The 144,179-nt window shown below is 40.9% G+C and overlaps 2 protein-coding genes and 1 pseudogene across 9 annotated transcripts in view; 1 reads left to right on the top strand and 2 right to left on the bottom strand.

Moving 5' to 3' along the window:
* LOC116905405 (WD repeat-containing protein 60-like) overlaps positions 1-8,228 on the bottom strand; it is a 29,311-nt gene extending 21,083 nt beyond the window's left edge. Inside the window, exons 1-3 of one of the 5 annotated variants that reach the window (XM_032908365.1) lie at positions 8,053-8,228; positions 2,567-2,620; positions 1,169-1,601 (exon numbers count right to left, since the gene is read on the bottom strand). In XM_032908365.1, coding sequence (XP_032764256.1) covers positions 1,169-1,601; positions 2,567-2,620; positions 8,053-8,067 — 502 coding nt within the window. In that variant the 5' untranslated portion in view covers positions 8,068-8,228. The other 4 variants (XM_032908366.1, XM_032908363.1, XM_032908367.1 and 1 more) reach the window with 4 other exon arrangements.
* Positions 8,229-47,164: 38,936 nt separating this feature from the next.
* Esyt2 (extended synaptotagmin 2) lies at positions 47,165-141,335 on the top strand. Of its 4 annotated transcripts, none has more exons than XM_032908358.1 (23): positions 47,165-47,627; positions 83,079-83,120; positions 84,003-84,137; positions 86,536-86,612; positions 90,863-90,935; positions 91,139-91,228; positions 104,562-104,617; positions 109,912-110,032; positions 112,289-112,465; positions 113,652-113,734; positions 116,509-116,557; positions 117,801-117,890; positions 118,361-118,456; positions 120,224-120,325; positions 127,148-127,222; positions 127,884-127,970; positions 131,896-132,045; positions 133,870-134,243; positions 135,174-135,272; positions 135,987-136,118; positions 136,946-137,051; positions 138,305-138,354; positions 138,461-141,335. In XM_032908358.1, the coding sequence occupies exons 1-23, from the start codon at positions 47,298-47,300 to the stop codon at positions 138,504-138,506; spliced, it is 2,640 nt and encodes an 879-aa protein (XP_032764249.1). In that variant the 5' UTR covers positions 47,165-47,297; the 3' UTR covers positions 138,507-141,335. The 4 variants fall into 4 exon arrangements, with proteins under 4 accessions (XP_032764249.1, XP_032764250.1, XP_032764251.1 ...); XM_032908359.1 differs by lacking the exon at positions 120,224-120,325 and adding an exon at positions 124,004-124,066 and having other exon boundaries at positions 47,166-47,627; XM_032908361.1 differs by lacking the exon at positions 47,165-47,627 and adding an exon at positions 49,176-49,604.
* On the bottom strand, positions 79,717-80,154 carry LOC116905403 (annotated as a pseudogene).
* Positions 141,336-144,179: the final 2,844 nt, after the last annotated feature.

Below are 144,179 nucleotides of genomic sequence, written 5' to 3'. Positions count from 1 at the left end.
TAGCGAGCGCAAGGCCCAGGGTTCGGTCCCCAGCTCCAAAAAAAAGAAAAAAAAAAAGAGTAACAAGGGCCAGAATCTAAACTTAAAGTGGGGAGGAGTATGGCAGGCTCAGACAGAAAGTTCTCCCCTCTCCCAGCTTGTTATTAAGACAAGTGGGTAAATGTCTGTGTACCCATGGGAGTAGAGAGCAGCCTCACGGATAAGGTCTGACAGGAAGTTGAAGACTATCAGGCAGTTGCTGCTGAGAGGGTGAGTCTCCGTCACCTTGGTGCTGTTGATGTCCAAAGTACTACTGAGTACAGACGCACCAGCTATAGCTGACACCTCATCAGCTTACAGTCAAGAAAACCCAAAGGGCAGGGTTTTCACTTAGGGTGACCTTGCCTACCATGTACAACAGCCCTGAGCTGGAGCCCCAATATTGCAATAAAACTAACACTTTGGTGGAATACTTTTATTAAAGTGCTTTATTTTTGTTTATTCACAGAGAGTTAAGATGTATTGCGATATTAAGTTTAAGAAAGAATTTCAAAAGTTAAAAACACTAGTAAATATAAGAAAATGTTTCCTTTGTTGATTGGATTTTTTTTTAAGCTCACATTAACGAGCATGGAGAATAGGAAATTGGCTTTGTTTCCTAAATCCAAAGGTAAAGCACCCATGAAAACCTCAGAGAAAATAAACGATGAACTCAAAGGAAAAATGTTTTAAACAGTGAGAAGTCTTAAACAAAATACAGGCCAAGAAAATGGCTCAGCACGTAAAAGTGCCAGCCAGTCAAACCTGACAAAACCAGAACCTATGTAGCTGGATACAACTGCACTCATGTATGTGCATTCCTACCACAGGATGGAAAATAAGGAAAACAGAATCAGCTAGACTCTCTCAGGCCAGCTAGCCTAAAGCATATAACATGGCAGATAGAGACCCCATCTCAATGGGGAAGGCAAGAACCAACTCCTGAATGTTATCCTCTAACCTCCACTCGGAGCATGGCTGGCACGCACGCACGCACGCACGCACGCACGCACGCACGCACGCACGCACGCACGCACGCAGACATCAGTCAATCAATTGAGCAACTCATCAACAGCCAGGAAATACAGCGGACAAACTAACAAGCAGCCTGGGTGACAGCACAGGTGTAGTCTGTGATGCAGAGACGCACCTGTATGAACTTTCTTTTCCACTTTCTCCAGCATCTGCCGGCCACGCACATCTCGACCCAGGAGGTCATGATAGGCCATGGACTGCCTGAGCTCTTCTTTCCTGACCCTTCTGTCTTTCTCTCTCTCTCTGTCCTTGCCGCGACTATGAGACTTCTCTGCTTCTTGGTCTCGATGTTTCTCTTTCGGCTTGTCTTTCTCACGGTCTTTCCCATCTTTCCTCCTTTCCTTGTGCCTCTCCCGGTCTCGTTCCCCACGGGGATGTTCTGTGGAGCTGTACAGGTCTCTCTCCACTGTCTTCTCCTTGTGCCGGGCCTCTCGGTCTGTGTCCCTGCTCTTGTGCTCTCTGTATTCAGGAGTGCCCAACTCTGAGTCCTTGTGCATCTTCTTTTCTCTGAGTTTCTTCTCTTCCTTGGGACTACCTGATTGTGCAGCCTAGAACAACACAGAAAGATCTTCCTTGACTATGAAATCACACATGCATTTACTATCACTATCTGGACAGAAAGACTCATCTACAGCACTTTACAAATCACTGGCTGTAACTTGCCTTCTCAGTCCAGCAAGATGGAAGGCAGAACTGATGAATATTCTTAGCATACTAACCGCAGTCCTACCTAACATGTCTGTGAATGTTAACTACAAACCCATGTATGTGCTGATTGGCAAATCAACCTGAAGTACAACATGGGAGGCATGATCCAGCAGCAGTCTTGCCTAGCCCACGGACATGAGTTTAAACTTAGTACTGCACAGAAGTGAAGCAATAAAATATAACCTATAACAGAAAGATACAATGAAGTTGTAGTTTAAAGTTGCTGAGCCAAGAACCACTTGGTTACTACACAGACAATAAAGCTAGTTGGGCATGGTGGCTCATGCCTTTAATCCTAGCAGAAGCAGTGGATCTCTGTGAATTCCAGACTATCTGGTTTGTATAAGTTCCAGGGTAGCTAGGGCTACACAGTCAGACCCTGTGTCGAGAAGAACAGAGCCAAGCACGAGTGCCAAGAATCATCCGAATCCTCAGGAGAACAAGACAGGAGAATCAGAGCCACTTCAATCCAAGGCCAGCTACAGAGGGAGTCCCTGTTTAAAACTAATTAATTAAGTAATGAATGAATTGAGATCTTTATTATAACATTTCTGGAGGACTAAACCTCAATCACAAAACTCAAACTTGTGGGGCTACCAGAATGGGCTACAAACAGGGCACCTCAGTCAATGCAGAACCATACCCTAAAATATTCCAGAAGCATTAACTACCTACCTTCCTCTTTGACTCAAAAATGCCTTTGAAATGAACTTCTTGTAACCAAAGGGTTCTGAGCCTGGTCACACTGTCCAAAAGCCCACAGAGGTTCATGTGACATCCACGCCAAGACTTTAAAATATATTACCTTAAGGTGTCTTCTGAGGTCATCTGCTTTCCAAGTATCATCTTTGGTTCTTCTCTAAATAGCAAAGTACAAAGCCCGAATTACCAAGTCAGGCATGGCAGCACACACCCACATCCTAGCACTTAGAAAGCTTAGACAGGAAGATTCTAAGTTCCAAGCAAGCTTAGGCAATACAAGGAGGTCCTGGGGGGGGAATTTTTAAACAACAAATTTTGTGTTTCCATTATACTATTTGTAACAAAAATAATTAACTAGAAAGTACTTTTTATTTTCTAGTTTTGCTTTCCTATTAAAATGAAAGCTAATCCAATACAGGCCAAGAATGGGGCCCACACCCGTAATCCAGGCACTTGGGTAGCCAAAGCAGGAGGATACAGAGTTTGAAGACAACCTCAGACACACAGAGATACTCTGTCTCAAAAGAAAACAGAAAAGAGACAAAGATTTGTTTAAACTATTTACTAGTCTAAAGTGATCCATAATTATTGCAGGGCCCATTCATTTGGCTATTTGAAAAACTATTACCAAGTAATAAAGAAAGCAAAGTTACAATGGCAGTTAACTAACAGATTGAGGGCAAGCATTCTGTGACCACATGTCAGATGTGACTAGAAAGATGACTCAGCTTTTAAGAGCAGCGGCTTCTTTCTAAAAGAACCTATGCTCAAGTCCCATAACCTACACAGCAGCTTACAACTGTCGATAACTCCAGTATCTGGCCTCCTCATAAAACAGGCAATGTGGAGTACACACACATACAGGCAAAACACCCATACACAGATTTTTATTTCAATGAGCAAACAAACAAACTGCCAGAAAACACTTTTCAGATAGGCCACAGAAAACTCTCTCCTCCCAAACGCTGAGCACAGGACTGTGTCTGAGAGTTCTACTTCTTTGGCTGTTGTTGGCCCACCCTAGGCTAGAAGAATGCTGTGTGACTGCCTTCCTTGGGCTACCCAGTACAGGAGCTCAGATGTAAAGAAGGAAGGTAGCAGTGCAGGAGAAAGCCCACATGCAGATGTTCCAGCTAAGCAGAGCAGAGGCCTCACAGGTCAGCTCAGTGGCCAGAATGTCACCATGTACAAGCCCCAAACCTGCATCTGCCTATTTGAAACCCCAGATGTCAGAGGAGCAGAATTAAGCAACCTGAGTTATATGTGATCCCCAATTCCCAGTCTACAGAATACATGAGCAAAATAAAAAAAATCAGTGATATTCTAACAATTAAACTTAAAGTGATTTTTTTTTCATATAAAATAGCATCTAATGTACTTCAGATGCTATATTGAGTCAAATACACTAGTTGGATCTCATAAACCTGTCAAGAAAAGTAATGGGGACAAGAGAAGTAGCTCAGCTGATAAAGGGTTTGCCTCAAAAGTGTAAGGAACTGCCTGGAATGGTGGTCCATGTCTTTCTTTAATCCCAGCACTCAGGAGACAGATCTCTGAGTTGAGGCCAATTTGGTCTACAACCAGTGAGCCAGGACAGCCAGAAATACACAAAGAAACCCTGTCTCAGAAAACCAACAAACGAACAAACTACAAAGCCAACAAAAGTGTGAGGAACTCATGTTTAGTGGCCTGATGTGGCCCTTCTCCCAGCACCTCCATCCCCTAGGGCTTCGGCCTTTTGCTGCAGACCCAGTGCCCGCCACGCCCCCCATCTTCCCCATGACCTCTTTAGCCTTTTCTTCCAGCCCACCCCTCTCCTTTGTGACCCTACCAACCAGCAGACTCACTCTCTACTGGGGACCCCACAACCACAGCACTGGGATGAGACTCAGGTCCAGGAGACCCATATGCATCACCCTTTCCCCCTTCCTGTCCTGTGCACAGGAGTTCCTCCTCCCAGGCCACCTCCATCCACTAGGTACTAGGCCTGTTGGTACAGACTCAGGGTCTCCCTCTCACTCTTTCCTTCTACCCCATTTCCATCCCTCTGTCACTCCCCACTGACTCACAGAATAGCTCTCTACCAAGGAATCCACAATCACCTTCTTTGTCCGGGAACTAGAACCACTTTCTACCAGAAAGCCCACAGCCACCAACATTGGCTAGGATGCAGGGTGTGCAACTGCAACCATAGAACAGAACACCCACAATATAAAGACAAGAGCAGATTCTATACCAAGAAACACTTCAAATATCTGAACTCCAGATACCTAGATCCCAGCACAAAAACATAAACATGAACCAGAAGGCAATGTGCCTCCTCCAGGACCAACACCCTCTGTCACAGACAAAGAGAAAAGCAGTTTAGCTGAAGCACAAGACAGGGGTTTCCAAACAGCAAATACAAATATGTCCAAGGGCCTTAAAGAGGATATGAATAAAAGCCTTAATAAAGACTGTGAACACACGCACGCACGCACGCACCCACACGCACACACACACATACAACCAGTTAAGAGAAATAATGAAAACAATTCAAGACATGAAGAAATAGAATCACTAAAGAAAATCCAAACTGAAATAAATCTGGAACTCAAAGACTCAGAATCTCAAACAAAAACCTCAAGATAAGGCCCACCAATGGATTAAGACATGAAAGAGAATTTCAGGTCTGAAGACGAAGAAGAAGAAATGGATAGCTCAATCACAGAAAGTGTTAAACCTAAAATAAGACGTCCAGGAAACTCCGAGCACTATGAAAAGATCAAACCTATGAATAATACATGTAGAGGAAGAAGAGACCCAGATTGAAGGCATAGTAAATATTTTTTAATAAAATCATAGAAGGAACATTTCCCAACCTAAAGAAAAACATGCTTATCAAGTTAAAAGAGGTATGCAGAATACCAAATAGACAGAACCAGAAAGAAACTCCCTAAACACATAATAATCAAAACACTAAATGTATGGAACAAAAGATGTGGTCAGGGAAAAGGACCAAGTCACATATAAAGACAGGCCCATTAGAGTAACATCTGACTTTTCAATAGCGATCCTATTTTTTTTTTAAAGATTTATTTATTTCATGTATGTAGGTACACTGTCGCTATCTTCAGACACACCAGAAGAGGGCATCAGATCTCATTACAGATGGTTGTGAGCCACCATGTGGTTGCTGGGAACTGAACTCAAGACCTCTGGAAGAGCAGTGAGTGCTCTTAACTGCTGAGCCATCTCTCCAGCCCTCAATAGAGATTTTAAAAGCCAGGAAGGACATAGACAGATGTTCTATAAGTTCTGAGAGACCACAGATGCCAGCCCAGACTACTCTACCCAGCAAAACTATCAATCAAATATATATATGAATGATACAAAAAAAAAAAAATTGGCTGTCCACTAACCAGTTCTTCAGAAGGTACTCAAGGAAAACTACATACTGAAGAGAAAGTTGACTGTACATACACCAGAGGACTAAGGGTTAAACAATTCCAAAACAGTAAATCAAGGGTAGGATTTATCCCACAGCAACAAAACAACAGGAATTATAAAATCTGCTCATTAAGAGCTCTCAAGATCAGTAGTCTCAATTCCCCAATAAAACGGCATAGGTTAGCAGATTAGATTAGAAAACAGGGTCCATCTTTCTGCTGCATCCAGGAAACAAACCTCACTATGAACGACAGGCGAAAGATATCCCAAGCAAATGGACCACGAAAAGAGCAGGTGTAGCCATTTTAGTATGTGACAAAGTAGACTTCAAGCCAAAACTAAACAGAAGAGATAGAGAACGACATACACGTCAAAGGGAAAAAAATCTCTCAAAAGGAAAAAAATAATATCACTGTTAGCATTTCTCCTGGGCTCCACCCCAGTTACCTGGCAATAGCAAGTGTGCCTGACTCACTGTAAAAGGGGCTGCTTGCCCTCTCCTCATTCCCTTCTCTTCTCTTGCTCTCTTACCCCCTTCCCCTCTGTCCCTTCCCTCCCCATCCCCTTCCTGCCCCCTCTCCACATGTTAATGGCTGGCCTCTCTCCCTCCCCCCCCTCTCTCTCTGTCTCTCTCTCTCTCTCCCCCTCTCTCTGTTTCTCTGTCTCTGCTACCCCCTCAACTCCCCTCCCCATGCTCTAAATAAACTCTATTCTACTCTACACCCTTAGTGTGGCTGTTACCTCAGGGGGATGGGATGTTTCAGCATGGGCCCATAGAGGCACTCCCTTTCCCTGATAACATACCATGCCCCCACTAAACATATCCCTGGCTTCTTTTTCTTTTTTATAAAACACAACAAGTGCAATTCTAAACATTTATACTCCAGACATGAGAATACCTATGTTCATAAAAGAAACACTACTACAGATAAAAATCGCATATTAACCTTCATATTCAAATACCTGACTTCCATCAACAGACAGGTCATCCAGACAAAAACTAAACAGAGAAGTTGCTGGAGTTTTAAAAAGCAAATAAAAAAACAAAACAAACAAAAAATATCGTAAGTCAAACTGACACAACACACACACACACACACACACACACAAATTCCACCCAAACTCTAAAGAATATACTTTCTTTTCTGAAGCTCATAATCACGTATTAGAACACAAGGCAAGCCTCAATACATATAAGAAAACTGAAATAATACCCTGAATTCTATCTGACCACCATGGATTAATGCTGGATATCAACAACAGAAATGATAGAAAGCACACAAACTTGTGGACACTGAACAATCTATACAACTGAATGAAAACTGAGTCAAGACAGAAATCACACAGGGAAATAAAAACTTGTTAGAACTGAATGAAATACAACATAGTCAAACCCACAAAACACATTGAACACAGTTTGTTAGATGCACTAAGTGCCTCCATCAAAAAACTAGAGAGGTTTTTATATTGGCAACTTCATGATGCACCTGACAGTCCTAGAAAAACAAGAACAAATAGTACCCCCCAAAAGACTAGATGGCAAGGAAAAAAAAATCAAACTCAGGGCTGAAAATCAAAGAAACTGTAACGACAACACAAAGCAGTATGAAGAATCAATGGAACCATGAGCTGATTCTTTGAGAAAAAAATCAACAAAACGGGCAAACTTTTACCCAGTAAACCAGAAGATGGAAGGTGAAGTTAATTAAAGCAGACAAGGGTCCGTTATAATGGACGCTAAGGTAATTCGTAGGATTTATCATGGGTAATTGATGGGATCATAAGGACAAGCTTTAAAAACATGTGTTCCACCAAACCGGAAAACCTAAGAGATGGATTTTTGATATATACTACCTACCAAAGTTAGAGCCAACAACCTTCTACCTTAAAGAGACTCATGTTTCACCTTTCGGCATTTTTTTTTCAGGTGTCCTGTGACTTCCTTAAGTTGACACTCAGCCACGCCTCTGGATGAGTCCAGAAACTCCTCCACAAACCGCACCTGGAGCTAAGAAGTGAGAGGCATCAGCAGAGCTGAGACCTCGACCCAAACTCCGCCTCCAGCTCTCTCCTAAGTTCAGGCCGAGGAGAAACCCGGTCTCCATTGCCAAGAAAGAGTAGAGGAACGCGGGCGCCGGCCGGGCCCCGCGGCACACCGACCTTCCCAGGCTCCATCGCTCCTCGAGGCCCGGGCAGCCGCGTGTCTTCAGCCCAACAGGCGCGGGCCACCGGAGGAAGACAAGCCCGCCGTCGCTCAGCTCGACTAGCCTTGCCAGGGCCTGCCGCGACGCGGGTCCCGGGAGGGCCGGCGTCCCCGCTTCCTAGCAACGGGCCGAAGTCGCTGGCCCAGCATGCCCCGCGGCTGTTCCCAGTACGCTTGCGCGTACTCCCCACCCCACCCCACCTCTTTTGTAAACAGGCGGGAGCGGTATCTTAGGTCTAGAGTTTCTTTGTCTCATCCTTGATTGAACCCCACAGTTGACCAGGAGAGATGAGAGGAAAACGGTGATTGAGCTTTATACTTGAACAAGGCTTTACCTCTTAAAAATCACTCTAGTTGTGGTCTAGAGTGGCAGCGCACACCTTTAATTCCATTACAATGGAGAAAGGACAGAAGGATCTGTGAGTTCAAGACCAGGCTGTCTACCAAGTGATACATAAGAAGTATCTGGAAAGTAGCTGCTGAAAGGTTAAGGATTCTGTTAACATTCTGAGCTTTTTCTGCAGACGAGAAATTTTCTTTTCACACACTTTTTCTACTGTATCCCAGGTTAGATTTTGGTTTTCCACTTGCTCAAGACACAAAGGTCACTAACCCAAAACCTTGCCCTACAAAATGTACTAACATACATTATGTCTTTCATCTTTGCTTAAGGTCTATTATTTTCCTTGTTTCTACTAATCAGTACATTTCTTAGAAGGAAGGTAATCTTGGTTGTGGTTGTGACTTACTTTGGTCCAGTTCTTACAAGCGTTTTACTAGTTCTTGCCTATGGTCAAAAAGAATGATCAGCTTTTATACATTGCTCACTGAGGCTGGTAGATGATCTGATGCCAAAGTCAATTCTCTTAAGCCTTAAATCACATTATGCCTACAACTAAAGGCAACAGATGCTGGAAAGCACCACACACTGCTGAACAGGAGACTACACAAGAAATAGAGACGCTATCCACAATGTTAGAAGAAGTCACACGTACTGCAAAAATGACCGCTCCTTCCGTTATCGGCAACCCAAACTCCAAACATACCCACCTTTCTCCATTTTGCTCTGGATCAGCCTGTGCTTCATCACTGACAAAAACCCTCTAAAATGTAGTCATCCAGTTGAGTCATACAGCAACTGATTGACACTGAAAAACTCACACCTCCAACCCTGACAATTCACTAGGCAGGGGAGACTGTGAAAATTACCTCAGCTGGTAAAACAAATCAGTGATGGCTTCCAGTGGAGATTAAGACGCCGTCTTCGCATAGCTAGTTGCACACATGGACTAGCTGCCATGGGGCTTCAGCCCTACCTGAGTTAGGAGAGCTGTCTCAAAGTTAGGAGTAGCAGTGAGTGGCAGAGGCAAATAGAATTTTATAAATGTCATAATGTTATGTTGTCATGGCAAACTCAGTGGTCAACAGTAGGACCACTGGGCTGGAGAAATGGCTCAGCGGTTAAGAGCACTGACTGCTCTTCCAGAGGTCCTGAGTTGAAATCCCAGCAACCACATGGTGGCTCACAACCATCTGTAATGGGATCTGATTCCATCTTCTGATGTGCACAAAGACAGAGCATTTGTATACAAGAAGTATAGGAATAAATAAAACTTTAAAAAAAAAAAAGAGTAGGACCACTAAAGGGTATCACTCGCAACTGTATCAGTGTTCAGAGTACAAAGATGCAGAACTGTCTCCCAGAATAAAGACCCAGTTCAGGGCAGGTACAATGATTTCTTTGGCTAGGATGGTCTCTACCCTCAATTGAATCAGGCTCATTGGGAGGTGAAGTTTCCTGAATCTCGTGAGATGTATCCAATTAGAACTGCTGCAAACATGACTATCCATGGAAGAAGGGTGAAGAGAAGCTGTTTGGTTTGGCAGCCGCCATGTTCTGAGGTTGGGATTGCTGCTGAATCTTGAATTGACTTGAGACCTTCAGCATTCTGGACCACATAACCAGCAATCATGCACACGTTCTACTCCTGGGAGGGCAGGAGTCTGAAACATATTCACCAAGAAGCTAACAAACCACCCTTGGCTGGTGGGAGGGAGGCTGAGGCAAGATTGTGAGTTAAAATACCAGGCTGGGCTATATAGTAAAACCCTGCCCCAAACAAAATAACACAATATAAGAGTGCCCACCACAGACTATCTGACAGAAAGGCAAATGCGATGCATCGCTGGTCACGATGCTTGCAGCCAAACCTGATATCCTAAGTTCAACTTTCAGTACCCTCATGGCAGAAAGAGAAAAACAGAAAGACCAAATCCTGCAGAATGACCTATACCATGATGCCTCAGTATACCTGCAGAATTAAGTGGACTTTGACCTAGAGGTGACATCAAAACAATTATATTCTTAATATCTGACTTGGCAATCAATCATGTATGTCTTACACTTTTGCTTATTGAATAGAAGATTATGAGAATCCATTCTGATGACCTGATAACTTACAGAGTGCTAGAAACAGAACCAAAATGCAACACATTCTGGATTGGTAGCTGCTCAAAACTATTGAGAGCATTATGTAATCAATTGTTAGGCAATGTAATAGCCAAGAACAGCTGATAGATTGCAATGAGCATATGACAGATATCTGCCTAGAAAAGAATGAATTAAGGACAGTCTTCACTTTGGTTAGAATTTTAAGCATGTCCCAGACCACCCAGGGAAGTGTGTCAGCAGAGGGACCAAGGCTTGGATTTCAGGTAGAGAACGGATTCGGCGCGACAGACAGACACAAACTCGAGGTGTGTGCTGTTGCAAAAAGTTTTACTTCTTGGCATAGATTTAAGCAGTTAGAACAGGTATATCATAATTGGCAATCATCCAGCTCTAATTCGTCATCCCACCAAATGTCCCTTGCAAGGAGGAAAGCTAAACGTACAATCTAGGAAACAATTTTCAGCTGCAAACAATAATTTAGAAAACTGCAGTCATACTGCCAGACTTGTGGGCACCTGGTATGTATTCATCATTTACCTTTTTTTTAATAAATTTTAAACTCTATATTTATGGCCCCTCAGAATAATATGGAAACTTTTGTAACCATTCTATAATTTCTTTCATTTCTTGCTCAATGTCAATTTCTCTTTTCCTTCTAGTTAACTCTTGATAAGTTTGTTCAGCTTGTTGGGACTTATCCATGATCTTTCTAAAAGAGTCACTATTATTCTGAATCATGCTAAACAAAACTTTTCCAAAAGGGGGGAAAGACTTTTCTGGAACAATCATATTCTTTTTTTTTTTTTTTTGGAGCTGGGGACCGAACCCAGGACCTTGCACTTGCTAGGCTGTAATTGCTCTCCTATTTGCTGGGAACTAATGGGTGCAGCAGTTGAATTCATCACAGCCTTTGAGTTCATCAGGATCATGATGGTGTGAGACGTTTCCGTCTCTGAACTTTCAGTTCCTGAGACATCTAAAGGTACATGACCATCTTCCCACACTGCTATATTCTCAAAATCAGATATTGTTGACAGCTTAAAGTTGCTAAGATCACCAAGGCTAGAACACAGAAGGCACCTCCACCACAAACATAGACCCCAGTCATCATCTATTTGTAGGGAGACGGCCAGGACCTCCAGGAGGCCAAGCCATTCTAGGCACAGGCCTCTGTTCTGGATAGAAATGAAACATAAGAGCCTCATGTCACACAGACTCTACTAGAGTGGGTGTGACATAAGCACAATTAACCAGTAAGAGAAGCTAGGAACCAGTAGTCTGAGGCAGAAAAATGAAAAGTGGATACAAACTTAGGGAGGAAAGGGTTGGAGGGCTCAGTAAGAACTAATTTTATTTATAACAGAGCTGTGCAGTTGAAGTCAATATGAACTGTGAACTATACATGTGGTTTTCCTAGAAGGGGTGTGTGTGTGTGTGTGTGTGTGTGTGTGTGTGTGTGTGTGTGTGTGTGTGTGTGTGTGTGTGTACCAGAGTTCAGTCTTGCATTATGTGCCTCAAGACCTGTCCACCTCGTCTTCTGAGATAAGGAAAATCCTAGAATCTTGGACCCTCTGATTAGGCGAGGCTGGCCAGAAAGACCAGGGTTCCTTTTGTCTCTGTTTTCCCAGCACTGAGATACAAGTGCTCATCATTATGTCCAGTGTTTGGTTATTGCTTGTCTCTTTGTTTCATTATGTTGGGGGGTTTTTTGTTTTTGTTTTTTGAGACACCTTTGTCAGTGGTAGCCTTAGCTGTCTTGAAATTCACTCAGTCCTTATTTTTGCATGACAATCACTTTTAACTATCTCTCCTGTTCTTAGAGCTACACTGTTTACATGTATGTATCTGTGTGGTATGTGTGTGTGTGTGTGTGTGTGTGTGTGTGTGTGTGTGTACTTACACAAGAGCTTAGGAATGTATCTGTCTTTTGTAACTTTGTGGGTTCTCCACCCTTTCAGCCCCTCTAACCCTAGATAAGAGAGAAAAGGAGTTAGAAAGAAAAGACAAAGGGTTGGAAAGGGGGTGATGTTATCATTAGATCACTTCCTGCTGGTTAGGAGTATCAAGCTCCTTGGGGAAATTTGGTTTTTGCCTTCAGGATACCTAATTTCTTCTTGCTGTGATTTCTTCTTCATGCATGGCTACTCAACCAAGACCAGCCACAACCAACAACCAGCCAACAATCGATCAACATCTAATCAACAGACCGCACCTCCTCTTGGTGTCCTAGCATTTGTACACCTGAAAAGTCCCCAGGATTCCAAATACTACACAACTGAAGAAACTGTGTGAAGAAACACAATTGAAAATTATGCCCCTGCTAGAGCATGAGGCAAATCATAGTCAGCTGCTATGAACAGTCTGAAGCATCCTCATATCCCACCCCTGGGATTAGCACATATTCTTAGAATATTTCTTTGTCTTTTAAAGAAAACAAAATGCCAAAATTGTCTCTACATGCAGGTATGTGTGCCCGTGTAACATGTACTTGTAGAAGCCAAAGATTGATGGCAGGTATCTTCCTTGATTGCTCTCCACTTTGATTTACTGAGTCAGAGCCTCTCGGGGAACCCAGAAATCACTGGTTGAGATAGTACATCTGGCCAGATGACCCCAGGGATCATCCATTTCTGCCTCATGAGGAAGAAGCAGGCTGCCCCACCTGGCTTTTAAGAGGGTGCTGGCGGTCCGGACCCTGGTCTGCATGCTTTTGTGACAAATGCTTTATGTACCGAGCCATCACCCCAACCTCAGTAGCTACATTTTCAAAAGTTGAAGAAGATTGAATTTAATGGTATATTTTACCAAAGAGACAGACATAAGTCATCACTTTATCGTGTAGTATATATTAGATGTGTTAACCTATTTTAAAAATTTGTAAAATTTTAAAATTTGTCTTCAAAACCCAATACTTACAGAACATCTCAAGATTAACTACCTCCCAAGTACCCAATACCCCACATGGAGCTTCTGTAATGAGCAGGGCACACTTACAACAAAGGGTTTATACTGCATGACTGGGGAGGTGGCTACAGATGAAGGTATGGGGAAATCTGTGAAGGATATCAAATGCTTTTTTTCCCCCATCTTTATTAAATTACCCAATTTAATCCCTTATTTACATTACAATTGTTATTCCCTTTCCCAGTTTCCAGGCCAACAGCCCTCTAAACCCTCTCCCTCCCCTTCTATATGGGTATTCCCCTCACAATCCTCCCCCCAGTACCACCTTCCCCTCAACAATCCTGTTCACTGGGGGTTCAGTCTTGGCAGGACCCAGGGCTTCCCCTTCCACTGGTGCTCTTACTAGGATATTCATTGCTACCTATGAGGTTGGAGCCCAGGGTCAGTCCATGTATAGTCTTTGGGTAGTGGCTTAGTCCCTGGAAGCCCTGGTTGATTGGCATTGCTGTTCATATGGGATCTCCAGCCCCTTCAAGCTCTTCCAGTTCTTTCTCTGATTCCTTCAACGGGGGGCCCGTTCTCAGTTCAGTGCTTTGCTGCTGGCATTCGCCTCTGTATTTGCTATATTCTGGCTGTGTCTCTCAGGAGAGATTTACATCCGGCTCCTGTCGGTCTGCACTTCTTTGCTTCATCCATCTTGTCTGGTTTGGTGGCTGTATATGTATGGGCCACATGTGGGGCAGGCTCTGAATGGGTGTTCCTTCAGTCTCTGTTCTAAATTTTGCCTCCATATCCCTTCCCAAGGGTTTTCTTGTTCCCCTTTTAAAAAAAGGAGTGAAGCATCCGCATTTTGGTCATCCTTCTTGGTTGTTCTGTGCATCTAGGGTAATTCAAGCATTTGGGCTAATATCCACTTATCAATGAGTGCATACCATGTGTGTTTTTCTGTGATTGGATTACCTCACTCAGGATGATATTTTCCAGTTCCATTCATTTGCCTATGAATTTCATAAAGTCATTGTTTTTGATAGCTGATTAGTATTCCATTGTGTAGATGTACCATATTTTCTATATCCATTCCTCTGTTGAAGGGCATCTGGGTTCTTTCCAGCTTCTGGCTATTATAAATAAGGCTACTATGAACATAGTGGAGCATGTGTCCTTGTTATATGTTGGGGCATCTTTTGGGTATATACCCAAGAGAGGTATAGCTGTGTCCTCAGGTGGTTCAATGTCCAATTTTCTGAGGAACCTCCACATTAATTTCCAGAATCATTGTACCGGTCTGCAATCCCACCAACAATGGAGGAGTGTTCCTCTTTCTCCACATCCTCGCCAACATCTGCTGTCACCTGAGTTTTTGATCTTAGCCATTCTCACTGGTGTGAGGTGAAATCTCAGGGTTGTTTTGATTTGCATTTCCCTTATGACTAAAGATGTTGAACATTTCTTTAGGTGTTTCTCAGCCATTCGGCATTCCTCAGCTGTGAATTCTTTGTTTAGCTCTGAAACCCTTTTTCTAATAGGGGTATTTGTCTCCCTGCAGTCTACCTTCATGAGTTCTTTGTATATTTTGGATATAAGCCCTCTATCTGTTGTATGATTGGTAAAGATCTTTTCCCAATCTGTTGGTTGCCGTTTTGTCCTAACAACAGTGTCCTTTGCTTTACAGAAGCTTTGCAGTTTTATGAGATCTCATTTGTCGATTCTTGATCTTAGAGCATAAGCCATTGGTGTTTTGTTCATGAAATTTTTTCCAGTGCCCATGTGTTCAAGATCCTTCCCCACTTTTTCTTCTATTAGTTTGAATGTATCTGGTTTGATGTGGAGGTCCTAGATCCACTTGGACTTGAGCTTTGTACAGGGTGATAAGAATGGATCGATCTGCATTCTTCTACATGCTGACCTCCAGTTGAACCAGCACCATTTGCTGAAAATGCTATCTTTTTTCCATTGGATGGTTTTGGCTCCTTTGTCAAAAATCAAGTGACCATAGGTGTATGGGTTCATTTCTGGGTCTTCAATTCTATTCCACTATTCTATCTGCCTTTCTCTGTACCAATACCGTGTAGTTTTTATCACTATTGCTCTGTAATACTGCTTGAGTTCAGGGATAGTGATTCCCCCAGAAGTCCTTTATTGTTGAGGATAGTTTTAGCTCTCCTAGGTTTTCTGTTATTCCAAATGAATTTGCAAATTGTTCTGGGGGTTGGGGATTTAGCTCAGTGGTAGAGCACTTGCCTACCAAGCTCGAGGCCCTGGGTTCGGTCCTCAGCTCCGAAAAAAAAAAGAAAAAAATTGTTCTGTCTGACTCTCTGAAGAACTGGATAGGAATTTTGATAGGGATTGCACTGAATCTGTAGATCGCTTTTGGTAAAATAGCCATTTCTACTATATTAATCCTGCCAATCCATGAGCATGGGAGATCATTCCATCTTCTGAGATCTTCTTCAATTTCTTTCTTCAGGGGCTTGAAGTTCTTATTGTACAGATCTTTCACTTGCTTGGTTAAAGTCACACCGAGGTAGTTTGTATTATTTGGGACTATTATGAAGGGTGTCATTTCCCTAATTTCTTTCTCGGCTTAGTTCTCTTCTGTGTAGAGGAAGGCTACTGATTTATTTGAGTTAATTTTATATCCAGCCACTTTGCTGAAGGTGTTTATCAGCTTTAGTAGTTCTCTAGTGGAACTTTTGGGATGACTTAAATATACTATCATATCATCTGCAAACAGTGATATTTTAACTTCTTCCTTTCCAATCTGTATCCCTTTGATCTCCTTTTCTTGTCTGATTGCTCTGGCTACGACTTCAAGAACAATATTGAATACTTAGGGAGAGAGTGGGCAGCCTTGTCTACTCCCTGATTTTAGTGGGATTGCTTCAAGTTTCTCTCCATTTAGTTTTAATGTTAGCTACTGGTTTGCTGTATATGGCTTTTACTATGTTTAGGTATGGGCCTTGAATTCCTGTTCTTTCCAGGAATTTTATCATGAAGGGGTGTGTTGAATTTTGTCAAATGCTTTCTCAGCATCTAATGAAATGATCATGTGGTCTTAATCATTCAGTTTGTTTATATAGTGGATTATGTTGATGGTTTTCCATATATTAAACCATCCCTGCATGCCTGGGATGAAGCCTACTTGATCATGATGGATGATTGTTTTGATGTGCTCTTTGATTCGGTTTGCAAGAATTTTATTGAATATCTTCGCGTCGAAATTCATAAGGGAAATTGGTCTGAAGTTCTCTTTCTTTGTTGGGTCTTTGTGTGGTTTAGGTATAAGAGTAATTGTGGCTTCATAGAAGGAATTTGGTAGCACTCCATCTGTTTCAATTTTGTGGAATAGTTTGGATAGTATTGGTATGAGGTTTTCTATGAAGATCTGATAGAATTCTGTACTAAACCCATCTGGACCTGGGCTCTTTTTGGTTGGGAGACCTTTAATGACTGCTTCTATTTCGTTAGGAGTTATGGGGTTGTTTAAATGGTTTATCTGTTCCTGATTTAACTTCGGTACCTGGTATCTGTCTAGGAAATTGTCCATTTCCTCCAGATTTTCAAGTTTTGTTGAATATAGGCTTTTGTTGTAGGATCTGATGATTTTTTGAATTTCCTCTGATTCTGTTTTTATGTCTCCCTTTTCATTTCTGATTTTGTTAACATGGATACACACTCTGTGTCCTCTGGTTAGTCTGGCAAAGGGTTTATCCATCTTGTTGATTTTCTCAAAGAACCAGCTTTTGGTTCTGTTGATTCTTTCTATGGTCCTTTTTGTTTCTACTTGGTTGATTTCAGCTCTGAGTTTGATTATTTCCTGTCTTCTACTCCTCCTGGGTGTATTTGCTTCTTTTTGTTCTAGAGCTTTTAGGTGTGCTGTCAAGCTGGTGACATATGCTCTCTCCTGTTTCTTTCTGCAGGCACTCAGCGCTATGAGTTTTCCTCTTAGCACAGCTTTCATTGTGTCCCATAAGTTTGGGTATGTTGTACCTTCGTTTTCATTAAATTCTAAGAAGTCTTTAATTTCTTTCTTTATTTCTTCCCTGACCAGGTTATCATTGAGTAGAGCATTGTTCAACTTCCATGTATATGTGGGCATTCTTTCCTTATTGTTATTGAAGACCAGTTTAGCCCATGGTGGTCTGATAGGACACATGAATTATTTCTATCTTTCTGTGTCTGCTGAGGCTTGTTTTATGACCAATTATATGGTCAGTTTTGGAGAAAGTACCATGAGGTGGTGAGAAGAAGGTATATCCTTTTGTTTTACGACAGAATGTTCTATAAATATCTGTTAAGTCCATTTAGTTCATGACTTCTCTTAGTCTATGTCTCCGTTTAATTTCTGTTTCCATGATCTGTCCATTGATGAAAGTGGGGTGTTGAAATCTCCTACTATTATTATGTGAGGTGCAATGTGTGTTTTGAGCTTTAGTAAGGTTTCTTTTACGTATGTAGGTGCCCTTGCATTTGAGCATAGATATTTAGGATTGAGAGTTCATCTTGGTGGATTTTTCCTTTGATGAATATGAAGTGTCCTTCCTTATCTTTTCTGTTGACTTTTGGTTGAAACTCGATTTTATTCGGTATTAGAATGGCTACTCCAGCTTGTTTCTTCAGACCATTTGCTTGGAAAGTTGTTTTCCAGCCATTTACTCTGAGGTAGTGTATGTCTTTGTCTCTGAGATGTGTTTCCTGTAGGCAGCAAAATGCTGGGTCCTCATTGCATATCCAGTTTGTTAATCTATGTCTTTTTATTGGAGAGTTGAGACCATTGATGTTGAGAGATATTAAGGAATAGTGATTATTGCTTTCTGTTATATTCATATTTGGATGTGAGATTATGTTTGTGTGCTTTTGTTCTCTTTGTTTTATTGCCAAGACGATTACTTTCTTGCTTTTTCTAGGGTGTAGCTTGCCTCCTTATGTTGGGCTTTACCATTTACTATCCTTTGTAGCACTGGATTTGTAGGAAGATATTGTGTAAATTTGGTTTTGTCATGGAATATCTTGGTTCCTTCATCTATGTTAATTGAGAGTTTTACAGGATTTAGTAATCTGGGCTGGCATTTCTGCTCTCTTAGGGTCTGTATGACATCTGTCCAGGATCTTCTGGCTTTCATAGTCTCTGGTGAGAAGTCTGGTGTGATTCTGATAGGTCTGCCTTTACTTGACCTTCTTCCCTTACTGCTTTTAATATTCTTTCTTTATTTTGTGCATTTGGTGTTTTGACTATTATGTGACAGGAGGAGTTTCTTTTCTGGTCCAATCTATTTGGAGCTCTGTAGGCTTCTTGTATGTTTTTGGGCATCTCTTTTCATATGTTAGGACAGTTTTCTTCTATGATTTTGTTGAAGATATTTACTGGCCCTTTGAGCTGGGAGTCTTCACTCTCTTCTATACCTATTATCCTTAGATTTGATCTTCTCATTGAGTCCTGGATTTCCTGTATGTTTTTGGACCAGTAGCTTTTTCTGTTTTACATTTTCTTTGACCATTGTGTCGATGATTTCTATGGAATCTTCTGCTCCTGAGATTCTCTCTTCTATCTCTTGTATTCTGTTCGTAATGTTTGTATCTACAGCTCCTTGTCTCTTCCTTTGATTTTCTATATCCAGGGTTGTTTTCCTGTGTCCTTTCTTTATTGCTTCTATTTCCATTTTTAATTCCTGCAACTGTTTGATTGTGTTTTCCTGGAATTCTTTCAGGAATTTTTGTGATTCCTCTCTATAGGCTTCTACCTGTATATTTATGTTTTCCTACGTTTCTCTAAGAGAGTTATTTATGTCTAAGAAATGAAGTCCTCCAGCATCATGATCAAATGGGATTTTAAATCTAGATCTTGCTTTTCTGGTGTGTTTGGATATTCAATGTTTGCTTTGGTGGGAGAATTGGGCTCCGATGATGCCATGTAGTCTTGGTTTCTGTTGCTTGGGTTCCTGTGCTTGCCTCTCACCATCAGATTATCTCTGGTGTTACTTTGCTCTGCTATTTCTGACAGTGGCTAGACTGTCCTATAAGCCTGTGTGTCAGGAGTGCTGTAGATCTGTTTTCCTGTTTTCTTTCAGCCAGTTATGGGAACAGAGTGTTCTGCTTTCGCTCATGTAGTCTTTCCTGTCTAGTGGTCGTCAGCTGTTCCTGTGGGCCTGTGTCCTGAGTCCACCAGGCAGATCGCTTGGAGCAGAAAAGTTGGTCTTACCTGTGGTCCCACGGCTCAAGTTGCTCGTGGGAGGCTGCTTTTGAGCTCTTGGTGAGGGCAGCAACCAGGAGGGCCTGCGCCACCTTTTCCTGGAGCCCCCATGCACCGGTGTCCCAAATGGGGTTAAGTGTTTTCCTCTGGAGCCAGAAGTGTGGGCAGAGTGTAGTCTCTTCTGGCTTCCCAGGAGTGTCTGCCCCTCTGAAAGCTTAGCTCTCCCTCCCATGGGATTTGGGTGCAGAGAACTGTTGAGTAGTTCCCTTCAGGTCCGGGCGGTGTCTGGACTGCGGGGGATCTGACAAGCTGCTTCTTAATGACAGGTATTATTAGAAGGTGATTAAGTTGGTTTTAGAAGGAGAGAGTACGGAGATTAGCTGAATCATGTGGAGATTTTCACCCATGGCTCGAAACCTAGGGAAAATTAGTCACTGACTCCAAGTAGAGAGTTGTGATAGAAGTCTGTAACACCGGGCAGAGTGAATACAGACATATATTATAGAAGTTATTAATAAATAAAAATCTGAGGCTCTGGGTAGAGAGTTTGACAGATCAATATATTTTAGTCTAAAGTCCTGGTTTGATAAGTTACTTGCTTTTTGGTATTAGAATTGATAGAAGGTATTTAATTTGTTTTATAAATTACCTGCTAAAGGCCATATGGCTCACTGATGCCAGCTAGCAAGAGTTTGTGATTATTTTTGATATTTACTACAACAGGAAGTTCAGGTTCTCTTAGTGTGGGCTCCACAGGAATTTTGGGTTAATTTCCTGAGATGACAGATTAGAAAAGCCTGACAGGCTCACACACTATTGTTTAACTTACTTCCTTCTTTAAAATTGTTAAATCTTGGTTGGGGATTTAGCTCAGTGGTAGAGCGCTTGCCTATCAAGCGCAAGGCCCTGGGTTTGGTCCCCAGCTCCGAAAAGAAAAGAAAAAAAAGAAAAAAATTATTAAATCTTCACAATGGATATGACTTTGAGTTTTATGGTTATATTATTCCTCTTGGTGACAGTGCAAGATACAAGCTTTTCTGGTTACAGAGTAAGGAACACAGTATTTTGGGAGAAAGGATTTGTCTTTGTGTTTTTAAAAAGGGTGATTAGGCTCTGGACACCTTCCAGAGTCGTATGGATCAGATTTGATAGAAGGAGACCATCTGAAGAACTAAATTCAAGAGAATCAAACAAAAACACATTTCGATTCTAAACATTTGTCTTGAGAGTTATATTTTGCAGAATGCACCTGCTTGGATTCCTGACCTCAAGGACTTTCAGTTGGGTCCAGTCAAGACAGTCACATCAGGCTACATTTGCTCAATTTTCCCTACCCCCTACCCCCTATCCTCCAAGAATATCTCAGTGCCCACGTACAGCTTGAAGAAGGTATGGAAGAGTCATCGCCCCAATTCCTGGACATATGAGTGGGCTGAAAGTGGTTATTCTAAGGTCGTTCTTATGAGGGATTTAGAAATGGTTATAATTTAACAGGGAGGAGTTAGCTAGATTGAGTTGTACAGCCATAATCTCTCATTTGGTAACTAAGCTAAAAATATATCTTTACTTTGGTATAGAATTTATTTGTTAAAAAATTTTAAAAGTTCAAGGTTTACTTTGTCCTTCCATTGATACCGTTACAGACTTCTGAGTTGATTACACGTGTGAGTTAAGGGCCAAATAGCAAATTCATGGCTCTAAGTTTGTCAGAGTGCTTTGAAGATAATATAATAAGTTAACAGACAATAGCTCTGATTACCTTATATAGATAGATGGTTTCCAAAAATGTCAGAAATCTACAAATTATGACATTTCAAGTTATGTATTTTTTGTTGAGACATATCTGCTCCTAACAGTTCCCCTTTGGCAAATGTAACGAAGAAATTGAGCATCTCTACCTCCAGGTGAGGCAATACTTTGTGGCTAGGCAGCCACTGGACAGGAACTGCCTATTTCAACTACAGACTAATACTGTCCACAAAGGGACAAATTATGCAGAATAGTTGACTGATAATCTCTGTCAAGACAGAGTAATCAGCCCTTCAAATTTCTGCATTTCAAGAGTCTGTCAGTTGATTCTAGGCCAGAAGGCTGAAGACTTGCGCTCACAAGTTGCTAACAGAGGATTGTGCTAGTGGAGATTTGTCTCTACAACCTCTCAGTTCTGGAAGCCATGTCAGGCTTCCTATGTTTGTAGATTATTGGTCATTCTCAGATTTCTGACGGGGTTGAAGACTGATTATAGTCTCATAGCTTATCATGCTGTTTAACTTAGATAATACATATTTTATTAGACAGTTATCAGATAGTATACAAACTAGCCAGGATATAACATAGATTTTAAGCCTTTCTTAAGCTGGAATGGATAAGTAAATGTTCTGTTTAACTGATAAAATGTTGGACTGGGTGTTAGATATATTTTATGCTTTTAATTACGAAATAATAATAGTTGTGCTCAGCTTATATTTGAGAGAAAAGTTTTTTTTTTTTAATTAGACAGAAAGGGTGAAATGTAGGATGATGTCATTATGCAAGTAGGCAGGTACAAGATAGAACAAGACCTGTCATTGGATGAGAAGGAAGGATGGGCGGGAGAAAAGTTTTAGAGAGGAAGAGGAAACTGGAAAAGGAGGAGCAGCCAAGAGAACATGGTGGCAGATGTTAAGATTCCTCTCTGCACATTTATAGGTTGTTATGAATATTCTTAAGAGATGGATGTGTACAGGATGTTTTGTACCTAGATGAACAAACTGAATTTTTTTTTCTTTTTTCTTTTTTTGGAGCTGGGGACTGAACCCAGGGCCTTGAGCTTGCTAGGCAAGCGCTCTACCACTGAGCTAAATTCCCAACCCCGCAAACTGAATTTTTAACTGATATAATTGCTAGGTGGGCAATTATATCTTATCAATTGGATCAGAAGTTACTGTGTTGTGTGTTCTTTCATGTACCAATTTAATTGAATTCAAGAGAGTTTGTGGTGGCTGGAGACACTGGGCTGCCATGAAATTGGGATGTGTATGTCTGGCATGGTAGCCACCTGCCTTGGGTACTAGATGGGTAGAGAGATTGTTGCCAGGCTCAGAGAGAAGCCATTGGCAGTGTGCTATGAGATAGAGCAGAGTGGGTGAGATGCTTTGCTGACTGAGAGGAAGATATCTACCAGATATCTTGGGGCACTATGGTGCCGGATCTAGTGCAGTGTAAAAGCCAGCATTTTTTAAATAATTTTACAACAAGTGGACTTATTTGCCTTTCCTCTAGGCTTAGCTACTGGAGATAGCTGCCACATGGGAGCATAGACAGTCTTTCTGATAAACCCCCCAGGTATTCCAGAGGATTGCTCAAAACCTTGGCTACGTTTGATACCTTGCGACTAGCTCAGGAGTCTTTATGATGACTACAGCAGTTTCAGATGCCCTGAATGTTACTCTTCCCTACCTCTACAGCCACTCTGATGTTCCTACTCTGATACTCACACACCACCAGCATCAAGTCCAGCATGTCTATGAAGACTGGCAACCCTATGCTGGAGTCTCCTTCAGCAGCAGGAAGGAGATTGCATGCATGCCACAGCTTCCCTGATTGTACAGGCAGCACTGGTCTCACTTACTCTCCTCAGGTCAGTCTAGACAAGCCTCTGTCCTATTTACTGCCCCAAGCAGCATAGTGTACTGCAGCATAAATCCTGATAAAGCTTCTTTCTTGTGGTTTTACTTTTCTTACTTAAATGTCTAGAGCAGGCTGAGTGAATTGTATTGAGAGCCAGTAACAAAAAGGGCTGCTATCTCTTGAGAACAGCTAGAGGAAAGAGACCTGCCAAGTTCTCCAAGAAGCTGTTGAGAGAGGCGCTAACCCTTATCTGCTATGAGAGCTTTGGAGAGAGCTAACACTAAAAGCTGAGTCTCTAACACTCAAAGCCCAGAACTGTTAACAGCAATGTTGCTACACTTCGCTTGTGCATGATTCCTATCAAAACTGAACAAGAAACTCTCAAGCAATGAGTTAGGCTGGCTGTGGAACCCAAATACCTGTTCCCTGACCCCTTTCATCAGGTTCATAGTTCCACACTGCCACCCTCAGCAGCATTAGGAGTTCCAGACTTTTAGAGATTCCCAACTCAGGCTAAACTGAAATCCATGGCTTTGATAATGAAATAATTTCAGGACTAGCCAGCACAGTAGAGATTTTTTTTTTTTTTTTTTTTTTTTTTTTGGTTTTTTTTGGGAGCTGGGGACCGGAGGGCCTTTGCTTCCTAGCCACCACTGAGCTAAATCCCCAGCCCCTGAGATTTTAATATAGGCTTAAACACAAGGGTCAAGGTAAAGAGAGGCACTCGGAAGAAAGTAAGATACACGCAACTGTAGCATGGACTCCTCAAGGGAGACTAAGCAAATAACTGTCTCAGCATTACCCACATATACCGTTTCAGTGGCTCTCAAAAGGTTGCTAGGAAATTTTCCCACTTCTCATTTGGACTGTGAGATAAATGGGGTAGTTCTGAAGATGTCTTGAACGTGAGTATAATCTGGTAAGGAAAAAGAAAGCAGGAGCCACTAGAACTGTACAGGGATTTGGTGCACGTGTTTTCCCTGTCAACAGCGTTTGCTGTGAGATTCCTTGGAAATTTCACATGGTGAGAGAGAAAGGTCTTATGCTGTTAGCTGGGCTGGAATGCTTTGTAGGTAAGAGACTTAAACCAGATTCCTGTGAAGAGCTATTTACTCTTCTCATGCCCCCCAAAATTTCTCTGCCTTTCTACCCTGCCTCAACCTCACAGAAATTCTAATACTTTAACAATCAGAGCCCGATAACTTAAAAGTCTGACCCTAGTGATTTGTGATGTCTTATAAAAAAAAACTTTAGAACCTAACTCACAATGATCCATGGCATCTCACTGGAAATGGTCGATCTCACTAAAGACAATTGGTGTGCTATAAAGTATACCACTTACCAAGATACTGAGATGGTAGCTTACCTATCCAGATATAGACCCCAAATAAACAGCACACCAACCTCCCTGTTACAACAGAAGCCCTATTCCCTCTCAGGGAGCCATTGTTCCTCTGAGAATTCAGTGACTCTGGCTCTGTGCCTACAGTGGATTTTAGTTAATAAATGTCTTTATAGCTGCTCTAGTCTTATAAATAATTTTACTCCTGTACTTTGACTTGCTACATCGTCTCCAATCCAACACGTTAGTGTCCTGGGTAGGGAGCTCTCTCCTTGCCTCCATTGATCTCACTGCATACTGGTGTTTGTGACGGTCAGCTGACCAGCCTGTGGGCTGGCTAGAGCTGCTCTCCAGTGAGATTCAAACATCCTCTAGCTGTGACTCTGGACTGTGGTTATTTGTCAAGGTACACGCTATGGAGTTGCCTCCAGGCTTTTGCAGAAAGCTTATGCTTCCATTTGCAATGGCAGGATCTTGGCTAAAATCACTCTTCATTGAAACCTGAAGACAATAGAGAATTGAGAATGACCACTGAAAGTCCCTAAGAGTAAAGACCCTACCTTGACTTTTTTCTGGGGTCTCCTTCACTGTCAATATGCATGGCTGCAAACAGTAGCTCATCCAGAATGGATCAACAAATATTTTGAGGACTCTAACCTCTCCTCTCTCACTCATTTTCCCTGTCCTAGCATTTGCCACCACTTTCTGGGGCAGTGAGGAGAAAAGCCAGTGGTTGATGTTGTTTAGGACTGTTGTTTCTCCCTCCAGCTAAACTGGTCCAAGGGGTATCCAGGATTTTGCTTTCTCCAACATGGTGTGACGACCCATTGCCAATTCCTCATGACTAACTCATAGTTTCAGTTTGTGTTCTTCCTTCAAGGTCAATCCAGCCTGATCAACCATGCATGTTTGACTCTGGACTGAAACCAGGTTTCACCTCTCAAAATGAAAGGATCTCTAATTCTCAAGAGTCATCCAGCTTAAAGCAGGTCTCACCCTTGACAACAGGGGCCTCTGTTGCCCTCAAAGAACTTCTGGGGAATGCTACATATGAAAGGTCTCATTCCTTCTATTTCCTCTGATTCACTCTTAGATATGCTCTCAAGAATCAATTGGTCTAAATGTTATCCTTAATCATTAAAAAAAAAAAAAAAAAAAGCTGTTTTTCCTTGTGACAAATTGTGGTACTTATAACTGCCCCAGATCAGAACGCCAGGAACTCCTAAGCTATAAATAATTCTAAGGTATAAATAATGCAGCCTAAAATTGTATCTCCTTTGTCATAATTTAGGAAAGAATTCTGAAATGTCTTTATCCAGGCCTTGCCTTTTGATAAGTCTCAGGCAGCAGCTTGTTTCCCCTGAACTAAACCCAGGTAACATCCTTGCAAAGCTCTCCTCCGGGCACACTCAAGACCCTGCTTGACCTTTGGCTTCTGTGTGCTGCCCCTCCTTCTGCCAACTCTTGCTGCCATTTCACCCTCTTTTCCTGCTTCTTGCCTGCACAGCTTCCATATCTGCTCTTCCTTACCCAGATACACTCTCTCTCATGCACACTAGCTCAGGGAGTTCACATAGGCAACTCAAGGAAGCATCTCCTTCCCTCAGAGAACATCCCTTCCATTTACAAGGAGCTTAGTGGGACCTCAGCACCCCACTAAGAGTACATGTACCCTTTCCAGTGTCTGGACCATCCCAAATAACACAAACTAGGATTGTTTATCCAGGACCCCTCCACCATTATTAAGGTGTTTGAAAGGATTACTGCTACTATTGATCTAACCTAGAAACACATCTGCATTATCTGAACCTCCTGCTTTACAAATGAGGTCATTTCAGTCTCCTACTCAGTCTTTAGTATATATCTGAGCTGATGAGACTCGTGCTTACAATCCCCCCGAGGTCTGTTGACATAGAGCTTCACTGCTCATATAAGCCACAACATAGGACATTATGAAGAAGGATCCTTTGGAACTGTCTAGTTATTTGCTTATTAGAGAGGCTTGAAAAGGTCAGTATTAACCTATGAACAAAGCAAGTTGTGGGAAATAACACAGGGAACTTCCACTCTGCTGTACTTGAACCCTTCCACCCAGGGCTGTTGAAAACATAAACAAGTATAATAATATAGATTCTGAGTGTCGGAAGACCCAGCCATACCATCTGTCCATTCTATAAGTCAACCCACTCCAGACATTAGACTTAAACTCAAAAACTATACCAGAGACCATAGACTCCTTTCCACGCTTATTTAACATGGCCCTGGAAGTCATTAATAACTCAGAGACCTCAAAAGCCAGAAGGGCCACATTGAACAAGTAAAAGGATAAAATTGAAACCTTAACACAAGGTTACTCTCTTCCTAACTCAGGAAATCCTAGGACTCATGTAGTAACCATCTGGTTCAGTCTAAGGGAACAAACCTAGTTTTTGGATGAGTGATTCCTGCTATTGTTGTGGTAAGCCAGGACAGGTCAGTCAGGAGTTTGAAAAACTATCAAACTATAAACACCTCTGCTAGGGCCATGCTCAATCTGTAAAGTAGGTGCCTACTAAAAACAAAAATGTGTCTCTCTACCTCATGAAGAAGGCCAGTCTTCACCCAAGGAACCCAGACTCAAATTAAACCTGAAAGTGGGCACCTGCCCCAGCTCTGTTCCTAGACCATGAGTTGCTCAACAGAAAAAGGTCACTCTGAGAACTGACAGAACCATGAGACTATTCAGGCCCTCGATGTGAAAGAGACAGAAAATATATTCCTTATCAACCCTGAATCAACTTTCCCCATCCTAAACCCATTTTCCGGTTCGGCCTCCTCACTAGAATTAATGGTAAGCTCTAACTAACCCATGTTACACCTCTCTTTTACCTGCGTGATACAAAAATATATTTTCACTCATTCTGTTCTTTCACTATGAAGAGACACCACGACTACAGAACTCTCATAAAAGAAAACATTTAATTGAGGCTGCTGGTGAGGAGGGAGCATGGTGGCATGCAGACATGGTGCTGGAGGAGCTAAATAGTACATCCTGATCTACAGGCAGAGAGAGAGAGAGAGAGAGAGAGAGAGAGAGAGAGAGAGAGAGAGCGCAGTATGGAGCCTGGTATGTGTTTTTGAAACCTCTAACCCTACCTCCATTGACACATCTCCTCTAACAAGGCCACTCCTACTCCAGTAAGGCAATACCTCCTAATCCTTCCCTTTCTTTCAAACAGTTTCACTTCCTGATAAGCAAGCATTCAAATGTAAGAGCCTGTAAGGGCCATTCTTATTTAAACTACCACACATTCCTTGCTATTCCTACCTAGCTGCTTAATTCCTCTTCTAGGTGGGGACATCTTGTCTAAATGTTTAGATTCATTTATGGATTTTTTTTTTTAATTCCAGAGGGTCTTATACCATACTGACACCAAGTTCCCTGCCCTGTAGTAACCTAAGAATGTTTGGGGCCTCAATGTCCTTCCATGGGGTTTTCTACAAGCCCAACAAGTTCTTTCCCATAGTGTGGGACATCTACATTCCTGGAAGCTCACAGCCACTCCTGTCACAATTGCCCTTAAGGGCCCTAACAACTTTCCTCAAAGGCCCCAATATCCATTTAGATCAGGAAACAGAATGTTTCACAGCCTCTCATTCATAACTTCCCGGCTACTAGTGTATCACATAAATGTAACTCTTCACACAACAGCCCTATCTTGGCAATAAAGACACCACACATTATAACAGTTATTTTTCCTGTTGCTATGAAAAACGCCTGACCAAAGCTCTTAACAAAGAGTCACACTGTTGACTCACAGTGTGATGGTGCAGCCCATGGGGCAGAAAGTTATGGTGACTCACAGTATGACTGAGGCAGCCCATGGGGTAGAAAAGTCATGGCAGCACAAGTTTAAGGCAGTTGGCCACCTTGTGTCTCACAGAGTGTGACAAGTACTTGCACTCAGTTTGCCTTCTTCCAAGTCTAGAATCCCAGCCATTCACATCTGGGGTGGGCCTTCCAAACTTGATTGATCAGTCTGGATAAATTCCTCACAGATGTGTCCAGACATTTATTTCCATGGTGATTCGAAATCAACAAGTTGACAACCAAGATTAACCATCATAGGTAGATTCTGTACCGTGGAGATGTCCTTCAAAGCCTCCTGGCCACTGGGATTAGACTTTAATTGTTTTTCTTTGATTATCATCCATCTAGACTCTTAGCCCCTGATGCCTCTGAATTATAAGACCTTGCTCCACTAAGGTTACTCAGAAGCTTAACAGGACTGTCGAGGCGTCTTCACTGATTGACATCAGTGTGTTGAGGACACCAGACTTGTACTAAACCCAAGCATAAGGACTCTTTCTAGTTACCACAGGGATATCAATTTAACTGTGGAGACCCTAGCCACAACAACAATTCAGGGACTTCTTTGATGTGATAGTACTTTTGCAGAATTAGGATTCTTCTGTTACGCTTCATAGCCCTCTATCAGTCCTGAAGAAACTTAGAGGAAGAGCTCTGGGATTAGACCCTTAAACTAATAAAGGTTCTGGACTTCTGCCCCAGCATTGGATTTCTCTGGTCTTCCTAAACACTTCTCGTTTGGTGTCTGTCAGTGACAATGATTAGCACTGAGAGTTCTACCCCAAAATGTGGGACTCTCCAGAATTAGGTTGATTTTCCATCCAAGAGCTTAGGCCTGGGGTTACAGGGTTGGACTCAAGGCACAGGGAGTTGTGGTTCTCTTTGTTAGGGAGGAATCTGAATTAGCTATGAGGAAGAAACATTAGACTAGATCCTGGCCAGACTTTAAATTCTGCTATCTGACTGCCAGATCCCAGCTCTGTGGCCTTTCCACAGCATTCCTGTGTGGAGACAGTTAGTCTGATCTGCAGCATTAGACCAGACCTACAAGATTCCTCACTTGCTTACCCAGAAGCTACCTAGTTCACAGATGGTGGTAGTTTTATGGAGGCAGGACATAGCTTTCCAGGGTATGCATTAGTAAGCTTTACAAAGGTCATGGGATCTGGGCTCTTCTGGATAATTCAGTGTCAGCCCCCAAAGCAGAACCAGTTGTACTCAATAGGGCTCTCCAGCTGGAGACTTAACATTTGCACAGAGCCAGTCTATGCTTTTTACATAACCTAAGCCTGTGCAGTCATCTGGAGATACAAGGACCTCCTTGCTTGCTGTCATAATCTATGAAACATGCTTCTGGGACTCTGTTAGAAGCTATCTGGATTCCACACAGGTAGCCATTACACATTGTACAGCCTATCACATTCTATTCTGACATCTTTCAAAGGACAGGCAGCTTGGCTTCCACTCCAGGCTTACTTCTCAATCCCCCATCGATGTTCACAATATACCCACAGGAAGTTCAACAGCATCCAGATGAGGAATAAGCACCAGAGGGACGGTTCCAAAGTCCAGAAACCTAGCTGTTTGTTGTTCCTTAGATCCTTTGAATGGGAAAATACCCATTAATTTTTGTCAAACCACACACCTGGGGACAAAAGCCCTCCAAACTGTAGCATCTCTTCCTGGGCACAGAAATCCTTTAGACTTTGTGATTCCTTTCCAAGCCAGATCCTACACATTGTCAGACCAATCCTGAGGTGTCAAACGTATTTCCCTTCCATAATCCATCCAGCATAGAACAACTATGCTGAGGGAAAAATTAACAAATAGATTTCACTCTATATCTCTACATAAAGGACTCAAATATTTGCTTTTATTAGTAGATTTTCACTGGGTGAATAAGAGAATTCCCCAGCAAAATAGAAAGAGCTTCAGAGGCAACCACTGTCTTATAGGACACATTATTCTCTGCTTTGTGCTTCTCCAGCCCCTACAGTTTAAAAATGGCCAGGCTTTCACTTTCTAATATCACCTAGAGAGTAAATAAATCTCTTAAAATTAAATATTCCTATGCTACCTGGCATTTTCAATCTTCTGAAAAAATTCAAGGGGCTAATGTAATTCATCAAGCACATACACCCATTTTCCTCCCAACTGCACTTTCAGATCCTGAATGCTCCTGAGTCTACCACTCATTTTAACTCTTCTGAAATGCTTTCTCTTGGCAATCCTCTTGCTAGATCGAGAGCATCATTGCCTGTATCAGTATGATATATCACTGGGACAGGATATCAAAGCCATTACTGACTACCAGGATAAGCACAGCCCCAAAAAGTAATCTTACATTTTTGATGTCACCTCAAAAACTTGGGACCGGATCTATTTAAAAACTCATGGAATAAAACACCATTTGAAGCTAGGGGACCACACCCTTCAAGTCCTACTCACATCTCCAACTGAAGTCAAACAAAAGGCCTATCTTTAAAGGCCCATGACCAGAGTTAAGACTGTTCCACCTCTAGAAACTCAAATAGCCTATTCCTGGAAGGCTCTTGAACATCTGTCTTTTTTTTTCTAGTGAGACCCACATGAAAGTCCCTACCCTCAGATGTCCCCATAGTCTATCACAGTCTCAACAATAATAAGAACTCCAAAGTTCCAAATCTCCGAGACTCATGGCAATCTCTCATGTTAGCCCCCTGTAAAATCAAAACCCAGAAGGCAGATCACATACTCGCAATGGCACAGAATATACACTTCCATTCTAAAGAGGGAGGAAAGGGAACCTACTGAGGAGAACCACATCTGAACCCCAAACTGCATCTCCACGTCTGATGTCAAAGAGCTCTTCAGATTTCCAGCTCCTCTCCGCTTTGTTGACTGAAATACTTCTCTGTTGGATTCCATACTTCCTTTGCAGCCTTCCCAGCATCCATGTTCATCCAACATCTTGAGGTATCGAAGTAAACTTCATTTGACAGCTTCATAAATGGCTTCCTCAGGCCTCCAGGACAGAGCCTCCCCTGGCTCATACCTACTGGTAGCTTTCCTCGGCTCCACAGGAAGATTCTTATATTGTTGATTCCAGTCAGAAGCAGGTGGTAAGCTACTTTTCTTTTTTTTTTAAAGATTTATTTATTTATTATAGGTACACTGTAGCTGTCTTGACCAGAAGAGGGCATCGGATTTGGTTTCGTGTGGTTGCTGGGATTTGAACTCAGGACCTGGCTCTTAATACTGAGCTGTCTCCAGCCTGCTTTCTCTTTTAATTAGACCCCATGGATCCTTCACTGCTTAAACTGCCTCTAATTCCCTTGCTCAGGGGTTAGCCTCTGTGTATCCCATCAATCTGTGTGTCTTAATTGAGTCACTCTCTTTTAGAGCATTATGCACTTAAACTTATTATGAACATAGTCCAGTGCACCCTTTTCTTAAATGAACATTTTTGCATTCTTGTCTGACTTTTCTTGTTTTTTTATATAGATCTGTGTAAGAGTGATTACCTAATAACCACATGATATGGGCAATATTAGGCTGTCTTGAAATTTCATCTCCAGACATCATTAATCCAAACTCTTCAGTTTAGCCTCAGGCATATTGTTAGGACAAGGGCAAAAAGGAGACACACTCTTTGCCAAAATATGACAAGAATAGTCTCTAAGCCATTTACTAATGTTTCCTCGCCTCTGAAACTTCTTGATCTGGGTCCCTATCGCTCAAATCACCCGCAGCATGGTCTTCTATCAGCTTACTAGGAAAGCCCATTAAGCTTTTATTCTAAGTGTCCAACCCCCTTCCTAGTCCAAAGTCCCAAAGTCTTCCACATTCCTCCAACGAATAACATGGTCAGCCTGTCACTGCAACGTTCCAGTCCCTGGCATCAACCTCTGTCCTAGTAAGGGTTACTATTGTTGAGATGAAAACACCATGACCAACGGCAATGTGGGGAGCAAAGGGTGTATTTGGTTTCCTCTTCCACATCACTGTTCATTCTCAAAGAAAGTCAGGACAGAAACCTGGAGGTAGAGTTGATCCAGAAGCCATGGTAGAATGCTGCTCCCTGGCTTACTCCTTATGGCTTATTCAGCCTGCGTTCTAATAGACCCCAGGATCACTGCTCAGGGGCCCTCTCTCCCATCAATCACTAATTGAGAGAATGCACTATAAGCTTGCATATAGTCCAGTCCTATGGAGGCATTCTTTCCCTCTGCTCTGATGACTCTGATGCATCGAGTTGACATAAAACTCGAGTTGAGATTGGATGACCATGGAGACTTTTGCAGTGGGCTACATACAGTTCACATTATGCTATGGCCGCAAGACTATGGGAGCCAGGAATTGAGATAGACTTGTTTGAATGAGGTTGTTCCCCACAGGCCCGGGTGTTTTAATACCTTGTTCCCACTTGATAGAATCTGCCCCCTGCCTGTGGATCAAGAGGCAAGCTCTCAGTTGTTCACAATGCCACGCCTTTCCTCTGCCATCATGGAGTCTAATTTTCTGAAACCATAAGCCTAAATAGGGTGATCTGTTTTAGAAGTTTCCTTAGCAATGATGCATCACAGCAATTGATGCGTAACTAATGTAATTAGTTAATCCTGTAAAATGAATGGTGTTTTTCACATCATAGAAACCATTAAGTTCCAAATGGTACTGTCTCTGGGACGGCAACCATTACCATCAACGTGAGCCCCCTCCTTCTACCACCAAGAACCACTTGAGCTTCAAGGGATGCCACAGTCTGGCTCTGAAGCTCTTATACTAACCACTCTCTCCACTCTCTAAAATGCCATTTTACAATCCTCTTATGTGTTATGATCATCAATTTTATGACAGACCGCCAATGTCAATAAGAGCTCTGTGGTTCCCCCACTCAGGGCTAATGCAGGCAGCTACAGAATGAAGCCAATACATCCATCCTCTGTTAATGACCGGATTCTGTTGATTTACAGGGGAAAGGAGACAAAAAGCAGACGACTACATGCTTTGAGGATCAGATGTAAACTGTTTAGAGCCTGGTCCCAGTGATTCTCGACGTCTTAAATAAACATTTGGAGCCTAGCTCCTGAGGCATGGCACCTCCTCCCAGATGACCAGTCTCAAGAATGACAACTGATATTGTAAAGTTTACTGCTTGACAAGATAATGAGATGCCTGCTTTACTCTACAGATGTGGTTGCCACACACGATGAAACCGAGTAACTTCCTTTAACCATATATACATATATATATATATATATATATATATAATCTTACCCTTTTCAAGAGTGATTCTCTGAAAATTTGCATGTTGCATCTCTAACTCTGAAGAACGTTTTGTTCAATAATTCTTTGTTTTAAAAAGATTTCATTTATTTTATGTGAGTACACTGTCCCTGTCTTCAGACACACCAGAAGAGAGCATCAGATCCCATTACAGATGGTTGTGAGCCACCATGTGGTTGCTGGGAATTGAGCTAAGAACTTCTGGGAGAGCAGCCAGTGCTCTTAACTGCTGAGCCATCTCTCCAGCCCCTCAATAATTCTTTTTACATGATTTCATTTTGTAAATACCATGGTCCCACACTTCAAGCTTGTAACCATCTTTCCCAGTACATTATGTAAAGTGTACATAAAGTATAATTCTGGCACAAACTAGACACGCAATGAATGGTATGCGTGACATCACCATTATTGCTCTTTTATGTTGTTATCAGAATTAAGACAATTAGGGAGGAAGGAAATTCGAGGTGCTAAAATTGTGATTTCTTTTTAAATTTATATCACTTTCATTTATAGTATACCATAATTAAGCACTTGCTTGGTTTCAGTGAGCCAATTGACTTCTTTTTTCTGTGCCAGTGAAGAGGCTAGTTAGTAGGTGAATATCTTGATCATCTTCTTTTGCTTGATCATCTTCTTTTTGCTTCTCTTTCCTTGAGTGCGGGCAGAGCGGGTGAGTATGATGGGCAGCACTTGGGAGGTCGCAGCAGGGGAATCACCATGGGTTGTAAGTTTGTGGGTACACACACACACACACACACATGTACACATATACATACACATATACACACATATACACACACGTACACACACATACACATACATACACATATACACACATATACACACACATACACACATACACACACGTACACACGTACACACACATATACACAGACACATACACACATGTACACACACATACACACACTTATAAGTACACATACATACACATATACATACACACATGTACACACACATACATACACATACACACACACGTACACAAACATACACACACATATACACAGACACATACACACACATATACATGTACACACATACACATACACACACATATACATATACAGACACTCATACACACACTTATAAGTACACACACACACACACACACACATACACACATACATATACACATACACATACACATACACACACATACACATGTACACATACATACACATACACACACATACATACACACACACAACACACACACACATACACACACATACACACACATACACATACACACACACACACATACACACACACACACATATACATACACACATACACACACATACACACACACACACATATACACATATACATACACATATACACACATACATAAACATACACATATACACACATACATACACATACACATATACATATACACATACACACACACACACACACACACACACACACATTGACAAATGGTCAGAGAATAAGAGAAAATCTTTATCTTTGCAGGGAAAAAGAAGTACAGGTCTGAAAGATATGAAGGGGAAAAAATGCAACACTGTGAAAGACTCGTGGCAGGGCAACATGGAAGGACATAAAGGTGATTTTCAGGTGACAACCAGCAACAAAACAGAGACCTCAGTCACACAATCACAAGCAACTAACCAGCCTTTCCAGCACCTAAATGAATGTATAGGGTCTTTTCGAGGTGACTGGATCGTTGGGGCTCTCCCATTCCCAGTGGTTTGATACATTTGAGGGTTTGTGGGTTTGTTTTTTTTTTAAATTGGGCAGTACTTCTCACAGATGATCTTGTTTTGTTTTGTTTTATTATGAAAGTACCTGCCCCCTACATACATACACAAATGGTCTTTTTTAAAAAAATTTTTTTATTAGATATATTTATTTACTCACACCTCAAATGTCATTCCCCTTCCCGGCCTCCTGTCCACAAGCTCCCATCCCCTCCCCTACCCCTCCACCATACAGGTATTCCCCCCGTACATCCCCCCCTGCACCCCCACACTCCCCTGCACTGGGGGTACAACCCTGGCAGGACCAAGGGCCTCCCCTTCAACCGGTGCCCTAACAAGGCTACTCTCAGCTACACATGCAGTTGGAGTCCTGGGTCAGTCCATGTACAGTCCTTAGGCAGTGGTCTAGTCCTTGGAAGCCCTGGTTGACTGGCATTGCTGTTCCTATGGGATTGCAAGCTCCTTCAACTCCTTCAATACTTCCTCCAATTCCCCCCCAAGGGGGTCTGGCTCTCAGATCGGTGGCCTTCAGCCAGCATTGGACATGCTCTGGATGTGTCTCCCAGGACAGATCCACATCAAGTCCCTTTCCGCATGCATTTTCTAGCCTCATCAATTCCATCTAGTTTTGGCGGCTGTATATATATGGGCCACATGTGGGGCAGGCTCTGAATGGCCATTCCTTGAGTCGCTGCTCTAAACTTTGCTTCCATATCCCCTCCTATGGATATTTTTTCCCCTTTTAAGAAGGAGTGGGAGCATCCGCATTTTGGTCATCCTTTTTCTTGAGCTTCCTGTGGTCTGTGGATTGCATCTTGGGTAATTTGAACTTTTTGGCTAATATCCACTTATCAATGAGTGCATACCAAGTGTGTTTTTCTGTGATTGAGTTACCTCACTCAGGATGATATTTTCTAGTTCATTCCATTTGCCTATGAATTTCATGAAGTCATTGTTTTTGACAGCTGAGTAGTACTCCATTGTGTAGATGTACCACATTCTTTGAATCCATTCCTCTGTGGAAGGGCATCTGGGTCCTTTCCAGCTTCTGGCTATTATAAAAAAGATTGCTATGAACATAGTGGAGCATGTGTCTTTGTTGTATGTTGGAGCCTCTTTTGGGTATATGCCCAGGAGTGGTATAGCAGGGTCCTCAGGTAGTGGAATGTCCAATTTTCTGAGGAACCTCCAGACGGATTTCCAGAATGGTTATACCAATTACAATCCCACCAACAATGGAGGAGTGTTCCTCTTTCTCCACATCTTCACCAGCTTCTGCTGTCACCTGAGATTTTATCTTGATCTTTCCAGGACTTTTATCATGAAGGAGTGTTGAATTTTGTTAAATGCTTTCGCTACATCTAATGAAATGATCATGTGGTTCTTGTCTTTGAGTTTGTTTATATAGTGGATTACATTGATGGATTTTCATATATTAAACCACCCTACATCCTTGGGATGAGACCTACTTGATCATGATGAATGATCGTTTTGATGTGTTCTTGGATTTGGTTTGTAAGAATTTTATTGAGTATTTTTCGTCAAATTCATAAGGGAAATTGGTCTGAAGTTCTCTTTCTTTGTCAGGTCTTTGTGTGGTTTTGGTATAAGAGTAATTGTGGCTTCATAGACGGAATTCGGCAGCGCTCCATCTGTTTCAATTTTGTGGAATAGTTTGGACAGTATTAGTATGAGGTCTTCTATGGAGGTCTGATAGAATTCTGTACTGAACCCATCTGGACTGAGTTCTTTTTGGTTGAGAGACTTTTAATGACAGCTTCTATTTCTTTAGGAGTTATGGGGTTATTTAGACGGTTTATTTGTTCCTGATTTAACTTTGGTACCTGGTATCTGTCTAGAAATTGTCCATTTCCTCCAGATTTTGCAAGTTTTGTTGAATATAGGCTTTTGTAGTAGGATTTAATTTTTTTTAATTTCTTCAGATTCTGTTGTTATGTCTCCCTTTTCATTTCTTATTTTGTTAATTTGGATACACTCTCTGTGACCTCTGGTTAGTCTGGCTAAGGGTTAATCTATCGTGTTGAGTTTCTCAAAGAACCAGCTCCTGGTTTTGTTGATTCTTTGTATAGGCCTTTTCATTTCTGCTTGGTTGATTTCAGTCCTGAGTTTCATTATTTACTGCCTTTTATTCCTCTTGGGTTTATTTATTTCTTTTTGTTCTAGAGCTTTTAGATGTGCTGTCAAGCTGCTGACATATACTCTCTCCTGTTTCTTTTTGTAGGCATTCAGAGCTATGAGTTTTCCTCTTAGTACTGCTTTCATTGTGTCCCATAAGTTTGGGAATGTTGTATCTTCATTTTCATTAAACTCTAAGAAGTCTTTAATTTCTTTCTTTATTTCTTCCTTGACCAGGTTATCACTGAGTAGCATTGTTCAACGTGGGCTTTCTGTCATTATTGTTGTTACTGAAGACCAGTCTTAGTGCGTGGTGATCTGATAAGATGCAAGGGATTATTTCTGTCTCCCTGTATCTGTTGAGGCCTGTTTTGTGATTGAGTATATGGTCAATTTTGGAGAAGGTTCCATGAGGTGCTGAGAAGAACGTATATCCTTTTGATTTAGGATGGAATGTTCTATAAATATCTGTTAAATTCATTTGGTTCATAACTTCTATTAGTTTCTCTACATCTCTGTTTAATTTCTGTTTCTATGACCTGTCCATTGATGAGAGTGGGGTGTTGAAATATCCTACTATTATTGTGTGAGGTGCAATGTGTGTTTGGAGCTTTGGTAAGGTTTCTTTTACGTATGTAGGTGCCCTTGTATTTGGAGCATAGATATTTAAGATTGAGAGTTCATCTTGGTGGATTTTTCCTTTGATGAATATGAAGTGTCCTTCCTTATCTTTTTTTAATGACTTTTCGTTTAAAGTCAATTTTATTTGAATTAGAAAGGCAACTCCAGCTTGTTTCTTCAGGCCATTTGCTTGGAAAGTTGTTTTCCAGCCATTTACTCTGAGGTAGTGTCTGACTTTGTCTCTGAGATGTGTTTCCTGCATGCAGCAAAATGCTGGGTCCTCTTTACATATCCAGTCTGTTAGTCTATGTCTTTTTATTGGGGAATTGAGTCCATTGATGTTGAGAGACATTAAAGAATTCTTATTGTTGCTTCCTGTTATTTTTATTATTAGAGGTGGAATTATGTTTGTTTGTCTCTCTTTTGGTTTCATTGTAAGGAAATTATATTCTTGCTTTCTGTATGGTGTAGTTTCTCTCCTTATATTGGAGTTTTCCATCTATTATCCTTTGTAGGTCTGGATTTGTAGAAAGATATTGTGTAAATTTGGTTTTGTCATGAAATATCTTTGTTTCTCCATCTATGTTAATTGCCAGTTTTGCTGGATACAGTAACTTGGGCTGGCATTTGTGTTCTCTTAGGGTCTGTATGACATCTGTCCAGGATCTTCTGGCTTTCATAGTCTCTGGTGAGAAGTCTGTTTTAATTCTTATAGGTCTGCCTTTGTATGTCACTTGACCTTTTTCCCTTACTGCTTTTAATATTCTTCCTTTGTTTTGTACATTTGGTGTTTTAACTGTTATGTGACAGGAGGAATTTCTCTTCTGGTCCAATCTATTTGGAGTTCTGTAGGCTTCTTGTATGTTTATGGGCATCTCTTTCTTTAGGTTAGGGAAGTTTTCTTCTATGATTTTGTTGAAGCTATTTACTGGCCTTTAATTTGGGAGTCTTCACTTTCTTCTATACCTATTATCCTTAGGTTTGATCATCTCATTGTGTCCTGGATTTCCTGTATGTTTTGGCTAGGAGTTTTTTTCGTTTTACATTATCTTTGACAGTTGTGTCGATGTTTTCTATGGTATTTTCTGCCCCTGAGATTCTCTCTTCTATCTCTTGTATTCTGTTGGTGATGCTTGTATCTACAGCTCTTTGTCTGTTCCTTAGGTTTTCTATATCCAGGGTTGTCTCTCTTTGTGCTTTCTTTATTGTTTCTATTTCCATTTTCAATTCATTCATCTGTTTGGTTGTGTTTTCCTTTAATTCTTTCAGAGATTTTTGTGTTTCCTCTTTAAGTGCTTCTACTTGTTTACTTGTGTTTTCCTGCTTTTCTTTAAAGGAGTTCTTTATGTCTTTCTTAAAGTCCTCCATCATTATAAAAAAATGTGAGTTTAAATCTAAATCTTGCTTTTCCAGTGTGTTTGGATATCTAGTATTTTCTTTGGTGGAAGAACTGGGCTCTGATGATGCCAAGTAGTCTTGGTTTCTGTTGCTTAGGTTCCTGTGCTTGCCTCTAGCCATTGGGTTGTCTCTGGTGTTTGCTTGTCTTGCTGTTTCTGGGAGTGACTTGACCCTGCTGTAGGCCTCTGTGTCAGCACTCCTGTAGAACTGCTTTCTTTCAGCCTTTCCTGGGAACAGGTGCTCTGCTCTCAGCTGTGGCAGCACTCCTGGACACCATCTTCCAGCTCTAGGCATGGGCAGGAATCAAAGCGTCCCACCCCTGATTGCTTGTAGGTCCTTGCACCCAGCGGGCACAGTTGGCACTATGCAATTCTCTCTTGGGTCTGTATTGTGGGCAGAGGGTAGTCTCCTCTGCCTTCTCAGGAGTATCCACACTTTTGAGGGTCCAGCTCTCTCCCCCATAGGATTTGGGTGCAGGGAGCTGTTTGGCCGGTTCAGTTCGGTCCTGGGTGCAGACTAGAACCGTGGGTACCTATATCCTGTGTCTGTTCCTATATCCAGAGGCACTGTGCAGTTTCCCCTTGGACCAGGGATGTGGGCAGATATTCCAGAATTGCTGCTGTGATGTGTTCTTCTCAGAACACCAAACTGGTACTTACCATTTCAACCTGTCTCATCTCACACTGGGGTTGTATACTTCTTTTTCCTCTGCATATTAGCATCTGTTGGCCTTTTTCACCACAAATTCTCCATTTTCTCTGTTTAGGTATCTCTGTAAGTCTTTCTGGTATCATTTCCCATCAGTCCTCCAGCTTCCGCCCTGCGTTTCCCTCAATATTTCAGCCCTGCATCGGTTCTACTAGGAAAGTTGCGAAAAGGTAATTTTCACTCTGTTGTTTCTTTATTAGTCGACGTTCTAATGCTAAAAGCTTCCTTCTTCATTATCTCTTTTCCATATTTTCATCATGAATTCATCCACCTGTTCAGGATGGCTTGAGGGTTCTTATTTTGCTTACTGGAGTATAATCTGTTCTCTTAGCCAATTATCTGCATTATCTGCTCCATTATTGGGACAAGATTCCTAAGGAAAACAACATAAAAACGAGAGAGAGAAAGAGAGAGAGAGAGAGAGAGAGAGAGAGAGAGAGAGAGAGAGAGAGAGATATTTTTGTCATGATTTGAGATTTCAATGTGTTGGCCTCATTTACTGTGGACTTGTGTTTGCAGTACAGCCAGTTTAAGTATAACCCTGACTAGCTAACAAATAAATGAGACTCAGACAGTCACTGGGGGTAACCCCTAATCTATTCTCCTAACTGCTGGCCTGGCTACCTCCCCAGCAGGTTCCCCAGATACTTGCTGTTTCTCCTGACCGTGTTCTCATGGTCCATCTCCCCTCACGGTGGCTTCCTCTCCCTCCTTTCCTTCTTCTTCCTCCTCTCTCTTTTCTCTTTCCCAACTAGGTCCCTCCAAACCCACTTACCTCTAATCCCTCCAGCAACTGGCTGTAGCCAATTCTATTTAACCAATAGTTCTAAATCGAGGAACAAGATTTGCAGAACAAAAGCTTGCAAACTGGAGAAGTCACTTGTAGGCCTAGACCTCAGCATACAGAATTTAGTGATACAATATAGCAACAGATCAAAGCTCGACTGTGTTGAGGCAGAATAGTCTGCCATTAAGTTCAGTTGAACAGAGTTGCTTACTTCGTGGTGGCCTGGAAGCGTGGAACAAATGTATGTTGTTGTCAACTGGATTGTAATGAAAGTCATCTAGGCGTTGGTCTCAGGGTGTGACTATAACCAGAAATGAACTCAAACTAGGGTATAGAAGGATTTCTGGGGGCTAGAAGGAGGCCAGCATTTATCAGCATGTGAAAAAGCATTGCCTTCTGCAGAAAGGAGTCATTTCCCCTTCCCTGGCTGAAGGACGGATGGCTACCTGTGGTGCCTAAGAGCACATCAAAGCCCATTCTGGTGTCTATCGTCTCTCAGCATCACAGGTACCTGTTAGGCATTTCAAAGTCCATACCATTTCTGGCCCTTCCCTCCCCACAGCTATTTATTCTCCCTATAATCCACATTTGTTCATCTGAGTACACTCTATATCTTGTCAATTATCCCTCTCTCCCTCCCTTTCCCTCCCCCTCTCCATCCCTCCACCCTTTCCTCCTCCCCTCCCTCCCCTCTACGTCCTCCTACCTCTCCCTCTCCCTCTCCCTCCCTCCCTCTCCTCCCTCTCTCCTTCTCTCTTGATATCTTCTTGCTCTCTCACTATGCTGTGTTCTCTGGCTACCCTAGCCCTGTTCATTTACAGTCTGCTTTCTTTCTCTGTGCCCTAGACTCTCTCAAATATCTCTGAATATTTTTCTCTCTTATTCACAATAATAGGTTTCTCCTAATAGTGGAGTGGTCCTATGAGAAGTTTCTTTACTGCAATCCCTTCCATACACTAAAATCTGTGAAGTGTGCCTATCATGTATCTGTGGCGTGTTTCTAGAGAGGCATAGCATTTAGAAGGGTATCTAGGGAGGGAAAAGAGCCTCCCTGAATGTGGACAGCACCAGATAAAGGAAAGTTGGAGGAAGGACATTCCATTACTGCTGAGTGTTTCCATCATTGCTCCTTCAACCTTTTGACATAAACCCAACACTGGTGACTCTCCAGGAGATTCCAGACATTTGCTGTCGGAAAGAGTTTACTGAAGTTTTCAGCTTCAGGGATGGAGTAGCCACCGTTAGGTTTTAAATCTGTCCCATGCCAGGATAGAAAACACTAAACCACCATAGTTCCACGTGGAGAGGTTTAATGAGAGGAGAGTAGAAGAGCGGATAGGCGGCCGGCCATGGGCTCGTGGAGGGGGTGGGGGTGGGGTGGGGAAGAGGGCATGAGCAGGGGAAGAACAAAGAGTAAGATAGAAGTAAGAGAGAGTAAGAGAGGGCAAGCAGCCCTTTTTATAGTCAGGCACAGTTGGCTGTTGCCAGGCAACTGTGTGGCTGAGCATACCCGGCTGCTGCCAGGTAGCTGTGGGGGTGGAGCTTAGACAGAATACCAACAGCTACCACATTCTCTGCCTATCCTGTGTCCAGATGCCTATTAGGGACTACCTAGCCTTCTGTTATATAAACCAATCCTCCAAAACCCCTCTTTTTGTTCTGTTCCTCTATAGATCTTACTAATGAAAAGAGAAGGCAAACCCCCAAGGACCTATTTCTTCAACTAGACCCCACTTCCCAATAGTTCATGTCAATTAATTTGTCAATAGACCCATCTCTTATAGGTTTAGAGCCCATGATTCAATCGCCTCTGAATATTGCTACACTTGGGTCAAGTCTTCAGACATGACCTTTGAGAGAGAGTTTGCCTCCAAATGGTAACATCTGCAAACAGCATTGTGTTTTGCTGCTCAGATTGCTTTAGATTTGTCTAGTACAGGTCCCTTCTGAGAAGTTTTCCAGGTCCTTCACTGTCAAATGGTTCTTTCTCCTTTTTATACTACAAAATATTCCAGTATTATTATGAGTCTGAGTAAGTGTATGTTTTGTGTATGCAGGAACACATATGTCAGAAGAGGATGTTGAATCTCAGTTGGTTATCCCATATCAGGTGGTTAGCCTTGAAATCATATAAATATACATAAACATACAAAATATAGACTGTATGTACGTACGTGTGTGTGTGTGTGTGTGTGTGTGTGTGTGTGTGTGTGTGTGTGTGTATGTATGTATGTATGTATACTGAGTTCAAATCCCAGCAACCACATGGTGGTTCACAACCATCTGTAGTAAGATCTGATGTCCTCTTCTGGTGTGTCTGAGGACAGCTATAAATCTTAAGAAAGAAAGAAAAAAAGAGTGCTTGCTGTTTTTTCAGAGGAAGAGAGTATGGTTCCCGGAACCCATTAAACAGCATACAAGAGGAATGAGAAGCATGAAACAGGCCCAAGGCTCGAGGAAGTCTAATGCAGCTCACCTCTCACACACCCTGGAGCCCAGAGGCTACAAAAACAGGCAATCTGACTTACCTCCCATCTCAGAGATTTTGAAAAACTGTCTAAATGTAGATAATACAATGTGTGCATTCCTAAATATATAGCTATAACATATATGTATTATATACATATATACAAATGTGTGTGTGTGTGTGTGTGTGTGTGTGTGTGTGTGTGTGGTTTGAATAAAAATGAGCCCACTTGGCTCATAGGGAGTGGCACTATTAGGAAGTGTAGCCTTGTTGGAGGAAGTGTGTCAAGTCACTGGGGTTGGGCTTGATGTCTCAGAAGCTTAAGTCAGACCTAGTGGCTCAATGTCTCTTTCTGCTGCCTGTAGATCTAGGATCCAGATGCAGAGCTCTCAGCTCCCTCTCCAGCACCACGTCTGCCTGCACACTGCCCTGCTTCCCGCCATGACGATAGTGGGATAAACCTCTGAACTGTAGGCCAGCCCCAATTAAACATTTGCTTTCTTGTATTAGTGTTGCCATGGTCATGGTCACAGCAATAAAACCCTAAGATTAAGACTCTCTCTCTCTCTCTCTCTCTCTCTCTCTCTCTCTCTCACACACACACACACACACACACACACACACACATTGTGTGCGTATTAACAACAATTAAAGAAAAAGAGGTCATGAATTTGAGAGAAAGCACAAAGAGGGGTATGTGGAAGGGGTTTCGGGGGGAAAGGAGGGAATAATGTAGTTATAATTTCAGAAATAAAAATTACTTCCAGGAAGAAGAAAAGAATTAAATGAGCAGAGCATAATGAAAGGATGAAATCTCATATTGCCCTCAGTGGCAAGAGTAGACTTTTATTTTTCTGGCCACAAGACCCAGTGGCCAGGCTGTAAGAGAATGCACGGTTCAGTCTGAGAGGTGTTTTGTAATTGAGAGTAGGGAGGGGTAAGAGCATAGCATCTCCAGTTAGACAGTTTTTCAAAACTTTGAGATGGGAGGTAAGTCAGACTGCCTGTTCTTGTAGCCTCTGGGCTCCAGGGTGTGTGAGAGGTGAGCTGCATTAGACTTCCTCGAGCCTTGGGCCTGTTTCATGCTTCTGATTCCTATTGTATGCCTGTCTAACGCGGGTGCTGGGAACCATACTCTTATCCTCTGAAAAAACAGCAAGCGCTCTTGTCCTTTTTTTTCCCCTTAATTTATAGCTGTCTTCAGACACACCAGAAGAGGGTATCAGATCTTATCACGGTTAACCAACTGTGAGCCACCACGTGGTTGCTGGGATTTGAACTCAGGACCTCTGAAAAAGCAGTTAGTGCTTTCAATGGCTGTGCCATTTCTCCAGCCCCAACAGCAAACATTCTTAATCATTGAGCTGTCTCTCCATCCTGGGATCTCTTATTTTGGTGTTATTCAAACGTAGCAGCATTCAGAGCATTAACTTGATGTGGGGAGGTGGGTTGCCATTTGCTATTTTGCATATTTATGGTTTACATAATGTAATTTCATTTGGAGGCACACAAAATAAAGTGAAAGAAAAAAGGAAATACCCTTCTTGTGTGGCGGTTTGAATAAGAATGGCTCCTATAGGATCAGAGATTTGAATCCTGGGTCATCAGGAAGGGGCACTGTTTGAAAGGATTGGGAGGTTGGCCTTGCTGAGGAAGTGTGTCACTGGAGGTGGACTTTGAGGTTTCAAAAAGCCCATTAGGAGCCCAGGGCTTCTCTCTTCCAGCTTTCTGAAGATCTGGATGTAAATCTCACAGCTGCTTCTACAGTGCCATATTTGCCTGCATGCCATGGTGCTCCCCGCCACGATGATGCTGTACTTAATCTCTGAAACTGTAGGCCAGCCCCAATTAAATGTTTCCTTTTATGAGTTGCCTTGGTCATGGCATTTCCCTGCAGCAATAGAACTTAGTGGAGCTTGCTTGGTTTACCACCCTTTGTCCAGCAGACTACTACTCCCTCTCAAACATGGCATACTTCTGAAATGCTATAATATATATTCACACATATGCAGGGGAAAGTCTTCCACAGGTGACTTTGCATTTGTTCGTTCATTCAGTACTTACTACAGGAACCAAGGCATTTTTCAAATACATTGGTGAATCAAAAACATCAGGTTGCAGAAACGTGGGAACTTTGTTTCCTGTAGGTTTCAGATACTGATGACACTGGTAACTTTGTGTTGGTGGAAGGCAGTGGTTTGTTAATACATTCCAAAAAGGTTTTTACTTGAATCACAAGGATTGTGGCATAAGATCAGACACAAGAGATAGGCAATGAACGGATACATACGGAACAAAATACAGCCCGGGATAACTTGGCTCTGAATCTGCAACATTCCAGTCATAGTTGTGGAATTATCCTCCTGGGAATTTTTCTTAAAAAGTATACCTATGTGTGTCTGTGCACATGTGTACAGGTGCTTGCGGAGGCCAGAGGTATTAGATCCCATGGAGCTGAAGATACAGGCGCTTGTGAACAGCCAAATGTGGATTCTGGGAATCGACTCAGGTCTTGGGTTCTTACAGCTCCTCTCCAGCAAACTTTAAAGTAGATGTCTTTTTTTTTTTTCTTTTTTTTCCTTCCTTCCTTTTCTTTCTTTCTTTCTTTTTTTTTCTTTCTTTCTTTTTTCTTTCTTCCTTCTTCCTTCCTTCCTTCCTTCCTTCCTTCCTTTTTTTTGTGCAAGCTTCACATATGTCCTCTAAAAGGAGTGGGTGGGTGGGGGTGGACCCTGGCTGCCTTTTTAAAACAACAACAACAAAAAAAAAAAACCCCTTCATGACAACTGTGCTTCCCTAAGCTCACTGGGCCCATTTTGTTTGGTAAATCAGACCTGAAGGAGTACTAGACACAGAGGCGCCAGACACCACACAGTAAGGCTGCAAATCGAATTTTATTGCAGCAGACACAAAGTTCTCATTCCACTCGGGCAGGCCCAGGAGCCATCCTCCTACCCTAGGCACCGGCAAGTTCAAGTTCTCAGTCAGGGAGCTAGGAGTGGCAAGAGGTTGGTTGGCCTAAGCCCCGAATAGAAGCCGCTACACTTTAGAAAAGGACTCATCTCGCTAGCCCTCCAACTCGTCTGGGCCATTGCTCTCTTCCAACACCCGCGAAAGCCACGCTTCCCTCTCCAGCCCTCCTACGGAGCAAAGTCCGGGTGTGTCCGTCTGGCACGCTGCCCACCCTCTTAGAGCGCAGAGGGAACCGCCCCTACAGGTTAGGGGGTGGGGCCTGCCTGGCGTGATGGCGTCGCCAGCGGCCCATTCCTGGTGTAACGACCGGGGAATAGCCGCGCAGGAACACTAGAGCCGGGGCGGGGCGGACCGCGCGATGACACCATGCACACAGTCCATTCGCCGCCCCAGGTTCTTTTCCCAGGGCGCTGGAGAGTGGGCGGGATCGGGTTAGCGATTGACATCTCGCCCCGCCCAGATTCTTTTCAGCGTAGACTGTCTCTGAACAGTTGATCCCCTTAAGGAAGAGCCGGGCGCACGGTGATTGTGTCACCAAAACACGCTCTCAGCCCAAACTAGACACTCTCCCGGAGACGCCTCGGGTGGAGGAGGGCCTCGCGCACCGTGATGACGTCGAGTCCCGCCCGTTTGAGGAGTGGAGCGGTGGCGCCCGCTGTCCCCCTCAGTGGGGCGCTGGCGCGCGGGGTAGAGCGACCTGCTGTCTGTGGGAGAGCCGCGCCCGCCTCAGCAGGGAGGAGTGCTCTGCGCGGCTGGCGATGAGCAGCGCCGGGGGCGAGGGGCCTGAGGCCGGTACTGGCCGGGCTGGGGGCCGTTCTGAGCCCGAGGCCCCGGGCAGCGCGCTGAGTGTGGACTTGCCCGGGCTGCTGGGGCAGCTGGCGCGCAGTTTTGCGCTGCTGCTGCCGGTGTACGCCCTCGGCTACCTGGGGCTGAGCTTCAGTTGGGTGCTGCTGGCGCTCGGGCTGCTCGCCTGGTGCCGCCGGAGCCGCGGCCTCAAGGCCAGCCGCCTGTGTCGCGCACTGGCACTGTTGGAGGACGAGGAGCAAGCCGTGCGCCTGGGAGTGCGAGCCTGCGACCTGCCCGCCTGGGTGAGTGTTGTCCCCCCGACCTGAGCGGAGTCAGGTCCGCACCACCCTTCTCCCCTTCTTAGGGACGAGTGGGGGGGACTCAAGCTCCAGCCCAAGTGAGGTGTCAGCTACCGCTGGCCTCAAATCTCGGTCCGATCCGGGGTCCGCACAACCTGGACCCTGGACCAAGTCAGGTGTGTGACCTTACTGCTGTCTACTTCTTTCGCTGTCTACCTACCTAAACTGGTGTTTTCTGTCAGCACTCTGCTTACCGGCTTTCCTCAGGGGCGGGGAGTGGCGGTGGTTCTGGCCACCGTGGCTCACGCCGGCTCTGAGCAAGGGCCTGCGTCTGAGTCTGATTTGTGTCAGCGCACCCACCTCCCCCACCTAAGTCAGGTGTCCTCATTGCTGTCCCCACCCTCATCCAGGGCGGAGGTGTCCTGGTCGTTATCTGCTCCGAGAGTGTCCGTTCTCAGTCCTCTTCCTGGCTTTCAGTCCTCGCCCATCGCTAGCAAAGTGCACAGGTAGTGAATACTTCCTAACTTGGCAGTATCGGTCATTGTTAGTTGCTGGATCCTTTTCCTCCTCTCTCACTACTGCCCTGAAGCACACTTGGTGGTCAATGAGCTGACTGAGATCTCTGTTGTCCCGAGTGATTCTGTAAACCTTTTGCCAGCATGGCGCAGCAGGCCTGGAAATGTCCACATTCTCCTTTCTGATTTAAAAAGTAGTGACAGCCAATGCGGAGAAGTTAATACAAAAATCAAGAAGACTCCTTCATTTCTTAGCTGTGTCTAACATGATTGAAGTGTTCCTGGAAAGCTTATGTTAGAAGAATTGAAGTGTTTGTTTCATTGTTTAAAATACCGGACTGATGACGAGACACTTTCATGTGATCGTTTAAGATCCACAGTGAACATGTAGAGGGAGGTTTTGAAAGAGTGAAAAGTAATGATTAAGTTATGATATTATTTTTCCTAAAATTGCTTTTTACTTATTGAGTATTCGAATCTATTGGAGAAGGCTTTATCATCTTTTTCTCTTCACTGTCTTTCTTAGCAAAGAGTGTTTCAGATAGAAGGAAATAGTGCATATTTTAAGAGAAATGTTGCACAATATTAGGCTTGATGTAATTGTCTGTGGAAGTAGATAGTAGTGAGTTTTAGAAGGGAGAATGAAGGAATTTAAGTGGAGAAAGAACATGGAGAATGCTCCACCTTTCCAGCTAGGAAACACCTGTGAAATATGGCATAGAATATGAGGTACAAATATCAAAAAAACAAAAATTAAAAAGTAAGAGTTCCCCAAATCAAGAGGAACATAACATAGGTAGCAGTTAGCAACTGAAACTTAAAACTATAATAGTGAGGCACTTTTGAAGCTTAAAAATCTGCAGATACATGGTGAATGTGTAGGACAGGGATGTTTTGGAAAATGAAACCAACTGGTATGATACATCATTTAGCTAGCAGAAAAGGAATGTATTGAAAAACAGGAAGTTAGAGTAGCCAAGGTGAGAAAAAACAAGAAACAGTAGAATGCTGTAGTGGTGTCTTGTGTCTCTGCTAAATTAAATGCTGTCTAGAAGCTGGTTAAAAACTGGTAGTTAAATGACCGAACAACAACATAAATAAGACTGAAGTCTTCAAGAGCAGGGTGGCACTGACGTCCAGAAATTTGATTATTAAGCAATTGATGTAGACTAGCTTTTAAAACATTGTTCAGAAATGCAAATATTTTCACAAAGGAAATAAAATACAGTTGCTGCCATAATAGGCCAAAATTTTAATGGAATAAAAGAGTAATTGACCAGTTTTGTCTTTGTTTTTGTTTCTGCTTGTTTTTCGTTTTTAGTATTAGAGTCAGACCTAAAGCTTCCAGCATGGCAGTAAAGTGGTCTACCATTGAACTACATTGACAACCCTGTGCAGAGTTTTGTTTGTTTGGTTTGGTTGTTTGGAGACAGGTCTCCTCAGCCACAGAGTGGTGGGGCTACAGGTATGTGCGAACATGCTTATCTGGGTCCTGGGGTTCTGGATAGTGGCTTGATATTTGTCTTGAACAAGACATACATGCCAAAGACTGTAATGCACATTGATGACTATGACTCATTGTGGAGAAGAGACATGAGAAGATATGAGCTAGTATAGTACCAACTTCCAATTCCCACCATTAGATAAATTCACCCACAGTTTTTCATTTTATGTAGCAAAAATAAGGATCGGGACAATGCTGCACTTATATTTTTATTTGAAAACCCAGAACTTGGTAGAATAAAGTGTGATTCTTTCCTGTTTTTACGACTGCCAGTAAATACTGATGTTAAGGCTGCAGGCATAGAAACATCACCCTCTTGAGTGCATTGTTGCTTAATGTGGTGAAAGTTGTTCTTTTTGTGATCATTGTGAGGACTGTTGAGAATCAGAACACTCCAGTTTCTTTGGATATGTTCTCCTACTGTGTATACCTTTGGGGGGAGACAGCCTTCTTCCCAGTGTTTTTCTGGAAGTTTAGGAGAATGTAGCTCCAGCCAACATACAATACCATAATCTAAGAGCAAAGTAAATAAAAGAGTGCATGGTGAACAGTTGGCTGTTTGATACTTTCACAGAGTTTTCTGGGACTGATATCAGCTTGGTATAGAGCTGAATTATTTTCACCTGAGTACTTCCTAGCACTCTAAGGATGAAGCGGAGGTGCTGCTGAGTTTCTTCTTTACATTCGTGCCTGGTTATGCCCAGATGGTACAGGCTGTGCCAATTAGATTGCATTGCCCTATGTGTTCTAAGTGTTCCAGTAACTTAGAACATAGTGTCTTAAAATAATCGGCAAATACCTGGGTTGTTTAAACTACAGTAAATTTAAATTTACCATGTATGTACCTATCAGCCTCCATGTTAAGGCTTTAGTTGTATTATTCTCATTTTAAATTTTGACTTAGATCAAATATGAGCACTTTACAAATACAAAGTAAATCTATAAATCTAGTGTGTAGATTGCTTTGTGTGCCTATAATTTTACAATGTACTATGTGTGGTTTTTTTGTATTTTGTTAACAGTTTATCATATCCTTTTTAATTTCCATGACAAAAGAGGAACTTAATCATACTGTTATGGTGAAATTTAAAAAGTCGTCTTGTCTTCACATTTATGTTCCTTCCAGGTAGAAGTAACTGACAGTCTAGTAGGTAGGCTGGTGATAGCCTCAGGCAGCATATTGTTCACTTCCAGCTGACCTGTGCAGATCTTGTCTGCTGAACTTGGGATTTGAGGGCCTGAAAGAATGGGCAGACTGCAGTTGAATGCTGTGGACCATCTTACTTCAGTTTCAGTGTACTTTTATACAAAAATATAACAAAGTAATGATCCAAGGAAGGTTGAGTTCAGAAAAAAACATGATGAGATAAGCATGTAAACAAACCCCAGTAAGCACGTACTGAATATTAACAGCCCTTTCCCATAACTTTCTCAGGACAGACCAATTTAAATACATACTATATTATGTGGCTGCTACATAATATAGGTTATAACTGGGAAAGCATGAAAACAAGGCAGAAGGCCATGTTCAGACTCAGGGCACACTGGGAATAGCACTTGGTATATTCTTTCACCACATTAGGTTCTATGGCTATGTTCTGACATCCAATAAGAAAGAATAAGAATACCTTGTAGGTTGAATGTAAACGTTTGTCACAGGAGGCATGAAATCCCATTCAAGAACAAAAGGCACTTGAGGTAAAAGGCCCTCTGCCTTTTTTCCTGGAGCCTCTCTTTCAGTTGAGTGTCAGGACCCAGTGGGGATGACATTAGCTGAAATACCCAACACCAGGAAGATAGAATCTAAAGAGACCACCTCCAGTAGATAGACATGACTTCCAGTGGAGGGATGGGGCCACCTATCCATCTAAAAAATTTTTTTTCATTTTTTTTTTCCCGGAGCTGAGGACCGAACCCAGGACCTTGTGCTTGCTAGGCAAGCGCTCTACCACTGAGCTAAATCCCCAACCCCCCATCTAAAAATTTTTAACTCAGAATTGTCCTGTCAAAAGAAAATGCAGGGACAATAATGGATCAGAGGCTGAAGGAAAGGTCAACCAGACACTGCCCCACTGTGCAATCCATTCCATCCCTGCACACACCAAACCCTGACACTGTTGCTGATGCCAAGATGTGCTTGCAGACAGTGGCCTGGTATGACTGTTCTATGAGAGGCTCTGCCAACACCTGGCTAAGACAGATGCAGATACTTACCATTGGATTGAGCCTGGGGACTCCAGTGGAAGAGTTGGGGAAGGGCTGAAGGAGTTAAAGGGGATTGCAACCCCATAAGAAGAACAGCAGAATTAACCAAACCCTTCAGAACTCCCATGGACTAAACCACCAACCAAAGAGTGCACATGGAGGAACCCATGTCTCTAGCTGCATATGAGGACTGCCTCATTTCGCATCAGTGGGAAAGAGGAACTTGATCCTGTGGAGGCTTGATGCCTTAGTGTAGGAAAATGCTAGGACAAGGCAGGATTGAGTGGGTGGATGGAAGAGCACCCTTATAGAGGCAAAGGGTAGGAGCATGGGGTTGGATTGGTGGAGGGGAGACTGGGAAGGGGGATAACATTTGAAATGTAAACAAATAAAATGGTTAATCAATTTTTTAAAAAATGAGTGTCATATTCAGTATGAACAATGACAATGATGGCACGTTCTGTGAGAGAGAAGCCCCAGAGTCCAGGAGGCAGCAATGGAGAACAGTTAGAAGTTGTTCTTCTGGACCACCTTCTCTGGAGAGAACTCTACTGAGATCTGTTATGCTTTAAATTCTTCACGTTATAGAAAAGGAACAGTAGGAGGGTGGTGGCACAGCCCCCTTAATCCCAGCGTTTGGGAGGCAGAGGCAGAGGCAGGAGGATCTTTGAGTTCAAGGGCAGCCTGGTCTGTAGGGGATGTTCCTGGACAGCCAGAGCTACACAGAGAAAGAAACCCTGTTTCAAAAAGAACATAAGTACATAACTTACATACACACGTGCACACACACACACACACACACACACACACACACACACACACACACAGGCAAAGTCTTAAAAAAAAAGTAGGCCAATACACCTTGCAAGGACAACCAGTAGTGCCCATTGACCCTACTTAGATCATAAAGATTGAGGAATACAAGTGCTCCCACTGGACTCTCCCAGGCTCTCAGGTATGAGGAGCAGAAGTGCCCACAGTGGATCTGCCCAAACTCTTAGTAATAGACACAGGAATGTTTTCTCTGAACTTTACATAGGCTCTAAAGAATGAGGAGGAAAGGTGTTCCTTCCTTGGGTTGCCCATACTCTTCTGGCAATTTGCAGGTACCTAATTAAAAATATCCCATGTTCCGTAGACATGTAGAGCTTGGGCATAACCAAAGAAACATAATGTACTCAGATGTAAGTTTGTGAAATCTGAAAGGGAAACTTACAGCATGTTTTGAACTTATTCCCTTGTCACTTTAGTTTCTAGAAAACGTTGAAGCAAAATAGTACTTATGGTGTTCTGTCCTGTACATTTTGTGTAGGTAGAAATTGTGTATTTATAGAAGATTGTTAGCCACTATGTAGGTGCTGAGAATCAAACCCTGGTTGTCTGGAAGAACAGTCAGTCTTAACTGCTGAGCCGTTTCCCAGTCTAAGCAGCATAGTTCTTAGAATGCTAATGTCTCTGTAGTTGTCTTTGCACAAGATCATTTTCCCATCATTTTATTTATAGATATCTTCTCCTGGTTTTGCTGTCGTTTGGTTTTTATTTACTTATTTTTATTTCATTTTAAAAGAGGCTTGAAAATAATTTATTTTTACGTTAGTGTTTTGCCTGCATATTTTTAAGTATGTTCATGTGTGCAGTGCCTGTGGAGTGACAAAAGAGGGTGTTAGATACACAAGAACTGTAATTATAAATGTTTGTGAGCTGCTGTTTGGGTGCTGGAACCAAACCCAGGTCCTTTGCTAGAGCATCCAGTACTCTCAACCACTGAGATTTGTCAACACTAGTATTCATTCAGCACCAAGTCCTATAATTTTTTTAAAATAGGGTCATTTATTTTTGTTATTTTCTAGAATAGATTATATTTGAAGGAACTAGCACAATTCATGGATAGGGTTTTAAAACTGTTGCTTATGGGTTTGTTTGCTATTTTATAATGGGAAAATCTTAGTACTTTTCAAAAATTCATAAAACTGTTATTAATATAGAGTTAGCATGATCTACAATAGATACCCTGAACCTATTCCTCCTAACTGAAATTCATATCCTTTGATTAATAGTTCCCTTCTACTCTTTTCTGGTTTTCTTGTCTTGTAAAAGTTAAAAAATTATTAAAATAGTTACGGTTTCATTCTTTTATTTTGTTTCCTCATTTGAGAGTGGGTCTCACATATGCCAGGCTAGCATCAAATCACTGTGTAACCGGGGATTATACTCCTCCCTCCTGCTCCTTAGTGTCAGGTGTGTGTTACAGGTGTATACCACCATGTCTGGTTTGTATGGTTCTGAAGTTCAGGACCAGGACCATAGCCTAGGTGAGCATCCTGCCAACTGAGTTATATCTCTAGCCCTAAAACTGTTTTTTCATTCAGGAAAAATATATTAAATATGTAGTCCAGAGGCTGGAGAGATGGTTCAGAGATTAAGAGCACTTCTTGCTCTTCCAAAGGATCTGGGTTTGACCACAGACACCCACATGGTAGCTCATAGTTAACTGTAACTCCAGTTCCAGAGGATATATGCCCACTTCTGACCTCTTTAGGCACCAGACATGCACGTGATTCACATACATATATTCAGACAAAACACATAAAAATGAATGGACTAAAAAAATTAATAAAAATTAGCCTGTAATGTTCAAATGTCCTTGATGTCCAGAAGATTATAAACTAAATGAGGTTGCTGTGTACTTTTCTATATTGGTAAGTATACTAAAGATCATTTGTTTGGGAAAACTCTGGTGTAAAACTTTAATTTTTCTGGGCTCTGAACTACTGATTTTTTTAAAGGTTACATAGCCCTTTTTATTAAGTCATAGTTGGTAAAGTATATGCTCTCCTTCCTTCCTTCCTTCCTTCCTTCCTTCCTTCCTTCCTTCCTTCCTTCCTTCCTTTCGTTCTTTCTGAATGCTTCTAGAGCATTTTGTGCATTGAGTAAGGCAATAGCAATAATCTTTAAATCAATCCAATGTTAAAAAAGTGTTTTCATTTCCTTTTTGAGGTGGCCTTACCTCAAAAAGCCTTGTAGCTTAGGCTTCCTGGAACTCCCCGTGTGACCTGATTTGTTTCTGAACTCAAAGCATACTTTCCCCTAAGTCTCCCAAGTGTTAGGATTACAGGTGTTAACCTCCAGGCTTACTCAGTGATAACAAAGAGTTTCTGGATAAGAATTAAAACTATAAGGTGTACTGATGGCTATCCATGTGTGCAGATAGTTCTAGTCTTGTGCTGTGTTACTGTTAATTGTTTTTTCTTAGGGATGCTTTATGGGCATTCTTTTCTGGAATGCCTCTGACCATCTAGTTCAACAGTGAAAGTGTCAGTGCAGAGGAAAGAGTCTCTTTTAGGTCACCGTGTGTGCTGTCAGGTTTTTGTGTGTGTGTGTGTGTGTGTGTGTGTGTGTGTGTGTGTGTGTGTGCCTGGTGACTGAACTCCAGGACTAGTCTATCCCACAGTGCTGGTGTGAGATCAGAGTACGACAGCATCCAGTAGCCTTCATTCATGTTTGTAAAGCTGTAATTGAAACCGAAATTGACTGTGCTTGTTGTTTAGTCAGACAGCAATTTTTCTTTTCTTTCTAACAAATGTTCAATTATATTTTTCTTTATAACATACGTTAATGGATTTATAGGTATTTGAAACATAATTTTCCTGATGTAAGAAAAAATATACCCTCATTCAAGAACATTTTAAGCTTCCAAGAAGAATAAATGTGGGGGGAAAAGTAACCTCAAATCCTAATTAGTGATAGCCATTACTGACATTTTGGTAGGAAATTTATATCTACAGATATAGCTATATAGTTTTTAGTAATTTCAGGGGTTGAATCTAGGGCCTTGCATATACGAGGCAAGTGTTCTTTCTACTATTGAGGTACATGCCAAGCTCTTTTTTAATTTTAATATTTTTCTTGAGCTAAGTTGCTGACCTTAAACTCACTGCATAGCTCAGGCTGACCTTGAACTTGCCTCAGCCTTCTGTCTATCTGGAATTATAGGTGTATGCTACTCTGACTAACATTTCTTAGTCCTGATATGTTTGGATGTGGGATATTACATATATATTACACACACACACACACACACACACACACACACACCACGCAGGCATGCATATAGTATTTTTGATACAAAACAGCTCTTGTTCTAAAGTAAGAGGAAGTTTACTTTGTAACAAATATAAGTAACCATGGCCCAGAAACAAATTCAGGTTGCCCTGAGTATATAATTGGTTATATGAACTCTCTTTTTCTTCTGTTTTGTTTTTAGTAAATGACAAGAAAAGCTGCAACATCTTCCTTAGGGTTCAGAGCTACAAAAAACAATGTTTTCATGGCTTATTTTAAAACTACATGTCTCTTAAGTGAATGTTGTGTCTTGCCTTTCCTCTGCTGTTTTCCTTCCTAGCTTTCTTTCCTACACTTTTGAAGGGTTTCACCTTGTTGTCCCTCCCAGTCTCTGGCTCCTGGATGAGAGGATCCTTTTATTACAGACCCTGGAATACCTGGAATTATAGGTGTGGTCCACCATGCCTGAGTTCTTACGAGGCACTTGTAAGTGAAAGGACAGGAGTTACCCATAGATTTCTAAAATTTCTTCTGAATTGATCCAAAACATATGCAGACAAATAATGAAGAGGAATCTGGGACATGGAGGCAAGGGTGTTTTGGGGCTTCTGGTTTGAAGAACTGGTTGATTGCTGTGTCTGTGAATTAATTCCTAACCTAAATTGTCACTCATGGAGACATCAAAAGCCTTTTATTAGTTAAAAGTTTGTTGATACCTGCTAATGGAGAACTATCAGAAATTCTGTCTTTGAGACTCACTTCACAAAGGACTAGATTCTTCCAGACTTCATCTCTACTAGAAATTGGCATGAGGATATTCATCCAACGTATTGAAAATTGATTACAATTCCCACAATGACTTAGGTCATTTTCACCCTCTCCATTACATAGTGATTGCATGAACTTTTAAACCCTCAGAGTAAATACAGTCTTAACTTGGTGTATTTACCAAATACATTGATGGGGACATCTAGTAAACAGTTTATTACCAAGTAATCACTTTTGTATATCTCAGATCTGTCTAATGACATTTTTAACTTTTGGGTTGTATTAACTTAGTAGTAGATACAGAGCTAGGCAATAAATAGCTTTTCAGGCGACTGAAGATAAATCTAGGTAATTCAGGCTCTTGTGTATGAAACTCCACATTCAGGAAGTTACAATCAGCTAATCAGTCTACAGAATCTTCAACCCAAGTGTGGTTTTCTTTTTCAGAAAACAACATTTTACTGCATTTTCCTTTCTCTATTGGACATTATTTTGTGGGTGTTATCTTTTTAATCTTCAGAAATATGACTATGATTTTTGGGATATTGTCTGTCTTATGGAAATATTATTGTTTGATAGAGACATTTGAAAAGCAAGAGTATTAGATATTATGTGGTCAGAAAAGATAAAACTAGATTTTGAGTGATTTCATCTGTTTTTTCAAGTTATAAAAGAAGACTTGAGTTACTTAAAGGCTATATGGATGATTTTTAAACACATTAGAATGATATAATAATTATATACTTAAATGTCTAAGTGTAAGGTAGTGTTTGTTTTGAATGGTAAGACATTATGAGATATGATAAAGGGGCTTGAGAGGTGAAGGGTTCTAGCTACTCTTTCAGAGGACCTGGGTTTGATTCCTAGGTTCACAACTGTCTATAACCCAGTTCCAAGGACTTTGAGCTCTCTTCTGGCCTCCACAGGAGTCAGGCATGAACATGGTGCACAGACTTGCATGCAGGGAAATTACTCATCCACATAAAAATAAAGTTGCCTTCTTACAAAAGACATGGTAGGTTTATTCCCAGCTCTTCTTATAAAAAAATGACTTTTACAAAAGACATTCCCTCCACAATGAGTCATAACTCCAGAATGTTCTTCCTGTGTGGGCGATATTAAAATTTGTTGACAAGAATGTTCTCATCTCAAATAGTGGTTTTATGTAGTACAATAAGATGATAGTTGCTTTGGGATTTCTGAGACTTGTTGGATTGTCTTATTCTGTAAGTTTGCTCACATGGCTAGTTCATGCCTTGGATGCATTCATTTCTAATTGCTAATTGTGAGAAGTAGCCAGCAGAGACCAAGAGTTAAGACTCTGGATCTGGTCCTTGTGAATCACACCTCAATGAGAGCCACCCTTCCTAATTTTGTGCTTTTGGATAAACTGATGGCCTCATCAGAAAGAATTGAAATGACCCTCACTATATCCTGTGAGGCTGGAGTAAGGCAAGGTTCAGTGAAATGCTAGACACAGACAAGCAAACATGTTCTTGGGTCACCACCTGAGTTAACAGACATGTGCAGCTTTGACTGATGTGCTCTAGCCTTCTGGCCTTAGACACTTCTCTCACTACTGTAGATACCCTTTGCTGCCTCTGTTCCCACTTCAATTGGAATAGACCTAGAAGCCCTGAAGTTTTTGTTTCACTATAGTGTATCTATTTTATGTTGTCGCTAAGAAGTTATCTACCAGATTTTTGTTTGTACGCTATTGGGAGTTGAATCTAGGATCCTTGTACGTGGTAGCAAACACTCTCTCAATGGGTTATTTCCATTTTCTATTGTAGCCCTAGTACCTAAGAATTGAGTGTTTTGATATAGAATATATCCAACCAAATGTAATAAAAAAAGACCACATAATTAGCAGAAAGGCAACTCTGAGAACTGAGAGATCTCAACAGCAAAGCATGGCTCCAAAATACATAGTAGAGGAGTTTAGCTTTAGCTGCCAGACCCTAGGTAAACATCAAATATGGACTAGTGCGGTAAGTGTTTTTTAAAAGACAAGCAGGACAGTAACAGCCAGGGGGTCTGAAGATGAAGAGGAGGCCAAGTTTCATGGAAATGGTGCTAGGAGGGGAAAAGAAAAGTAGAAAAGTCGAAAGGGGGTGAGAGAGAATGTGAATGACAGCTCCAGGTGCAGATGGTGGCTCTGCCAAGAAAGATGATTTGAAATTAGGTCACTGGAGGTCAGGACGGGAGGTTATTAAGTCAGTATTAAATGCCTACCCTGAATCTGCTTGCTGTTTCAGTAGGTTTACCTAGTCCGGATAGTTCATACAAAAATAAAATTGCACAGCATGTGCCTAGTTTAATTTACTTGGTATATTAAGATATTTGTGTGTGTGCGTGTATGTGTGTCTGTGTGTCTGTGTGTCTGTGTCTGTGTGTGTGCGCGCGTGTGCGCGTGTGTGCGTGTGTCTGTGAAGGCACACTCGTGCCATGGCATATGTAGAAATTAAAGAGCAGCATGCAGGAGTCGGTTCTACCATGTAGTCCTGGGAACTGAGTTCAGATTGCCAGTTCTGGTAGCAAGTGCCATCCAAGTTAGCTATCTTACCAGCCTTTAGCTGTTTGTTTGTTTTTTGAGACAGAGTTTCTTTATGTAGTCCTAGCTGCCCTGGAACTCACTGTATAGCTCAGGCTAGCTTCAGACTCAGAGATCTTCCTGTCTCTGCTGCCCAAGTGTTAGAAGCAAAGGCAGGTACTACCACTTCCAGCTTATGGTTTTTTTAAGATTACATTTTTAAAGCTGGAGAGATGAGCTAGTAGATAAGAGTACTTGCAGAAGCCAAGGTTTGATTCCTGGAACCCACATGGTGGTTCACAGCCATCCTGACCTCCAGTTCCAGGGGATCCAGTGGGCTCTTTGTCTTCTTTGGGCACCAGGTATGCAGGTGGTGTACATACATACACATACAAGTGAAACATTCTTACACAGAAAATAAAAATAAATAAATCTCAAAACTTTAAAAATAATATTTTTATTAATTCTTTTAGAATTTTTATGTGATTTACTTTGGCTCTCCTCCTTCTAAATCTGCTCAGACAGCTCTATGTCTTGTTTTTTTGTTTTTTTTTTTTTTAAACTCATTGAATTAATTTGTGCTCAAGTACTCTTCAGGGAGGGGGCTACTCTGAACACAGTTAACCTAACAGGGATCACACCCTTAAAGAAAATCGATTTCTCCTGTCCCAACAATTAGAAATTGCTAATAACTCCTTAGCTAGGGGTAGGATTTCATGCTTACCTCCCATAGCATGCTGGGATTTTTGAGTTTCCTGTTTGCTTCCACAACTGTTACGAACTCATATGTGCATCTGTCCTATTATCTGGAAAACACTTTCCTTTTGGTCCTCCACCTCTGACAAATCTTTCCACTCCCTCTTCAGAAACGATCTCTCAGTGAGCCAGTCAGTCAGTCATATATTCTCATTCTCTCTCTCTCTCTCTCTCTCTCTCTCTCTCTCTCTCTCTCTCTCTCTCTCACACACACACACACACACACACACACACACACACACACACACCACCATTAATTGATGTCTGCAAAAGACACTTCTCTGATGTGGGCTGAGAGGTTTATAATTCTGTGGATGAACACGTCTTTAGGGTCCATTTTAATACTCTGTCCACTTAGAAGAGTAACAGTAGTAGTGCCTATGACCTGTCTAGCCACAGGTTCTTAGCCCTGCTAATGTATGGGCTGTGTGTGCCATCTTATGGATTAGGCCTGTAGATCAGTCTGAAAGTGCTTGGTTACCATTTTGGTTACTTTTCTATTGCGATGACAAAACATTCAAACACCACGGTCCACTCCCTGGCGCCCATAGGCTGGTAGCCATATAATAATACAAAATGTATTTAGTTCAAATTCAGAACTCCCCATGGTCTTTCAGTCCCAAGACTGTTTAAGAGTCTATCATCTCTTTGGAGACTCAAAGCAATCTCTTAATTATAATACCCTATAAAATCAAAAAGCAAATTACATACTTCCAATGTACAAATTATATACAATGGCACAAAATTTATATTGCTCTTCCAAAAATGGTGATGTGGGCATGGTGAGGAAATACTGGGCATGGTGAGGCAAGACATATTCCAACAGGGATAATTCCAAATCCTATAACTCCATGTCTGATGTCCAAGGGTTAGATAGTTTCATTCTTCCAGCTTTGCTGACTAGAACATACTTCTCTCTTTTGGGCTGGTTCTACTCCTTGTATGCAGCTCTCCCAGGTAGATATCCCTTAGCTCTGGCACCAGTATTTTGGAGTCTCCAGTGCAATCCAGACTTATAGCTTTTATAGCTTCGTACAATGTCCTCTCTGGGCCTCTATTCTCCTGGTCCACAGCTGGCCTCAGTGGCTTTCTTGAATCATGGAGTAAAACTAGAACCACATGGATGATGCTGTCAAGTTCTGAGACCTGCTTGGGATGGAACCTGTCCTCCACTTTGGATTGTGTTTGCATAAGCTATGGTTTTTTGTTGCTCTTTAGGAACATGTAATTCCTTAGCCTTTTTTTCTGCCCCCAGATTGCAGACTTACCCAAGGGCACACTCCTTTTATTACATTTCTCCCTATTTCTGTCAACACAAGATTTGGCTCCAATATGAAATTTCCTGGTGCTCTTTTTCTCTTCAAATTGTACATTTTTATTTCTTTTGCTCTGCTTGCTCTTTTTCATTGTACATCTGCATAAGAGTGATCATTAGTAACTGTGTATATAGTCAATACTGGTCTGTCTTGAAGTTGTCTCTGTCAAAGAAACTAGTCTAAAATGTTTCAATTTAGCTTTAGACAGATTCTTAGGACAAGAGTAAAAACCAGCCACTGTCCTTGATAAAATACCACTAGAATGGTCTTTAGCCCATTTGCTAACATTCCTCTGAAACATCTTGAGCTGAGGCCTTCATAGCTCTCAATACTTACATTTTCTACGCTCCTACTGTGATGGTCCATCAAACCCTACTTAGAACATTCAATCAATTTCCTAGTTCAAAGTTCCAAAGTCTTTACACTTCTGAAAAAAAAAAAAAGAAAAAGAAAAAAAAAGAGAGAAAAATGAAAAGAGTATAGTCAGGTCTGTCAGAGCAATACCCCACTCTCAGTACAAAATTCTATTTCTGTTACTTTGCTATTGTCATGACAAAACACCATGACTAAGATAACTTATAATCATTTAATATGAAGCTTATGATTTCTGGGGTAGTAGAGTCAATACATTTGGCAAAGAGCATGACAGCAGGCTGGCAGGCATGGCACTGGAGAGATAGCTGAGAGCTTATGTCTTGAGACACAGCCACCAGCCAGAGAAAGAAAACTAAATACAAATAGCATGGGTTTTTTGAAACCTCAAAGCCCACATCCAGTGACACACCTCCTCCTATAAGGCCATACCTCCCAGTCCTTCCCAATTAGTTCCACCAACTAGGAGCCAAGCATTCAAGTATATGGACCAATGGAGACCATTCTCATTCAGACCACAACATTATTCCCACAACATTCTTGCCACTATTGAACCTGTGGATATGCCTTGCCAAGCTAGTTGTTATAGCTCACAGAGTTCAAAGCTAGGTAAGATTGATGCTTACTTTTCTTCTCCAGTAGCAGCATAAGACCTTTCAGCACTATGAAAGCTAACTAGAAAGGATAAAGCTCCAGGATGAGTACCAGCTTATTTTCTCCATGTTTCGTGATTGAAATTATATGGTATTATTTTCCTAACAGTTGAATAATGCACTGTCTAGTAAATGTACCACATTTTCACTATCTCATCATTGTCTGTTTCTTGGTTGTTGTTACAGAGTAGCCATGAAGCTGGATGAGCAAGTAGCATTGTAGTAAGATGGAGTCCTTTGAGTGTTTGCTCACGAATAGTTGTGTTGGTTTGATGAGAAATGTCCCTCATCATTGTAGGCATTGAACTTATGGTCCCTACTTGGTGTTGCTCTATGGCAAAACTTAGGAGATGTAGCCTTGCTGGATGAAGTATGTTGGGCTTTGAGAATATATAGCTTCACTGCCGTATTAGAGTTTTATTGCTGTGAGACACTATGATCACAGCAAGTCTTATAAAGGAAAATGTTTAATTGGGGCTGGCTTACAGTTCAGAAGTTCAGTCTCTTATCATCACGATGAGAATCATGGCATTGTGCAGCCAGACATGGTGCTGGAAAAGGAACTGAGAGTTCTATGTCTTGATCCAAAGGTAGCAGGGACAAAACTGGATTGAGTTTCCAAGTCTCAAAGCCTACCCCTTATTGTCATACCTCTTCCGATAAAGTCACACCTACTACTCCAACAAGTCCATACCTGCTAATAGTGCCATTCCCTATAGGCCAAGTATTCAAACACATGATTCTGTGGGGCCATTCCTGTTCAAACCACCACAGTCACCGATGTCCACTCTCTTTTTTGTGTCTGCATTTGAAGATGTAAGCTCGCTCTCAGATTCCTGTTCTTCCTTGATTCCTGCCACTTGCTACTATGCCTCTTTTCAGTGATGAACTCTTACCCTCTGGAACTATAATCTCAAGCAAACTTCCTCCTTTTATAAACTGCTTCTGGTCATGGTGTTTTATCATAGCGACAAAAAAGTAACTACTACAGTAGTTTAGTAGGATCATGTGACAGAGCTCTTTCTAGCTTTTCAAGAAACCTTTCACACCGATCTGCAGATTGTTTGAACTAGTTTGCACTGATACTAACAAGGAATGAGTGTTTCCTTTTCCAACTATCTATCTATCTATCTATCTATTTATTTATTTATTTATTTAATCTTAGCCATTCAGATCCGGATAAGATGAAATCTTAAAGTAGTTTTAATTTGCATTTCCCCAATGGCTGATGTCCTAGCTAGTTTCATGTCAACTTGACACAAGCTAGTCATCAGACAAGAGGGAACCCAATTGAAAAATTGCCTCTATGAGATAGGGTTGTAGGTGGGCCTGTAGGACATTTTCTTAATTAGTGATTAACTGGGGAGAGTTCAGTCCACTGTAGGTGATGCCATCCTGAGCTGGTTGTCCTGAGAGCTATAAGAAAGTAGTCTGAGCAAGCCATAAGGAGCAAGCCAGTAAGCAGCACTCCACCATGGCCTCCACATCAGCTCCTGCTTTCAGATTCCTGTCCTAATGAGTTCCTGTGTTAACCTTCTTGGATGATGACAGTGATGTAGAAGTTATATAAGCTAATAAGCCCTTTCCTCCCCAAGTTGCTTTTTGTCATGGTGTTCCATCACAATAGAAACCCTGACCAAGACAGAAGTTGAATGTTTGAGAAAATGTTTTTCATATTTTTCAAACTCTGTTTAGTTCCTTTCTCCAACATTTAGACATTTTTTCATGTTTAGTTTTTTTAGTTCTTCATGTAGAAACTAACCTCTGTCTAATATAAAGTTGTCCTCCCCCACCCCCACCCCCCCAACACACACACTCGGTGAACTGCCTCTTCCCTGGAGTGAGACTGTTCTTTGTTATAGAGAAGCTTTTTCTTTCATGTGGTCCTATTTATCAGTTGTTAATGCGCAGAGGTCCTGTTCAGAAAGCTTTTTCTTGTGTCTATAATTTCAAGTGTATTCCCTCTTTTCTTCTCTACCCAGTTCAGTGTTTCAGGTTTTATATTGATTCCTGAGGTTTATGCAGGGTCAGGGTTGAGGATCTGGTTTTATTCTCCAGCATGTAGCTATCAGTTTAACCAGCACCATGTGTTGAAGATAACTTCTTAACCTCTTTTATCCAATGTGGATTTGTTTGTTTGTTTTGTTTTATCTTTGCCTCTTTGTAAAATAATTAGGGGACTTATATCCAGATTCTTAATTCTGTTCTATTGATTAATGCGTCTATGTTTATGCCAGTAACATGCTATTTTTATTGCTATACATCTGAAGGATTAACTTAAAAGTCAAGGATGGTAACACCTCCAGCAGTTCTTTTATTACTCATGGTTGTTTTGTCTATCCTGGGTTATTTTTGCTTCCAAATGAAATTTAAGATTATTTTCAATATCTGTGAAAATCGTCCTAGGATTTTGATGAGGACCAGAACTAAATGTGTAGATTGATTGCTTTTGGTGTTGATTTCCATGCTATCTGTTGTTATTTCCCCCTTTTCATCTCTAATTTTGTTAATTTGGATCTTCTTTCTCCACCTTTTAATTTGGATAAGATTTGTCAATTTTATTGATTTTTTTTCTCAAATCAACTCTGTTTCATTAATGTTTATATTTTTGTTTTTGTTTTCTTGTTTTATTTTACTCTTGAGTTGGGTTATTTCCCACTATCTACTCCTTTTGGGTGTGATTTCTTCTGTTTTTCTAGAGCAGGTGTGCAGCAAGTTGCAAGTATGAGCTCTCCTCAGGGTAGGTTTTGTTGTTGTTTTTTTTTTTTAATGTTGGCAGTTAGTTCTATGAACTTGCCTCTTAGAACTACTTTCATTGTGTCCCATAAGTTTGGGTTTGTTGTGTATTAATTTTCACTCAATTCTAAAAACTCTTAATTTCTCTCTTTATCATCCATTTTTCATTTAGTAGAAAGTTGTTCAGTTTCCATATTTTTATAAGGTTTCTCTTGTTTCCGTTGTTGATGCCTGGCTTTAATCTGCGGTGGTCAGATAGGATGCAGGGTGTTATTTTGATTTTCTTGTGTCTATTGAGACTCACCTTGTGTCTTAGTATGCAGTCAGTTTTGGAGAATGTTCCATGAGGTTCAGTGAAGAAGTGTTCTGTAAATATCTGTTAGATTCGTTTAGTTTATGACATCTGTCCCTTTATTTATCTCTCTCTCTCTCTCTCTCTCTCTCTCTCTCTCTCTCTCTCTCTCTCTCTGTGTGTGTGTGTGTGTGTGTGTGTGTGTGTGTGTGTGTGTGTGTGTAGGCTTGTTGCCCAGGGAGAAATTAAGACTGAGATCCAGTGGCTCAGGACCAGCATTAAGCTGGGGTGGGAGGTTCAGGGGAGGTGTTAAAGCTTCTTCCCCCTGGCCTGTCTTTGAGTTCTACTGAGGCTTAGCAGACTTCATTAAGGCCCCTCTCTTCAGAGCATAGCAAGCAGACTATGAATCCCTGCCCTTGTTTCTTTTGGCTGGAGAAAGGATGCAGGGGTTGCGTTCTGGAGTTCAGACCTCCAGTTCCAGAAATAGGGTTAGGCTGGAGCCTCCATGCACAGGGAAAAAAACTTGACTTCATCGGTTCCTCAGAGCCAATGGATTGGATTTTTTGTTCCATTATTTCTTTGTTTTGTTTTTGTCTTCATGATCTGTCCTATTCGTGAGAATGTAGTATAGTAGAGTATTAAAGTCTCCCATTATCAGTGTGTGAGGGTCAATATATGATTTAAGCTATAGTATTTTTGTTGTTGTTTTGTTTTGTTTTTTAATAAACTTGTATGCCTTTGTGTTTGGGACATAGATATTACAAAATGCAATGTCCTTTTGGTGGATTTTTCTTTTGATGAGTATGTGGTGTTCTTGCCTATCCTGACTAGTTTTGGTTTGAAGTCTATTTTGTCAGAAATTAGAATAGGTGTACCTGCCTGTTTCTTTATTCCATTTGCTTGGAATATGTCTTCCCACTTTTTAGCCAAAGGGTGGTAACTTTCTTTGAAGGGCACTTCTTGGAAGCAACAAAGGGATGGGTTCTGTTCTTTTTTTTTCTAGTCAGTTATTCTATATTCCTTCATTGGGAAATTGAGACCGTTAATATTAATAGTTTTTATTGAACAGTGTATATTAATTCCTGTCATTTTGCTATAATGATGATGTTTTCTTCTTGTTTTTCTTAACTGATCTATAATTGTTTATTCTCAATCTTTCTTGGGTGTGTTTTTTCTTCAAACTGGAGTTTTTCTTCTGTTTTTATTATGGAGAGTGTTTCTTTGTTCTTCAATCCCAACTGACAGTTTTGCTGAATTTAATACTCTGAGTTGCTTCTGTAATCTTTCAGAATTTGAAGAATACTGTTCTAGACCCTTCTGGCTTTTCTAGTCTCTATCGAAAAGTTGGGTGCCATTAAGGGTGCTATTCAATGGGCCTGCCAATGGATGTTCTCTCTTGCAGCTTTCAATGTCCTTTCTTTGTTCTATGATTATTATATAATGTAGGGAGGTTCTTTTCTGCTCCTGTCTATTTGATGTTCTATATGCAACTTAATAATATAGGCATCTCTGTCCTTATATATTTTGGAAATCTATGATTTTGTTAAACTTTAAACCTTTAAACTAGGTTTATTCTTCTAATCCTATGGTGTAGGTTTGATCTTTAAAGAGTAAGCGAAAAGACTGTAAAAGCCAGAGGTGATGAAGACTCCAAGAAAACAGTGTCTGCCAGACCCCGCCGGACTGATGTGCATATGAACTCACAGACCTGACTGGGAGGCTCCATGCCGGACTGATGTGCATATGAACTCACAGACCTGACTGGGAGGCTCCATGCTGCTGCAGGGGAAGCTCTGCTTTCTCTGTGTCTCAATTCACAGTTTGCAGCTGCCAGAGGTCACTGAGTCAGCAGCAAATTCTTAGTCCCCATTCCATCACAGAATCTGTTTTGAGCTTTCTCAGAACAAAACCTTGCAAAAGCTCTAATTTGCTCTTTGGGGAACTAGAAGAATCTTATCTTTGGAGCTTAAGAATTTATTGAGTTCCTCATTAGTAAAGTAGCTAGCTTTCTTTCTTGTGCCCAGCTGTCCCAGACTTAAGTTCCTGTCTCCTTGTCTTTGAGATACCTCTTTCCCCACCCCCTTTTATCCTGTCATTTTCAGCCTCATTTAGCTGGATTTCTCAGCCTTTTAACCATACTTCTAGGAGAATAGCCACAGAATACTGACTCTTCATTGCTAACAGATCCTTCTCTGGAGTTAGCACTCAGGTCCTTCCTGTTTAGAAAACTCCTAACAGTGTTTTTAGGTAGAGGGGTCTGTGTATGTGAGTGAGTGAGAGTGTGTGGTGTGTGTGTGTGTGTGTGTGTGTGTGTGAGAGAGAGAGAGAGAGAGAGAGAGAGAGAGAGTGCTGAGCTGTCCACATGCATGTTTCATCTTTATTGTCTCACTCACACTCTGTTGTGACATAACCAACATGGAAGATAATTTGGGGTTCCTAGTGGTGAGGTTCTCTTCCTCAATCATCAGTAAGACTCACTTAGGTACCAATTGGATAATTAAATGTCTGATTAGTGCTGAATTAGACTAATAATTTATTTCTTGTTCTCTAGTAATACTTGATTCTATCAAATTTTAGGAAGTACCTGATTAAAATTAATAAACAGCGGTAAGATGAAAAGACTTAAGAGATGGATTATGGTAGGAACCACACAATAGTAGTGAATGAATAAAGTTTGTTTTGATCCTAGGTTTTAGCACCAGATGAATGAAAAAGACAAAAGGAGATAAAAAGAAATAAAAAAGGAAAGGATGTGACTAGTCCGAGGTATGGTAGAGGAGAACATTTATTGTAGGTAAAAAGGAGAATATAGCTAGAGGCAGGGGCCTCTGGAAGAATCCCAAATGAACATGAGCAGACTGAACCAGGCCGTGTGAAGAAAGGGGAGAGATGAAGGGGGAGAGCCAGACTAAGAGGCCAGGAACGTAAAGGGTGGATGCAAAGACAGGTAATGAGATGGTTAGATTATATAGGGGAGGGCAGCCCAGTTACTGGGCTGGAGAAGTTTAGGGTAAGGGGCTGGGCATGCCAGCCATACCTCTAATAGGTAGGGTCTTAGGGATGCAGGGAGAACCTGGCTACCACGTCCACTTTGATATGTTAAATAGGCCATTTGTCTCAGGGACTATACATGGACTGACTCAGGGCTCCAACTGCATATGTAGCAGAGAATAGCCTTGTTGGGGCACCAGGGGAAGGGGAAGCCCTTGGTCCTGCCAAGGTTGGACCGCGTGCAGGGAATATGGGGGTGCAATAAGGGGAATGTATAGGGAGAATAATTTTATGGGGGGGGGGGAGGAGAGGAATAGGGCTTATGGACAGGAAACCGGAAGGGAATAACCTTGAAATGTAAGTAAAGAAATATATTTAATAAAAAACTTTAAAAAGTTAATAAATAAGATGTGTTTGATGTCAGTTATTCAGTTAAAATGACTAAAATGATCATTTATGATATACATGTTTTGCCACAGTTTTTTTTAAAAGATTATTCTGAAACCAAAGAATGATGTTGTGGTGGTTTGAATGAGAAGGGTCCTCATATATTTGAGTGTTTAATCACTAGTTAGTGGAACTGATGGGAAGGATTAGTTGGTGTATTAGGATTCTCTTTTTTTTATTTTATTTTATTTTTTTTAAGATTTATTCATTTACTATATATAAGTACACTGTAGCTGTCTTCAGATACACCAGAAGAAGGCATCAGGTCTCTTTACAGATGGTTGTGAGCCACCATGTGGTTGCTGGGATTTGAACTCAGGACCTCTGGAAGAGCAGTCAGGTGCTCTTAACCGCTGAGCCATCTCTCCAGCCCGTATTAGGATTCTCTAGAAGAATAAAACTTACAGAATGAATATATATAGATGTAGGAAGGAGATTTATTAGAGTGACTTACAGGATGTGGTTCAGATAGCACAAGAATGTCTGTTACTAATGGAAAGTCCAAGAATCCAGAAGTTGTTCAATCTGTGAGGCTGAGTGTTTCAGTTGGTTTTCAGCATACACAGGAATCTCAAAGAAGTAAACTCCAATGCCTGTGAAGGAATGGACATGCCAGGGAGAGAGCAGACAACAAAGAACCACACAAAATGAACATAATACAGAAAGTACCCACGAATGTAACAGGCAGAGACCAAAACCCAAAAGTTAGAGAATTACGGATACCGACTATAGTAATCCTCTCAGCTGTGGTAGAAGTGTGTCAACAGCTGTGCTGGTTTCATGACTTTTCCCCATTTCCACTGGATATGGCTGTGCCAGAGAAGACTACTGACTAACAGGGCATTGTGCTTCATAGGTCAGTCTCAGAAGGACCAAGTGTGCGGTTCTAAATACATGTAGTTCTTATTGTATTGGTGAGATTGTAGAAATAAAGAACAGGTTAATGTTTACCAGCAATGGCAGGGGACAGTGAAAGGGGTGCCTGTGTAAAGGAGCATCCAGGGGACCATTTATGGAATTTTGAAAGTTCTGTGCCTTGATTTTGGTGGTAATTACACTTGATGAAATAGGTAAGAGGGCTAATATTGCATCATCTGCCTTTCTTGTAGTAACAGTCATTGGGGAAATGCTTTTGTAACCTCTATAATTATTTAAAAAACAAAAACCTTTAGGGGTGATTTTGAGCTCATAAAGCACAGCGTTTCTGATGTGTAGATTTTTTTTTTTCACCCAACAACTAATTCTCTGTAGGTAGTAGCTGGGTTTCCTATAATTCAGTTCTACAGTGGTCTTACTCAGAATTAGTGGCAGACCTCACAGGTTCAAGGCCCTATTCCATGGGATTAACCAGCTTCAGATTCCAGCCTACTCACGTTACTTCCCAGCTGGCTCTTATGTTCAGGGTTCTTAAAAACCAAACCAAACAAACAAACAAAACCAAACAAATCTCTCTCCCTGTCTGATAATTTTCTAAAATGACTCATAGAACTTAGAAAAGTATATTTTATTTACTTTTATTGGTTTCTCACAGAGGATATGTTACAGAACAACCAGGCAGAAGAGAAACATTTGAGACAGATACTGAGATGTGACGTGGAGTCTCTTTGTTCTCTTCAGTCACACCACTCTTCCAGCATCCCTGTGTGTTTACCAACCAGAAGCTTTCTGGACCCAGAAATGTCTTTTCCCATCTGGCACTAGTATATAGGCAGGACTGACTTCATCACTGGCCTTTGGGTATTATTTTGACCCCAAGTCTCTAGTTCCAGAGGTTGGGAGTGGAGCTGGAAGCCCCAGCTTTCAGGGTCTGTTTGGTCAGTCTAGCGCCCAACATTCCTACAGCTATTTGAAAACCTACCAAAAGTCACCTGTCCTAGTTACTTTTCTATTGCCACTTCAAAACACTTTGATCAAGACAGCTTATAAAAGGAAGCATTTAACTGGGGGCTTGCTTACACTTTCAGAGGATTAGTCCATGAAAGAGCTGGCAAGGGAGCATGGCAGCCAGCAGGCATGGAGCTGGAACAGAGGCTGAGAACTCACATCTGATCCACAGCCACGAAAGAGGACAGTTAACTGAAAACGGGTGGGCTTTTGAAATCTCACAGCTGACACCTCTTCCAGGAAAGCCATACCTCTTAATCCTTCCCAAACAGTTCCACCACCTGGTTCCATCATTTCTGGTGACCAAGTATTTAAATATATGAGCCTATGGGGGAGATTCTCATTTAAATTACCATACCATTAAATTAATTCTCAATTAAATTAAATCACCTAATTAGAACAGAAGATGCTTCTGTTTATGAAATATCACCCAGAACATTCCATGGGATTTAGGAGCTGTCAGGGACTAGCAACAAAAGCTGAATGTCTATTTTTCAATTCTATTGCAATGCTCTTATGATCTAATTCTGGTTTTTATATGCAATTATGCATGCATAATGAATAGATTACCAAATTTTCAGTAAAAATTGAAGCAAACTAAGAAATGGATCAAGAGATATACAAACTTTTATCATTTTTTTTCTGAAACTGAAGTTTGGTCATCACTTAGTATTCCTTTTGTTTTCATTGTTAGTCTTTGGTTTTGAGATAGGATCTTTCTATATATCCTGACTGTTGTGGAACTCACTATGTTGACCAGGCTGGCCTTGAACTCTTAGAGATCCTCTTGCCTCTGCATCCTGAGTGCTGGGATTAAAAGTGTATGTTTCCACACCCACCCATTTTGTAAGATCTATTTTTATTCATGCACATATGTGTATATCTGTGAATCTGTACATCACAATTTGTGCGGTGTCTGTGGAGTCAGAGGGGTCCTCAGTTCCCAGGAACTGGAGTTACAGTACTGAGGCACTCTGTGTGAGTGCTGGCCGTCAAACCCAAGTTCTTTAGAAGATGAGCCAGTGCTGTTAACCACTCAGTTATAAGACTAGCTCTGGTTGAACTTAACCTTGATGTGACTTCTGATTGGGACACTTATGCTTTTTTTTGTTTCTTATCTTAATTCTAAAGGATCTGAATCCCATTTTCATAATCATACATATATATTTAATGTATGGTGCTACAATTGCATATCAATCTTGTTCATTCTAGTCAAAACACAAGTGTGTTCAATTGCTTGGCAGTATTGGATTTGGATTTTTAAAAACCAACCAGATTGTCTGTATTAAAGATAGGCTTCCTCTTTTTGGACTCATTTTAGCATGTGATATTGATGTAGCTGATGCCAAAAATCCCAGTTTAAATCAGATTATCAAATAACTGTAACTTTCTGTTAGTAGTAACAAAAGGATGTTTAAAGATTTTGAAAATTTTATTAAAATATGCTTTAACTTAAAAAAAGTCATTTAATGAGGTGTTAATAGCCCTAGCTATAAGCTATAAGCTGCCACTGTGTTGATTCTACCATTGACTATCATCAGTCCTGACTTAGATTTTGCTGTCATGCCATACCTATGATGTACTGGCTGGTTCTGTGTGTCAACTTGACCCAAGCTGAAGTTATCACAGAAAAAGGAGCCTCCCTTGAGGAAATGCCTCCATAAGACCCAGCTGTAAGGCATTTTCTCAACTAGGGGTCAAGGGGAGAGAACCCAGCCCATTGTGGGTGGTGCTGTCCCTGGGCTGGTGGTCCTGGGTTCTAAAAGAAAGCAGGGTGAGCAAGCCAGGGGAAGCAAGCCAGTAAGTAACATCCCTCCATGGCCTCTGCATCAGTTCCTGCTTCCTGACCTGCTTGAGTTCCAGTCCTGATTCTTTTGGTGATGAACAGCAATATAGAAGTGTAAACTGAATAAGCTCTTCCCGCCTCAACTTGCTTCTTGGTCATGATGTTTGTGCAGGAATGGAAACCCTAACTAAGACATATGATAAAACATAAAATGGCTTAAAATCAAGCAGTTGTATGAATTGTGTATGCCAGTTGTACATATGAAATTCAGTATGCTATCTATTACTGAAATAGAAGAGTTGGTTTTAACCAAGCATGTTGGCACAAACTTATAATCCAACACTTAGAGACTAAAGCAATTTGACCACAAGTTCGAGACAGCCTGAACTTTATAGTTAGAGCCTTTCCCCTGAATATAATTGGCTTTCAGATAGTTTATACTTCTTGTAATAGACATTATACTAGGAGTCACCTAGTTTAAAAATATATTCTACTCTGTTTCCTTAAAGTAGTTATCTGTCATTCAATAATGAGACAGTGAATTATCGAATATAATAGGCAAATGGCTTTGGACACACTGTTAATACATCAGACACTTCCTCTCTGTTACTTCCTGTTCCTCCTTCAACTATCAGGAGTCAGAGCTACACCTCCCTCCCAAGCTCATCCTGCTGGCTTTCTTAAGCAGTCATTCCTTGATTCAGACCTTTGCAGTTTGCAGTAACATAGGAAAGTCAAATTTTTACCTTAACTCTGTTAGCCCCACTTTGTGGGGAGACTATACTAGAGTGATTGTGATCACCTATTGTCTCAGGTAAGGACTTGAGAGATGTTAATGCTGTGAAACATGCCTTAATGCTGTGAAACATGCCTTACTGAAATTTCTCCTTGGTAACCAAGCACCTAGGAAAGAATTTTAAATGTTCTGGTTTGGAAGCAGCCTAAGAAGTATATTTAGTGTGTCAGATTACATGCTTATAGTGACCAAAGCTACATTACCATGGCACAAACCACTGACAAAATTATAACCTTGTGGATTAAAGAAAAATTTATTTATTTTATGTGTATGGGTAATTTGTCTGCTTGTGTGTTTGCTATTTTTCTCCAGGCCCTTGATCTCTGTTCCTTTTCCTGTCTGGTGCAGCCCACAGGACATAAAGAGATGCACTTGATTTTTTGTATCTTTTGTACCTGGAAAGCACAGGGAAGAGCGTTGCAGATGTTGGGTTGCTTGCATGCCAGCTAGGAAGGCAAAGGAAGGAAGATTAGCTATGCCACCACGGGCAGCTTGACCTCACCTTATTTAATAGTTCCAGCAATAGTTCTTGAGCAACCTTTCTGTCTTGGCCTCCCCATTGCTGAAATTACTGGTGCGAGACACCAAACTCCACTCTGCTAGGCAGCTTTGTTGTGTAGATAAATATTTTGAGCATTTTTAACTTTCTTTAAGCACTCCCTCTATTTGCATAGATTTTAAGACTGGTTTATATGCAGACAAAAATCATTAACTATTTAAAATATTAAAAATATCTCTAGCTAGCCTCTTATCAAACTAAACTCTCTGTGTGCAGGCCCTCTGTTGTAATAAGCTGAAGTATACAGTGTGCGTCTAAGTGCAAGTGCTTCCATGAAGGATTCATGGAGAGCATCTGAGACTTGGCTGTGAGTTTTTGCTGCACCACTTTGTGCTCCCTGCCACAGGCTGGGCACTCCTAAACCTTCCCTTGCCACCCAGACCCAATCGGGAAAGTGGCCAGTGGCTACTTACCTGAAAACTCACATGGCTGGTTGACTTTATCTCCTGTTTCTACTGTGTCCCCCTTTTCTTCTTCCAGTCCTGGCCATTCTCTCTGCCTCCTACTCATGCAACTCTAAGTGTTTTGCCCCATGCCCAGCCATTAGACCCTGGCATCTTTATTGATAGATTAAGAACCAGTTGGGGACAAGGAACTTCAGTGTCTGGACACAAGGATTGAAAGCATTAACACCAATCTCCAACCCTTGGCACTCTGAGAGGCCAGGAGAGGCCACTGGTGAAGATGCAGCTTCAGTGGCAGTTGATACGCAGGAGTGAAGTGGTCATGTAGAGAAGCTGAGGCATGGCACCATGATGATAGCCTATGAGAGGTTATTGGTGAAAGTGCAGTCCACTTGTATCAGAAGACCCCAGCAGTTTTGGAAATGCCAGTTTCATAGGACAACTCCATAGCAGCAGCAATGGAGCAGCAGCTGGAACATAGAAGACAAGCTGCGTGTGCTACAGAGGGCAGAGCTGGAGAAGTGACCTAAGCCCTTTGCAGGAGCCCAGAAGATTGAGTGTGGATTCCAGACATTGACCTCTCAGTTATTTATACTGTTGCTTAGTTTCACTTGGTTCAGATTGTGATTATACCCTCGCTCTTCCCCCTCGAAGAGGGTATTTAATCTAATTTTGATTTCTTATAGGAGCCCACAACTTGAAAAGCCTTGAACTTTTAAGAGATTTTGGATTTTTAGAGAGATGAGAGATTGGATATTTTAAAGAGTCTGAAAATTTAATTTGTAAAGACTGCGATCAGTGAGGGAGGGCCCCATCCATTGTGGCTGGTGTCATCTCTGGGCTGTGGCACTGGGATCTATAAAAAGCAGGCTGTTTCATTGTAACAATAAAACCCAGAGTAAGTTACTCATACACTAACCTATTTTTAAGACTTGCTAGGAGGGCAGGGAAACAAAACTACTTGCTTAAATCTCTCTGTTTACATACTTTAGTGGGATCTTCCATATGCTATGGGATGGTTATTGCATTAAAATGGTGTCTTAGTTAGGGTTGCTATTGCTATGATGAAAGCCCATGACCAAAAGCAACATGGGAAGAAAGGGTTTACTTTGCTTATGCTTCCACATCACAGTTCATCATCTGAGAAAGTCAGAGCAGGAACTTAAATAGGACGAGACCCTGAAGGCAGAAGCTAGTGTAGAGACTGTGGAGGGGCACTCTTACTGGTTTGCTCATCATGGTCTGTTCAGCCTGCTTTCTTATAGAACCAGGGCCACCAGCCCAGGAATGGCACCACTCACAGTGGGCTGCATCCTCCTTCATCAATCACTAACTAAGAAAATGTCTTACATGCCTGCCTATAACCCTGTCTTGTGGAGGCAGTTTCTTAATTGGGGGTGTGTGTGTGTCTCTCCTCTCAGGTAACCCTAGCTTGTGTCAGTCAAGTTGACCTAAAACTAGTTGGCACAGATGGTATGTGAACTTGTCACCCAGCTGTGTGCTATGGCTGGAGACACAGCAGTCGAGGTGTGAACCGAGGCCCTGCTCATAGCCAGGCTGATAACCCAGCTGCCGTGCCAGATAGTTGGCAGTCCTCTTCCTTGAAACGAAGAAGAATATGAGTAAAGTAATTTGATTGGCCAATAACCATTGGATTACTGGTATTTGGCTAGTAAAATAATCATTTTATTTAGCTTTTTAATTATTTATAGGCATCAAATCAATAGGTTCACCTATAACAGAATTAAATATGCATATATTTTAGTATTATCTCTTGGAACTTAATCCAGATAAACAAGTGAGACAATGGGGTTGACTTGTACTGTGTGCTTCAACACCATCAGTGCTAACGGAGCGTGAAGCAGGAAAGTACTTGCTATGCTTTTTGCAGTTGTAATTGCCTCTGTATGTGTTTAGGAGAGCTGTGCGCCATCCTATGCAAATGCTGATTATTAGTGTTGGCTTTTAAGGCGAGTGTTTGAAGAAAACATTCTTTTATTTTAGTTTGAAATATTATTCAAAATTACATTGTTAATGTTCAAAAATGAGAAAATATTCAATTAGAAAAATTTGACTATAAATTTATTTGATTGAAGGACCTCAGAATCCCCTGGATCTGGAATTTTTGTCTCCAGTCATTTGGTCTTTCAAAAGGTCTTTGTGAACATTAAATTAGCTATTCTATGTAGAGTTCCTGGTTGCAGTTAATATGTTCAGTTTTTGTATATTTGGTTTAGTTTTTCTACATAAAAAAAAACTTGGTAATATCAATAGCATATTAGAATCCAAATAAGCTTTTTGTCTTTTAAACATAGCATTAAAAAATTTTGTTGAATAGCGTCAATTCTTAGATATAATAGAAACATGGGTAATATTATAATGATTATTATGTTTTCACAGAAATAATGTAACAGTTTATTTTATAATTGAAACTTAGAAATTTGTGATTTGAGGTTTTTATTTTTTACTTTTTACTTGGAGGATCAGATCACATATTCTGTGTTTGTGCATTTTGTATGACTTGGTAACATACTATGTTATCTTTGTATTTTAGTGGGTTTTTCCTCGTGTTTTTGCTGCTTTAAATTCTGTTTTGTGCATAACAAACAAATGTTTATGAATATGTATTAGTTAGAAACAGATTTTTAAAGTTAGTGAAGAGAATTTAAAATTAAGAATCAGATTTACTTTCTTTAAATTTAATATATTTCCTTTCTTATTTCTGTGATAATTTGAAGTATTGGCTTGTAAATTAAAACCTCAGAATGACTGGGTGCCTTGCAGTAATCTCAAGTAATGCTAGCATTGTTGGTCAGCTCGCTTGTTGCAGGCTTCTTTGGGCAGGTGTTTCTGTCACTTCTAGGAAGATGAGCACAGCAGAGACTCTTTACTTCACACATTTCCCTGTCAAGCATTTGGATAATGCACTATTGCCTTTAAAGTAAAACCAGCCCTTCTTACCACAGCCAGAGCATATTTTCCAAATTCTTTCTTCCTTCTCCAGGTCAGCCACAGAGAATTGTATGTGATGTAGACTTTTCATTCTCATTTACTCTCCCCCTCTCCCCTCTCTGTTAGTCTGATACAATGAAAATTTTAAACTTTTGAACCCTTTTCTTACCCTCATACTCAGTAGAATACTTTACCTAAGGTCACCAAATGTGGAGGGTGGAGGCGTTTTCTATAACCAAGCAATTCTCCAGCAGTCACTAAGTGGGTATCCTATACTTCAGTGTGTTCCTTACATTGTCTAAAAGAAGTTAGTGTTGGGTACTACAAACTAAGAACTCATCCCACAGTTCTCTTCCCCATTTAGGAGCAAGTAGTAAATTGTCACGTGTGCTTGGTGTCAATGTATGTCATGGGTTCCTACCATTCTTATCTTGAATTCTATTAATTTGTTAGAATGTCTTATAGAACTTAGAAATATGTTTATTGCTTTATTATAAGGGCTATTACAACGCATATAGACAACCAGTCAGATGAAGAGATACATAGGGGACAGTCTGGGAGGGAACGCAGAACGTCAGTGTCCTATCCAGGAGAACCCACATGTTGTGCAGCCTGAAGTCTTTACATTTTGTTGTTTCCTTAAATAGCTAAAAAGGGTGTTTCATTAGATAGTTATGGTTGATTAAATCATATTCCATTGGTGATTGGCTCAGCTTCTATGCACTTCCCCCAGTACAATAAAGGGGGAAGTTCTTCCCTTATCACATCGAACTCCATCCTGAAACCAGGAGTCCAGCAAAAGTCACATGACTGGAAGAAGAGATGTACCTGTCTGTCAGGAAATTCGAGAGTATTTAGGAGTTTTAAGTATGAAACCCATGGTCAAAGATCAAATTTCAAACAAAATGTTCTGGGGACAGAGCACGTACATTTTATCTCAGCACTTGGGAGGCAGAGACAGGCATATATCTATGAGTTCAATGACAGGGTGGTCTTGACAGTGAACAGGATCCACAGGTGGACCCTGTCTCAAAGAATAAAGATTAAAAAAAAAGGTTTCCCTAGATACAACTCTTTCTTGACAGTGGTGCAGCGTGACTTACCTTCAGCAGCCTCTCCCCAGACACTGCCAGGATCTTGATTTCCTACTACTACAGATTCAGTCAGGATGATTCAGTCTGAAGTAAAGTTGAGTTCCTTAAGTAGAGGAGAGTATATATTAGAGTGCATTCATCAAAGTTACAAATCCAAGAGTCTAAACACTAAGAAGGTTGGAATGTGTAACTTTGTAACATGTTTACAGATTATATAAAGTTTAAAAATTAAGTTTAAGCTACATTTACTTCTCTTAACTAAAGGAACTTTTTTGCTTTCAATGAGACTTTAAGGTGGTTTACAAGGCATATTATAGATTTACAGATAAAAAAGGAGTTCTAAGATTTTGAAAGTCAAAGATGACAAAGGTTTGTGTTATGTTTTGATTGTAAGAATGGTTATAATGGTGGTTTAATCAGTTATGCAAGCAGTTATATAGAGTTTTCATTCGTTCTGTCTAAATTCTTGACTCTAAACAGATGAATTACTCAAACAAGATTCAGGTTCAGATGAGGGCTCTTTTCATTCTCCTGTCCCTTTAATTTTCTTTCTTTTTTCCTGTCCTTCACTAGCATCCTTGTCTACAAAGGGCTTTAGGAGCTACATGTTAAGGGCAGGGTCAGGGACCATGTATGTGTATGAGGTGAGGTGTGTGTGTATTTGTGTATACACACAGTGCACATATGTGTATGGTGTTAAACATGCATACTGTCTAATTGTGGAATGTTAGTGAACCATCCAGGTAAGATCAGATCCCTAAACAGTGCTCTTCCCTCTCCAACACAAGTCTCTAAATGATGTATGCATGAGTTCTTCAGGTAGAACGTTCAACATGTGTGCAGTAAGTAGTCATCCAGTGGCAAAAAACACTGTGAGGAAAGTCAAGGTTCCCAAGTGTTCACAGGTGATGGTTTTTGTTCTGGTGCACAACTGTGAATAGAGAATCCTTCAAGTGTGAATAGCATCATTCCTGGCCATAGTATCTGGCCAAGCTGGACAGCATTCACTTTGCATTAGCAGCCAGTGTTGGAAAGCAGGAAGGCTCCCACTCTGGAACACTCCCAAGAGTCATTGCATTGCAGTGTATTGTCAGACAGATGTCTGGTTAACTTGATGATTTGAAATGTTCTTTCAAATTTGGAATATGTTGCTTACATTTTAAGAAAACCCTACTCTCTTATAAAGTATTCTTCAATTTGTGAAAATATAATTTTCATATAATTTTTATTATTTTATTAAAACTAGTACTTCTATGTTAGGAACCTTTCTCTTTCTTTCCTTTCGATTTGAGACAGTGTCTCTGTAGTACCCAGGCTTCCCCTTTCTGCCTCCTTTAGCGCTAGGGTTGTAGGTGCATCTCAACACCCAGCTTGCAACATTGCTTTTCTTTTTTTTTTTTTTTTTCTTTCTTTTTTTTTTCTTTTTTCTTTTCTTTTTTTTTTTTTTTGGCATTTTTTGTAGTTTTATTTGAACACAATAGGCACACAAGCCATCTATTCATTCTCTTCGCTGCGTAGCCTGGCGTTGGGATTGGTGACTCTGATGGCCAGCTGTGCTGCTCTTGCTACGGTGGCTGTTCAGTTCTTAGAGGACACATTGTGAGCAATCTCAGCACAGTAAGAGTTGTTGCACATCAGCAGCACTTCCAGCTCCATGACACTGTGGACCAGAAACTTCTGGGAGGAAGCCGCTAGGCAACATGTGCTTGGTTTCTTGTTACTCCCGTAACCAATGTTGGGCATCAGGATCTGGCCCTTGAATCTTCTCCGCACCCTGTTGTCGATGCCTCTGGGTTTCCGCCAGTTTCGCTTAATTTTCACATATCGGTCCGACTGGTGCCTGATGAACTTCTTCGTCCTCTTTTTGAAGATCTTGGGCTTCACCAGAGGCTGAAAGGCAGCCATGATGCTGCAAAACAGATGGCAGCCACCTCGCAGGCAGTGCCGAGGAAGAAGGCAACATTTCTTGATCTTAATGTAATGATTAGCAAATTAATATTTGGTTGGCACAAAGAATTAAACTGTAACAACAGAAAAGAAAAATCAAGATTTTTTTTTTTTTGTTCCTGGTTCAGTACATATTTTTGTGCCCTGCATATATTTACATATATTTTATGTATTTACATATTTACACATATATACACAGACACAAATATAAACACACACACATATATGGCTACACAAACAATGTTTTAAGATTGCACGGCTCCTATAAATCACTTTTCATTGGTTGGAAATCTGGCTGTAGCTTGTATTACAGGAGAGTTCATCCTTAAACTTTTCGAAGACATTATTGGAAGCCAGAAGTTCATTTGATGGTATTTACAAATATGATTTAGTGTAATGTTTTGTCTGTCATGTGGCAAATGCTGACTTTCCGAGAACTGTAGCACTGTCAGTGGAGGACTGGTTGGTCTCTAGGTGGCAAGTGCTGTGAGGGAAGCTGACCAAAACTAAAGCGAGCTGGTTCTTAGCGAAGGGCTGGCAGGAGAAGAAGGTGGGGAGAGCATCATTCCATGTCCACAGCCATGGCTGCTCTGGCTTTACTCAATTGGGAGTATGAAGGTGGGGTCTTTGAGTTGTGACCCAGAAAAAATGACTGCATTTCATTGCTTTTGAAGCTCAAGCCAAGAAAGTTAAAAGGATTCAATAAACACATACGCACTCAAAGTCTTCAGTAAGGTGACTTGGAAAGGAAGTTCCTGTTTTCTAGAATATTGTTCTGTTAGCTAAATTTAGTATTTGGGAGGCCAGGCCAGGAGAGGCCTTTGGGGGAAGCAGGTGAGGACAGTCAGACATCAAAGGGCAAGTATATTCAGGAGTTTGGCCCTATAGAAATTTCAATGTAGTATTCACTCTGAAATTGCAGAAGTTTCCATGTTAGCGAACAGAAGATATTCAATACTTGCCTTTGGTCTGTTGCTTCCAGTGGTTGGTTGATTTAGAAGGAAAATGTAGAATGGGAGAGAGCCTCACAATAAATTAGAAGGATCTGCCAAGCAACCAGAGCTTCCAGGGACTAAGCCACTACCTAAAGACTATACATGGACTGACCCTGGACTCTGACCTCATAGGTAGCAATGAATATCCTAGTAAGAGCACCAGTGGAAGGGGAAGCCCTGGGTCCTGCTAAGACTGAACCCCAGTGAACTAGACTGTTGGGGGGGGGGGGGGGTGGGGAGGGGAGATATTAGGGGGATGTTTGCCCGGAAACCGGGAAAGGGAACAACATTCGAAATGTAAATAAGAAATACTCAAGTTAAAAAAAAAAATAAATAAATAAAAAATAAATTAGAAGGATCTAAATACCTGCTTTAATGCTCTGCCTGCCACTCACTGTCCCGTTCCTGATTTAACTACTAAACTATTTCCAAGTAATGCAAAGGAATGACAGTGTACTGATTACAAATGAATTGATTTTATGACCTAATTTGATGTCTAACAAGAACTGCTCTCCTCATTGTAACCATGAACGTTCATCCTCTCTCTTGGGGAGAATGAAGCCTTTTCTTGTACACTTGTTGATTTGGGTTAAATTTGCCCCTTTGATGACAGAGCATAGCATCTAGAGTTAGGCAAGCATGAACAGCCGCCCACTGACCTGACCCTTTAGCTTGTTGAATGTTGTCTTCCCCAACTTCTAAGCCATTGTCCCAATTCGGAAGGCTTTTGCACTCCACTCCACACCAGTGGATTTATGCTTATCTACTTTAGAAATAACTATGTCTACTCACTCTAGCATGTTTCATGGTTCAACCAAACATCCTTCACATTTTATGGTTCAAGGGAAGTAAAGCCTACTTATGCTTTTGTAGACACAGAGGGAAGCCATAACTACCAGTTTTACTGCCCTGCTTATTTTCCTCTTGCTGAGACTGCAGGAGGAGCAGTTGGTCTCTCAGGACTTCTGAGAGCCAGTATAAGCTATTGGTGATTAACAGCTTGATAGTGACCTATCTTATGTCCAGGGGTTGGCCAGATCCTATTTTCTGTTGTTTGTTTTCATAATCAAACTTGAGAAGTAGAGTTGGGTCTCAGAAACCTTGGAAGCCCCACGTCACCCTTTCACACTGTATAGTGCTCAGCTTCTGGTCAACTTCCTTTAGCCAGAGGACAGCATTATGGGCCGGGTTCTTTTAGAACTCAGGAAAGTTAATAAGCATCACATCTCCTTGGTCTCCAGTACAAAGTCTCTTGTGATCTGCTGTGTCTCCAGATTCAAACTCTGTGTCCTGTGCTCTCTTCTGAAAGCTCCCTTGTGACTGAAAACAGCAGTAGCTTCCTTTGCAAAAATGGTTTATTTTAGTTACAACAACAGAGAAAACATTCTTTACCTATTTTTAAAGTAGGTTTCTTTTTGCATTTTCAATCACTTTCCCAGTATGTAGGCCTTGCCTGTGGAGAGCTATGATCACAGTGTGCATTTGGGAGAGGACAGACTGGTAGATGTGACCCTTGCATAGAAAAAGGGAAAATAAAAAAGGAGAGGTAGATTTTGAAGTCTGAGTCTACATTTCTAGAATGATTGAAAGATAATATTTTTTTAAAAGACATTTTTCTATACTCTGGTGTTTCAAATGCTAAGGAATACCCACTTTGGTCGTGTAAGGCAGAGAAGGCTCTGGTGATATTTGTGGGCCTCCAACCCTCTCCCTCCAGAACATGACAAGTCAGGTACCACACATTTCACTTTCTCTTCTCCCAGATTGCCAAAGCAATAGAGCAGAGTGTTTTAAGGAAGTTTTATATAAACACAAAATAGTCTATCAGACATTTTGTTTGTGATTTTCAGGAGTCATTAAGTCATGTATGTGTGTTTTCTTTCTCAGGTTCATTTTCCAGACACTGAAAGAGCAGAATGGCTAAATAAGGTAAGATTAACATATTCCAAATATTCAGTGGGAATTAGAGGGCTAGAGACCACCTTCCCATATTTGGGAGTTTGTGTTAATGTTGAGTTCAGATTGCAATGAGCAGGACTCTGCTCCCCGGAGGACTGTTGTAAGCACTGACTTTGCTTTAAGGAGAAAAAGACTAATTCATGTGCTTGCACGGCATTGCGATCTGGCCTTATACCTTCTTTCTTGAATAGAGGCTGTTCACATCTGCTTTATAGAAATCACAAGCAACCATTCTGGAAACATTATTATGAAGAGAAAAATAACTCCCAAGAAATTACCAATCTATAATACCTTTTAGAAGATGTCTTTGTTTCAGTAAGCTTTAGATTGAATCTCTCTTACCTTGTGTTTTGAGCATCTCTAAGACAATATGGTAACCCTAGCTAGACGGAAATCACCCTATATAGCAAAAGTTAATATATGGTTATTAAAATGCAGGAGTAATTACTGAAGTCCATGCAGTTTTTGTTGGGTTTAGTTTAGTTTGGTTGTGGTATTGAGATCAAACTGAGCCACACTTCCAACCTATTTATTTAAGTTTTCCCACAGTCAGTTGAAGCCATGGGACTTTTAGTGATTATTAGATGTGCAGACATGTTTAAACAGAATGGCTAAATAAAAGAGCCCATCTGCAGGATATTGACTAATCAGTAGTTTATTGCTGAAGTAAGTGTTTAATGTTTGGAATACATTTTGCAGGAATGATATTGAGTAACAAGACCATTTCTCCTTTTGTTTTAGTTCTCAAAGCCAGCCTCTAAGAGACTACATGACTTTACTATTTCTTAGTGCTGACTACATTATGTATCGTGTATCATGGCAGTTACCTGACGTGACACTCTTCCCTTCCAGACCGTAAAGCACATGTGGCCCTTTATTTGTCAGTTTATTGAGAAGCTCTTTCGAGAAACCATAGAGCCAGCTGTGCGCGGAGCAAATGCCCACCTCAGCACCTTCAGCTTCACGAAAGTGGATGTGGGTCATCAGGTCAGTTCTGTTCTTCTTCACTACCCTTCCTTATACACACAGTGGGATTGCCAAGAACACATGTACCCACTCTACCGGTCCTGAAGGGAATTGTTCCGTAGGAAGACCAGTTCAAAAATCGACAAATTTCTTAGATTCTTTTTCCCAAGAACGTAGTTTGACTTTTCTTGCTTTTTAGGCTGTGGGCTTGTTGCCTCACTCTCATTGTGCTATTTGTTTTGTCTTTTTTCCCCTTTTTTTGGAGCTGAGGACCGAACTCAGGGCCGAGCGCTTGAGCAAGCGTACTACCACTGAGCTAAATCCCAACCCCTTATTCTAGTTATATTTTGTTGTTTCTTTTTTACTTTTTAAATTTAATTTGTACTTTTGTTTATGTATATATGTGTGTGTCTATGTGAGAATATGCCATACATGCGTACAGGTGTTCATGGAGGCCAGAAGATGGTCTCAGAGCCTGGAGATAGAGTTACAGGCATTTGCACAAATGCCTAATGTGGGTGGTAAGAACCAACGTCAAGCCCTCTAGAAGAATAGCAGTGGTCTTAACCACTGAGCCATTTTCCCAGCCCTGTTTTGACTTTTTAAAAACAGTGACAATTTTAAATCCAGTTTACTAGCTTTAACAAATATATGTATGTATGTATGTATGTATGTATGTATGTATGTATGTATGTATGTATGTATGTGTATATATGTGTGTGTGTGTATGGGTATATGCATATTTTCTGTGTGTGTGTCAGTGTATAGAGAAGTGCTCTCTCTCTCTCTCTGTCTCTCTCTGTCTCTCTGTCTCTCTCTCTCTCTCTCTCTATATATATATATATATATATATATATGTACATTTAAACAAATATTTTTACATAAAGTATTGACTTTGATTTTATTCATATTCATTAGTTTTTCAATATTTCCTAAAAGTTAGATGAGAAATCACTTCTTGATACATATTTGTTGTAGAAAATATTTTATGATTAAGTAAATCCTAGCATATGATAATTATTTTAAGACAACATTGAGTTTTTGCATTTACGGGTACTATTAGTTTTTAAATTTTTTGACCATTTCATGCTTGTATTGTATTTTATGCATGCATTGTACCATATTCGTACCTTCATGACCGTCTCTACCCTCTTCCCACTACTGTCGACCACTTTTTCTTTCCAGCTAATTCCCTCCTCCTTTTGTCTTTCTCCCTCCCCTCCCCCTCCCCCTCTCCCTCTCCTTCCCCCTCGCCCTCTCCAACTTTTTCTCTTTCTCTGTGTCTACCTCTGTTTCTTGGCTTCTCGAGAGTCTTGCTATGAAGCACAGGCTGGCCTTTCAATATAGCTTGTGGACCAGGAAGATATTGCAATGGTTCAGAACTTTTCTAGAGGATCCAGGTTTGATTTCCAGAACCCATAACAATTAGTTTACCATCACCTATAGTTCCAACTCAGAAGATCTTATGGCCCCAGCATGCACATAAGTAAAAATAAGTCTTAGTAAAAAAGAAATACAACATATTTTATGATCTGTCTTTTGAGGTTGCATATTCAGTTTTCTGAACCATATATTAAGTATTCTTTTGAGACAGAGTCCCACTCTTTAGCTCAGACTGGCCTTGAACTGGCAATCCCATGTTTCAGCTTCTTAAGTGTTGTGGTTATAGGCCTTCAGTACCACACTCAACTATACCTTATCTTTTTTTTTCTACTCAAAAGCCCAACTTTTGGGAAAATTTAAACTGAAAACTTGTAAAACATAAATTTAAAATAATGGGAAGTATTAATAAGGATAGTGTAAAAGAAAATTAGATTAAATCAAAAGAGATAAGGGTAAAGGGCTTGATAGTAAAAGCAAACGTATTCATCCCATGTACTAACAGCACTACCCATGTTGCTGAGTCCTCACTGGGTATCACTTACCTCACAGTACCCGTGTTGCTGAGTCCTCACTGGGTGCCACTTACCTCACAGTACCCATGTTGCTGAGTCCTCACTGGGTGTCACTTACCTCACAGTACCCGTGTTGCTGAGTCCTCACTGGGTGTCACTTACCTCACAGTACCCGTGTTGCTGAGTCCTCACTGGGTGTCACTTACCTCACAGTACCCGTGTTGCTGAATCCTCACTGGGTGTCACTTACCTCACAGTACCCGTGTTGCTGAATCCTCACTGGGTGTCACTTACCTCACAGTAATCTCACGTGGTAATCTCACGTGGATGCCACTGTTTACTCTATAGAGGAAAACGGAAGAATGCAAGCTTAATAAATTGTCAAAGTTAAACTGTGTCATAAAACCAAAATTGCACTTGTAGTCTAATGCTTAACTTGTCCTTATCATGTCTGTTGCTTTATGGTTAGGTTTTTTTGCTTTTAGGCCTTTTTCTGTTTTAAATTAAGCTATTTTTTGTTTCAGCCCCTTAGAGTCAATGGTGTTAAGGTTTATACTGAAAATGTAGACAAAAGACAAATTATTCTGGACCTGCAGATTAGGTAAGTTTTCATTTGTGTTATGGTTTTGCCATGGCTACTGACGTGTAGTATTCATTTAGCAATATGTATAAGATGAAGGATAAAATAAATATCTTGGCTTTCTTTTATTGACTAAATTCTTCCAGGTCTACATGCTAACAACCTTTGCGTCACTAACAGTCTAGATAACCATCATTCATTAAGTGTAATGTGGTTGGAGAGCTGTCTCAGCAGTTAAGAGCATTGCTGGACTCTTCAGACAGCCTGGGCTGGACGCCTGGCCCCCACATAGCCGCTCACGACCGTCTGTCACTGCAGCCCCCGCCCGGGGAACCCAGTGCCCTTTCTGCCCTCCACGGGCACATGCCAGGTCACAGACATAGGCGCAGGCAAAGCATCCATATACATAAAATAAAATAAATTTCTAAAAATGTATTGGTTAAAAGAAATTACATACTCTATAAGAAAACTATAATAATTCTTAGGAACCATAGTATAAAAATCCACAACAAAATATTAGCAGGTTGAATCTAGTAGCATAGATTAATGCCATCAACAAGTAGAATTTATTCCCAGAATACAAATGTGATTCAGATATGAAAATCAATCTGTAAAATTCACCGCTTTATATTAAGAAGGAAGTAGTACAGGGAGTAGGAGACCTTCATGGTTATCTCTGTTGATACAGAAGATTCATTTAACAAAATTTAGTGTTCTTACATGTTCAAAAAAAAAGAAAGTTCAACCTAGGAACTCCAATTGAAAAGGAGTCTTTACAAATAATTAGATCTTACAGAAAAAAAAATCACAGAAAGTTTTAAAGCCAGGTGTGATGGCATTTAATCCCAACACTTTGGAGGTGACTGGACTACATTTGCGCTCCATAGGAAGACTCTTCTTTTAAAAATAAAACAAACCTCTTAAAAGTAAAATGAATTTAGCAAAGTAGCAAAATGCAGTTAAATCAATTGCATTTCTGAACATTAATAATGAAAAGTCCTGAAAGGACATAAAGACAATCTCACCTGTAACATAGTGAATAGATAGTTGGTAAAATGATAACCTTATTCAGTCCCCAGACCTACTAAGGAAATGAGTGTGGTGGCAAGTTAGTAGTCCCAGGATGGGGAGAGCAGAGACAAGAGGCTCTCAGACGCTATAGCCAGCCAGCCCAGCCAATTACCAGCCAGCCCAGCCCAATACCAGCCAGCCCAGCCCAAAGTAGTGAGCCCTAGACACCAGTGAAAGACTTTCACAGCAAACAAGGCACATGGCCGTTAAGAGTTCAATCTTCTTCTCTAAGGCTAGACTGAGAATACAAAAGTACACTAATAATAAAATTGTATAGAATTTTTACCTGTTACTTTTATTTTAGAAAAAAATGTTCAGTATCTTTACTATGGGAAAATCTTCACTTTTAAAATATTTGACACATGTGTAAACATCATTTCCATCAGTGGAATAAAAGAGGAGGCACACTCGTGTCTCGTGTTACCCATGCTCCAGGGGGCGTGTCGGCGGGCCTGGGTAGGAGCTCCCTGGTAGTCCCCCTGTGTCTTAGGTTAGGCTGGATCCTAACCTCTCATGTCTGCTGTCATGAGTAGATGGCAAGCTCCATGGAGAGACACCTTGTGCTCATTCAGTGTTTTAGCATTAAGTAAATTACCTGAGTGACTCCTTTCATGGGTATCAGTCTTAAGAAGCAGCTTTAATAGCATAAGTACTGTACTATATTGTATGCTTCAGACAAAGATCTTAACTACATTGGCAGCGAGATAGAGGAGAAGTTAAGAATCAGGAAATAAAGAAAACATGTTAGGCTTTATGTTAGTTTAAAAGGAAAAATATGACAGTTTTTCATTTAATTAATTAATTAATTTTACTTATTCACTTTATATCCTGATCACTGCCTCCCTCCCAGTCAACCCCTCCCCTTCTCTGGTCAGGTGGGAATCCCTCTAAGTATCCCCCCAACCCTGGCACTTCAAGTGTCTGTGAGGCGAGGTGCTTCTCTCCCACTGAGGCCACAAGGAAGCCCAGGTAGTGGAACATATCCCATGTATAGGCAACAGCTTTTGGGATAGCCCTATTCCAACTGTTCAGGATCCATATGCCTCCCCATGTATGTTCTTGGGTTGGTGGTTCAGACTCTGAGAGCCCCAAGGGTCTAGGTTATTTGACTTTGTTGGCCTTCCTGTGGAGTTCCTGTCCACAATCCTTTCTCCTGTTCTTCCTTAAGAATCCCCAAGCTCCATCCACTATTTGGCTGTGAGTGTCTGTATCTGTTTGAGTCAGCTGCTGGGTGGAGTCTCTCAGAGGACAACATGCTCCTGTCTGCAAGCATAACAGAGTATCATTAATAGTGTTAGGGATTGGTGCCTCCCTCCCCTGTAACTGCATTACTTGTAAACAGGATAAATTCTGGGTTGAAAGTTTTGTGGGTGGGTCGGTGTCTCTATTGCTCCACTGGGGTTCCTGTCTGGCTAACAGAGGTGGCCTCATCAGGTTCCATATTCCCAATGTAGTGAGTCACAGCTAAGTTGGGCACCTCCCTTATCCCAGGTCTCTGTCTTATCCTGGAGATGTCCCCTACCTCCTTACCCCAGTCAGTCACAGGTTTCCATTCATTTTAATATTATAACAGGTTATAGGTGAATTTAGCAGCAACATGGAGAACAATTTTGTTCATGTACTTAGATCAGCAGATCTCAACCTATGGGTCATGACCATTGGAAAACACATATTTCTTATGGTCTTAGGAACTGAGACTGAGACATTGCTCAGTAGTTATGAAGTAGTAATGGAAATAATTCCATGAACCATTTTAAGGAGTTAAGCATTAGGAAGGTTGAGAATCAATGGCTTAGACCCTTCCTGATCATTATTCATCAAGTAGGCTTATGATTACCCCACTTCCAAGAAGCAAGCATGGGGGTTGTGCTGGCAGTTGTCAGTTTGACACAGGCTAGAATCATTTGTAAGCAAGGAACCCCAATTGAGAAATAACTTCTATAAGATCAGGGCTATAGGCAGGCCTGTAGAACATTTCCTTAATTAGTCACTGATCTGTGAGTGCCAGCTCATTGTGTGTATTGCCATCCCTAGGGTGGTGGTCTTAGGTTCTATAAGAAAGCAGGCTGAGCAAACCATGGAGACCATACCAGTAGGTGACACTCCTCCATGGCCTCTGTATCATCCCCTGCCTCCAGGTTTCTGCCTTGATTGAGTTCCTGCTCTCACTGGCTTTGCTAAACTGTTAAATGGAATTGTGAATGAAATAACTCTTCCTCCCCAACTAGCTTTTTGGTATTTCTTCATAGCAATAGTAATCTCAGCTAAAACAGGTGAGGTGAAATCCCAGACCATCCCATGTGGAATGCATTAGGGTTTCATGTTTATGTTGGAAATGAATGCATGCTTTGCATTATCATAGTAAGGAACCATTTGTTTTACATTTGTGTTTGAAGTTAATCTCTGAGTAAAGTGAAGGTTCAAAATAAGCTGTTTTTTTTTGTGACTAAGGAAAAAGGTGGTGAGCTCCACTATTGACAAAATAACCTTTGTTGTGTTTTAAACAAAGGTTTCTTATACTCATAAAAACACTTTCCATCAAATGAGTGTTCCAGAAATAACACATTGTTATTCATATTTTTCTTTGAAACTACATGTTTACATGCTTTTAAAATTTTTGCTTTTTGAGATAGGATCTGAGCTCTCTGTGTACATAAGGAGGACACCATTCTCCTGCTTATTCCTTTGAGTGCTAAGAATCCAATGTATCTTACACCCCCGATTTAGGTAAGACTGTGTATTAAACCCAGAGCTCTTATATGCTAGGCAGCTAGTCCACCCACCGAGCTCCATTCTCATCTATTTTATTTTCATTTGTTTTGTTTGTTTTGAGACAGGGTGTCACACTGTATAGTCCAGACTAATCTTAAACTGATAGTCCTTCAGCTTCAGCCTCCCATGTGTTGGGCATCTAGATTTATCTAAGATTTTCACATGTGGGAGAAGTAAGAGCATATGCAGTGTTCCTCACAGGTGACACGGCAGTGTTGAGCCTGACAGCACTGTGTCTGTAACACCGAGAGTAAGAGAATAAATAATCTTGTGGTATTGGCTACATTTTCAGTCCATTCTGCCTACAGTATGTCTATTTTACCGTCGTGTGGTCTGATTATGTCCTTCACACTGCCTAATCTTAACAGACAGCTAAGAGGATGAGTAATTCCACTCACTTTATCTAATGAAGAATTTTTCTGTCCTAGTTTTGTAGGAAATTGTGAGATTGATTTGGAGATCAAAAGATATTTTTGTAGAGCTGGTGTGAAAAGTATACAGGTAAGTTTTTCAAATTTTTCATTTTAGAGTTTTCTAGACTGTATTCGGAAAGAAAAGTATGAGTTTTTATTAGCCTGGAAGGTTTTCGAAGTAAGTTTGTATTTGTGGTTATAGTTGAATAAAGTGAGAAGCCATGTGCTTAAAAATCACCAAGTGACTTTAAAGAACTGTTTTCTGACTTGTGATTTCCTGTCTGAGTGCAGATCCATGGGACAATGCGGGTGATCCTGGAGCCCCTGATTGGGGACATGCCTTTAGTTGGAGCTTTGTCCATCTTCTTCCTTAGGAAGCCAGTAAGTGCGTTTATTTCATGACGTCATGCTTATCTTTGCTCTCTGGGCAGTAACATGGATACACGGAAGGATAGAGTGGAGGAACAAAATCCTGCCATTAACTTTCCCCTATCTGATGCATGGTTCCTGAGTCTTTTAACTTCTGTATGCCTTAAGTGGGGGTTTTATCTCTTGATAAAGAATGTTCCTTCCTGAATATAAAAATGTTTGTGGAAGTTAGGAAAATCATTTTTAGCTAAGTAAGTTGAAGATGCATTTGGCCTGTTATTAAGTATGATTTTATTCCATTTGCTTATTTAATCCTCATACTTGCAAAGTTAAATATTGTTTCCTTGTACTGATCTGGAACTGACATTGAGAAGTCTTATTCATGTAAGTCACACAGTGATTAAGTATTAGAGCTTTGGCATAGACCCGGATTAGTCTGATACGGGTTTTATATTTCTAAACACTTTAAGGTAATGCCATGCCTGTAAATCTCCCTCTGACTCCCCTCCTGAGATAAATACGCCTTCTTTGGTGGTGGAGGTAAGGGGAGTATTTGATGAACTACACGTGAAGCTCTGTGTTGTGCTTTTAAATGGAATCTTTTGTTGGTCTTTTAATTGTTGGCTAAGCATGGTGTTGTCATTCATACTTTTAGATTGTATTTCTTTTCATCTTTGTTCTAAGTGCTCTGTGCTTGTTACACATTACTAGAATGGAAATAGGAAGACAAAGCTATTTCTTACCCTTACCTGAGTCCTGCAGCCCATGATTAGTGCTACCTTCAGTGCCTTTTTCTTTCTTCCTTTTTTTTTTTAATGCTGAGAATCGAAGGCAGGGCATTGTGCATGCTAGGCAAGCTCTCTCATTCTAGCCGCATTTCCCTACTGCCTAACTGTGCATCCCAAGTTCCAACCATAGGAACTTAATGTCCTCTGAAGCAAAGTAGTTACTGTGTCCTCCACTTTTTCTTTTTTTCCTGTTCTTGAGAATTCTCTCTTGAGCTATTTTGTTTCACTTCTAGAAGGTTTCTATCTTCTAGGACAAGTGTGCACTGTAGTTTTGAAAGTTGTACAGTAGTGACCATTAGTGCTAAAATGAAGGGCATGTCTGTTTCCAGTGTTCAGAGAGTCTAGATGAGCTGCTTCTTAGGGGGTACTGCTTATGCTCCTCGGCAAGTTCTGGGAGGGACTGTACCATCATGTACGGGCAGAGAAAGAGGACCCAGATCTGTGTGGTCTTAAATGGCCACGGGTGGTTAGGAGTGTTTTTCAAGGGATGGATTTTTATAGGACAGTTTGTCTTATCTAGGTGGGCAGATTATATCATTATCAATTGGTTATGAGTTTATTGTGTGGACATTTTGTCGAGTGAGAATTTAAGATATAAATCTGATTGCTAAATTACAAACGTATTGAGTTTTTATTTTAACAGGTAACTGGGAGTTGTGACTATAACTACAGGGGACGGATGCTGGGAATGTGGGCAGGGTCTGCAGCCAGAGAGTTGCACGAGGGCGGCTGCTGCTGGGCTCAGAGGGTAGCTGAGGGTAGCGTGTGGTGATTGGAGCACCCCGCAGATGCCATGTGGCCCTCCAGAGCTGCTATACCGTGGGATGATACATTCTTTTTTAATATTTACTGAAACAATCACGTGTGATTTAAAATGGATTAAAATGATTTAAGATTTGGCTCAAAAGACCTATTGAAAATTATTACTTGGTTTTACAAATACGGTATTCCTAGGCCAGACTATGGCACAGGCAGTGCTTCGTGCATGGCTCCCACTGTGCCCTCACAGTCGTGTTGTCGCGTCCTTACTTCCCGTGTTGTAGAATAGGATGTACGTTACAACTCCAAAAGCTATCAAGGACTACACTCATTTTTACTTTATTATAATTTTGAGAAATAAATCTATAAAAGATTTAAAATGCATCTTTTTCTCCTCCTACCAATTTTTTTAAAGAGCAGTTTATGTAAAAACTGACTCCATTCATGAGTATTTAAAATGTTCTTTAATAAGTTGCTAAAAACTATCTGTCTTTGGAAATATTTTTAATATAAAGATCCTATCCCTTAGAAAAACAAAGACCTTTAGTCTTCCTCAGAACTTAACTGTGCTCTTAAATAGTTTTGTTCTTCACAGATGACGGCACTTGTAAAATAAGTTACAGCATTAACTCCCAGCGACAGGCTGTTGGAGTGCCGAGAAGAAAAGGATAGAGTTGAAGTGTTCGGTCACCTTTTCCTTATATGGTAAATAAAGCCACTGAACATGCTTTAGAGGGAAGGAATTTTCTTCAGTTACTTTCAGCTGGAAAATATGAGAACTTACTGCTGTTAGCTGCCAAATAATTCTTCCTTAGTCTAGTGAAAAATACAGCTAGAAGGGCTTTTTAGCTTTACTGGTTTTTTTTTTTTTTTATTGCCCAGATGACTCAGAAACAAATACCATAGACTTGTATAAAACAGTTTCATGTTTTCTGCCTTCTAGTTTGTTTAATTAGTTTTGATAATGTGTTACTTGTGGAGTGAACAGTCCAGGTGGAACAGTGGTGGTGTGCTTCGGGAACAGGGAGCACAGCAGTGTGGGGTCTCTGTGACAGCTTTGCACTGCCTCACCTCTACTTGTCTTCTTTTTGTGCCATGTCTGTAGGTCTCAGTCCCCTGTCTGTGACAGAGGAGTGATACTACCACCTAACACAATTAAATGTCTGTGCTCTTAAAAGCACACAGTAAACCTTTACATTTTTAAAGAATTAAATATAGTTAGCATTTTATTGAGGTTCTAACACTAGAGTGATGCTAGGGTAAGGGGAAAAGTCTGAATAAATATTCTGATAACGGACAGGATGGACTTCAGTGGTAGAGTCCTTGGCTGCTGTGTGTCAGGCAATAGGCTTTGAATCTTTGGGAATGAAAAAAAGTTGTGATAACCAAAAGGAGGGTTAGGGAGATAGATTTAGGGAGATAGATTAGACAGTGTCTTTCGCATGCTTCAAGAACCTGATTCCAGATGCTGGACCTTTGTAAAACACCTAGGTATGATAGCATGTGTCAGAAACCCAGTGCTCCAGGGCTCATTGCTTAGCCATGAGAAAGCTGCTCTAGAAAGCTGGTTAACTCTGTGTTTAGGGAGACCTTGTCGTCAAAGTAAAGAGCAATAGAGGAAGACACCCAGTGTTAATCTCTAGCCTACACATATATGTACTTGTGCACATGCACCCACACAAGTACATACATAAAACATAATTTAGAGTCAGGTGGATTCCTTTTTGTCATTGGAAGTTTATAGAGAACCCAATCTAGGTAGATTTTGGATATGCCTAAAGCATACATCCTAAGGGTTTATATCAGCGCAAAACCACAGCTCTTATTTCAAGGGGATAAAGATAGTTTATTTTGGAGTCCACTATGAGTGTCCTCGGCCTGGGAACACAGATTTAGGTTTTCCCAAATTCCATGTTCCAAATGTGGTAACAGTTTGAGGAAGTTTTTATAGTAACAGAACAAAGTCATAAATAAAAGCACCTTTCAAGTAATTGGTGGAAATTTAGACAGGCAGATGAAAGAAAAGTAGTGCAATCCCTGCCTTAGGGCTCAGACACTGCCTGAGAAGACTCTTAGTAGCTGGAGAAAGCTACTGTGGTCTCCAATACGTTCTAAAAGGTTTTCCCTGAGAGTCACAAAGATGTGAAGTCAGACACAGAGGTGGGCAAGGAGTGACTATTAAGGAAGTTGAAAATAGCCCGGAATGAGTTATAATTAGATCCTGGTCCTGGACCATGCTAGCCCTGTATCCCAGCTGCTCTTATCATTACTAAGACGTAGAGAAGGGGCAGAGGAGACGCATTCCTCTTCAGGGACTTTATTCACAGGTTGTTTTCAGAGCCTTCACTTAACCCCAAAGAACAGATTGTGAAGCAGGTCTTTTCTAGAAGTCTCCACAGAACAACTTGGGCATGTTCTATGCGATTTTCTTTGTTAAGTAGAACTATCTTCCATTTAGAGTTATAATAGGAAGAACTTGAATCTTACTGGGCTAGAATCCCAGAACTTAAAATATTTTAAGTAAAGGGAGTGTTAAAGAAGGAGAGGGATTTCTAAAATGTAAAAATTATGTTTATTGTACAGTTAAATCTCAGAACCAAATTGGAACCAGGAGTTTGAATTTTTTTGTAACTAGAGGGAGACAGTGTACTGTAATGGTTAACTGACTTTTGGAGCCAGTGGGAAGGCAGTGCGGTATGACAGGTTGAAAGATCATAGCTTTTGCTTCCTTCTCTCCCTCTGAGAACAGTGGGCCAGATCTGTGTCCCCGTTCCCCCAACCTCCCATCCCCTCCTTCCCTTCTCTCCCAGGTCTGGGATTAAGAGAGTCTGTAGTACACAGGGCATTCTACGATTCTTGCAGATAGGTCTGCAGACAGGCCTATAGATTCAAACCACACCTTAAGTAATCCAAGATTATTTATTATGCTGAGTTTACTCTGATCCTCTGAAACCTATGGTTTGATGTTTTTAATTATTTGTACAGTTTTGTGCACCCTCCATAATCTTGTACCATCCTGAGTCTCAAAGTAGAGCTATCATTGACTGCTTTCCTTACCTATGCTGAGTGTATGCTATAGGTCTTCTGTAGGATAGGCTAAGCCTAGGATTGCACCCTGTGCCAACCCCCAAAGACCGCACTGCAAGGCTGTCTTTGTGCCCATCTATGGTGACAGCTGCTCTCCATCTTGGCCACAGCCCTACAGGAAATGTTCTTTCTGGCCTGATGTGTACAAAATGCAGATGTATATATACAAGGCCCACGTTGGTTTCCATGCTCCTGTGCTGTGGATCTCTGGGTCATTCTTCAGCATTTCCTTAGAGCCTAGCATGAGTTGTCTCACCAGCCCCTGTGGGGCTTACTTCATTCAGACTGCTTCTGTCTCTCTTCAGAGTTGCCTCAGAGAACACCTGTCTCCTGGGTGGACCCTAAGGACTCAGCTTTCCTGTGCTGTCAGAGCAGTGCTCTTTGCAGGGTTTTCTCCCTTCCTCTTGCCTAAGTCATGAGGCTTTAAAACAACAGGAAGATTCTCTTTAGCTTTCCTGCCAACCTAGAGCTACTAAACAAAGACATGGGGTGAAACCCCACTGAAGACTTGTGGAGCCAGCCATCAGCTTGCATTTATAGCCAACTTCCCAAATGACCTGCCTGAGACGTGTGTAGTTGCTTAGGGCCAGTTGCTGCTGTCATGCTACCAGCTTTACTGCATATCTCAGGCAGTCCCATCTTGAAGTAATAGAGAAGAACATCTCTTGTTTTTTGTTTTTTTGTTTTTTACATTAATTTAGAGAGTGTGTGTGTGTGTGTGTGTGTGTGTGTGTGCGCGCGCGCGCGCGCGCGCGCTCGTGCACAGTGGAACACATGTCAAAGTCAGATGGCAAGTTATAGGAGTTAGCTCTTTTCTTCTACCGTAGGTCCCAGGTCTTCAAAGTTGGCATCCCGATGGCTCATTTCTGTGATTTTCATGAAATGGGTGCACATGTTTTCTTGTTCCAGGTAAAACATGATGTTCTTTCATAAGCATGGACAGTATTCTGCATTGTGCTTCTGCCGCCGCCCAGAGATGGCTTACTGTGTTTGCAAACACATTCCAGTATGCATCAGCTTGCTGAATTACAGATCTTTAGTCATCCAGGGGCCCTGGCTTTCATTGTCCTAAGATGTATTCGGGAAATCAGGAGGGACCTGACAGTTGCATTTCCAAGGATGCTTCTCAAACGGCTGCCACGATTGCATTCCTCCTGGCCTTTTTCCATGTGTCCTCATGAACTCACATATGTACTCTATGTACTCTCTCACACACATGCTCACCTGCACTGCTCTATAGACTTGTTCTCACACACCTGTTTGTGTCACTCGTGTTCACAATCACCTGCACTTTAACGACTGATCTTTCTCACAGCCTGTGCTGGTTTGAATAAGAATGACGCTCATAGGCTCTTGTATCTGAGTGGTTCCCCAGATTGGTAGAACTGTTTGGTTGTACCAGTGGTATGTCCACTGATGCTGGATTTGGGGTTTCAAAATCTCACACCATTCCCACTTTGCTCTCTGTGGTTAAGGTATAAGCTCTCAGCTGCTACCCCAGCTCCATGCCTGTCTGTCTGTTGCCACCATGATGATGATGGACGCCAACCCTCCAGAACTGATTCCCTATCAATGTTTCTTTTAATAGCTGCCTGGACAGGGTCTCTCTTTACAGCAATTAAAAGTAATTATGAAACCCACTCATTTTCTAACATTCACTTTCTCTCACACTCACACTCATACTCATACAGACCGTGGGCATGCTTATTTACACAATTCTCTCACCCATGTATACAACCTTTCATTTCTTACACTCTCTGTTGGTTACTTTTCCTTTGGCTATGTTAAATAATCCTGATAAAAGCAACTTATAGGGGAAAGGCTTGATTTCAGTTCCCAGTTTGAAGATTCAGTTCATCATGATAGAGAGGTCATAGAGCAGGAGTCTAGGGGGCTTGTGACATTTCCTCCTTAACCAGGAAACAGCAAGAGATGGATGCTTGTCTTTAAATAGCTTTCCCCTTTTTATTCAGTTTTGAACTCTGGCCTATGAAATAAATGATACCACTCCATCTAGGGCAGGTCTTCCCCTCAATCTAATTGAGATAACCATTACAGACATTCCCAGATGTTTGTCTTCTAGGTAATAATCACTGTTAGTGTTCACATATGAAAACTTTGGTATGCTGTGTTTTCATGCTACATCCTCTCTCTGCCTACTCATTTTTTTCACATTCACTTTTCTCTCAGGTTCATGCTCTCTTTTACACACTTTTCCTTTCTAACATTCCACTCTGTTACTCTTAATTTGTTTTAATGCATGAACTTTTTCATATTCATCCTCACACACAGTCACACTTACATTCTTACCTTCCCTCCCTGACCTAACCCTAGTGCTTTGAACATCCCCATGGCCCAGAATCGTCCTTATTGACAGCAAGTGGCTTGTGACATTTACCGTTACTATATCTTGTGTTTTTATTTTGTATGTTTTCATTGGCATTTTGTTTGTCGCATAATTCTGCTGGCAGTTGAAGTTTTTTTTAGCTAAAGCTAGTCCCTGTTTTACCCGAGTATTCTAACAGGTCCCCAAACACCATCTAAAATTGGTTTCACCCTCACTTTTCAAACATCGGTCTTTGTCTCAGCCAAGTATTTAATAGATCCAAAAATGTCACGTAGCTACTTAGGTCTCTAATAAAATTTCATTATAAGGCAAATCTCAAATATGTATCATAAATAATGACAATGTAAACAAATACTACTAAAAGAATTGTTAATTTCAAAATGTTTAGGATAGAACTCTTCTACTTGATACTGTTAAGACTACTGAGATGGAATTGGGGATGGATATGCTTAAGATACATTGTGCATATATGTGTATGATATTTTTTTTTTTTTTTCTTTTTCTTTTTTTTTTGGAGCTGGGGACCGAACCCAGGGCCTTGCACTTGCTAGGCAAGCACTCTACCACTGAACTAAATCCCCAACCCCATGTATGATATTTTCAAAGCATAAAGATTAAAAATAAATGCATAATGATTAAATTTAATGCCTCTGCTCCAAAGACTATCATAAACAGTATAGTGGCATATAAACTATGCCTAGGAAACTTGCAACTAAGGTGTTTCTTTTTCTAAAGAAAATTATTAAATAACTTTTTGGGTTCATCCCCTTTATTGTTCTCTTACTTATACTGATCCCACCTAGTCTTATTTAGATGCTTCTATATGTGCCCCTCAATAAACTGTCCCTTTCCTAGAGTCGGTATGGCTTCTTTGACTCCTATCTCTTTGTGCAGTCCTACCATAAATAGGTGGCTTCTGGTAAGAGTACATATAAGGTGCTTAGATTTGAACTTGAGTTAAAAGCACACATTTTACATTACATTGCTGGTATATTTTTATTTCCTAAAGTAGATTTGTGATCAACTGAAAGGGCTTTTATAACTAAATCATAAAATTGTGCCATAAATGTCCTTTAATTTTATTTTAAAGGGTATATTTTAATCTTTTTAAATTGTTTTTCATATATTTTGGTCATATTCTTTTTCCTACCCCAAGTCTTTCCAAACCATTCACGCCTTCCTACTCAACTTATTTTCTCTGGCTGTTAAAAAAAAAAAAAGTAAAAAACCACAAACAATGAAACAAAATAAAAAAAGACAAATTGCCAAACAGTAACAAGAGAGAAAAAAAAGCCAACACAAAAACCATGAAGCCCATTTTTGTATTGATCAACTACTCTTAAGCATGAGGCCTGTTTTGGGACATTTCTTTAAATAAAACTTAGTTTCCCTCTCCCCGCAAGTATCAATTGCAAATAAGCTTCTTGATTCAGGGCTGTGACTTTGTGCTACTGTGTGGGATTTTTGTCTAACTTGACATTGGCAGGTCTTCCCCATGCTGTAGTCTCTGAGCTCATGTGTGCATCAGCCCTTTTGAGTCTGGAAGGTGCTGTTTCCTTAGAGTCATTACCACCTCTCTTCTTTTCTGCTTACTCTTTGCCATAGATGCCTAAGTCACTAGGGAAGGGTTTGAAGAGACATCTCATTTGAGACTGAATGCTTCACTGTCTGCACATTTGTCTAGTTGTGAGTTCTGTGTTTATTAACAACCTTTGCAAGAAGCCTCTTTGATGAAGGCTGAGTGACGCGCTTATCCATGGGTATAGCAGTATGCCATTAGGAATCATTTTATTGCTGTGCACATTTGGCAAAATAGTAGTAGTGGGTTTTCCCCTGGGTTTCAGGTTTTTGGTCACCATCACAGTATCAGGTGTGAGTGTTAGGTTGGTTCCTTTCATAATATTTTTACTACCATTGAAACAATATATCTTGCAAGCAGGTTGCTGTTGTAGCTGGCAGGGTTTGTAGCTGGATGAGATTGATTTTACATTTTTCTCCTCTGGTGGCCTGTATATACCTTCCAGTAGTGTTGGGAGTTTCTTTTCTTTGTTATTGGATATATTTCTTTATTTACATTTCAAATGTTATTTCCTTTCCCGGTTTCCTGTCCATAAGTTCCCTAACCCCTCTCCCTTCCCCATAAAGGTGTTACCCCCCCCCATTAACTCTTCCTTACCACCCTCCTTCCTCCCCCCGACTTTCTCCTGTACTGGGGGGGTCCAACCTTGGCTTCCCCATCTACTGGTGTCCAACAAGGCTATCCTCTGCTACATATGCAGTTCGAGCCCTGGGTCAGTCCATGTCTAGTCTTTGGGTAGTGATTTAGTCCCTGGAAACTCTGGTTGGTTGGCATTGTTGTTCTTATGGGGCTGCAAGCCCCGTCAGCTCTTTCAATCCTTTCTCCAATTCCCCCAAAGGGGGTCCCGTTCTCAGCTCAGTGGTTTTCTGCTAACCTTTGCCTCTATATTGGACGTGCTCCGGTTGTATCTCTTAGGAGAGATCTGTATCCAGTTCCTGTCAGCATGCACTTCTTAGCTTCATCAATCTTATCTAGTGTGGTGGCTGTATATATGTGGGCCACATGTGGGGTAGGCTCTGAATGGCTTCAGTCTCTGCTCTAAACTTTGCCTCCATATCCCCTCCTATGGATATTTTTGTTCCCCCTTTTAAGAAGGAGTGAAGCATCTGCACTTTGGTCATCTTTCTTCTTGAGTTTCATGTGGTCTGTGGATTTGCATCTTGGGTAAATCAAGCTTTTGGGCTAATATCTACTTATCAATGAGTGCATACCATGTGTGTTTTTCTGTGATTGGGTTACCTCACTCAGGATGATACTTTCCAGTTCCATCCATTTGCCTATGAATTTCCTGAAGTCGTCGTTTTTGATCACTGAGTAGTACTCCATTGTGTAGATGTACCACATTTTCTGAATCCATTCCTCTGTTGAAGGGCATCTGGGTTCTTTCCAGCTTCTGGCTATTATAAATAAGGCTGCTGTGAACATAGTGGAGCATGTGTCTTTGTTGTACGTTGGAGCATCTTTTGGGTATATGCCCAGGAGAGGTATAGCAGGGTCCTCAGGTAGTATAATGTCCAATTTTCTGAGGAACCTCCGGACTGATTTCCAGAGTGGTTATACCAGTTTTCAATCCCACCAACAGTAGGGAAGTGTTCCTCTTTCTCCACATCTTCGCCAGCATCTGCTGTCACCTGAGTTTTTGATCTTAGTCATTCTGACTGGTGTGAGGTGGAATCTCAGGGTTGTTTTGATTTGCATTTCCCTGATGACTAAGGATGTTGAACATTTCTTTAGGAACTTCTCAGCCATTTGATATTCCTCAGCTGAGAATTTTTTGTTTAGCTCTGTACCCCAATTTTTAATAGGGTTATTTGGCTCTCTAGTGTCTAACTTTTTGAGTTCTTTGTATATTTTGGATATAAGCCCTCTATCAGATGTAAGATTGGTAAAGATCTTTTCCCAATCTGTTGGTTGCTGTTTTGTCTTAATGACAGTGTCCTTTGCCTTACAGAAGCTTTGAGGTTTTATAAGGTCCCATTTGTCGATTCTTAATCTTAGAGGATAAGCCATTGGTATTCTGTTCAGGAAATTTTCTCCAGTGCCCATGGTTTGAGATCCTTCCCCACCTTTTCTTCTATTAGTTTGAGTGTATCTGGTTTGATGTGGAGGTCCTTGATCCACTTGGACTTAAGCTTTGTACATGGTGATAAGCATGGATCGATCTGCATTCTTCTACATGTTGACCTGCAGTTGAACCAGCAGCATTTGCTGAAAATGCTATCTTTTTTCCATTTGATGGTTTTAGCTCCTTTGTCAAAAATCAAGTGACCATAGGTGTGTGGGTTCATTTCTGGGTCTTCAATTCTATTCCACTGATCTACCTGTCTGTCTCTGCACCAATACCATGCAGTTTTTATCACTATTGCTCTGTAATACTGCTTGAGTCCTTTTATTTTTGAGGATAGTTTTAGCTATCCTGGGTTTTTGTTATTCCAAATGAATTTGCAAATTGTTTTTTCCATCTCTATAAAGAATTGAGTTGGAATTTTGATGGGAACTGCATTGACTCTGTAGATTGCTTTTGGCAAAATGGCCATTTTTACTGTGTTAATCCTGCCTGCTCGAGTTCTCCATGTTCAAGGATGTAAATGGGTGATGTCTTCAGCAGTATGGTCTCACTTCCATGTTGTGTAGGGAAATTGCCCACATAATGGCTTTTTAATCTTGTGCCCTGCAGGTGTCCAGGCATTTTGGGTTTTTATTTGTTTGTTTATGTGGGTTTATTTATTTATTTGTTTTTGGCTTGTTGTTTTGTTTTGTGTGAGACCTAGTCTCTCTCGAGGTATAGCCTTTTACTGTCCTGGGACTCACTCTCAATACCAGGCTGACCTTGAATTAGAGATCCACCTGCCCATGTCTTCAAAGTGCAGTAACTGAAGGTGTGTGCCACCATGCCCCACAGTCTAGGCTGTCCAATAAGATCAGAATACTTTGCTGAGATAAGGAAATCCTGCTCTCTTTTAAGTGCTAAAGGAATTATTTGACCTAATGCTAGAAGGGGAAATAGAAAGAAAAATGAGCCTGTTAGTCATGGTGCTTTCAGTTACCTGTGTGACTGATACAGAACCAGATGCCTTGAAATCGATGACTTTTCCAGCTCTATGGTCCTGATCATGAAGCTAGTGGTTTGCGAGCTTGCCTAAGCCCTGGAATCACGTGGGTTTTGTTTTGCTTTGAGTGTTTTGTTTAATGTGTTTTGAAACTGGTCTCTTACTGTGGAGCCGCATTTAGAGATCTCAGTCGGGGGCTGGGTTGCTTTTACCCTGGGTTTGTGACTGCCTTTTGATCAAATCCAGAAGTAGACCTGGGAGAGTCTTGGTTTACGTACAATTCACAGTCCAGATTCAAAATTGACTATTCTTTTCCTTTCTGGATTGTTGGTGGTGGTGGTGGTGGCAGCGGCAGCAGTGGTGGTTGGTTTGGTTTGGTGTTTGTTTTTTGTGTAGCCCTAGCTGTCCTGGAACTCTCTGTACACTAAGCTGTCCTCAAACTCAGAAGATCCACTTGCCTCTGACTCTCAGGTGCTGGGGTTAAAGGTATTTCTTTCATTTTTCTCATACTGGAAAGCAGTCATGAAGGATGTTTTTGAAGTGAATTCCTTCTTCCCGTTAGCTTTGCTCTGTGCATATATGTACTAGATCACTGCTTGTATGCAGCTGAGTTCCAGAAGGCACTTGAACAGTGTGCCTTTCCAGCTCTGTGTGTAATACAGAGACTCTGTGCTTCACTTAACACTTAACACATCCTCTACGAGTAATAAACACTGAGTATTTTATTTTATTTTATTTTATTTTATTTTATTTTATTTTGGAGAGAAAATCAGTATTTACAACCAGTAGCTTTAACTGTTTATGTTTACTTAATAGAATCCTACCTAAATATATAAGAAGTTCTGAAATGACTATAAATATCCAATGAAGAGACAGAACATGTTCTATTAATAGGAGTTTGCAAGTAAAAGATTGAAAATAAAGTACCATTGTTCAACTACCAACGAGTTTTAATATCTGGTTTTGGTAACAACACAGAGAAGAATTGTTTCTATCCAATTCTTTTGCTGGCAGTAGAAATTTAAGTGGTAATTTTGGAGATCACTAGGTATATACTGAAAGTGAACATAATCTTTAGTGTCATGTTCCAATTCACAGTTTTTGCTCTTCGTGGTATTTATGTGTAGTTTCCTTTTGTACTCAAGGTCTTGGGGATGGGATCCAGATCATCAGGTTTTGTGAGGCAAGCACTTTTACCTGTGGGCTTATCTTGCTGGCTCATACCCCCATTTTTAAATGTCAGGCTGTATGTATGTATATAAACATGTATATTCATGCTGGACAAGAAGCCATACAACTTTAATCCCAGCACTTGGGAGGCAGAGACAGGCAATCTCTGTGAGTTTGAGGCCAGCCTGGTTTTCTTGAGTTCTAGGCCAACTGAGGGTACACAGTGAGATTCTGTCTCAAATAAACAAAATAACAAAACTAACGAAACAAAGGATAATCACTGAACTGTTAGCTTTGATAAAGGAGAAACTGAAGATACTCCAGGGATCTGTGCATAAGAGGAAGAGCAGACAAATTATTACATGTTTTAAGAAGAGAAAACTATGGCATTAACATAGACATAGGGCAGGTCTTGATGTGTGACGACAGCAGCCCTCCTTTGTTGTAATACACAGTGGGAAAAGGTGCGGCAGAACTTATTTCGTTTACACAGACCTGTGTGCATTTGCTGTGATACATGGAAATGTTTTGATATTTAGTCTTTTTTCTCCTTTTTAACAAACAGCTTTTAGAGATTAACTGGACAGGACTGACTAATCTTCTGGACATCCCTGGACTAAAGTAAGTGTTGGTCTGCTTGTGATTGCTACCATGTTCTTTCCCAGCCATTGCTGCCTTTTGTCACCTTTATTCTTGAGAGAGAGAGAGAGAGAGAGAGAGAGAGAGAGAGAGAGAGAGAGAGAGTAGGTAAACATGGAACCTGAATATGAAGTTCCTAACCACAGAAGTAGAAGCTCTTGTCTATTCTGTAACCATTTAGTGAGTAAAAACCATGGAAATTGTCCTTTAACAAGCACTTGAGTCACCAACCACACATTGTCCTGTGAGAGAGTAATCTGAGTCACTGTCGTATGTCTGACATGGTAGACTGACACAGAATGCAATCTGTCTGTTACTACTTAGCAGGAAATTACAGTTTTCAAACCTTTTTCATGTTTGCATTATTCTGTTTGGAGGCTGAAATGCATGGCTTATTAATTATAAGCTACATTTGCTTCTAGTGGGTGTTTTGTAATCTATGGATTTTTACCCTTAAGTAACTTACAAATGCATTTCCAAATCTTCGATTTCAGACTACTTCCTATTTCTCTATGCTTGTTTATGCCTCTGAAATGACTGCTGAAACAAGATTTTGTTTCATGACCAGTAAAAAACAGCAGCTTTAATAATCTGAGACATAGTCACAAATAAAATGTATTAATGATTTACCAGGTTAAGAGATAAATTCTATTATCTTTAAAAGATCTGTGGACAGAAAAGTATAACTTTAAAAGGTTTGTTGATGAGTTCTGAGTTGATCAGACTCTTGATTACAAACAAATGACTTATTTAAATTGACACAGGTAATTTTGTTTTATTTGCAGTGCTGGGGATTAAACTCAGGATTTTGTATTTGTTATGTTACCTCTGTGCTACCCACTCAGATTCCCAAATGATACTTTTCCATTTTTAAATAATACTTTTACTATTCAGTGTAGAAATAGCACTTTTAAATTCAGTGCTGTCACGCAGTCAGAACATGGGAATTGCACACCTGCTCTGAGCCAACCACCGTTCTTATCACTTGGGCATAGATGAGAATGACATTGTCGAAGGTTCTCCAAGAGAGCTTAACCTGCACTGGCCTTTGCAGCTCATAGAGCATTCTTTGAGGGGTGTCAGGCTCAGGCAGATGGTGATGCTAAGTGAAATGGGCTGTTGAGGTAGTCTCACAGGTGAGTCCTTGCGCTTGTCTTCAAATGGATTCTTGCTGTGTACAGCAGCTGTTCTGCAAACGGCACAGTGTTTCCTGCTAGTTTTACAGAAACTCCAGGGTCACCCTATGTATCTACCTATCTTGGATAGGTTCCTGTGACTTTTCAAGTCAGGTTTTAGTTTTATTTACTACAGAGAAACCAAGAAATGTTCAATTACTTGAACCCCTTCCCTTCCAGTGAATGATCCCACACAAAGGGAGAGCTTACACTGGAAGCGGCAATGCTTGCTAGATTTTGTTAGCCGGAGGTAAGCCACAGGTGTCTGTAAAGGTTAATATATGAAGCTTCTTTTACTTGTCGTTATTTAGCATCATAGGTGGACTGAAGTTAGCAGGCTAATTGATCATCTTGTCTGTTATTGTAAATGACATAGTATGAGTTCTGTATGCAGCAGTGTGGCTTAGAAGATGTGTCCTGTTGCCTCACAAGACTTCAGTCAATCCAAAACCATCTTATTTACCAAGGATTTCTACCCAGTCACTGTGGACACACTCATGGGAATACGCACATTTATTTATTTATTTACCAAGGATTTCTACCCAGTCACTGTGGACACACTCATGAGAATACGCACATCTCATTTGCGTGCAGAACTAGTTTCATCTCACTCAGTGATTTATAATGTAAGCCCAGTCTTTTTTCTTTTTATTATTGATTAAATTATTTATTTACTTTGCACCCTGTTTGAAGTTTCTCATCCCTCCTCTCCTCCTAGTCTCTCCCTTTTACCTCGCCTCCCCCTACCACCCCTGTTTCCCTTCTCCTCAGAAAAGAGAAGGCCTCCCATGGTTGTCAACCAGCCTTTGCATATCCAGTTGCAGTAAGGTAGACGAAGCTTCTCTTGAGGCTAGACAAGTCAGCCCTGTTGGGGGCTGGCAGTGTAGTCAGAGACAGTCCCTGCTCCAACTTTAGGAGTCCCACATGAAGACCCAACTGTTCCATGTGTGCAGAGAGCCTATGTTTGTCCCATGAGTGCTTTCTGCTTGGCTGTTCACTATGAGCCTGAGTGAGTTGATTCTGTAGGTTTTCTTGTGGTGTTCTTGACCCCACAAGAACTTTAAGCCTTCCTCCTGCCTCTTCCACAGGATTCCACAGCTCCAATGAATGTTTGACTGTGGGTCTCTACGTGAGTTGCTGGATGAAGAATCTTCTCTGATGACATATGTGCTAGGCCCCTGTCTGCATGTACAACAGAATATCATTAATTGGGTCAGGGCTGGGCTCCCTCTCATGGTTAGTCATTGGTTGGCTCGTTCCTCAAATTCTGCTTCATCTTTTACCCGTGCACATCTTGTAGCCATACAAATTACAGTTTTAAGGTTTTGTAGCTGGGTTGATGTCCCAGCCCTCCATTGGAAGTCTTGTCAGGTTACAGGAGATACAGGTTCAGGCCCAAATCCCCATTGGTAGGAGTCCTAGCTAGGGTCACCCTTGTAGATTCCTGGGAATTTCCTTTGTCCTACGTTCCTAGTTCCTCCCAGAGATTCCCCTCTCCCATCTTGTTGTCTCTCCCAGTACTCTCTCCCTCTGTCCTTCCCTCACCTTATCTCTCCTATTCCCGTCTCCATCCCTCCCCCATCCAGTCCCCTCCTTCAATCCACACATCCCGTGTCTAATCTCTGTTTCCCCTTCCAGTGAGATTCCAGCATTCCCTTGGGCCACAGCTCCTTTGAGTCTGTGGTTTGTAGCATGGTTATCCTGTGCTTTGTTACTAATGCTCACTTACAAGTTAGTACATTACCATCTTTGCCTTTCTGGGTCTACCTTACCTCACTCAGGGGGATGTTTTCTAGTTCTATCCATTTGCTGTAAGCAGATTTTTACAGTAATATCTTCCAATTATTAATGTGTAAATCTTATGTGTGCATTACAAAGTATATATTATACTATATTACATATAGAACTATATCATTAAAATACATACATAAAGGGCCTGGGAATAGTTGAGTTAATGAAGTGCTTGCTATGCCTAAGGACCTTAGTTTGATTTCTGTCACTTATATAAAAAGCCAGGTGTAGTCACAAGTACTTACTTTCCTAGCACAGGGTTTGATGCAGGTGAGTCACTGAAGCTTGCTAGCCAGGTAGCTTAGCTACAACTTAAAATTTAGGTCCCAGTGAATGCCTTACCTTAGAAAACAAGATGGAAGACCTCTGTTCCCCACATGCAGGCACATACGCAAATGTGCATGCACACATACACACACACACACACACACACACACACACAATGTTTAAATATATTATACATTCAGAGATAAATATGTACCCAGTGTATATGATGTAAGCTATCATATAATAGGGATATAGGAATATTCCTTTAGAATAAGGATATATTTAGACATACTATATAATTTATATAACTATACATTTATATAAAATGTAGTAGTCTATAGGATAATAAATTTTATGTAATAAAATGTAAAATTGAGACGGCTGATCTTGAGACCATGATTTCCTGTTAAGCCAGACGGATACAGTAGTACATACCTGTCAGGAACCCCGTGCACGGGAGGAGGTAGGAAGAGCCGAAGTTCCGTGCTATTCTGGTCCACACAGCAAGTGTAGGCTCTCCCGCACTATGTGAAACCCTATCAAGCATACACTAAACCTTATTTAAAAATATTCAAAAAAGGGCTAGAGAGATGGCTCAGTGGTTAAGAGCACTGACTGCTGCTCTTCCAGAGGTCCTGAGTTCAATTCCCAGCAACCACATGGTGGCTCATAACTATCTGTAATGGGATCAGATGCTCTCTTCTGGTGTATCTGAAGACAGCTTACAATGTACTCATATACATGAAATAAATAAATTAAAAAATATTCACAAAAGATAAACATTTAGTAATTGAGTCTAATCTTTCCAGGCTTTGTAAGATAGTATATATGTTGTATTCATGGGTTACAAAATGAATCTGAGTCATTACAAAATAGGAATAGTCTGAATCAGTTCACTGTGCAAGACATTTTTGTTGTCATGATATAAAATCCCTTTTAGATTTCAGTGAAAGAGCTTATACTATATAGAGAATATGAAAGAGGATAAGGTTCTGGGTCAGGAGAGGCAGAGGATGGTGGTATATGCAGGAACATTATTGAAAAGCAGACTTGGGAACCAATGTCTGCAAGAAAAGTTGTGGATGCTTGGATGCTGGGGAGGGGTCTGAGAGTGGCATCTACATCTGATAATTGTGCAGAGTGCTGTGAAGCTGCTGGATTATTGGACTCAGGGACAGCTGGGACTGCCAGTTTCTAGGCATAGTACTGCCAGCTAAAGGCAAGTACTATGTTATCCCAGCAGTGAGGATATTCTTCAGAATGCTTCAGTTAGGAAGGGATCTTCTGTTTCAGCAGGTATTTCAGTATAAACAAAAGCAGTTCCTTTAAGGAGAAATGCTGAAGGCAAGAAAGTGTTAGTTTAAGGCTGCGTAGGATCCTGTACCTCCTTACAGAGGAGCAGGTGTGCAGTACCTGCCAGCTCATACCTTTCACAACTCTTCAGAAGTATTAACAGGATGGCCCACCGATAGGAAGAATGGTGCTGTGTGAGATTGAGTCCTTTTCTTTTATTGAACCAAAAGAGTTATGAAGAAAGGCCCATACCTATTGTCACACATGGATCAGTTTTGCATAAGTGATTATGATGGCTGACAGGACATATTTACATGTGTAATCACATACATATGCTAGTAACTTAACACCAGAAGATTCTGGCAGTAATCATGGTCCTTTTTAGTAAAAGCTCTTTAGAATAAGGAAACTTGCATGGATATGTCTCCAAAAATATTCTCATGCACACACTGTTTAATTCTCATATATCCCTTGAAAAAAAGGCAAAAGTAGATATAAAATGCTTTCCTATAGTTTTTTATTCATATCACTAAGTTTACTTTACAGTGATATAATAGTAGATCAAAATTATTAACATACATAGAATTATGTCTACAGGATGAAGAAAAAACAATAATTTATTTTACTTCTTGGAAGCAGTATATAATACTAAGCATGAAATGATTTTGTATATATATATATCCCCATCCCCATTGGTATAATATATAAATTATTTATCTGATTGTTTGTTCTTTATCTCCCAACTAATAGCGGCTTATCTGATACTATCATTTTGGACATAATATCAAACTATCTAGTACTTCCCAATCGAATCACCGTTCCTCTTGTCAGTGAAGTTCAGATAGCACAGTTGCGGTTTCCCATACCAAAGGTAAGCGTGCATTTCTATCCACTAGTGTCTAAAACTATACTAGGACCTGTTTAAGCACAGAGTGTTACCTTTAGACTTACCTTGTCGTTCTGAACAGCCCTCTTGCCACTTGTGTGATACATTGCTAGCTGCCCTGCACTCCCCAGAGATGCTCTAGGAAGTCTCTGACCCTAAAGCTGTCCAGAGACCTCAGGAGTTCTTATGCTTCAGGATGTTTCTTCAGGGTACCAGTAGGGCTCATTCTACAAATGTAGTCACAAGTCAAAAGGATAGCAATAAACAACAGTCATCTCAGGAGGTGTATGCTCTATTTCTCTTCTGTGGTGGTATAATTATTGTCAACAACAAGTGAGATAATTCTGACATGATGATGAGTGTAAATTTCTTCTCAGTCATTGGCATGGACTATCTCTGGAATTACTTTATACATGCACACACACACATACACACACAGAGTTTGTCAGTGACGTTAGTCTTGCTGTGAAGAGATATGGCCACAACAACTCCTATAAAGGAAAAGGAGACCATTTGATTAGGACTGGCTTACAGATTCAGAAGTTTAGTCCATTTTCAGCATGGGAAGGATGGTGGCATGCAGGCATGTAAAGAGAATAACACTGGCCTGGCTTGAGCATCTGAACCCCCAGTGGCCATTTCTTCCAGCAAGGTCACACCTCTTAATCCTCTCAAATAGTGCCACTCCCTAAACATTTAAATATGTGAACCTATTGGGGCCATTCTCCACAGTGACAGAAGAGGCCCTTGCATAACAGCTGCGCTAAAAAAAAGGGAAAAACAAATTTTAAATGTGGAGGTACTACTGGGCATGTGACTGTATATATTTCAGTTCCTATAAAATGTGGAGCATGGAACTAGGTCATATGTCTGTGGAGTCACCTTGAGTAAACAGAACAGCTGCAGACAAAGGGGAAGTGTTGCTCTGGTTATTAGAGGGCAGGTCTAAGTATCAGCCATTGTTATGGACCCACAGATGTCAAGGAAACAGTACTACACTGGCCTGTCTACAAGGGTACATACTGTTCTCTTTGCCTTTACTAAAGCAGGAGAAGGTAGCTGGTGCCGTTTGATGGCTGTGTAGTTTTCAGTTTTATTTCCTGAAGTAGAAATAATATTACTTTGATGCTTTTTACTTTTTTCATTTAAATTTCAACAATACCCAAATGGACAGACATGTGTTAGCATGCATACATATAGATGCATGCTCTGCACACACACACACACACACACACACACACACACACACACACACACACACACACACACACATCCTTCTTTCTCTTTTTCGTCTCACTTTGCTGCTGAGGCTCAAGCCCAAGACTCATGTTCTCAGCCTGCTCCTTACCTTTTTTTTTTTTTAAAGAAAGCACCCTCCATTTAATTTGATGATAAAATTATATTGTAGGTATTCAGAAGATGTGATAACACTACATATAAAAAAAGAAACTTTCTTTAAAATATAAAATTTTATTTTGTGCATTAAGTACAATAAACACTGGAGCTGACATAGATCTTAACAGTCTTTGTTCTCTGAGCTTAAAGCTGTAGACATACACCACTATAGGCAAGAGTCTTTTAGTGCTTTCTAAAGTGTGTTCGTCTGTAGAGAAGCTTGTCTTGTCCTCAGAAGCCAAGAATATTAGCCTGTAGTTTTTTTTTTAAACATTTGGAGGAATAATATCACCAAACTTTATTTGTCATAAAAGAAATGAGTAAATAGTTTTCTCTTACAAATAAAACGACTTTGGGGAAGAACTGTTTATTTTTGATGAGCACTACTTACCTCAAAGTTTCAGTTTCTTCCTTTATAAAGTAGTCTTGATAACAGTATTACATAGAATTGGTCTAAAAGTTGAATGTCATGGTTGCTGAGTAAGAAATGCTTAGTAGCCAGTCTGATATACCCCAGCCTGTTAGTTATTTCCTACTCAGTCTCAGAAGGTAATAATTTTTGGTGAGTCTTGTGGCCATGTGTTATCAGCTTCCTGGGGATAAGCATGCTTCCCCATTGGTCCCTCTGCAAGCAGTGTTCCCTCTACCAAGAAGACTTGAAACTCTCACTGCATTTCTGCTGAGGAGTCCTTGCTGCCAATCAACAGTCTTACCATCTAGTGGGATGACATACTGTCCTCGTTTTCTAAGTACATGTAACAGCTGAGCAGTCATAGTCTCTACTGAGGTATATATATATAAAATGTCTTCCACAGCAAATGGTCAGTTGTTTGTTCCTCCCTTCAGGGTGTCCTAAGGATTCATTTTATTGAAGCTCAAGATCTTCAGGGAAAAGACACCTACCTTAAAGGCCTTGTCAAGGGAAAATCAGACCCCTATGGAATCATCCGGGTGGGCAACCAAATCTTCCAGAGCAAGGTCGTCAAAGAGAATCTTAGTCCAAAATGGAATGAAGTATATGAGGTAAGCAGTGGGATCAAGGCATGGTAACTGAGAGAGGGCACAAGCAATCTTATTCCAGACCTGCCACACCGAAGTGTGGCTGACTTGGATTACTTTTGAAGGTTTCTTAATTTCTCAATTTTGAGAAATTTTGTACTTTCTCTCCTTCCTCAAAACAGTCTTGTAATGTGAATACATGATAGTTTTAAGCGGTAGTTGCGTAAGGCTACCACAATGATTCATAGCAATATATTTTTAATATAAATAGGTTTTTGTGATTACAAAATATTGTATGTGGTTAAAACACACAAACATAGAACTGTACTGTTTTATACATTTTCATTTAATATATCAAGACAGCTTTATATCTCAGTGGATAGATAACTGATATTATTTTTGTTACATTTTGTTTTCATTTTATTGTTTTATTTTGGTTTTGTTTTTTGACATTTTATTTCCTTCCCTTGAAATGGTGTGTGTGTGTGTGTGTGTGTGTGTGTGTGTGTGTATTTATTTATTTATTTATTTATATCTTTGGCTGGCCTGTAACTTCTGATTCTTCTGCTTCTGTAAGCCTCCCAAGCACTTACAGGTGTTCATCGCCACACCCAGCTAGGATCTACTTGTCTTTATGGTCATTCCATTGAATTTCTTGACCGGGACAGGCCTGGGCAACTGAGTGTAGTACTATAGGTAGTGCTCCTTAAGTATGCTGCCATATGCATACATTACTAGATCCAAAACTAGAGGTTTTCAGAGGACAGAATTGTTGTTGAGAACAGTGCTGTAGCCTGCCCTTTCCTGCCAACCTCAGGTCTCTGTCACCTGGCAGTTCTGTACTCTTGGTGGCTCAGTGGTTTTCAAGATTAGCATCTAAATGGCGCCAGTTCAGAGTTTAGGACTGTTTCCTGCATCTTCACCTTAGATCTTTGGTATAGGTGACTTCACACTGCCACCTAGTTTCAGGGGTTTGTGCTTGGCCCGCTGACACAGACTTCAGATAACCAGAAACAGGGAGGCCTTGCTCTGTGGGCAAATATTTTAGAATGGCCTAGTCATCAAGAAATGTGTGTGTTCTGACAGGAAGAAGTACACTTTTAAAACTGCTTACCACAAGAGAAAGTGCACGGTAGTATCTGTTATAATCATCATACTTAGTATCTGATGGGGTAGTAAAGCTGCCTAACTGCTAACCGTTCATTTTCAGGCTTTAGTCTATGAACACCCTGGACAAGAATTGGAGATTGAGCTCTTTGATGAAGATCCAGACAAGGATGACTTCTTAGGAAGGTGAAGAAAGAGCTTGGGAACACCCTTCTAATCACTCTCATTGGTGCAAGCTTTAAGATTCATTTATTTACATATATACATTTTAAATGACCTTTACATAGGACATCTATTTTACTACATATTTTTAAAATTTTTTTACTTCTAAAAACACTCTGTTGTCCAGCACAATGGCTCGCACTAAGGTCCATTCCACCACCACCACCACCCAGTTAGACTGAGCAAGCTGGAGAGCTGGTGAATGCAGCCCCCCGTAAAGGGAAGTCTGAAACTACTTCCTTCCAGGTTGTAAATGTGGGCTTAGCTTTAAGCATCTCAGTTTGCTAGGGTGCAGTCACGCAGCATGCACCCATACTGGGATGGTAAATAAGAGTTGTTTACTCCAGTTGGAGAGCTAATATAACTGGGAAAATGGACTTTAAAAAACATTCCTGACTAACAGATGGCTCAGTGGTTAAGAGTCCTTGCTGCTCTTCCTCAGTACCCAACCCCCGAGTCAGATGGCTCACAGCTGCCTGAAACTGCAGCTCCTCTAGCCTCTGTGGGCCTCTGCACACACCTGGTTTTACACACATATGCACACATAGTAAGGTAGCAAAAATAAATATTAAAAAGTATGTTTCCAGGACTGAGAAGATAGCTCAGCTGGAATGCTTCTCATGATTCATACCAGAAGCAAATTGTAGTTATAAAAATAGTTTCAGGCATCATACTGTAATCTCCATTACTGTGAACTCTTTACACATCTCTGCCCTAATGCCGCCAGTGCATCATAGTGTGTCCACAATAAAGTCTGTTATTCTGTGCTTTTTACATCTTGTGAGAAATGGTTCAGTGGTTAAGAATACTTGCTACTCTTCCCAAGTTCAGTTCTTAGCACCCATGTCAGATGGTTCATGGCTGTCTGTTTTATTAGTTCTTCAACTGGAATAAACAAATTGGTATTTACTGTCCCAGTATGTGGATACATCTCAGGCCTCCACATATGTGGTAAAATAAATGTCATATAGCAATGAGAATAATTTTATGATTGGGGGTCACCATAAAACATGATGAAGAACTGTATTAAATGGTCACAGCATTAGGAAGTCTGAGAACCACTGGCGTAGCGGTTAGAATGCTTTCATTGAAAGTACAAGAAACCATGCCCCCCCCCCCGCCCCAACCACCAAAAAAGGCTGGAAAGGTGGCTCAGTGGTTAAGAGCACTGATTGTTCTTCCAGAGGTCCTGAGTTCAATTCGTGGCAACTACATGGTGGCTCACAACCATCTGTAATGGGATCCGATGCCTCCCTCTGGTGTGTCTGAAAACAGCTTCAGTGTACTCATAGATAAAATAAATCTTAAAAAAAGAATTGGGGCATACTGACACATACTTGTAATCCCTGGGGATTACATGGGGAAAGCAAAGACATATCCCTGGGGCTAATGAGGGCCAGCCTAAAGTACTTGGTAAGTTCTATTCTAGGTCAGCGAGATATCGTGTGTATGTTTGCATGTGCACACATAATGTCTATGCAATTAACATTATGTAATTGAGTTTCTTGTGGAGGGGATAGTGAAGAATTAGGTTACATTACCAAGGATTATGCCTCGTCAAGTATAGTCTTGTATGTTATTCTCTGACTTCAGAATCTCTAAGACCCATGTATTGTGCTGTGATCTCAGAATCTGTGATTGCATACATAGGTTAGGTAGGAGCAAGAACATGGTGCAATCAAATAGTATGTAAGCCTGTAGATGAGAGTCTGGTAAAGCAACTAGGAGCACGCTGTCATTGACTAGGGCTAGGACTGGACTGATTGACCCTGGAACCTAGATTGTAAGGGAGAAAGGAGATGCATTCAAAAGTTCAAGTAGACTAATCCCTTCATCATCATTTCTGGCTCCAGTGTGGTAGTGCTATGATTGAATTAAGCAGGATTGTTTAGTGGTAACAGAACCTTCTCTTAAATCTCTTAAACCTGCTAAAGAGCTTGCTGTAGTGTGGACTTATAATTCATTGTGCAAATAACTGTCCACAGTGATGATGATAGAACTAAAGGATAGCATGTCAAGACCCATCAGCTAGCCAAGCATGGTGGTGCACACCTTTATACTAGTACTTGGGAAGCAAAGGCAGGCAGGTCACTTGAGTTAAAATCCAGCCTCGTCTACATAGTGAGACCCTGTCTAAGAAACAGAAAATCATCTGCAGCTGGGGAGATCAGTGCCTGAAGAACTTGCCACGTAAGCTTGAGAATCTAAAGTTCAGACCCAGAACCCACATAAATGCCAGAAGAGCATTGCAGCTCCATATAATTCTAGAAATTGGAAGACAGAGACCAAAGATGGCCAGAACAAGCCTACTATTTAAACCAGCCGTATCAGGCTCTGGGTTCAGGTGGAAGACTATTGTAATGGATGAGTGTTTGAGGACTCCTGATGTATGTTTGTCTTAGGCTTCCACATGTGTGAACATCGTCAGTTCCTGACATTAGTCTTAGGCCTCCACATATATGCACACATGAGCCCTGACAGTGTTAGCCTAGTGTATGTGTTCAATACTTTGACACAAAAATTTAACCCTGTTATTTCTTACTCTTGATTTTCTTGGGCATAAGTTATAGGAAGCATTGAGGAAAGTTTCCTGGTAAATTGTATTGGGCTTTTTTCTTTTCTTTTCTTTTCTTTTTTTTTTCATTTCTAGAGTACTTTTTCATAGACAATGCTCAACTTCTTCAGTTGGAAGAAGTGCATTTCTATGTTCTAAAATTTTTGTTGTTTTATTCTTATAGTCTTATGATTGATCTTATTGAAGTTGAGAAGGAGCGCCTTTTAGATGAAGTAAGTTTCCCTTGACTTTGGTCCACTTAATAAACACTGTAAGTACTTCCTGTACAGAATCATTGACCTACTGCTTTTACCTACCTACCTAGTGTGAGAAGTTTAGCTATTACCCAAGGAACAATATTCAAATGTAAGGGTATAGCTCAGTAGTAGTGTACTTGTTTAGCATGTGCAAAGCCCTGCACAGAAAGTGTGGGTGAGCACACACTGTAAACCTGACTTTTATTGTGGACAGACTATGATACCTTGGAGGAATTAGGGCAAAGGTGGTAAAAAAATTTACAGTTGGAAATTTTTGCCGTAGTTGGAGTGAATAGCAGAGATGCACAGAGCTGTCAGAAGGTAAAAGATTCCTGCAAATGCACTAATAATTTGCAGCAAAAGGTTATTACTTCAAGCAGGGAGAGTGATCCATAATGCATTAAAAAAAAGAAAATACATAAAGGAAACCTGCACAATAGCTTCTGAAAAATAAAAGATGGGCAAGACTTGGGCAAGTGTAGCCTAATCAGCTAAGCCAGTGCTACCCCTCTGTTCGCAGCAGCACCCTTCCCCCCACCTCGGAGTGCTTCCGTCCATTTCTCAGTATTTCTTGTACATCTGTTAGGTGCCAGTCACTGAGCACAATAGTGAACAGGAGAGGCAGAATCCTGCCCGTGGCACTCCTTTTTAGCATTGAGTGTTTGATGGTTGTTGTTTAAACTGAAACAACTATGCACTGTTTTATCAATTGATGTATAGCAATGAAGTATAGTAGTAGAAAAAAAACAAGTGTCTGAACTTGATTCTGCTATTTAGTCTTTGGGATGAATGCTATACTCTGTTGACCTCTAAATCCTGTGTGAGTCCATATACATGGACATAAGCCTTGTTAGTGCTGGACAGTACTGTAGCTCTTGAACCTATATGTAGCGACAGTTCTCCTTACATCCTAAGGGGAGAGGGGTCTTTGAGATGGTGTCTGACCAACCCTGCACATTGGAGCATGAGATATAAAATGGCAAGTGCGCTCCTTCAGGGCCAGTTAAGAAATGTTGGTGCCTGGGGTTGGGGATTTAGCTCAGTGGTAGAGCGCGGCAAGCGCAAGGCCCTGGGTTCGGTCCTTAGCTCCGGGGGGGAAAAAAAAGACAACAAGAAATGTTGGTGCCACAAGGTCAGTGAGCAACTTGCAACATTTTTAGACTTGGTTTAATCAGAATTCCAGAAACACTTTTGCTGAACTTAAACACTTTGTCTACAGTGGTTCACTCTGGACGAGGTCCCCAAAGGAAAGCTACATTTGAAGTTGGAGTGGCTTACACTGATGCCTGATGCCGCAAACCTTGACAAGGTGCTGTGCAGCGTCTTCTCTTTGTGACCACCTACCCCTGATTGTTAGGACCATTCCCTTTGATTGTGTTGGTACTTATTTTTAAAAAATTGCATTTGTAATTTTAATTATTTACCATAAGTCACTACAATGGTAAACAGGAGTAAAAGTATAGATAATACAATTTATAGGTCATTATCTGTTCTGAGACCTTTAAATTTTATGCTTGTGGTAGCACAGGAACTTGAAGGGCTGTATGTCATCTTAGTGCTTGATTTTAATTGGTTTGTATGAATAATAGTCTTGTCATTTGGCAGACATCAGTCCAATTCTTGTTCTGCTGTATATATTAGATTGTTTGTGACTTTTATCTTCTTGAGCACAGTCTAGTGAAGATAGTTGCACTCTTGTAGACACACATTCACTCTTGAGCACAGCGGTGTGCACTCTTGAAGACACATGCTCACTGAGACTTTTCTCGCACCTCGTAGGTGCTGGCAGACATCAGAGCTGACAAGGATCAAGCCAATGATGGCCTTTCATCTGCACTGCTGATCTTGTATTTGGATTCTGCAAGGAACCTTCCGGTAGGTAATACAGAACTAACTCCTGTGAGCCTGTTTCTTACTTGGACACTACTACTTTGTCCAGCTACAATATATTACCTAGTCTTGTGTGGCAGCTACAGAGAGAGGGGCGTAAGGTAGATTTGCTTTGCACATGTGCATTTTTATCTAATTGTTATAGCCTAGTCGTCCTGTTAAGATGAGGAGTAAGTGAAGCAGCTCTGAACACAAGCCCTAAGTGTGTCTTAGGTATAGCAAGTGGAGAGTGAGCTGCTGAGCGGTGACTCTCCTCAGGGTCAAAGTGAACACTATTAATGCCACCAGGTAGGTGTGCTGACCTTCAGGTACCTGGAATACTTCTGACTGAACAAAGACACAGACAGTGTCAAATAATAATGTTTAACTTAAAAGCCTGTTTGTTTGTTTATATCAGATTGTTTTGGTTTTAGGAGGGAAAAGCTATAAAATAAAAAGTAATTCGAACATGTTAGGGATAGTGAATTTTTTGCTGTCCTGCTGTAAACCCCCCTAGCTAAAGTAATATTGTCCTCATTATAAATTCTACATTATTAAGTAACATTTTAGGTGCCAATGTGCTTGCACTTGAGGGCATTCTGTATGTCATTGTGTCAACAGCTAGTTTTGTTGAAAGAAAGAACACTGACATCAGTTACAGATGGTGTACCCACCAAGATTGTCCACTGCATAATTCTTCCTTCATAGTAAACGCTCAGTCATGTAAGTGCATTTGTGAACAAACTCCAAACAAAGCAAGCAAGAACTGTGCTTATCTTGCCTAACAGCCTTTCTGGGACTTTTATCCTGATAGCTTATGAAATTGCATCATTCAACACCTTTTAGTTTTTGAAATGTTTATGTTTATTTGAGCTTTGTGAACAAAAAATGATATTAATATTATTTGTACATTAGTACATTTTATTTCAACTTAACAATTGAAATATGATTGACCATTTTGTAATAGGAATATATAGTTATTGTTTTGCTAATACCATACCCTTTCTTAAATAGTTTAATCTTTCAACCAGTCTTTCCACTAAAGTCTGTGACTATACCTATTTTTATTTCAGTTTTGGAATATCTACTTTATTGTTATGTAGCCTTTCTGTAGAATTCCTCACAGAGTAGAGCTTTCTGCTTTTGACCACAACAATATTTGATATAAAAGTTGCAGTGTTTTATAATGCCTGAAGGAAGGTCAGGTTGGCAAGACAGCTCAGTGTGTAAAATGCACTTGCTTTCAAACCTGGCCGCCTGTGTTCAGTTCCCAAAGCTCACACGATGGGAGAAGAGACCTGACCCCTTGGGGTTGTCCTCTGACCTCCACATGAACGCCATGACAAGTCCCCACCCCAACTAAATACATGTAAAAAATGTTTTAAAAGAAATGAATTTATTACACAGTTTAGAATATAGACACTAGTGATGATTATAGTTGAAAAGAGAGACTGGGCTTTTCTGTAAAGCCATGTGTTTTGTCACTTCAATTTGAGATGCAGATAATGTCCCAGGAGCTCATGAGGGAATGTGCTACTCCTCTGTTCCGAGAGCACTTTGCTCACAGTGTGCTGTGGCCCATCAGAGGCAAAGGATCCACAAAGCCACTCCTGCTGTTTGTTGGTTTTAATGGGGAGGCTTTGTTGGCCAGTCCCTGTCTGTCCTGGGATCCGTTGACTCTCTCTGCACCCTGTTTATTTGTGCTTCTGGTGTGTGCCCACTGACCACAACCCACCATTCTTTGCTTTCTCTTCCTGTCTCCGTTTTCCTAAGAGTATCTACGAGGGAAACTTTGGGTGTGGCTACTTAAAAGAGAGGCGAGCGTCGGGACTAGTGTTTTGTGAGAATACTACCTCAGTCTATAGAGCACTATTTGTGAGTCCTCCAGCTCCTTCTTCTGTGTTCATTGAAGACTGCCCGAGTGTGGCCTGGAGCTTCTGTGCAGTCTGCTCACTGGAATGTTGTGCATGATATTTTCATTTTTTTGCATGACTTCAGTTACCGTGTCTTCATTTGATGCTGGTTTTGTCAAATGTGACTCTGCTGAGATGTCGGGAGTCCATCTGACATGAGATGAACTAACATGAACTAACTCTACTGCTGCTCGTCCATAGTGTTTAATTAGTCCTGAGGGAAATACAAAGCCATAAGGTTAAATTGATTTTGGGGTTCATCTCAAGAAGAGATATAAACATTGCTCTAACTTTCACAAAACTTTTCTGAATCTAATTTTCCTCCTCAAGAAGGATAGCAGCATTAGAATTTAGGTGGTCTTCTAGTCCACACCACCATGTCCTCTCTGTCACCAGTTATGGTCACATGAAGCCAAGAGTCTGCAGATCATGTAGAGCCTGCTTTTGCCTCATAGCCCAGCCAGAGCCTCTGGAGAAGAAAGCTATAGGGGGTCCATGATTTCTTTCTTTCTAGCAACTTAAAAGAGTTCCCCAAGTTTGATGGCATTACAACTGCTCCCATCACCTGCCTGCTGTTTCCACTCCTGTGCTGTTCAAGGCTCTCTGGTGGCTGCTGAATTAATTTCCTCTGGGGTCATAGAAAACTACAACAGACCCTCTAGTCTACTAATTAGTGTACAGAATCGCCCTTTAGATTAGTATAATTAGTGAGATTTTTTGAGACTTCTTAAGGAAGGGAATGTGGGTATATAGCCCTGTTTCATGGACAAAGAAAAACAGTTCCCTGAAGAACAGGCCAGTCACACTGCTAATAAGCAGCACCTTGATGTCTCTAACTCTGTACTCAAAATCTGCTTAAGGCTGTTTTAAAAGGCAAAAGAAAGCCTGTGTAGAGGCATGTCCTCCTGTAACTCCTACACTTTAGGGGTTAAGGCACGAACATTTCCTCTTTCAGTATTGTGGCTCTGTCTCAAAAACAGAACCAGAAAGCTGTGGCAGGGAGAACCTCAGAATGATAATGCCAGTAGAAGCCATCACTTTTTAGAAAATGGTTATACTTCTGTCTTCTTAGGAAAAATGTCATCAAAAACTCATGTAAGTGATGAGGCCAATCTGTAATTCTGTCAGTGTGTCTCCAGTAAGGTTTTTAGGTCCCTCTTCTTAATCTATAACTTTTTTTTTTTTTTTTTTGGATTTTACCTTTTATTTTGACTTTTTTTTTTTTATTAACTTGAATATTTCTTATATACATTTGAGTATTATTCCCTTTCCCGGTTTCGGGCAAACATCCCCTCCCCCCCCTTCCTTATGGGTGTTCCCCTCCGACCCTCCCCCATTGCGCCCCCCCAACAGTCTAGTTCACTGGGGTTCAGTATTAGCAGGACCCAGGGCTTCCCCTTCCACTGGTGCTCTTACTAGGATATTCATTGCTACCTATGAGGTCAGAGTCCAGGGTCAGTCCATGTATAGTCTTTAGGTAGTGGCTTAGTCCTGGAAGCTCTGGTGGCTTGTCATTGTTGTACATATAGGGTCTCGAGCCCCTTCAAGCTCTTCCAGTTCTTTCTCTGATTCCTTCAACGGGGGTCCTATTCTCAGTTCAGAGGTTTGCTGCTGACATTTGCCTCTGTATTTGCTGTATTCTGGCTGTGTCTCTCAGGAGCGATCTACACTTCTGCACTTCTTTGCTTCATCCATCTTGTCTAATTGGGTGGCTGTATATATATGGGCCACATGTGGGGCAGGCTCTGAATGGATCAAAGAACATATTTTTGAGTCGGCTTGAGTTGCTTTGTAGTTCTGACATCAATGCTCAGACTCTCAGGATTCATTCTCTTCAAAGTCATGTTGAGCTGTATGATGAAGATGTGCACACCACATAGAATACTCTGTGGAGTAAACGTATATACACTTTTTATTCACTGGTTTCCAGTGTAAAGACAACACAAAGCATGTGCCTGACTAAGACTCGAGGTCTGGGACCTTATCACTGTAGAATGCTCACTGCTCCTGTTCTCTTAGTCCTGTGAGTGAAGATTACCTGAGATGAATGGTATCTCCACGCTGCCTTCCTTACACGTAAGAACACGACTATGCCATAGCTACCATAGCAGACCCGTAAGGACAAATACACTTTTTACAGGTAATTTTAGGCTTTGTGTGCGATAGGGTCTCATATACCCCAGTGTGTCCTGTACTATCTGAACTTCTGATAATCCTTCATCTGCTTGCAAGTGCTGGGGCCATAGGTATGCACCACAGTTCAGATTTTTTTGAGGTACTAGGATCTGAGCCCAGGGCCTCCTATATGCTAGGCAAGCAGAATCAAGTGACCTCTATCCCTAGTGCGTGGTTCTTTATTGGGGGTGGGGAGTAGGACACGTGTTGCTGTCTGCAGTGACCGAGAGGCCCAGGAATACATGGTACATGGCACCTGACTTCTGAACCTTACACCTAGACATCTGCCAGTATTTCAGTAATTGTTTCAGTAGCTAGTCTTTCCCCAGCCCTTGTGCCATTCAGTTCTCTGTGACCTCACACAGCTGTCGCACTCCTAATTCACACTGCCATGTTGTTTTTGTTTCTCAATAATTGATGCATGCTAGAATAACAAGTCCATTTGGTCCAGCTGCTTCTGTCCAGTGTGAGCTTCAGGAGAGGCCCTGCCATACCTGGAGAGCATCAGTCAGGCTCCCTCTGAACCAAATGCTTTGTTGGAGCTACTTAGGAAAAGCCTGGCCAGGCTCATCCAGACACAGAGGCAGCTCTGAGTCTTTGGAGAGCCCTGTAGCCCTGCTTGAATGAATAGTCTAGATTTAGACCCACTTAGTATAACAGGAGCCCAGCTAGGTACTTTACCTCTCACCTCTCTTATACCATAGAAGACTGGGAAGCTATCTCTCCATCTTCTTTCATAAAACTTAGGTTTAATAAAACATTAAAAAAAATGAAAATTAAGAATCAAATTTAATGTCATTTTAAGTCAGTTACAACTAAAGTGGCAAAAGCCTTTAACCTCAAATGTGAATTCTGATAGCTTCTAAAACAAATGGTTTGAGAATCAGCAGACAACTAGCTGAAAAACTTCAGTCAGGAGGACATACACCCTATAACAGTAAAATGTACTTAAACCCAGGAGAAACTTATGATGGTTTTGTTGCCAGTGCCTCAGTACCTCAGGAGTTTACAAAAGAGATAGGCCTCATCTCTGGATGATGCTATAGCAAAAGCACAGGTCTCAGATGGCATTGCAATGGTGTCAGTCACCAGAGTGGGACCAGCTCCACCAGTATGGAAAGCATGGTTGCCACTGTACTTCATATTAAACCCCTAATTGTGGGTGACATTAGGGTCTCGGGCAAAGGATAGTAAGCAGAGCCTTTCCTCAATTCGCACTGTAGATTTCTGATAACACTAAAAATCAGAGGTGAAGAAGTGAAGGGTTACCAAGGATGAGGATGGTGTCCTAGTATTTTAGAGTATCAGTCATGGTAAATCTTGAGTGTAAGTCTGGCAGTTTGTATGATTTTTGGTCTAGTTTAAGTATTTGTTCTCATGAATTTTTGTGTCATTAACCTTACATAAACTCCTCATTGCATGTTTTATTAACCCTTGGTGTATTCATTTTCTTCTGACCTGAAAGAGTAACCCATTAGACTTTAACCCTGGTGTCTTGAAGAAGTCTGCAGTTCAGAGAGCTTTAAAGGTAAACGGAGTGTTCCCTTGAGGCTGCAGTGCTAATCAAGACATATTGAAAGAGATGGTACTTTGGCTTTCCTAAATGTGTGGGCAGGTGACCTCCCACCCTAGCTAACGACTGTCCAAAAGGAGAGATCCTACTTTTGTTTTCCCAGAATTTGTACTTAAAAGAAATGATATCAACCACAGTTAAATTTTAAAATTTCAATATATGAAATTTAGATTTCATTCTGTCATAAAACCACTGAAATATTTATTGTGTTTTGCTTGAATTTGAACTTGTGAGTGGTACTCTAAAAGTTCTTTTTAAAATCTTAACCAAAATTTACATTGTGATTTAAAGATGAACCTTGCAAACTGTTGGTGATGCATACTTAAGGAATTGCCTCTTCCAATATGTTGAGTAGGGCCTCACTGAATCAACCTCATGGCTTTGGTGCTGTGGGCTTGGGTGATAGATCTTTCCAGAAAGTTCAATTTTTATCAAATGAGGTATATTGAAAACTAAGCTCCACTTCATATCCAAGACAATTCAATAGCTTATATTCTCTGGCTAAATTGTTAATGTTTGTTCTTAATTAAACTTTAATTACAGTAAGAGCCAGGAACATTTTAAGTATAATTGTCTTAAGAATATTCCAAAGAAATAGGAATATTTTAATCAGTTTCATCTAGCAAAGTAAGTTAAATTTCTAAAATGAAGGAGACTGTCAGTGAGTTATCTAATACCATATTTGTAAACCTTACTGTGACCTGAACTAAGGGAAAAATGATGTAGTTTTAGTAGGGCATCCATTGTACCCTGAGAGTGCTGGTTAACACATGGCTGAAACAACTATGCCTCGGCATAGTTGGGACCTAGGGCAACTTAGGAAGGGGTCTGTAGCAGCATTCTTTGCTCACCATTCTTTTGCTGTCTTATTAGACAGCAGAGAATAGAGGTCAGGAAGGAAGGCTCTGAAGTCTTGTAGCTCAGCGTTGTGACTCAAAGACAGTATTTAATACATCCTGTTTACAGGGTGGAAATAATATCTTCTTCATGGGGTTAGCAAGCAAATTAAAACATTACATATAAAAAATATGTGATAGGGAGATAAATAGGTGTGCTATAATTATCTGGCTTAACACATCAGCTCATTTAAGCCTAAAAAGTTCTAAAAATGGTATTATGCCTCCTTTGTAGACATGGGACATAAGGCTGAAGCGTAGACTCCGCAGTCTCAGTAGACAGGAGCTAAGAAGAGGAGATGTGATCTCAGCAGTGTAAGACTATGGGAGATCACGTCTATATAGTATGCTAAGTTCCACGTGGGACCTAAACACTATATGTTTTTTATCAAATTTTGTACTTTCGACATGTGCTGCTGTAATTTAACTGTTCTTTTATGGTAGAAAACTTAATGAATGATTTTTAAAAGTATATATATATATATATATATATATATGTACACACACACATATATATATATAATTATATAATTTAAACCATCTGTGTTAAGGCACACCCTTATGCTACAAACCATTAAAAAGATTATAAAAGTGCCAGTTAAATATATTTATTTTATATTTACTGCCACTTTAGATTAGAATGAATAGATTTTAATGTGGCATTCACACACACACACACACACACACACACACACACACACACACGTATGAACAATAAATTAATTAAGGCAGTGACAACTGCAAATTGTTCAGAGGCCGGTTTTTAATGTTATCAGTTATAAACTTCATTTTATTTTTAAAAATATTAGAAGGAGGCTCACCATAAAATTGTAGATTCATTAAATCTTTAAAACTGAATGGTTCCATTTTCACAAATACAGTCTTAATATTAGTTAGAAATAAATTCATGTACCAAAATAAATTCATGTACCTTGGGGTAGACGTGACTTGAATCAGTGTAATTTTATGCTCTAGAACTGTGTGACTTCTCCTTAGTAGCGTGAACACCTCGCACTTAGTATAGGCAAGGCCTGTGTGCCCTCCTTGAAAGTCAGTTTCTCAGCTAGCCAGGAGGAGGAGTGAGATGGCATCCCTATTCTCAGAGGACTTGTGTGCTCAGCTCAGGGTTAGAAATTCTCATGTTAAAGACAGAGGAAATGAATTTAGGAAAAATCAGTTGGCTTTGATATTTTTAACAGTATTTATTTCATTTTGCAGAATTCATTCACATCAAAAAGATGAACCAGAAAATAGATTATCACAGTAGGTTGGGTCAGTCATATCTTCTGAATAATCAAATGATTTTGACATCTATTTCTGTCATTGCTGCAGTGTTGAGGATTGACTCTAAAATTATTTAACTAAAATACTTTTTGTGACCGTCTAATTTACATTAACATTTAACTGCATCTTTCTGTGGGGCTAAGTTACAAATAAACCTCATGCCACATCTCTCGTGTTTTACTGTGTTTCCTTCTATCAGCTCTCGCTAAAGTATGCTTCTTGTCAGTTTTTGTTTACAAATTTTTAAATCATATTTATATTTGCTTAATTTCATGTAATTCTAAACTGACATTTATTCTTCTGGTGGTGTTTACTTAGCAGCCGGTAAGCAATATCCAACGTCTGATAGATGTTTACTTGAACAGGATGGGGGTAGGTTCAAGGTGTAAAGGTGTGAATTTGAAGCCAGTGTTTTATACTAGAGCTGGAGAAGTATTCTGAGTTAACGTTGTTTACATTTGTCTTCTCTTTATTACTTATTTATGTTGATTGCACTTACATTTTTATTATCTTAATAAGTCAGTTTTTAGAACTGTAGTTAATATTAAAGTTTTAAATTTTAAAAGAGTGTATTGCCTTAAAGTAGCTTACTTTTGAAGTTATGCAAACATGTGACTGAATGTGTCTCAGTTTGCTTCATGATGGGCATAATAATGGTGGCGGGGTTTGCTCAGCAGCTGTTTTCTCCTCCATTGTCCTTTGATGTTCTCCATGTTTGAAGTATCAGAGGTAAATAGAAGTGACTATTGTTCATAAAAGTGAACTGTAATCTTGGTTTTTAGAGAGACCCATTTCAAAGTGTGTTTATTTATTTTATCTGGTTTTGTTTTGTTTTGGTTTGTTTTGTTTTGGATAGTCAGGGAAGAAAATAAACAGCAACCCAAATCCTCTTGTCCAGATGTCAGTCGGTCACAAGGCTCAAGAGAGTAAGGTAAGAGCTCGAGCTGTTCTCCATGTAGCCCCACCTGTCACTGTCCCCACAGGTGCTGTCCAGGCGTGTGACATGTGATGTGCAGGCATTGCTTCCACATGCAAGCCATTTCATAAATGCAAGCTGCTTAAGTGTAACAAATACATTCTCTAACTTTAAATAACATAGAACATACCATATAGAAAGACTTTTGTTTGATTTCATGCGGAAGATATGGAATCACTCCCAAGCCTTTAAGTACTTAATAATTATTTAGTTTAAAGGAAACACATTGTAGTTCAAATTCAGCAAACACAGACTCAAAAATTCAAAGAAGGTCTTGTTGTATGTTCATCTTTTCTGATCAAGGAGGGAAAATTAGAAATTACTCATTGTGGTAGGGCATTGTTAAATTCTACATGACAGTCCTGTCAAGCGGGGCCATGTGGAGTACAATGCCAGGCACCAGGGATGGGGGAACTGAAGACAGTAGAGCGGCAGAGGTCTCTGGATAAGAGGCATGGACTCCTGTCATCTCATTTCATACACCTCACAAGGCTCGGGCTTCATCCTTTGAACACTTCTATGCTTACTAAGATGATAGTACATACTCAGTAAATATATGTGTTTTGATTTAATCACCCTGTGCTTGTATATACATTAAATGAACCTGTTCTTACAGATTCGATACAAAACTAGTGAACCCGTATGGGAGGAAAACTTCACTTTCTTCATTCATAACCCCAAGCGCCAGGACCTTGAAGTTGAGGTATTTTCTTTATTGCATTTTGTGCTTATATTTTGAAATATGATTGATAAAATTATACACATCTACAGTTTCTAGCTGAGTATATAGTACACTGGGACCCATTACTGCAGTCAGGGTAGAGAAATCCTCTTATTCTCTGTGTGACTCATAGCTCTCCCAAACCTATTGCCTTAATTAGGGTTTCTATTGCTGTGACTAAACACCATGTCCAAAGAACAAGTTGAGGAGGAAGGGTTTATTTGGCTTACACTTCCAAATTGCTGGAATTACACTTTCATGAGTGAAGGTAGTCAGGACAGGCAGGATCCTGGAGGCAGGAGGAGCTGATGCAGAGAGGCTGTGCAGGGGTGCTGCTTACTGGCTTGCTTTCCGTGGCTTACTCAGCCTGCTCTCTCATAGAACCCCAGGACCAACAGCCCAGGAATGGAGCTACCCATAATAGGCTGGGCCCTCCCCCACCAATCACTAATTACAAAAACCCAGATCTTATGGAAGTATTCTCAGTTAAGGTTCCCTCCTTTTAGATGACCCTAGTTTGTATGTCAGGTTGACACAAGGTTAGCCAGGGTGCCCATCTTACGTTTAGAACTATGTCAAGTTAATCTTCATTTGTAGTATCAGGAAAGGGTCATGATTATTTATTTCTTAATATTTAGCTACATAATTGTTCAGCACACTGTTGAAAAAAATTATTCTTTACTGTATATTGAGGTTAGAGCCTCTATTGAAGTCCAGGGCCAGTATGCAGTTTGCGTCTGGAATATTTCTGCTCACAGTTCTGTACTACCACTGTGCCAGCACCATGGCTCTGCTGCTACTGTGGAACGAGTGCATCGTAAAACAACTGTGTAAGCACCAAAGCTTCCTTTCTACATTGTTTTGAGTACTTCTGAGTCTACATTCCACATGACTAGTATCAATCGTAGATTTATTCAGAGAACCTATAATTGCAATAAGGACTCCTAACATTATAGAACCAGTGGGTAGAACTGACATCTCCACAGCAGGAAATAGTCCAGTGGGGGGCATGGATAATGTGTGTTTCATTGTTGGTTTTGTTTTTTTTTTTTAACTTAGTAGTCTTTCATTTTCCTCAGTGGTATTTTATAGCTTTCTATGTTCAATATAGGTCTTACACATATGTCAGACTTATCCCTAAATTTTAATACCTTTTCATGATGTTGTGAATGGTTTTATTTTATTTCCTTACTTACAGTGAAGATAGGACCTTGTTCATTCCAGGCAAGAGCTCTAGCAATGTTTCCCAGCCATTAAATGGTTCTAATCTTGTATTTTATATGTGTCTATGTATGTGTGTGTGTGTGTGTCTGTGTATGTGTGTGTGTGTCTGTATGTATGTATGTATATACACACATGTACATACACACAGACACTGTAGTAGATTCCTCAGTAATCTTTTAGCATTTAGAAAACCAAGGCAGGAGGATCATAAGTCAAGACTAACCTAAATTATCTTGTAGCAAGACCATATCTCAGAACAAAACAAACAGCAGAGCCAGTAGGAGACTAAGGCAATAGAGCAGACAGCAATAACTGCTTGTTGTGCAAGCATGGGATCTGAGTTTGACCCCAGAACCTATATGAAAAGCCAGGCAGCTGGACAGCTAGCCTAGTCTACGCAGCAAGTTCAAAGCCACATGAGCGACGACATTTCACCATGGCGGAAGGGCGGGGAGGTATCCAGTTTATACTTACATATTGATACAGTCTCATACAGCCCACTAAAAATGGCTTCCTTTTTGTTGTTGTTTTTTGTTTGTTTTTGCTTGTGGGAACGGCAGTGGATTATCTCACATGGTCTTGAACATACACTTGTGCAGCCTGGGCTGGGATTATAGGTGTTTGCCACCTGGCCAGGCCTTCTTCCTTGTTGTCCCACTAGACACTGTGAAACTATCTAGGATTGTGTGTGGGGGACATCATGGTGTCTTCTAGTAGTGATTCTTCTCATAATAATTGGATGCCTTTTTCTTACTTTTCTTGGCCAGTCTCCCTGTTCAGCCCTCTTTACAGAAGTAGCCCATGAGTCTGGTCTCCCTAGAGAGACCTTTTTCTCCTAGTTTGCTTTGTCTTCATGAATAGATCCTGACTTTCACTAAAGACTTTGTACATATGTTGAGATGACCATATGCTTTTCAACTGTAAATGTGGTGAAATATATTGTTGATTTTCAAATGTTAAGTGTTGCAAATTTTCATTTGGTTTTCCACATTTAATACTTAAATACCTTCAACACAATATTTTATTGGGGATGTCTTAAGATTTTATGGCTGTGAAGAGACACCATGACAGCAACTCTTATAAAGGAAAATATTTCACTGGAGCTGACTTACTGTTCAGAAGTTTAGTCCATTATCATTGTGGTGAAAAGTATGGCAGTGCGTAGGCCGATGTGGTGTTGGAGAAGGAGCTGAGAGCTTTATATCTGATCGGCAAGGGCAGGAAGAGAATGAATCACACTTCCTTCTTCCAACAAAGCTATATCTACTCCTGTGGGGCCATTTTTATTCAAACCACCACAGAGGATAAGCCCCACTGAGTCATGATTATTTTTACATATATCCAACTGTCTGGAGATTTGGCTGAAGCTCATTGTAGAGGCCTGGATTCTGTTCCTAGCATCCACATAGCAGCTCTCAACTGCCTGTAATGTTAGTTTCAGGGAATCAGATGCCTTCTTCTGGCCTCTGAGGACTCCTGCACACATATAATATACATAAACTCACTCAAATACACACACACACACACACACACACACACACACACACACACACATAATAAATAGGAAAAAAGAAAAACATTCTTGCTTCTTAATCATGAAGGTTGCTAATTGTAATTTTGCTTTTTTTTTTTTTTTCTGTTTTGATGTCAAGATAATGGTAGCCTTTTGAATGAGTTAGGGAGTACTTTTTCCAGAGTTTTCTGGAAGAGTCTTAAGAATTGTTTGGGTTTTGCCTTTATTACTTGGATTTTTCATTTTGAGGAGGTGGTCACAAACAAACTCACTTCTTGCTCTATCTCAGTCAGCTCTGTGTTCTTTATGAACTGAGGTGTTTTTCCTCTTAAGGAGTCTGTTCATTTTGCGCAGTTGGTTCTTCCTTTGATCAAACTGTTTTGAACAACCACGATGGGTGACATTCTCATAGCAGAAGCAGTGCTGCAGATTAGTGTTCATGAGAAAGAAACCGTGTGTTCTAAAGAAGATGCCCTACATTTTCAAAACAAGTGTGTAGCCTTTGAACAGGGAAGACGTTAGGACACTTAAAAATGCATTTTCTCCTTAAGTATGTCTTTAGTAGAAACTTTCGCATTACTGTCACTGTGTACTATATGATTTCAGAGTGTAAAAGGTGTTTCATTCTGACCTTTAGGTTTGTGTAGACCATTACTTTCTAATTTTTTTTAAAGATTTATTTTATGTGTATGAGTGTTTTGCTTACATGTATGTATACCTGTGAATGTCTGGTGCCCCTGGAGGTCAGAAGAGGTCCTTGGGCTCCTAGGAACTGGAGTTATGGATGGTTGTGAACTACCTTGTCTGTTCTAGGAATCAGATGTGGGACCTCTGCAAGAACAAGTGCTCTTAACTGCTGAGCCAGTTCTCCTTCCTGCCTCGACTGTCGATTCTTACCTGAAATTTCTCACAGTAGATTTATAAACAAGATGTCCTTTGTTGTGCTTATCATGATTTTGTGATGAGGAAAGGTACCTGTGGTAGAAATACTGTTGTATTCTAAGAGGTTCCCTAACAGTTTAGACACACTACTTAGATGACATGTATGAAATGTGTTGTGTGTGTTGTGCGTCGGTGTGTCTTTGATGCTGATCTGTGGACTCTTCTACATTCAATGGTTCCTTTTTGTTTTCCTCAGTGTTCAAAGTGTTTTCTGCCTGTATTTTTCAGGTCAAAGATGAGCAGCATCAGTGTTCTCTGGGGAGCTTAAGGATCCCACTCAGTCAACTGCTTGCGAGTGACAACATGACCATAAACCAACGATTCCAGCTTAGCAACTCGGGTCCAAACAGCACCTTAAAAATGAAGATTGCCCTACGGGTACTACCTAGTTCTTAGCAGGGCTCAGTAGTGTGAGGGAAGAATACAGTTATGCCTCAGTCCCAGCCTGGGCAGAGGTGGTTCTACAGGCATGCATCAGGTGACATAGTAACAGGTGGACAGTTAGAGGGGAGCAGAAACTGTAGCAGAGTTGTGGGAGTACAGTCTAGACTCCATTCTGAACAAATGCTTTATTTCTAGATTCATTGACTGCCCAGGAGTCAATAGAGTTTGCTCCTCAAAGTTGGGTCTTCAAAGGTTGTTCAGAAGGCAGTTTGATAAGCACCTGTAAGAGGTAGAGGTGACAAGAACAAAAATGTTATTGTTTAGAGTAGAAATACCTAAGTACTTAGTGACAAGAAATGCCACTAATTAAAAGTATTCACCAGCAGTCTCAACTAACCTCGACCCCTGAAATCTCTCAGACACTGAGCCACCAACCAGGCAGCATACAGCTGGTTGGAGGCCCCCAGCACATATACAGCAGAGGCTTGACTGCCTGGTCTGGCCTCAGTGAGAGAAGCCACACCTAACCCCCTAAGAGACTTGAGGCCCTAGGGAGTGGGGTCTGGTGGGGTGGTGTTGGGGAGGGGGATGGGGACATCCTCTTGGAGACATCGGGGAGGAGGAACTGTTGGAGGGCAGACCAGGAGGGGGTTAACCACTGGACTGTAAAAAAAATAAAAGTGATAAGGAGGAGGAGAAGGTTAACACCCCCACCCCAAAAGTATTCAAATTGGTCCAGGAGATGGCTCACAGGTAAAGCCCCAGCCTGACCCCCTGAATTCAGTCACTGAAACCCTTGTATATGATAACTGAATCCACAGGATTGTTCTCTAACCTTGGCAAACTGTGTGGCACACATACCCCTATAAAAACAAGATCGTATAGACATTACAATAAAGAGCCAACTTTTTGCTTTAGTGCTGGGGTTTGAACCCTTTGCCTCCCACATGCTAGGCATTTTCAATGTTCCACCATTGAAATACACTCCAGCCCTAAGAATGAACATTTTGTTTTTAATTAAAACAGACTTAGTCTGACAGGGTGCTGTCAAAATGTTCTTCTTGCACATGATCAAGACATGGCACAACCTTATAGTGACAAAATAATGGTGACCCCACCGCTGCCAGTTCCAGAGCCCTCCTGGTTACGGTGTACAGTGTGTGGAGTCTGTGAAGTTCAGGCGTTGCTATAGCTATGGTTAACAAAATCAGAAACTCAGTAACTCCAGAACGCTCTGCTGAAGATAGGCCTGGCTTACCTGGTTTGCCCTTCACAGTCTGCAGGATGATGTGGCTGTCTCTTGATTACTGTATTACACTTGTTTGGGAGTTTCTGGTACAAACCACCTGGAAGAATGAGAGATTTTATCTTTTGTGAAGGGTACATGGCCTTCTGGTTGACCAGTAGGTGCCTTGTCCCATAATTAGAATATGTTCAAGTGGAAGAGATAAGAAGGCATAGAAAAGTGTTTGTATTACAGAAGTAGCTTTAATTGCTTAAATTTTGCCCTTTTTAATTATTCGTTTTGTATTTTAGAGACAGGTTCTTTCTATATGGCCCTGGTTGTCCTTGAATTCTCTATGTAGACCATGCTAGTTTCAAACTCATAGACAGCTGCCTGCCTCCCAAGTGCTGGGATTAAAGGCATGTGCCATAATGTCTGGCAAAATTTGCTTTTTTAATACTCTGAAATATCCTATTTCAATAACTGCATAGCTGAACACATTAGAGTTGTAAAATTTTAGTTGATTGCTAACACTTACAGAAGTATTCAAAACCATCATCAAACTGTCACTGCTGTCCATGACTTCCCTCTAGGTTCTCCATCTTGAAAAGCAAGAACGGCCTCCAGACTACCAGCATTCAGCTCAAGTGAAACGGCCCTCTGTCTCCAAAGAAGGGAGGAAAATGCCTATCAAATCTCAGATGTCTGCCTCACCAGGCACTGGTGGTACCAACACTGCTCCATCAACACCAGTCATGGGAGTCGATGATAAGCCTGCCATGGAGGAGAAGCCCCAGCCCCCTGAGGCCAGCCCTCTTGGGCACCGTGACCTAGGCAGGAGCTCTTCTAGCCTCCTGGCCTCTCCAAGCCACATTGCAGCCAAGGAACCCACCCCAAGCATTGCCTCAGACATATCACTGCCCATTGCCACTCAGGAGCTGAGACAAAGGCTACGTCAGCTTGAAAAGTAACTAATGCTCCCACCCTTGTTTTTCATCTCGGAGTTTCCATCCCATACACCACAGGGAGGGAAATAGGATCTTAACTGCTCTGGAAGAAGTTTGAGTTGTGCTATTATTTTGCTCCTTGAGTCTTTGACTTTCAAACACTTTGCTGTTTTGTAGGACCTTATTGGAAGAACAATAGTGAAGTGAGGTTTTGCAGATGGAAAAGGCAAGAGAATTGAGCTGTGTAGATACCATATTCTCAGTTCATGCCAGGGATGGACTCCTGCAGGACAATCCATCACTAATTGTGAACATTGTGTCACCTGCACAGGTTTAGCAGAGGCTGGTCTTTTCTCCCTTGCAGAACACGAACCTCACCACCACCAAGTCCGTACCTTTTCTTTGGATATTTGTCATGGTTTATTGGTGGTATTTGTGCTCCTTCAGATAAGGAGGAAAATATTTACCATATGCATCCGATATATGGTAACCTCTTACGACACCCAGTTATAAGGAAATAAAAATAGTGGTTGTAAAAGTACTTCAGGACACAGCATTGGCCACACCTGTGTCTCTAAGGCTCCACTGGCCTATGCTCACCTTTTGTGAGCTTCCTCACATGGATCAGGTCAAGGCTGGGGATGTAGTGCAGTGATGGAACACTTGCCTAGCAGCAGCCAGAGGGAGCGTCATGCACAGGATTGACGTTTGTCTCAGGGAGAGCTCTGTCTCACTTGTACCTTGAGTGCTCATTTGGAAAGCTCTAGTTGTGACTTTTTAAGGAATACCAAACCCTCAAGTAAAATAATTTCAACTTGGTATATATTCAAAAGTTTCGAATCATGTTTAAGTTAGATCCCATTTTGTCTAAATGAGTGGACATTATCTTACTGTATACAGCACACCTTTTTTGAAGTTGGGGCAGAGATGGTGACATGTTGTTTCCACAGTGGGACAACGCTGGGGCAGTCTCCTCTGGGGCAGATCCAGCTGACTATCCGGCACAGCTCCCAAAGGAATAAGCTCATCGTGGTTGTGCACTCCTGCAGGTGAGGCCAACTGCCACTGGGACTGTCAGGTTATTTCTATCTCACGTGATCCCTTCCCCTCCACTGAATCAGTAGTAGTGTAGATATTTTGAGCTTATAAAAAATCTTTTGAAAACATGGGTAAATAAGAACTGGCGGCATTGACACACAAGCTCCTGAAGAATGTAGAGGTCAGTCCAGTAAGGGATTATATGGACCCTCCGTATCCTGGCTGCCGAGACACTGACTCACCGGTGAGGGTGGGCACCGCAGAGGCTGCTCCCTTGGCTCTGAAGACAGTTTGCTTGTGGTTGGGGGTAACTGAATGTGTTTGGCTTATACTAGTTATCCTAGGGAAAGAGCAGGGGACAAGTTCATGGAGGAGGTTGACCCTGTGTAGAAACTATGATTGGAGGTGCTACAGAAGTAGCCCATGTGGCCATTTAGAATCTTACTGACAGAAGGACAGTCTGTGAGAAACAGAGCAAGGGCTGTGAATGTTCGCCACACTCTGGGCTTAGGTAGCAAAGGCAACAGTTACTCTGGCAAAAACTGTTAAAAGGGAAGTTTAAAAGTGATACCAGAAGCTAGCAATCAAAAACTTTGGGAAATTTGATATGTGTTACTCCTTGTGGTTCAGATAATATGAAGTCAAAACTTGATAAAATTATTTTAATATGAAATGTTTTGTCTTTTAAATTATAATGTCTAGTCTTCTCTTGTTTGCATTATTAGAAACCTCATTGCCTTCTCAGAAGATGGCTCTGATCCATATGTCCGCATGTATTTATTACCAGACAAGAGACGCTCAGGAAGAAGGAAAACACATGTATCAAAGAAGACACTGAACCCTGTGTTTGATCAGAGGTAAAGTGACACTTCATTTAGCCAGGAGGCTACCTGGAGGAACTGTTAGGTTAGGGCAGGCCTGATGAGGCCTGTGGAGAAATAGTATTTATTCTCTAGCATATTCCAGCATAGCATATTCTGGCACATGTTGCTTGCTAAGAAGCTTTTGACCTTTGATAGAGGTGGTAAGCATCACATACCCAAGTTAGGATGCTGCCCAGGGAGACTGATGACTACAGTGACTAAAGGCATGTACTGCCACTGCCCCCCACTAAAAGTTGAATCTTACTGATGACTTTGAAGAATTTTGACTTAGTGACAGAACACTAAGACTGCATTTTAAATCAAATAGAATTTAAAGAGGCATTAAAATTTAAATAATTTTATTTAAATAATTTTTTGTTTTTTAGTATAAGCTAGTAACATAAAATACTTTTCTAAAACAATTTCAAAAATTAGTGGAGATATAATTTTTTTGCAAATCATAACAGTCACTTTAATAGAAGCTGCCTCTGTGTGGTCACCAGAGATCCTTGGATCCCCAGTCAGTGCAGACTGCCCCATCCCATCGTTCTGTGGCAGTGCAGCAGCTGCTCGTGTTGAGAAAAGCAGTACAGTGGAGGAGCGTCAGTGTGCATCAGCCCGCTCTGTTCCTCCCTTAGCGTCACCTTCCCCCACTGTTTCCAGGCAGCACTTTTATGTAAACTATGGTCAGCTGGGTCAGCACTGAAAAGGCAACAAGAGAAAAAGCAGTGTTTGGAATGATCTCCGACACAAAAGTTTTTAGTTAGAAGGAAATGCAGCAGGATCATCAGGAGCTGACGGGGGTGTTGTTTCCATTTCAGCTTCGACTTCAGTGTTTCGCTGCCCGAGGTGCAGAGGAGAACACTGGATGTGGCGGTGAAGAACAGTGGCGGCTTCTTGTCCAAAGACAAAGGGCTTCTTGGCAAAGTGATTCTTTTTAAGTCCTTGTATCCTACACCTTGTAGAATTAAATGCAGTTTAGAGCTTAGCTTACACGGTGGGAAGGGAGGCTCACTTGGGTTAGTGCATGTTTATCACATTGTGGTAAGACATCAGTACGTAGCTGTTTCCTGTATCCTTACTATTGACTTATTACTCATTGTAAACCAGCAACTTAAAGGTGAAGAAACATTGATTCTTTTTTTTTTTTTTGAAAATTTAGAAACTATTCAATATTACATTGGAAGAAAACATGAAGGGAAATACCCTCAAATAGCCTGCTGCCCCACCCATTCAGCTAATCATGTACTTCCTTCAGCATGCCATTGACCTTCTTTCTCCAAATTTTCTTTTGTTTTTTCCATCTCACATTTAATTTTGGTGTAGGTTTATTTATTATTTTACAGTGTAAAGAGGTTTAGATAGAGAAAGGAATTGTAGATGTCTCTTTGTCAACAGCAAAGTGAGAAACCTGCTATCAGCCAGGCCATGGCAAATACTTAAGAGAGGCACTGTAAAGCAGGGAAGGTTTTTTTGTTTTTTTTTGCCTCCTGATTTCAGAAGTTTCGATGAATGGGCTCTGGTACTTCTGGGCCAGTTGTAAGGCAGAAGGTCATGGTGGGGGCCATGAGACAGAACGGAGCTGTCCACCACACAATAGACAGAAGCACAGAGATGTGCAAGGAGACCAAAGAGAAAGCATAGCTTCCAGAGTGCATTGCTAGTGACCCTATCCACCCCCAGTTTCCCACTGCCATCATAGTATGTATGAGTCTGCCAGAGGACTAACCCATTGATTAGGTCAGAGCCTTTGGGTTTAGTCACCTTGAGAAGCCCATCAGTTGGTTGGCAACCAAGCTTCAAAACACGAGCCTTTCATAGTCACTTCATGTCCAAACCACACTCTGCCGTTAATGCCATGTTTGCTAGTATCTCCATAGCTGCCTCTAGATGTGTTTCACAGTCATTGTAGGACTATTAGATACGAGAAGAATCTCTTGGATATACTCAGCCATGGAAAGGTTAAAAGGATTTTTAAAAATGAGAACCTCAAAACATGAGATTTCCATATTGTTCAGAAATTAGAGGGGTAGGAAGGAGTGGTGAGTGATCTGAGGAATTACTCAGTAGTCCCAAAGTACCTTCTTCTACCCACAGGTGCTGGTTAGAGGGGTAGGAAGGAGTGGTGAGTGATCTAAGGAATTACTCAGTGGTCACACAGTACCTTCTTCTACCCACAGGTGCTGGTTGCTCTGGCATCTGAAGAACTCGCCAAGGGCTGGACCCAGTGGTGAGTGCCCCTGTCCCACGTTGCAGACAGTTCCCAGAGAAACCTAGCTGTGTCCACCATCCCAAAGCCTGACCCAAGTCTGTTGTACTTTTCTATGCCTTCTCAGGTATGACCTCACAGAAGATGGGACAAGGCCACAGGTGATAACGTAGCTACGCTGGACGTAGGCCTATTTCTCAGTGTATCGCGTGCCACCTCAACATGGAACAGACCTTCTCACAGATGTACCAATGCTATTTTTATAATTTTAAGTATTGAGTTATACATACCTTAATAATTTTATAAAACTTGGCATTGTAGGAAAATTTGGCCAATATCATTGTTTAGTCTCCCTGTTGAGTTTCCTCCAGTGCCTCCCCAGGCACTGTGATGTGTAGTGGTGGAGTGATGGTTCCTGTGTGGAGCTCTGTCAGCCACACCTCACCCGCCGGGAAGCAGGCACCTGCACTTGTTTCTGCCTTGTCCTGCGTCCTGGAGGTGCACTACACCATGTAAATAGATTCTTTTTTATAATATCTACATGCTGGTTTGGATAAAGAAGAAAATGTATTAAGGAAATACATATTTTCTTCCAAGATTTATTAAATTCTGTGACAAATAATCATTTTCATCTTTTCAGCAAAAAGTTCTTATAGATCTGCTGTGTGGTATGGCTTTTTTAAGGGAAAAATGGAAAGATTATTAAATATAGAATTTTTATGTCAATGATAAAACAAACTTCAAATTATTAACATTATTATAAATAGGAAAATACAGTGAGAAGTCAGGGAATGGCTTATTTAAAAAGTCGTATAACTGAGTAATGGACAATACCAAGAGCATTGCCAAGGCTCTTGAGAATCACAGTATACTCATCTGAAATTTATTACATAAGAAAGAAATGTGCTGTTTATTTGTGTAATTGTTTGTTGTAACTGATTCATAGTACATTGAATAGTACAGAGAGATACATACGTGCTAGGTGTTGTACCTCACATCTGTAATCCCAGGGTATGGGAGGCCATGCCAGGAAGATCCAAGTGTTAAAGGTCAGCCTGGGCTATATAGCAACAGAAAAAGAAACATACTTTATACTTTGCCCAAAGCATAGGAACTAATCTCCAATATTAGGGTATAAGATGTTATCAAGATTGATGCAAGCCCAAGTTGTTTGTCCATGTGTCTAACCGTGTGAAGACAGGTCTGCTACTGTAAAGTGGTGAAATGGGATGGATGTGCAACAAAGGTGTTGTGCTTAAGATTAGCACTGCACTTGCTCTTGATGGGAGAACCTGGCCCTAAACTCACACACAGGATACACCTCTGGTCGAGCTTCCTGTGCGTCCCCGATACATGACAAAGTTCCTGAGCAATGTCCGCCAGCAGCCGTCAGGCTTGCCGTTTTCTGGATATCCTCTTTTTGTGCCATGCCAGATGTTAATACAACTTTTATTTTGTAATCCTTTTCTTTTTAGATTGGGAAAAGCATGTTTTACATATGTAAGAGTCCCCAGAGCTCTTCTGGGGTGAGGCTATGTCACAGTATTATAAGCTATGCATGTCTGTAAACAAAAGATGCACAAAGGAAGGCTTTTTTCAGTATGCATTTAACCTCCGGGATGAAAAGGGCTTCTCAGCTGTAAGAGCATTTAAAACTATGTACACTTATAGCAGGAAAATACAGCTTTGTAATCAAAATTGGAGTAGTTCCATTCACATGCTTCCTGGAACTAAACAACCTACGGGAAGCTTATGTGACCAAACATACCAAAGTGCCTGTGCTGAATACAGAGTGTCCTTTTTACACTCTCCTCTTGTCTAGAAGATGAAGTGTGCCTCAGTTTATAATGTACCACGTGCAGTTGTAATGGAATCTGGCTCTTCACAGCACATCCAGGTAGTTATAAGGCCAGAGTAATCCCTCTCCTGCCATTTGACATCTCCTCTGTATCCAGTTTATAAATCTCTTTTCATTGGTGAGCAGAATTGGGAGAAAGTTTATGTGTATGTACTCACAAGAACATATATGCACATAAAATATTCAAGGGTAGCATTTTTAATTGCAGGAGAAAGGCAGGTAATATCCTATTAAAAATAGTGGCTTGACCATGGTATTAGATGTTTTTCTTAAGGTCTTTTTAATTAGGTGTGTTGAAGGGCTTCTGTCTACAAAGGAGATTTCTCTTTTTTTTGCTGAAATTTTATCATGTCAGTGTTTTTTCACCAACAACCTATCTATCTTAGTTTTGTACCCATATACTTAATCTATTCAGTGTGTATTGTTTAATGAAATGCTTTTCATAACTAATTAGGCAAATTGACTCTAGTTAAGGGTACAGTACCCTAATAAGTCAGTGTGATTCCCCCTGTACATCATCTGAGTCTTCAAGTAGCATCTCCAGTCTATGCGGAAAGGAGAGAGAAGGTCCAGTAATGCTAGCCCACCTGGTTGTAGTTCTGCGTGCTGCATGAGGAGGGCTGACTTGCCATCAAGGCACACTCCAGTGTCCTGAAGATATAAAATATTTTTAGTTCTCAAAATGTTAACTTTTAGTTTTTAATGACTTATCTAAGAAAAAAGAATGTTAAGTTTTCTACTTTGAGCCAAACCAATGAGGGAAATTAGTGGTTTGAAGTACAGCTCTGCTAACTTATTCATGTGGTGGCTCGTCCTGTGCCTTAAAGTACAAAGGTGTTTTCAAGTTTCAGATGAAAACAGAAGCAGCCTTGCAACCATATTTCCCACCATTTGTATTTTGCACTCTGTATGTCTTGTACAGGCAGTCTCTATGCAGAGGTGTTTAGGATTAGTTTAAAAACCTCAGGCAGTTGCGGAGAGTACCAACTGCTGCAACGACCGGTTCCATCTAGATTGCCCACTGTAGAGGTGGACCACAGAGGGTGGTATTTGTTTTTGTTTGTTTTAGTCATAAAATGTCCTTTTTGCTTAATTTTATATAACAGCACATGTATTTATTCAATAAAACTTTTATGTTAGTGTACTTGTAGAATGTTTTTTGTTTGTCTCTCGAAATGAACAAGTCTAGCGTGGGAACAGCTAGTTTGGAAAGCCCACACACAGTATCAGGTATACTTGCTGTTTGTGCATTCTTTCACCGTCCACGTGGTTTGATATTCCTCTTGTTCCCATCCTAACTTGCCTCTCCTCCATGTAGCTACAGACTCTTTGAAGGGTAATGATTGAGTAGGAAAAATAGACTAATAAGTAAGACTGAAACTCGAAGAAGTCCCCAGACAAGGTGCTGAGATAGAAGGTGTGAACAAGGGCAAATGCTTGGGTATCTAGTGTCTCAGTAGGCTTAAGGAAGTACTTTGTAGTCTTTCTCTTGTACCTTCATATTTATCCCTCTTAGTTTCTTTATATATGTGCTGAAATGCCACCTTTGCTTGACGTTGCTGATTAGGTAGCCAAGACTGGCTTTCAACTAATAGTCCTCCTGCCCTTAGCGTCCTAAAGGTTGAGATTACAATTGTATGCTCCCAGTCTAGTTTCTTTATTCTTTATAATGCCTTGGTTTACATTCATTAAAAAAAAAATCTTAGGACAGCATATATTCTGGGCAAGCACTCTACCAACTGAGCTATACCCCAACCTTTACTGCATTACTCTCCCCTTGTGGTGTTCTAAAACAAAACAAAAAACTTCTTTGTTTCCCTCTTACCTGCACTCGAAATATTGAAGTATACATGTTTCTTGTTTTTTTTTTTTATTTTGTATTCTGAGTACCACTGACCATTGTGTTTTCCAAATTAGTATCACAAATAGACTATCCAGTGCCCTCTATAGCATCTTTCTTCTCTACATTCTAGCAGGGTTCCCTCCTGTCTCTGTCTCTGTCTGTCTAGTTACCTGAGCTGAGGATTAAACAGCGTCCTGTCCAGTTCCCTCCCTCACATACACATATGTACTAAGTCTTTCATCCTGACTGGAAGACATACTTCTGCTGCTCCTGCCTCAACTCCACCTTGTCTCTTCCACTGTCAACTCAGTTCTCAGTTGCTCCCCTCTTTGTTTTAAAGACAAATCCCATCTACTATTTTCCATTGCCTTTGCAGTGAGGACTAAGAGCCTATCTTTTTTCCCATTGCCAGAGACTATGCCAACCACATTTCCTCCAGCGTCTACTTCTACTCAAGTTTAATTCCCATAGTTTTTCAACCTCAGCATCTCCATGATGCTTTCCACAGGATACTGGCCTGAACAATGTCCGTTTCCTTTCACATGATGTAAAGTTGATTTTTCTCAGTGTCCTTTACCAGCAGTCTAACCTTAAGCAGCCTCCATAATTCAGAACCTTGGCACCATGTTACTTCTGTTCATCTTACTTAACAAAGTTTCAGTTGAGTATTACTTATAATTTTTCTGCCTGGACTATAAACTACTAAGAGCAGAAACTATGTGAGTATTAAATTTTGATGGCTGTTCTTAGCATGCAAATGATAACCCACATATCTGTTGAATGAATGATCTATAAACATTTACAAACTATACAAGACTCATTTAATGAGTTTCCATTCAAAGAATTCTAGTTACCTCCTGACAGTTTTATTAAAGGCTGAGCATAAATTAATGAAATATGTAATAATAAAAATAAAAGGCTAGTGGTATAATTACCTCAAAAACAGCTGGGTCACCAAAATGCAAAATATCCAGAAGTCTTAATTTATTTGATGCTATTCTAGAACTCCTTGAAAAATTCAGGATAAAAAGAAATACATTGTCTCTATATACTGAGAGGGAAAGATATCTTTAGAAGTGGCTATCTACTTGAAAATCTCAAGAGAATAACCCCAAAACTCAGGTTTAATAGATGTTTAATGAGTTACCTTTGAGACTATAAATCTCTACTTCTTACATTCTAATAGTAATAGCAATTAAAAACATAAACATTAAAAAAAAAGTTTATACATCAGCCTTTGGATCTCAATAGCAGTGAAAACCTGTAACCTTCAAAGGAAAAAGATAAGTCTTAGAATTGTCTTGTTCCCAGAAAACTGCTACTGTATGGCCTGTCTGGATGCTGGGAAATCTATGTCTATTATGTTGTCAAACATTATCATTGCAGCTGTCTGAGCCTGCCATGCCTCCGGAGACAGATGATGACAGAACAAAGGAAAACCCAGAAAAAGACTTGTAGGATGTTTGGGGGAATAGAAAGGGGGGTGAGAAGGGCATGTGCATCTGCAGAGGGTCTACAAAAGGCCTGGTATTGTTTCTGGGTGTGATGGGTAGGGGATTAATCGATCCAATGTACTTAAGGAAAGATTGGTTTACTTACTAACTAGTCGCATAAACTAAATGGACAGGAACTTCAAATACTATGCCTTTTAGGTATTACAGTAAATCCAAGAAAGTAGCACAAAACCTATGGAGAGAAAGAAAGCTTATTTATAAAATTTTCAATACAGTCTTAAATTTTTAATCCCCAAATCATGAGACATACAAAAAAAAATAATAAAATGTGGGCCATAAGCTAATGGTGGGGACAAAAACAGTCAATAGCAACTGTCTCTTAAAAAGTCCAGATGACCTTAAATCTACCACTGTTATATGTTTAAATAAATGGGAGGAACTACATATCTAAATGGGGAAATAGGAGAATGATGTCTCACCCAGAAAAGAAAGTCATCAGAGAACGAATACAAGGAGAAATTCTTGAATACAAGAACTCAAGGCTCACTAGAGTTCAGCAGATTTGAGCAGAGAAAGAATTAGCTTGTGAAGGTCGGTAACGACCATCTTCCCTATCCAAGGTACGAAGGTAATACAGAATAAGGAAAACGTATGGACACATAGTGAGAGATCCACAAAGGATGGAGAGGAA

This window comes from Rattus rattus, chromosome 7 (genome assembly GCF_011064425.1).
Source record: "Rattus rattus isolate New Zealand chromosome 7, Rrattus_CSIRO_v1, whole genome shotgun sequence".
In the NCBI taxonomy this organism is placed as follows: Eukaryota; Metazoa; Chordata; class Mammalia; order Rodentia; family Muridae; genus Rattus; species Rattus rattus.
This window is presented reverse-complemented; position numbering and strand designations above follow the sequence as displayed.

What these genes read in the sequence shown, in the direction of transcription:
- Esyt2 (XM_032908358.1), top strand. Translation starts at nt 47,298, where the DNA reads ATGAGCAGCGCCGGGGGCGAGGGGCCTGAGGCCGGTACTGGCCGGGCT. An exon ending in AATGGAATGAAGTATATGAG is followed by an intron (nt 112,466 to 113,651) that starts GTAAGCAGTGGG and finishes GTTCATTTTCAG; the next exon opens with GCTTTAGTCTATGAACACCC. An exon ending in ATTCTGCAAGGAACCTTCCG is followed by an intron (nt 118,457 to 120,223) that starts GTAGGTAATACA and finishes CGTTTTCCTAAG; the next exon opens with AGTATCTACGAGGGAAACTT.